The 144,179-nt window shown below is 41.3% G+C and overlaps 1 protein-coding gene across 3 annotated transcripts; it reads left to right on the top strand.

Annotated features, from left to right (window-relative positions):
* The first annotated feature begins 38,370 nt into the window (after nt 1-38,370).
* On the top strand, nt 38,371-136,638 carry syt9b (synaptotagmin IXb). 3 transcript variants are annotated; one of them, XR_007248972.2, is made up of 7 exons: nt 38,371-39,364; nt 72,638-72,989; nt 80,539-81,082; nt 115,875-115,995; nt 116,888-117,059; nt 120,043-120,167; nt 135,897-136,638. XR_007248972.2 is itself a non-coding variant. In XM_048545115.2 (7 exons), exons 1-7 carry the CDS (start codon nt 39,217-39,219, stop codon nt 135,963-135,965), a joined length of 1,536 nt encoding a protein of 511 aa, XP_048401072.1. In that variant the 5' UTR covers nt 38,375-39,216; the 3' UTR covers nt 135,966-136,638. The 3 variants fall into 3 exon arrangements, 2 of the variants coding, with proteins under 2 accessions (XP_048401072.1, XP_048401073.1); XM_048545115.2 differs by having other exon boundaries at nt 38,375-39,364; nt 120,038-120,167; XM_048545116.1 differs by lacking the exon at nt 38,371-39,364 and adding an exon at nt 72,180-72,283 and having other exon boundaries at nt 120,038-120,167.
* Nucleotides 136,639-144,179: the final 7,541 nt, after the last annotated feature.

Genomic DNA, 144,179 nt, shown 5'->3' with positions numbered 1-144,179 from the left:
TCTGACTTTCTCTGAAATCCCTCTCTGGATTTGGCTCCCTCCTGCCTGGGAGAATTGACCTTTTTGTCAAGTGGTGTGTTTATGGGATGTTACTATATTGGAGCAGTTGATTAGTTAAGTTGCTATATTGAGTCGGCTAGGTTTTCCAATAATTAATTTACTCCCAAATTCCACTGTCTATTATTCATGTTTCGACTGTAGTGTTTAAATAAAATTTCTTTTGCTTACAGCTACTTGGTTTGACCAGTTGTGTCACACCAGAAACATCCATTTCACGTCTACCTTTAAAATAAGGAAAAGTTAGGATATAGGCTACCTTCTTAGAATATTTTGAGGGGGCCTGGCCTACTCCACAGCACATTGGGGGCTCTTGTCCAGATTATATTATAATTCCAATTGACGTTTAGGGTTGTTAGACTCAAAGGTGACGAGTGGTAGGAGTTAGTGTCTTTTGTTTCGAATTGGTTTGTTGAATTCAATCAGTTTAAACAGTGCTTTTCCTGCTAATAGATCTTTCAGTCACTAAAGGCTTTCTGGTGGTGAAAAATGACTTTGCGTGTTTTATAAAAGGTGAGTAAGGCAAAGCTGTTGGAATTGGCAGACAAACTGGAGTTGGTGTTGACTTCGTCTGTGAGAAAGCGAGAGGTAATTACAGCAATAGCTCGACATTTAAATTTACTTGAAATGGCATCGAAACCTTTGGAAATGGCTAGAATTCAATTGCAGATGAAGCAGCTCGAACATGAAAGGGAGCTGAAACAGTTGGAATTTTGATTAAAAGCAGAGGAAAAAGAAAAGGAAAGAGTTGCCCGAGCAGAACAAAAAGAAAGGAGAAGAATTGTTCTGGCAGAGCAAACAGAAAAGGAAAGGAGAGTGTACGTAGAAGGAAGGGAGAGAGAGAGGGGAAAGAAAAGCAGAAAGAGAGAGTCTGAACCTCACAAGTTAGCAAATAGACAGGAAAATTGACTTAAAAGGATGGAGGTGAAGGTAGAAGGTAGGCTTAGTGAGGAGGACTGTGAGGATGAGTAAACTCATCGTAGCCAAAGACCTGGTGGGGGTCTGTTTAAATATATTCAAGCATTGCCTAAATTTGATGAGAAGGATGTAGAAGGCGTTTTCATTTCATTTGAGAAAGTGGCTAAACAAATGAAGTGGCCAGTGACTGTGTGGATATTGTTGATCTAAATAGTATTGGCGGGTAGAACTAGTGAGGTATTTGCATCACTATCAGAGATGGTATCTGGGAGATATAAGGAGATGAAGAAAAACATCTTAAGTGCATATGAGCTTGTGTCAGAAGCCTACAGACAATGTTTCAGGATTCTAAGAAGGGGTCCTGGTCAAACATACATTGAGTTTGAAAGATCAAAGTAATTTTGATAGGTAAATAATGGCATTAAAATAGATCAAATATATGATGCTCTCAGAGATAAGGTTATTTTGGAGTAGTTTAAAAATTCATTTCATGAGGTAGTGAGAACTCATATTGAAGTGTAGAGCGTTAAAGCGGCAAGATTAGCGGCTGAAATGTCTGATGATTATGAGTTGGTTCATAAATCAGTGTTTAGCTTCTGACATCAATTTCAACCCATAAGGGATAGAAAATGGGGGAAAGAGAAATCCTCAAGTGGCAAGGGAAAAGTAGATCTCAGTGAAGATAATAAAGGTAGTTTATCACAGGGTGGAAAGGAAACCCATGAAGGGGAAAGAGGTGTTAAAAAGCTCAGGTGTTTTCACCGCAATAATGTAGGCCACATAAAGTTATAGTGTTTGTGGATTAGGAAATGCACTGGAAAGATGGCTGTAAGAAAACAGGATAAGCCAGCGAATTTTGTTAAAGTGGTAAAGGAAAGCACAGTGGAAGCTAAAAAGCTGCACCAGAATACACAACCTGGTTGGAGGTTGGTTGAAAAGGAAGTGCCAGATCTTGTCAAAACATTTATATGCGAAGGTAAGGTTTACTCACATAGGCCGAGAGCAGTAGGCAAAGAAGTTACAGTAAAAGAGGTGCAGTATTATTGTCAATCTTTGACATTGAGAGATGAGGCAAAATGTAATTCAGAAGAATTATTGCCAGAAAAAGTGCTAGTACATGGAATTCACAGTGAGACGCAAAGTGTTCCATTATATAGAGTGAGGAAGGATTCTCTGGTGAAAAGTGAAGAAGTGGTATGGGGGCACTGGAGAAACTTTCGGTTCCAGGAGCACCATTAGTCCTTGGTAACAATATAGCAGGATCATAAGCAGAAGTGCTGCCTCCTGTGATTGAAAAGCCAGTGGACAATCAGGCAACTGAGGTATTACAGGAAGTATAGCCTGAGATTTTTCCTGACAACAAGGTCTCAAAGCCACCGTTTGAACCAGGAGGAGAAATCAAAGAACTCAGATAAGGAAGTTGAATTAGAATAATCAGAGACCATGTTCAATTGAATTGTTGAGAAAAAAAACAAGAACAAGTGGATGTTTTTAATTCAGAGAAATGAACTGATTTACAACAGAAAGGTGAAAAGCTGAAACAATTGTATTGAAAAGCATATACAAAAGAAAAATCTGAGTGTAATCCCGAACGGTACTATCTTCAAAATGACATCTTGATGAGAAAATGGAGATCATCACATATTCAGATGAGAAAAGGGCAGAAGTTCATCAGTTGTAATACCAGTGGGTTATAGAAAGGAGGTGTTGTAGGTTGCATCTGAATTACCAGTAGGAGGTCAGTTAGGGGTAAGGAAAGCTCAAGCGAAAAAGCAAAACATTTTTACTTGTCCGACTGCACTAGGGTGTAGGTTGGATTTTTCCAGGCATGGGTCATACATGTCAGGTAAGTAGAAAATCTCAGAGAGTAATAAAATTAGCACCTTTAGTATCCATTCATGCATTTCAGGAACCCTTGATTCAAGGGTCTTAATTGATTGCATAGTACCCCTACCTAAAACAAAAAGTGGGAATCCGTATTTGTTAACAATAATGGATGCGTCCACTAGATTTCCAGAGGCCATTCCATTGTACAATATCACAGCTGAAAGGATTGTAGAAGAGTTATTCAACTTTTTCACTAGATACAGACAACCCACCAAGATATAATCAAATCAAGGGTCAAATTTTACATCAAATCACAGAAGTTGTGGATAGCTTATGAATAAAATGTTCAAGTCCACAGCGTACCATCCAGAATCGCAAGGAGCACTAGAAATGTGGCATAAAATTTTGAAGACCATGTTAAGGGTTTATGGTTAAGACTATCCAGATAATTGGGATAAAGGAATTCCATTTGTAATTTTTGCAATTAGGGATGCACCAAATGAATTGTCCAAATTTAGCCCATTTGAATTATCTTCTGATCATGAAGTGACAGGGCCACTGGAATTAATTCAGGAGAAATTGGTGAGTCAGGCTTCAGAGACCACATATTTGGATGATGTGTCAAATTTTAGAGAATGATTAAATAGAGCAGGGAAGTTGTCTGGACAGCATTTAAAGATATCACAGCAGATAATGAAACAGGAAGCAGACCAGAAATCAAAAACTCACAATTTTGCTAATGGAGATAAAGTGTTATTGTTACTTCCAGTGATAGGTGTGCACCTTTAAAAGCAAGGCTGAGTGGACATTATCAAATAGAAAGGAGATTGAGTGAAGTGAACTATTTTGATAATGACTCCAAATAGAAAGAAGCCTCACAGAGTGAGTCATGTGAATATGCTCAAAATTTTTTTTGATAGGGAAGGAAAGCAAAAGGTGAATTTGTTACTGCTTACGACAGTGTGAAGAGCCAAGTTCAGAGGATTCTGAATTCGAACTCCCTTAAGGTAAATTGGAAAATGAGGAAGTCCTCAAAAGTTGGGATAAACTGTTGAGTTACCTTCTAGAGAAAAATCAAAATGACCTGAAAAAGTTATTACTATCACATGGGGAGACATGAGGGAATAAGCTTGGAAGTACTAATTTAATTATGCATGATGCAAATATAGGAAATGCAATTTCAATTAAGCAATTTAACCCACTAAAGTTGGTACAGGCTCAAAAGGAGGTTGAATGCATGCTCCAAGACAAAATAAATGAAGTGAGTTGCAGTGGCTGGAGCTCACCCAGAGTAATGGTGCCGAAACCAGGTGGTACCCAGTGATTATGTGTAGACTATCGCAAAGTCAATGCAGTTACAGTCTGATTCATATTTGATTCCACATTTGGAAGACTGTGTTGAGAAGGTGGGACAAACAACTTATATTCCTAAATTCGGCTTACTCAGAGGATACTGGTAGGTAATTTTATCCTAAAGACTGAAGGCAACTTCAGCTTTTGTAACACTGAATGGGCTACACCAATTTAAACGCATGTCATTCTGTACAAAAAAATGTACCACCTACATTTCAAAGACTCACCAATAAAGTCATTTCTGGATTTCCCACTTGTATGCTATATATCGACAACCTAGAAGGAACGTTTTCAGCATTAATCAGAATTATTAAATTGAGTTCAGGAGACAGGCTTGGTGATAAACTTGGCTAAGCGTGAGTTCACCAAAGCCAATGTCACATTCCTGGGCCTTGTTTTTGAACCTGGATAGATGGCCCAAAGAATGTGAAAAGAAAGGTTACTGGGGAGTTTTCCATACCATCAACGAAGACAGCAGTGCAGCGATTCCCCGGATTGTGTGGGTTTTATTTGAAATTTGAACCAAATTTTAGCAGCATGGTCGCTCCACTGACTGGCTAATCGAAGAAGTGCATAAAATTTTGGGGATGGCAGACTGTCAATCGGTATTTGACAGCCTGGCAGCTGTGTTAACTATTGCCCCAGTATTAGCCACATCTAATTACACAAAGCCATTCAGGGTGGCAATCGATATGAATGATGTGGGTGTTGGTGCTGTACTCATACAAGATGATAGAAAGATCTATCTGGTATTTCTACAGATAATTGAACATTCATCAACACAAATATTCCACTATTGAGAAGGAGACCTTGAACTTGGTGTTAGTATTACACCATTTCAACATTTTTATTGTCAGTAATGTGTCTGAGACAAGAGTATATACTGATCATAACCCATTAAGGATTTTGGAGGTATTTAAGGACACAAATTCCAGACTGTTTAGACAGAGCTTATTAGTGCAGCCATTCAATTTGAAAATTATACACGTGGCAGGACAAAAAAAAACAGAATTACTGACATGTGGCCTTGACTTGGATGAAGACAGAGGGAGGCGTTCGGTGGCAGGAGTAAACAGACTGAAATAGGATACAGTAGTGAATGCTTGCATGCTTTGAGTCAATATAATGTACATACATTTTAGAATGCTAATAGAGTAAGACTCTATTAGAGTAAGACTCAGGGGTTTAAAATTAAACCATCTTTGTAGATTGATGGTTCATTTTTTTTAAGAAGGGAGGTGTAACGATGCAGTCACTTTAAAAAGGTTATTTTGTCCTTGGCTTTTTTGGACAGAGATTGTAAAACAGATGTGTAGAAGAATCTGGGGAGTTACAGTTTAACAATGGAAGGGGAATGTTCAATTCTCCCAGTTCAGGTTTTTTCTAGTTTACTTTAGCTGTAGCAGTCACAAAATGTTTTGAGTATTGGCAGTGTTGCAAGCTTCAGTAAAGGATTCCTCTGACTTCCTCTGACTTCCTCTGAAATCTCTCTCTGGATATTGTTCCCTCCCGCCTCTAAGAATCTGTGTTTGAATTTACCTTTTTGCCAAGCAGTGTGTTTATGGGAAGTTGCTATACTGAAACAGTTAATTAGTTGCTGTATTGAGTTGGCTAGGTTTTCCAATAGTTAAGTTACTCTAAATTCTGCTTGCTTTTATTCATGTAGTGTTTAAATAAATTTTGTTTTGCTTAAAGCCAAGTGGTTTGAGCAGTTGCATCACACCTGGAGCACCCACTTCACATCTGCCTTTAAAATAAGAGAAATTAGGGTTTAGGCTACCTTCTTAAAATATTTCAGGGGCCTGTCCTGGTCCATTACACTAAATTAAGGAAAAGTATAGGTCATTCATCTCCTCAATCCTTTTCTTTTAATTAGAAAATAGGTAACCTGTATCTTACCTGCATCTGTCCACCTTGGTTCCATAAAATTTAAGCAACAAAAAATTACCAATTTTGGTCTTGAGCTACTTGACTGATACTAATTTTTGACAACATTTTTGTTGTGTATTGTGTGCAGAAGTTTTTCCTGACATCACCTCCTGCGTCTGGTGACTTTACTATGAAGATTTTGGTTCCCTTCTGCTAAATTCTCCAACCAAAGGAAATAGTTCCTCTCTGTTTTCCCCATCTTACTCTTTGGTCATCTCTAACACCTCAGTTACATCACCTTTTAATCTCCCATGTTCATGAGCTGTGCACCTCCAAAAACAGGCAATTTCTAAGCTGAATTGACAAAGGCCAAGGATTCAAGGTTGCCTCCTCTTTTGTCATTGAGAATGATGACATAAAGTCAAGGGTAAAGAATTGTAGATGCAAGAAAAGAGTTGCAACGGAAAAGATTTGAGAAGTGTACTTCACATGTTCCCTCCCGCACTGAGGCATGCATTCAAACTCTGCCCTAGAAACATACTTTCTTGGAATTGCTATGATCCAACAATAATGGAGCTATTAATTTATTGCAGCAATTAATCTCTATCAATCAGACCACAAGTAATCCAATTCATGATATACAGAAAACTTCCAATGTTGTAGAGCCTTGGGAACTATTCTTCCTAAACATATTGCACTCATCACAAGTTATGTTTTAAAAATTGTCTAAAAACAATGTTTATTTTTTTAAAAAGTCAGACAAATAACGAGATCCAGTCTTATTGATTTCTGCTGACTACCGATTTGCCATCATACCAGGCAGAAATTTGCCTTTAAATCTCTAAAGATCATAAATAAAGTGGCAGGCATTGTCAGAGGCATTTTCTTTTATCATTACAATGTGAGACCAAGGCCCAGTGTACTTTTTCAGGTGGTTATAAAAGATCACATAGCACTATTATGAAAAAGAGTGGAAGTGTTCTCCTCCAGTGTTCTGGCAATATTTATTTCCCAGACACCATAGTGAAATAGATTAACTGCTCATTTATTTAATTACTGTTTATGTGACCTTGCTTTGTTCAAGTTAGCAGCTGCATTTCCCATACAGAGTTACAACAGTGACTACATTCCAAAAGTACTTTATTGACTGTAAAATACTTTCGGACATTCTGAGGTCATGGAATGCACTACATAAATGCATGAATTTCTTTACTTTCATTCTAACTGCACACCTTTTAAGCTTCCTTCTACTCAATGGGTAAAAGAGAAGGATTCAAACTTCTTCCTGTGATGCCCAAGATGGAAGTGATGTTTTACTTGGCGAATAAAGGTGTCCAGACAGCTTGCCAGTCAGAATACAGTGGAAGATGGAGGTCTTGTGGGCAAATTGAGAGTTCAGCAAATCAGAAAATTCCAACAAAATGCTTTGAAAGAGGATTGTTCTCTGAAGAGCTTGTGAGGGCCTCCTAAAGGACCATTGCTTTAACACTCAGCACCTGGCTTCCAAGAACATATTTCTTTCTTTGATAGCTTTAATCTAGTAATTTCACCTAGTGATTAGTATTCCCAAGTATGGGAAGAACTTCCATTTCTATAGCACTTTTCCTAACGTTAAGCTGTCTCTATGTGCATTGTAACCAATTAAATATTTTTGAGACATAGGCATTGTAATGTAGGAAATGTTTAACAGCTAATTACCAAACGGCTAGCTCCTAAAAACAGCAATGTGATGGTGACCAAATAATCTGCTTTTAAGCAATATTAGTTGAGGAACGACTCCTGACCACGGCTCCAAGCAGAATTTCCTTATTTATCTTTGAAATATTTTAGTGAATTATCTTAGAGGCCAGACAAAGTCTCAATTTATTGTTTCATTTGAAAGATGGTACCTCTGATAGTGTAGCAGTACTTAATACTAGACCGGAAATGTTAGCATAAGCATGGCTTCTAAAGGATGGTCCCGAAAACTACAACCTTCCCTCTCGAGAGGCTACTGAGTGATATCCACAGAAGAATAGCATTGCAGTAAATATACTGTATAAAGCATCACTGAATACATCACCCGTTATTTCTATGGTTATCGATGCAGAATCTCTTGCCCTTCTGTAGTTTTTGTAAGGTATAAACTGTAAGTTCTCCTGCTGCCGAATATGACTTGCCTACACACCATCAAAGTGACTTTAAATGAATGAGATTTGCAGAGACCTTTCATGATGGGTTCTGAGGGAGCGAGGTCACTGGATAATTTCAATCAATTATACGTGTCTCACAAATCAGCCATGGCTCTGCAGATAGTACTCTTCGTTCTGTAAGATAAAATTATGGGTTCAGTGTAACTCCAGGGATTCGTGAGCAAATCTAGGTTACTACATTGTACAATATTGAGCACATTTATCACTCTAACTCCAAGTATAAATTTCGATCCCCATCTCTCCTTTTTAATTCTAAGAATATTCCATTAATTTTTTCAGGTGCATCTTCCAGCCAGCTGAACTGAATGTTCTGGCTAAGTGTCAGTTGAGTTGGGTTTTTTTGGAAAGTTTTTCACAGCGAAGTCTAGTGACATTTTCCACTCCATCTTATCAAATTCACCTCATTAACTACCTTGCACTATCAGTTTGGCGGTCCTCCTCTCCAATCCAGCCGCATCTTACCCTCTTAGAATAACTCACCACAACCAAGATATCCCTGAATTGGCTGGCATCCCTGGCTCCAGGACCATCTTCAAAAGTCTGTTGTGAACCCAGACAAACACCGTCTGTCTGGAGATTCCCTGCATGGTTTCTGACATTCGCCTCAGACATGGTAAGCAAGGCAAGTTTAGCGCTGTGTTTTGCAAGTAGAGATCTGTATAGTCCTGTTAGATAGGGTGAGGCAAGGGTAGGGCATTGTCTTTCCTTAGGACCAGCATAGGAGGCCACAACACCCAACAATGCCAGTCTCGGCTAAATCTGCCAGCCGAGTTAATACAATCTCAGCTATACAGCTCACATTCTATCTTCACTACTATACCCACTTCCCAATGAGTGCTCTACAATTCTCACTATTGCCCGCATTATCTTCTGTCACTCGCTATTACCCAATCCAAACACCTACATCACGAACTGTGCATGCCCTCTGCACTGCCTGTACACTTGTTTGGGTCACCCTACCATCTGCACCAAAAGTGACAGCAGTGCCACCTACTTTCACTTTCCTTTATAGCTGCCTCTTTCTCATTTGCAGGGGAAAACAGGTCACAACAGGGCAGAAGGAATCAATGTCAATAGGTGTGAAGTTGAAAACAGCATCAGAGGAGCAGGAAAGTCAATGGTTCAGGCTGAAACTCTTCATCAGGACTGATGAAGAGTTTTGGCCCAAACTGTTGACTTTCCTGCTCCTTGGATGCTGTCTGACCTGCTGTGATTTTCGAGCCTCACGCCTGCAGACCTTATTATCTCTGAGTCAATGTAGGTGGTGGCCTACCTGACTTTCAGCTTCTCACCTCTTCTGTGGAGAAGATCCTAATTTTGACCACCCTGAATGGCTGAAAGATTGAGTAAGCCCCTGGACTGGTGTGTGAGGCTGTCCTTGACTTACTGTGCCAGGACTCCTTGACCAAAGTCTATCTTCCTTGAATTATCTAGGGACTGCTGACATCATGATAAGTTTCCTGCCTTTGTGACCACATTATACAGCAATAACTTGGGCCTGGTGTCTCTGACTGTGGGGGCAAAGTGTAAAAAGACAAAAGAAGGCAGTGAAGTTGTGAAACCCTGAGCAGGCATAGAGTGAGTGAGCACTCTGAGAGCAAGCTGTATGTATTCTGATAATTGCTGGGGCAGCCTGAAGTGCAGCATTGATTTACAGATGTTATGCTGACAGAGACTGAAGACATGCCATGAGGATTCATTGAGGCTGGCACACACTGATGCCAAATTTCTTGGGCATGGGTTGCATGTGGCTGGTGCCCTGAGATGTTTATGTCTAGTGCCCAACATGATGGTATAAGATGCAACTATTTAATTCCAGCAAGTTATGATTTTAATGAAATGTTAATACATGAAAATGAACTTACCGACAACAGCAGTGGGGAAATTCAACTGGCCTTTTAAAGTGATCAAATTTAATTGCAAAACTTTACCCTGTCACCAAGAATCTAACTGTTGGATTCTCAACAAAATTAAATTTTCCCTGTTTTCACTCCTGAAAGGTCTGGCTGTAATGTTTAGATGACGTTATTCAATTTGTGGAAATAGTTTGTCTCTATCTACTCTCTCTACTCAATGTAATAATTTGAAAACTTTGATCAAATCCTCAGCTCTCTAAATTCCGTGAGAACAAACCTACTTTATGTAATTTCTCTTTGCGTTATAAACGTGTCATGTTGATAAATCAATGCTGCACTTCCTCCACTGCCAATACATACTTCATACAATGTAATGCCTAGAACTTCTCACAGTATTCCAACTGCATCAGGGATTTTCATAGTTCAGCTAGGACTCTTTTTTGCTGAATCCATTGTTTAATTATGCTATTACTCATTTCTGGAGTTGGTGGTCTAGAACCCGGATCTCCTGGACTAGACTTCCATTCGTTTGTTTTCCAGTTCTCTAGATATAAAGGGAACATGCTGTCAGTCATTTTGCATATCTCTGCATCTGTTCATGGTATTTAATTATCTATTACACAGTATCCACTGTTTCTCCTGTTAATTCATTTTAAATGAACCTGTTTAGTCCTTTTAAGGTGAAAAATAAATGATGTCACATTCCTTACATTGAAATTTATTTGCTGCAGTTGTACACACTCATGTAAGCTATTAGTATCTCTGAATTTTTATGTAACCACCAGCCACACTGCTGTCAATACCTCCCAACTTTTCTCTGTGGACCTCTAGCATTTTTGCTTCTTGTTTTTATTCCTGGCAGTTGTAAGGATGTAAACCTCAGTCCTTAATCATACCTTAAAACCTTTGGTATGTCTGATACCACTTACACTCAGAGCATAAGTAACAGCTAAGGTGAGTCAGTTCCCTCTCAGTGTTGCCAAGGATACCAGAGTGTTTGATTCTCTGTCTTGGGAAGAATTGAATTTTGTCAAATATTCCACATCAACCAGCAGACCAAACATTGAATTCAAAAGGCATGGAAACTGGAACCTTTGCCCAATTAAAAGCCCTTAAAGCTAGGGATCCATTCAAAATTTCAAAACTGAGATTGATGGATGTTTAACTAGTGTGCAATAGGTTTCAGAGCCAGAATAGGCTGATGGAATTATGGTGCTTCTGGCATGGGCTTTATCTATTGCACAGTGACCCTAGGGAAACTAAGGGAAGAGTTGTATATTTCTGACAGAAGATTTCCATCTAGCCACATTCAAAAATGTGGAGCATGTTTTAAATCTGACAGGTCCCTCAGAGTTCAGGATTGTAGAGGGAAGGCAAATCATGCCCCATTTTTCTCGAGTGTCAGTGCCTCATGATTTAAAGACCAACCATCACAAATAGCCACTTTGACAGCTTTTGAGAAAGCATGAGGTTAAGGTTCCAGGTGGGTAGGGTGCCAAGTGGATAGGGTGTCATGTGGTAATGGGAACTGCAGATGCTGGAGAATCCAAGATAACAAAGTGTGGAGCTGGATGAACACAGCAGGCCAAGCAACATCTCAGGAGCACAAAAGCTGATGTTTCGGGCCTAGACCCTTCATCAGAGAGGATCTAGGCCCAAAACATCAGCTTTTGTGCTCCTGAGGTGCTGCTTGGCCTGCTGTGTTCATCCAGCTCCACACTTTGTTATTCAGGGCATCATGTGGATAGGGGCTAGGGGTGTCAAGTAGGTAGGTAGAATGCGACTTCTTGGATCCCAAGGGAATGATTGGGAGTGATTGTTTGCACAGATAGTGGATGTAGGAGGGCACGGGAGGGGCGTCTAGTCCTAGGCAGCCGAGTTCCAGCTTCTGGGGGAGCAGGGTGGTGTTGGGTGCTGGGTAAAATGGGGGTGTTGCATCTTGGGGAGAAATGAAGGAAGTAATGTCACATTTTGGGGTTTGAGGGATCAGGGGGAGGTGCAGTTGAGGTTTCTGTGGTTATTTTGGGATCAATTTAATAGTCAAACAATAATTGGTCCCACCTCTCCTTTTACCAGCCCTTTATTATATTCTTTTCCTGATTGAAGACTTTTAGTAATTAATTACTTATTAACTGTTTTAATTGTCAACTTTTTCCTGAATATCTTTTTACTTAACTGCAGTTCTCTGACCACGTTCTTTGGTTAAAATTGAATACTTCCAGAGAGTTCTGAGTGCAGGGTAATTGCCAGGGTAATTCAATTTCCTGAGAATTTGCTACATCTGCACTTCCACAGGAAACTCCCATCTGTGCTGCAGAAATGATAAACTGGCTATCAGAAAATCCCAGCCCATTGATTTGGACGTCAAACCATTTCCGTGGGTTGGGAACAGAATCTGTTCTGGCTCAAAAGAGGCCCAAGAAACTCTGAAATCAAAAGTGATCAGTTCAAATCGTAATTGAACATGTTGTCTTTAAACTGACTTGGAGTATAGCCAATGTACATTCGCATGAGGGTGAAAAGGAGAGGAACCAGATGCTGAGTTCCCTAGTCACAAGTAATACGATGCAGAAATATGTCCAAAAGACAAGTGTCACATTGAAAATGGAAGAGAGAATCAGGCTGGATATAGAAAGTTCAGTGAGTAAGTGGAATGAAAGTAAGAAAAACAAAAAGAGATTATAAGAAGAAACAGTGAAAATAAGAACAGAAGTTGGTTTATTTCCCCTTTTGATCCTGTTCCACCATTCACTATGATCATGGCTGATCATCTTACTCAGTGCCTACTCCCACTTTATTCGTGTGCCCTTTGATCCCTTTAGACCAGTAAACTTTGTCTAACTCCTTCAATGTTTTAGACTCAACCATTTCCTGTGGAATAGAATTCCATAGGCCCAGCATTCTCTGGGTGTGCAAAATTCTCCTCATCTCTGTCCTAAATGCCCTACCCCCCATCCCTAAACACAAATACCTGGTTCTGGACTGCCCAGACATTCTGAACATTCTTCTTGCATTTACCAAGACACTGACAGCCAACATAAAGAGGAATCCAGAAGTCTTCTATTGGCCCAAAAATAATGAAAGGGTAGTAAGAGGAGAGGTGAGCAATAATTAGTGAGCAATAACGGGAGTTACACTTTAAGTTAGAGGCTAGGTTTGAGCGACTAAATAAGTACATTATATTTGTCTTTCATAAGAAAGAAGATGTAGCCAGAATCATTGTGAAATAAGAGTTAGCTGAGAGAATGGACCGGCTGAAATTAAAAGAGGAGCTTTTAGAAAAGCTGGCTGTGGTTAAAGTTGATAAACCACTGGATCCAGGTCAGATGAATTTAAGGACACTCAGAGCAGAAAGGATGGAAACCTGGAGGTATTGGCCATTGTTTTCAAATCCTGTTAAATCCTGGCACCTGAAAACTGGAGAATTGCAAATGTCACTTGATCAAAAAGGGGTGTAAGAAAATCAAGCAGCTAAAGATTTCCTGAAGAAGGCTCCTGACCTGGAATGTCAACTTTCGTGCTCCTCTGAAGCTGCTAGCCTGCTGTGTTCATCCAGCTCCACACTGTGTTGTCTCTGACTCCAGCATCTGCGTTCTTGCTATGTCCCAGCCACAGATTAATTAGATTAACCCAACTGATGAAAGAGCATTTCAAAATCATAATTAAGATGAAATTAACTGTCACTTGGACAAACTTTGAAGAAATTTGGGAAGACTTGTAAAAGCAATTTATGCTAACTTGATTTTTTTTTGCTGAGATAACAAGGAAGGAGTAAGGCGGTAATGAAGTTGATGTGATATAAATGGACTTCTGAAGGGCATTTCTGAAAGTGTAACAGAACAGGCATATCAGTAAAGTGAAGGCCTAGCAAATAAAAAGGACAGGGGCTGCATGAATATCAAATCGGCTGAATGATGGGAAGCAGAGTAAGATCGTAGAGTATAAAATATAGAAGCAGAATGATGCCATTTGGTCCATCGAGTCTGTTCTGGTAATTGACCACAGTTGATAGGTTCCTGAACCCCATTATCCTGCCTTCTCCCAGTAACCCTTAACCCCTTTCTTAAGCAAGAGCCTATCTATCTCTGTCCAGTGACCTAGCCTCCACAGCCTTCTGTGGTAATGGTTGCCACCCTCTGCTGAAGAAATTCCTCCTCATATCATTTCTGAAGGGTCATCCCTTCACTCTGAGGCAGTGCCCTCAGGTCCTAGTCTTTCCTACAGGTGGAAACAATTTCTCCACCTCCACTCTATCGAGACCTCCCAGTATTCTGTAATTTTCAATCAGATCCCCTCTCATCCTTCTAAACTCCACTAAGTACAGACCCAGAGTCATCAACTATTCCTCATATGTCAAGCCCTTCGTCACCATGATCATTCTTGCAAACCTCCTCCAGACCACCTCTCAACACTAGTACATCGTTGCTTGGATACAAGACCCAAAACTGCTCATAGTGTTCCAAACGTAGTCTGACCCAGAGCCTTGTACAGCCTTAGGCATACATCTCTACTCTTTTATAATTCTAGCCCTCTTGAAGTGAATGCTAACATTGCATTCATAATTATGAGCTCAACCTGCATTTTAACCTTAACGTGAACTAGGACACCTAAGTTCCCTGTTGCTTCAAATTATGGCAACTTAACCCACTTAGAAAATAAATTATGCCCCTATTCTTCCCACCAAAGTGCATAACCTCACACTTCCCTACATTGTATTCCATCTACCACTTCTCTGCCCATTGTCCTAACCTAAGTCCATCTGGTGCCTTCCCACTTCCTCTCTAATAACCGTCCCTCCATTTATCTTTGGGTCATCTGCAAACCTAGCAACAATGCCCTCAGTTCCTTCATCCAGATCATTAATGTACAACATGAATTTTGTGGTCCCAACACTGAACCTTGCCGCCAGATGAGTCACAGATTGCCATCATAGAAAAGACCCCTAGATCCTAACTCTCTGCCTTTTGCCAGTCAGGCAATCCTCAATCCACATCAGCACCTTGCCCCAAAACCATCTTGACTCCTGACTGGTACCTTGTCAAAGGCATTCTGGAAATCCAAATAAGTCATATGCACTGGCTCTGTTTTGTCTAACTTTCTAGTTACTTCTTCAAAGAGTTTTAACAGTTTGGTCAGGCATGACCTCCCCTGAAGTAGTGATGGAATGGTTGTTTTTTCAAATGAGAGGAATGTATACAATAGTCTTGGTCAGGAGTCACTACTAAGAGGAGACTGTGCTTTAATCAATGTTAATAACTTTGACTGAGTGCACAATTTCAAAATGTAGATATGACTCTAAGCCTGGAATCATTGTGAACTGTGAGGATAATAGTGATAGACTTCAAGAAGAAGTAAAAAAGATGTCGAGTTCTGGTGGCACAGTCAGTAGTGTCATTATCTCTGAGATAGAAACTCCAGTTCAAGTTTCATTTCAGCCATGGATGGCTAGTGAGGGTGTGTTCATAATGTAGCCCCACAGGTCGATTATCAATGTTCAGTCCTTAAGATGTGCATTAAGAAATAACAGGAGCATTTCTTGATCACAGTCTAAACTGTGTGATAACTATAGTGTTAATAGCCTCCCATTCATAAAAGGCTCCAAATGCAGGGTCTTGGGACAGACTGTACACTGTTGCAAGCACCTTCCCAGCTTCAATGTTCAACTAGAGAATGGACTGGTATAAGACAAATGAAATTTTGTTCTGCAAATTAACACATTTTTGAGGGAAAAATTAAAAAAAGCACATTAAAGGACCTAAAAGGGCTGCAGCAACAGATGGACATGGGGGTGTAATTCCATTATGGACAGAATGCAGTGCTACATATCTCTGTCTCCAATCTAGTCAGCATCCCACCGTTCTCTGTAGTCTCTCTTTGTACTCTTTTGAAATCTTATAAAACCAATTAACAAATTAACTCTTGCTTAACTCCCTGTGTGGGTTTTTTTAAAATTCACTTACGGGATGTAGGCATCGCTGGCTGGCCAGGATTTATTGCCCATCCCTACTGCCCCTTGAGAAGGTGGTGGTTAGTTGGCTTCTTGAACCACTGCAGCCCACCTATTGCAGATTGACTCATAATGCCATTAGGGAGGGAATTCCAGGATTTTGAGCAGCGACAGTGAAGGAACGGCAATATATTTTCACATCAGCATAGTGAGTGGCTTGGAGAGGAACTTGTGGATAGTGATGTTCCAATATATCTACTGCCCTTGTCCTTCTAAATGGAAGTGTAAGTGGGTTTGTAAGGAGCTGTTGAGGATTTTTAGTGAATTTCTGTAGTGCATCTGTAGATAGTACACACTGCTGCTACTGAGCAGCAGTGGTGAAGTCAGTGGCTGTTTGTGGATGTAGTGCGAACCAATTGGGCTGCTTTGTCCTGGATGGTGTCAAACTTCTTGAGTATTTTTGGAGTTTCACCCATTCAGGCAAGTGGGAAGTATTCCATCACACTCCTGACTTGTGCCTTGTCAATAATAGACAGCTTCGGGGAGTCTGGAAATGAGTTTCTCGCTGCAATATTCCTAGCCTCTGAACTGCTCTTGTAGTCACTGTGTTTATATGGTGAGTCCAGCTGAGTTTCTGGTCAATTGTGTGTGTGTGTGTGTGTGTGTGTGTGTGTGTGTGTGTGTGTGTGTGTGTGTGTGTGTGTGTGTGTGTGTGTGTGTGTGTGTGTGTCTGTCTGTCTGTCTGTCTGTCCGTGTCCGTGTGTCCACATGCACATGCACACATTGTTGAAGGTAGCAAATAGATGACAAAGTTATTAAAAAAGCATATAGAATTCCCATATTTTATATATAGAAATATGGGGTCCAAAAACGGCAACTTTTATTAATGGATAGATTGACAAGAATAATTAAATCTTCTAAGTACGTAAGGCATGAGTCCTGGCTCCTTTGGTGCCATCTTCCATGTGGAAACAGTGTGGTTTCAAGACTCCCCTGGATTGATTTGAGCACAAAATGTAGGATGTGACCCTAATGCAGTACTGAGGAAATGCTGCACTTTCAAAGTTGCTGTCTTTTGCTGTACTCTGTATTTATTCCTTGACCAATTTGTTATGTGTATATTGGTTGCTAAATTTCCTACACTGCAACTGTGACAAAATTTCAGAAGTACTAATTTAACTGTAGAACACATTAAGATATTTTGAATCAAGGTAGGTGTTACGTAAATGTAGCTTTATTTTACTTATGTAGTACAGTAAATGTCCCAAATTATGACACTTCCAGCAAATGACTGAAATGTAATCATGTTTTTATGCAGGTCAGATAAACTTGACATTTTGTTCACATTAATTGTTCCGCAACATATCAGACTTTGATGGTTTTAAGTAGCAGAATGGAGAATATTTACATGTACAAGATCTAGAATTCCTCCTTTCTCCACTTCTTTCAATGTCAGAAGACAACACTGGTGGGAAACCAAATTGTAAAAAGAACCATTTGTTGAAAACTCAAAGACATCTATCAACTGCCTTGTTGGATCATTAGTTAATCAAGAATGATCTATGGTTAGTGATCTAATACCTCAAGGATTCTAAGGGCTTTTAACTGGGTAACTTTTATTCTTCTTGTTCATACTAGACACTATCTCCTTTTTGAAATTTAATGCCTGTTTAGCATGAGTATTTGATATTAGATTTTTTTTTCTCAGTGTTCATAGGCAATAGAATTTTTGTTGTTTCACCCAAGAAAACCTTGAGATTGTCTTCTTAGTTTTGACTTGAACTATGTTTTAATTAAGTGTGAAAGTTGCTTGATAAAAATAAATAAAGTATTTGTTGGAACCTCTGGGAAAGGATTAAAAAGAGGTGGGGCCAATTAGCCTTTCTCCCTGGCCATAACACATCGAAAATTCATCAAAATTGTTATTGAGATTGTGAATAGTGTGCTTCAACCTCAGACTGTTCCCAGGGAGGAGGATAGAGTTTGTACTGGGGACAAAGACCATGGTTTCAGTCTTGCCAATAGTCCAATGAAAGAAATTTCTTCATCTCCAGTCAATGGTGTGATAATTTCGAGACAGCTACTGGATGGTTTGAGACAGGTTGTGGAGAGATAAAGGTGGGAGGCATCAGTGTATATGATGGCAGCATGCAGGTGAGAAAAAGGAGGGAGCATATGGTATATCAGGTTGAGGGAACAGTGTGAGAAGAGAAGCTATTGATCCAAGAATCTGTTGTAGATTAGACAGATTTCCAAAAGCAAGTATGGATAATTGTATGCTTCAAACATGGGTCTTAGTTGGATGAGTGCTATCAGTGCTCAGTCGTAATTGGGGAGAATTAAAAGGCAAAGGCGAATCCTCTAATCAATGAAAGTTTAAGTCTTGAATTTGTTCAGTCCTATGTTCCTCTCTAATGGAGGGTATCACACTATGCATTAAGTCTATCTTGATTAAAAAAATCCATTGCTCTCTGATTTTGTTCATGCAAGTTAATTGAAAACATTGATTGCAGGTGTCAGCATTAAATGACATTCATTTATTATAGATTTGTTACCAAATTAGATATTTAAAAATTACATAATCTGATCTGTTGACCCTTAATGGTCAAATAATTAATCTTTGATTAGACTTTTAATGAAGAAAGATTTCCTTTTCTTTTTCAACATCCTTAATTGACTTTAACACTGCAGTTACACTGACTCCTTCTTGAACTTCTGCAGTCTGTTTGGATTAAGTAAACTCACAGTGCTTTAAGGGAGGATAATCCAACAGCTTGATGCTGCAACTGTCAAAGAACATGCCATTTATTTCTAAGGCAGAATGGTGTGTGACTTGAGGACAGATTTTCGTGGCATCAGGAGCCATATTAAAATGGTGGTACGGCCCAATTCAGACAATTTCACCACCATTTCCAGTGCCATTAGTTTTTGCTAACATGTGATCAGGATTGCAACAAGTTAACCCATTCCCTGAATTGCTGACATGGACATTTTCATTGCAGGTTCAGCATCGCAAAGCCCTCTGCAATTTTGGTGGAGTTGGACCAAGCCTGTCTGTGAGTCATGGCCCATGATTATTCAGAAGAGTCATAAGACAAAGTCCAGCTTTGGGAGCTTTTTAAAATGTATATCTTACAGAATTGATCTTACCTACACTCTTTCCATGGCCAAATGCTACCAGAATGGTCATCTATGTTTCACTTCTGTACTCCCAATTAGAATTCTAATAGCTGTTTTTCCTTCTGTGTAGATCTCCAAGTTATGCCCAGTTCCTTCTATATCTTCCATGGTCATCATCAGAAGTCACATGACACTGAGTTGTAGGTTTAAGTGACTTCACCTATTGAAGGAACAGTGCTCCGAAAGCTTGTGATTTTAAATGAACTTGTTGGGCTATAACCTGGTGTCATGTGACTTCAGACTTTGTCCACCCCAATCCAACACCGGCACCTCCACATCATAGCTTCCATTATCAGCGGCAGCTGTGCTCCCTCAGAACTAATGGTGACATCTGTCAGGCTGCATGAGCCATATAGGTGATTGGGGAAACTAGCCTTGGATCCACACAGTTTTCTGCAGTGAGGAATATTGCTGACTTGGGAATTGGGATATGCAGCTTTGGATTGATCCCTTTCTCTTTTCCTAATCACCACTGTTCCACCGTGCAGTCAGGTCAGTGAGCCTTAATGTGTTACGACACATTGATGGACCAACAAGTACCCTGTCGAATGGTCAGCAGCATTCTTTTCCCAGTCAGTGGCGTCAATGCCTTTGTGTTTTTCAGCATCCATGAGCATATCTTGTAGTTGTTCCTTTGGTTGTTATTTGGATATTGGCCAAAGGAGAGCTGACGGAAGACAACCTGCAGATGGAGGCAGTTTTCGGGAATCCGGACACAACTGTCATCCATCAGAGTTGATTCTTCAGGAGTAGGGCTGATAGATGCAGTTTCATGGAGAATGCTTGAATTTGTCTGGCAATTCGCCCCTTTAATCTGCACGACTCAATGTAGGCACCACCGATGGAAACGTTCAAGGATCTTAATACAACTTCAGCAAAGTATGTAATTTCGCTGTCATTGAGGAGGGTGGTCAGCACACGAGCCTTATGGATTAAGATCTTTGTTGAATTGCAGAAATCCATGTTGTCAAAGACACATTATCATATCTAATTTTATCCACATGTGGAAAGTGGGTGTCATTTGCTGGGCCAGCAATTCTTGGCCCACCCATAATTGCCTGTGAGAAGGCAATGATGAGCTGCATTGTTGAACCACTGCACTTATTGCACTTGATGAAGGCAGTGCTGGAACAGTAGTGCTGGACTTCCCATCCTTAGGGGTAGTCCCTTACAGGAGAGATGGCCGAAATATGGAAAGTGTTGCACATAGCCCAGAGCCGTCCAACTATTTAGATGGCACAAGAGAATTCTCAACTGGTGCAGGGAATGTTGGTGAGAGCCTTCACTTTAATGATCACTAAGGATAGGCCAAGCGTTATGTGTGAATTGTTCTGAGTCCTGAATTCTTGTTATGTTTAAATCAGCCAACCTATATAATAATTCACAGGATTTCAGCATTACCAAAAGGCCAATGCTTATTGTCCATGTGTAATTGCTTTTGAGAAACTGGTCATGAGATATATTTTCAAACTTCTTCAATTAATTGATGTAAATATACACACACCCTTGTTCATGAGGGAGACCAGAATGAGAATTTAAATAAAGAGAAGGAACTGCTCACCTCACACTCCCTCCCTGTAAATTTTGAATCGTATTCTGACCCTGCAAGTATTTATCCAAATTCATGCGCAGTTCTCTCCTGAAAATGTTCACATCATTTCAAGTCAGCCGACAGCCAAATGGATTAATCAGGACCTGTCCTGGCTGCCTGGAATCAGTTTGACAGTCAGATTGATAGCTCCACTGTAACTAGTCAGGTGCTGTGAATTTTTCACACAAGATTTGATTTCAGTTATTCTGTGTCCATTTATTGACTGTTTGATATAACAGGGTCACTTCCTCCCTCAGGGCCAATGTTTTCATCTGCCTTATTTTTCCATCAGCTTTTCCAGACCTGACTCATTGGCCCTTTCAGTTATTCTATAAAACATGTTAGTCTCCTGATCCAAAATCAAGAGCAGGAGAGATAACCTTATCCATCTCCTTACAAATGGAATTAACAACCAAAAATTAGGTCATTCAACCAACTGGTTACTTTGTTTTCTTTTCCACTTTGCAGGACTTTTTCCACACTGCTAATGAAACCTACAACATTAGTCCTTAAATGTATTTATGTTATTCATCTCAACAACTTTATTTGACAGTAAATTTCACATCTCACCAATCACATTGCTATTGTCATGATCTTCACCCTTTGGAAGCTTCGATTCTCTGAAGAGGTTGAAGTGTACTTTCCGGAATTTTCCTGGTAATTTTCCTTGAGTATTTGATTTGCTATCTGCCACCTCAACTTCACCTCCAACCCTCATGCCCCACCAGAGCGAGCATCTAGTCTTTTCTTATCTGATGATTTTCAACGTTCTTATGTGTTTGTACACAATCTATAACTGTTCACAAAGTGTTAAAAACATCCCTCAACTGTCACTAGTTTATATGACTTTCTTACTGTTTATAAATGCAATGTTTATAGAATATGACAACACTTGAAGAGATCATTTCGCCTGTTGCACCTGTGCTTGCTCCTTGTAAGAGCAATCCAAAATGTCCCGTCAGCCCCCACCTTCAGTCTTTACTATATTTGTTTTTAATAATTCGATTGAAAAAGTCATCAGTGTTTCTTTCAGACCATACATTCTATTTTACAATAATTTGCTGTGTTTAAAAAAAGCTCTTCATTTTCACCCTGGTTATTTGTTAATTAGCTGAAGCTGCATCCCATTTTGCTTTCGGTTTTCTCTGCCATTTTTAACTATAACCCAATTTTTATCACCTATTCTTTTCCATTTCCCAAATAATCTCACAGCTCTTGAACACATTCTTGCACATTTATCTCTTTAGAATCAGAGCAGTCCCACAGTGTGGAAGCAGGCCATTTGTTTGGCCCATCGAGCGCACACCAACTCTCTGAAGCGCATTCCACCCAGACCCACCCCACTAGTCTATCCCTGTAACCCTACATTTCCCACGACTAATCCATCTAGTCTGCACATCTCCGGACATGGCAATCTTCCTGGACCAATCCACGTCACCTGTGCAGAACTGTGGAAGGAAACCCACATGGAGACGGGGAAAGTACGCAAACTCAAAACACACAGATGCCCGAAGGTGGAATTGAGCCCGGTGTTCAGTGCTGTGAGGCAGCAGTGCTAACCACTAAGCCACCATGCTGCCCACAGTGAATTTAGGAGTGGATGAATTTATTCTGCCTATTAGCAATTGCAAGAAATGATCACCTAAAGGTTGAAAGTGCTTTGTTATTGTTATCACTGTTATTATTGTCACTGTTATGATGTAAGAAGTACAACAGCCAATTTGTTCCCAGCAAACTCCCATAGCCAACAATGTGATAATTACCAGATAATCTGGTAATTTTTGTGATATTGATTGAGGGTGTATATGACCCAGGATGCAAACGATAACTCCTATGTTCTTCTTCAGAATAGTACTGTAGGATTTTTTTGTACCAACCTGAGCAGGCAGATGGGGCCTGATTTTAACCTTTCATCCAAAAGACAGTATTCTCAAAGATGGAGAACTTCCCTGTACTGCACAGGAGAATCATCATAGATCTTTATGCTCAAGCCCTAGGATGTGGCTTGAACTCAGAGCGTTGTGACTCGGAGGAAGTAATACCCTCCTGTGCAAAAAACTAATATTGTTTTCCATCACCCAAATTTTTCATCTCAGGATTAAATAATCTCGATTGGTATTTTGTAATAGTCCTTAAACAGACATTACCCGCGACTGAAATTCAAATGCAAATTTCAGTCACAACATCCCAGTGACTTATGGTTGCAGCTGTCAAGTTTTCAAAATCTTATTTTATGATGTTTTTTCTGGCTCTTTTTTTTAAAATTTCCATTTGTAGCTTCTCTATTCTGTTTAAATATAAAACGGGGGGAGATGTCATGCTATCTGATAATTAATTTTTGTCAAAAGAACAAGGAGAGATCACATAAAGTAAAGCCAGAGATCCTCTCTGATGAAGGGCCTAGGCCCAAAACGTCAGCTTTTGTGCTCCTGAGATGCTGCTTGGCCTGCTGTGTTCATCCAGCTTCACACTTTATTATCTTGTACATGTGAATAAGTTATTGTTATTGGCAAATTAAGTAAATAGGATGGTTGATAAAACGCACAGTATCAATTTCAGTTACTAATAAGTGCAGAACGCAACAGCAAGCAGATTATGCTGAACTTGTATAAGGCACTGCTTCGGCTTCATATGGAGTAATCGATTCTAGACATGGTGTTTTAAAAAGGATATGAAGACATTGGAGAAAATACAAAAATCATTCACAAGAATAGCTCCAAGAATGAGCAGTTTCAGTTGTGAAGGTAGATTGGAGAATTTAAGATTTGTTTTCCTCAGAGGAAAGAAGGCTGAGATGAGATTTGATGGATGTATCAAAATCATGAGGAGACAAGATGCTTGGACAGAATAGATAGATCAAAACTGTTGCCTGTTGAGAAAGGATTGAGAATAAGAGGGCACAGATTTTAAATAACTGGCAAAAAAAAAGTGATGTGAGAGAAAATAAACATTTTTACACTGCAAGTGAATAAGATCTGGAATGCACTCCTGAGAGTTTTGTTTTACATTTATTCAATGGATCTGGGCTTCTCTAATTAGGCCAGCATTTGCACCATTAACCAGAGGGAACTTAAGAGCGAGATAGATAATGGGAACTGCAGATGCTGGAGAATCCGAGACAACAAAGTATGGAGCTGGATGAGCACAGCAGGCCAAGCAGCATCTTAGGAGCAGGAAAGCAGACGTTTCAGGCCTGGACCCATCATCAGAAATGAGGGAGGGGAAGAGGGTTCTAAAATAAGTAGGGAGAGAGAGGAAGGCGGATCGAAGATGGATTGAGGAGAAGATAGGTGGAGAGGAAACAGACAAGTTAAAGAAGTGGGGATGGAGCCAGTAAAGGTGAGTGTAGGTGGGGAGGTAGGGAGGAGATAGGTCAGTCCAGGGAGGACAGACAGGTCAAGGGAGCGGAATGAGTTTAGTAGGTAGGAAATTGGGGTGGGGCTTGAGGTGGGAGGACGGTTAGGTAAGAGGAAGAACAGATTAGGGAGGCAGGTATTTCACAAGCTTCAAAATCTTCCCTCCCCCTAACGCATCCCAAAACCAGCCCAGCTCATCCCTGCCTCCCTAACCTGTCTTCCTCTCACCTATCCCCTCTTCCCACCTCAAATCCCACCCCCATTTCCTCACTGCTAACCTCATCCCGCCCCCTTGTATTCCACACCTTCTGGATGTGAGTTTGCTCGCTGAGCTGGAAGGTTCGTTTTTCAGACGTTTCATCACCATACTAGGTAACATCATCAGTGAGCCTCCGACGAAGCGCTGGTATTATGTCCCGCTTTCTATTTATCTGGTTAGGTTTCCTGGTGTTGGTGATGTCATTTCCTGCATTGGTGATGTCATTTCCTGTTCTTTTTCTCAGGGGATGGTAGGTTGATTTGGAGCCAATGTGTTTGTTGATGGAGTTCCGGTTGGAATGCCATGCTTCTAGGAATTCTCGTGCATGTCTCTGTTTGGTTTGTCCGACGATGGATGTGTTGTCCCAATCAAAGTGGTGTCCTTCCTCATCTGTATGTAAGGATACGAGTGATAGTGGGTCATGTCGTTTTGTGGCTAGTTGATGTTCATGTATCCTGGTGGCTAGCTTTCTGCCAGTTTGTCCAATGTAGTGTTTGTCACAGTTCTTGCAAGGTATTTTGTAGATGACATTTGTTTTATTTGTTATCTGTATAGGGTCTTTTAAGTTCATTAGCTGCTGTTTTAGTGTGTTGGTGGGTTTGTGGGCTACCCTGATGCCAAGAGGTCCGAGTAGTCTGGCAGTCATTTCGGAAATGTCTTTGATGTAGGGGAGAGTGTTTATGGTTTCTGAGCCCGTTTTGTCTGTTTGTTTGGGTTTATTGCTGAGGAATCGGCAGACTGTGTTCATAGGGTACCCATTCTTTTTGAATACGCTGTATAGGTGATTTTCCTCTGCTCTGCGTAGTTCCTCTGTGCTGCAGTGTGTGGTGGCTCGTTGAAATAATGTTCTAATGCAGCTTCGTTTGTGGGTGTTGGGATGGTTGCTCCTGTAGTTCAGTATTTGGTCTGTATGTGTTGTTTTCCTGTAGACGCTGGTTTGAAGTTCCCCATTGGCTGTTCGCTCTACTGTGACATCTAGGAATGGCAGTTTGTTGTTATTTTCCTCCTCTTTTGTGAATGTTATGCCAGTAAGGGTGTTATTGATGGTCTTGAAGGTTTCCTCTAATTTGTTTTGTTTAGTGATGACAAAGGTATCATCCACATAGCGGACCCAAAGTTTGGGTTGGATGATTGGCAGAGCTGTTTGTTCAGAAACCATAACCACTTACATTCAGATGAGGAAGGACACCACTTTGATTGGGACAACACATCCATCCTAGGACAAGCCAAACAGAGACACGCACGAGAATTCCTAGAAGCATGGCATTCCAACCGGAACTCCATCAACAAACACATTGATTTGGAGCCAATCTACCATCCCCTGAGAAAAAGAACAGTAAATGACATCAACAATGCAGGAAATGACATCATCAACACAGGAAATAACATCACCAACCCAAGGAAACCTAAACAGATAAATAGAAAGCAGGACATAACACCAGCGCTTCGTTGGAGACTCCTGATGATGTTACCTCGTATGGTGATGAAACGTCTGAAAACGAACCTTCCAGCTCAGCGAGCAAACTCACATCCAGAACCTCAACCTAAGCTACAAATCTTCTCAAAACTCGCTATCCACACCTTGTTATCTCGGAACTTAAGAGTGCGTCACATTGCTGTGGTTCTGAAGTAACATGGAGGACAGACCGGGTCAGGATGGCAGATTTCCTTCCCTAACAGACTTCAGTCCACCAGGTAGAATTTTACAACAATCAGTGGTGATTTCACGGTTACTATTAGACTATCTTTTTATTCCGGATCTCTTTTCTTTGAATTCAAATTTCTCCATCTGCCATGGTTGGATTTCAGCCCATGCCCTCAGAACATTAGCACCGGGTTTTGAATGATTAGTCCACTGCTACCACTGGTCCACCATCTCTGTGTAAATTGTGTTGGAAGCAGTTTCAGCTGCAACATACAAAAGGGAATTAGATTGTTATCTGAAAAATAAGAATATGTAAGGTGTCATAGAGAAGGTAAGAAAATGGTACCAAGGTAATTGTTCAATGACAAAGTCATGTACAGCACAATGGGCCTAATAGCCTCTTTTTGTACTGTAGGGATTCTATGATTTGTCTCTCAACCATACCCTTGAAGTAGATTGCCTGCTTCATTGTTGTTTGTTGGATCTCGCTGTAGATGGATTTGTTGCCCCTTTTCTCTACATTACAAAAGTGAATGCACTATACCATCTATGAATTCAGAATGAGCTGAGATCAAGAAAATCGTGGCATGGTAGTATCACAGGAAGGGGCCGTTCAGTGCACATCTGCTCTCTCTGAGGGTTAGTAAGATAGTTCCTTTGTTCTCACCTTTCCATGTAACCCTGCAAATGCTTTTGAATAATTTTATAAACCCATTGAAGGCCACATCTGACTGTTCCTCTCCCAGATTCTCAGGCTGTGGGCTTTAGAGTAAGTCCTACACTAAAAGATTTTGGCTCATACATCTACTCCTTCATTTGTCAATCACCTTGAATTAGTGTTTTTTGGTTTTCAGGGCTTCCACCAACAGGAACAGTTTCTCCCTGTCTACTCTGCCCAGAGCCCTAATGATCTTGAATACCTTTCTCAAATCTCATCTCAACTTTATCTTCTTTAAAGCATAACTCTAACTTTGTCAATCTATTCATATAACTGAAATATTTTATCCTTGGAACTATATTCTTAAGGCTTTTCTGCACCCTCTCAAAGGCCTTCACAACTTACTTAAAGTGTGGCAATAACGAATTCAATATCCTATCTAATGTTAATAAAGATACACAGTGGCTTCCCTGTTTTCGTACTATAAAGTGCTGTAAAGATTCAGGTTCCTCTTCTGGCCTTGATTCTCCCACTACATACACTTGATGTATTTCACTGTAGAAAATGCTTCTCATTCTTCAATAATTTCAATACATCTCTTTGTTCACTTTTCAAATTTATTTTCAGTCATGGACCATTGGAATCACTTCAATAGAAATGGATAGAAATGAGGAGCTTCAAATGTTTAACTCTAGTTATATATTGAAGCAAGACAATAAACAATTGAGAGTGGCTTCAGGAGACAGATCTATTTGACTTTGCAGATAAGCCAAATTTACTGACCAAGATAAAAATCATTGTTGCAAGATACAGTACAATCCTACTTGACTACTATTCACCTCCATGAAATAATTGAGCTATGCATGACAAAAGGGCTTCTGAAGGCTTTATAACAAAAGCTTGCTTTTAAAACTTGAATCAATTAAATATTCATGCTCAACTTCTGTTACACTTCTGCACCCCACTTCCACTCTGTGCTCCTTAAACAGCCATGGCTCAATTCTTTGCTCTTTCTCCTCAGAACAATGAAGCTTGTTGGTCCAAGTCCTACTCTCGGAGACGAGCAATTAAATTATGCTGATTCTCTCACTGCACTCTTGAAGGATTACTGCAATGTGATAAGTGCCATCTTTTGAGTGTACCGTTAGAAGAAGGCCCTCTCTATTTGCAAATATTAGATCATAAGGAGCTATATAAAAACAGGAAAGTACTAACCAACAGGCCAAAAAGCTGAAAAGGACCCCTGGAACTGGTGTTCCATCCTAGGGTCTTGAAAGACGAGCCTGCAGAAATAGCAGATCCTTTAGTTGTTATCTTCCAAAGTTCTTTAGATTCCAAAAAAAGATGCAGCAGATTGCAAAGGATTGCAACAGCTCTGTTCAGGAAAGCCAGTTGGCCCATCATCAGTCATTTGGAAAATGTTAACATTCATAATTAAGTAAATAGAGAAGATTTAATTACCATACTTATTTCTGACAGAATCAACATGATTTTACGGAGGGGATATTGTGTTGCCATATTTATTAGTTTTCTTTAAGGATGTAACACACAAGGTGAAAAAAAGGGAACTAATTGTCATAGAGTATTAGGAATCTCAAAAAATCTTCAATAGAAATCACATAAAAAAAACTTCCATGACAGAAAATCAGAGCTGATGGTATTGGGTATCACACATAAGCATGGATAAAGCATTGACTAATCAGCAGGAAACAGAGAGTTGGGAGAAATTGGCTTGTTTCTGTTGGCAAGCTGTAATCAGTAGAGTACCACAGATTAGTGTTGGGGCCTCATCAATTTACAATCAATATTATTTACATTGCTTAGGAGACCAACAAAGAAAAGTATGAAAACAATTTGTGAGCAGGACTCAAAGCAATTGAAAAGAAAGAAAAATAGATAACATGAGGTGTGCAATGCATTGCCGGAGAGGTTAGTGGATTCAGGCTCATCAGGGGCATTTAAGCAGCTATTACATAGGCATATAGATGATTGTATAAGGTAGCGGTGGAAGTTAGATAGACCTTAGGTTTCCGGTAAAAGTTCGGCACAACATAGTGGGCCAAAGGGCCGGTACAGTTTTATGTTCTATGAGTGGACAAACTTTTTTAAGATGGAACAGCATGTACAAAAATGTAAGTTTTGACAGGAGAAATAGAAGAGCAAAAAATTATTTCAATAAAGAGAAACTGCAGAAGGAAGTAGTTGTGCATTCTTGTACCTGAGTCACATATAAAGAGTGCCAAAACAGCATTTAATTAGGAAGGCAAATGGAATTTTTGCCTGATTTTCAAAGAGAATGTAGTTTAAAAGCAGAAGTCTTTGTAGCATTGTACAGGCAGTTATGAGGTCACACCTTAACTAATGCATACAGTCTTGCTCTCTTTATTTAAGGAGATATATTCTTACATTGGAAGCAGTCCAGGGAAGGTTTACTAAGTTCATTTCTGGGGCAAAGAGGTTAGATGGTGTGGAAAAATTGAGCAGATTGCATCAATGCGCATTTAGAATAGTGAGACAAAATCTTATTGAAATAAAGACATGATGGAAAAGGTGTTGAAAGGGCATTTTTTTTCCATACGGGGAACCTACAACTCGGAGGTAGTTTCGGAATTAGAGGTTCCTCATTTAAAATGGAGATTTGGAGAAATTTCTTCTTTCAGAGATCACATGTTTGAGTTTCTTACTCTAGCAAGCAGTGCAATCTGGATCATTGAATATATTCAACACTGAAATTGCCAACTTTTTTTGATCTACAAGGCAGTTAAAGGTTATGTGAGGCAGCCAGAAAAATGAAGTTATGGTCACAATCAAATCAGCCATAATCTTATTGAATGGTGTAGTAAGCTCTAAAAGTGAAATGATCTTCTACTGCTTCTCTTTCTTATGTCCCTGTGTAAAAAAATGTGTGTTATTCAGAGACCTAGCAAATGTCCGGTGTATTTTTCTCTTAACACCACAAAAAAAATACAAGTTTTATGATCCTTAAATCATTATAGTGCTTGATAAATTACTGTGTGAAAATATTTCCTACATTCCTTGTGAGCATAAAGTGTTTTATTGACTTAATGTCCTGGCATCAGTAAAGATACCGGAGTAATGCCAGATTTTCTCTCCTTTAAAATCTGTTTAACCAAACGTTTGATCACCTATCCAAATGTCCCCTTATTTGGATCTCTGACAATCATTGTCTCGTTATGCTATTGTGAAGTATCTTGGATAGTTCATTTCATTAAAGGGACTGAATAAATATAAAATGTCCTTGTTTCAGCAAAGCCTCTTAGTTGAGTTCACTAAATTGTTAAAATTATGGTTGATTAAGATGATACAGACATCATAGAAGAAATTAGTGATCTGCATGAGAAATAGAAAATCAACAAAAACCTGAGGAGTTGGAAAGTGGGAGTTTGAAGCTGGAGGGCAGGTGCAAATGGAAGGGAAAGAAGTATTACCTGAGCAGATCAGGTTCCATCTGCCTAGCAGCCTTGGGGAAAGAAAAATTGGGTTGACTACATGGGTTAAACTGCATTCTACATGGGTAAAACACTATTCATAAACAATATCACTTTATCACAGCTGAGAAATTAGTGCTGGCTGAAAACAGTACTAATTTCCACTCATTTGATATATATTTTATGAATCTGTGAGTTGTTATGCTTGCCTGGGTTTTACAGAATACTTAGACTTTGTATGCTTCACTCTTGTACACCTTAAATCGTGATCTACATTGCATGTTTGAAATTTTTACATGGACTAATGAGGTCCAAATGGACCAGTTTATTCTTTCCCAGACAGAACTATAAGTATAGATTGCTTACTTCAGCCAGTTTCCACTTATTCTGTGTTATTAAACACCATTAAATGTATGCATTTTTAAGACACGTTTGGTCATCTCCAATCAACTGAAGCTATTGTTTGCTGCTGGCTCTCAATTATGTTGAGCCAATGTTAAATATTAAACTATGTATTCTTATATTTGAAACATACCCATGAAAAGAAAGATGAATTTGTCTTTAGATTGTATTTTTAAAGATCTTAGGGCTCCCCCAAATCATTTTACTGCAAATTGTGTATGTTTTGAAATGCAGTCAGGTTTACAATGCAGAAACTGCATTAGCAAATCTACAGTCAACAAGCCCCTGAAGGATCACTGTGAAGGTAAACAGATGATCTGTTTTCCTGATATTGGGCAAAGCATAATTAGTGACCAAGACAAGGGAAGGGCTCCCTGTACTTTGAGCAGTGCTGTTGGTCTCTTATTGCCTCAGTTTAGCCTCACATGCAAAATAACACACTTATGTGGCTGAAGTACTCCTACAGTACAGTATCACTTTTGAATTCGCTCTTGAATCGGATCTTCCAAAATACATCACCTCGCATTTGCCTGGATTGAACTCCATCTGCCATTCCTCCATCCAACTCTCCAATCTATCTGTATTCTGCTGTATTCTCCGACAGTCCCCTTCACTATCTGTTACACTACCAATCTTAGTGTCATCTTCAAACTTGTTAACCAGACCATCTATACCTTCCTCCAGATCAATTATGTGTCTCACAAACAACAGTGGTTCCAACACGGATGCCTGCGGAACACATTGGCCACAGTTCTCCATTTTGACAAACTCCCGTCGATGACAACTCTCCGTCTCCTGTTGCCCAGCCAGTTTTCTACCCATCTAGCGAGTACACCCTCAACACGATGCAACTTCACTTTCTCCATCAGCCTACAATGGGGAACTGTATCAAATGCCTTACTGAAGTCCATGTATATGACATCTATAGCCCTTCCCTCGTCTATAAACTTTGTCACTTCCTCAAAAAATTATACCAAGTTAGTAAGACATGACCTTCCCTGCACAAAACCATGCTGCCTATCCCTAATAAGCCCATTTGCTTCCAAATGTAAATAGATCCTATCCCTTAGTATCTTCTCCAGCAGCTTCCCCACCATTGACAGCAGGCTCACCAGCCTATAATTACCTGGATTATCCTTGCTACCCTTCTTCAACAAGGGACAACATTAGCAATTCTCCAGTCCTCCGGGACCTCGCCCATGCTCAAGGCCCCAGTTATTTCCTCTCTCGCTTCCCTCTGTAACCTGGGAGAGATCCCATCAGACCTGGGGACTTGTCCACCCAAATGCCATTTAGAATAGCCAACATTCCCCCCCCGCAATACGACTTGTCCTAGAGTAATCAAACATCTATCCCTAACCTCAACCTCTGTCATGACCCTCTCCTCAGTGAATACCAAGCTAAAGTATTCATTAAGAATCGCATTCATTTTCTCTGACTCCTCTGAAAACTTCCCTCCTTTGTCCCTGAGTGGGCCAACCCTTTCTCTAGTTACCCTTGTGCACCTTATGTGTGAATAAATTGGGGTGGGACTTGAGGTGGGAGAGAGCACACGTGGAAGGACAAGTTAGGGAGGCAGGGACGAGCTGGGCCGGTTTTGGGATGTGGAGAAAATGTGGAATTCACCACTGACCATTACTCCATTGAAAATCAGGAAAAAAGTTAAAGGGAAGGAGAACTCAAGAGCTGTTAGTAATTGAGATAATAGGACCCAAAAGGAAGGTGCAAAAATGAGCATAAGGGCACTAAATCTGAATGCTTGGAGCATTTGAAACAAGGTGGATGAGTTGACGGTGCAAATCATGGCAAATGAGTCTGATTTAGTGGCCATTTACAGGGACATGGTTACAGGATGGTCATGACTGGGAGTTAAATATCCAGGGGTGTCAAACTGTTCGGAAGGACAGACAAGAAGGTTAGGGAGGTGGTGTTGTTCTGATTTTTAAGGATGATATCAGGCCGGTAGTGAGAGATTATATAGGTTCTACTGAACAAAATTTTGAATCCATTTGGGTGGAAATTAGGAATAGCAGGGAGAAGAAGTCACTGATAGGTGTGGCCTATAGGCCACCAAATAATGACATCATGGTGGGGCGGGCAATAAACATAGAAATAGCTAATGCATGTAAAAATGGTACAACAATTGTCATGGGGGATTTTAATCTACATATCAATTGTTCAAACCAGGTCAGTCATGGCAGCCTTGAGGAGGGGTACATGGAATGCATCTGCAATAATTTCCTTGAATAATATGTTTTGGAACATACAAGGGAGCAAGCTATCCTAGATCTAGTCCTGTGTAATGAGACAGGAATAATTAATGATCTCATTGTTAGGGATCCTCTCGGAAGGACCGATCACAGTATCGTTGACTTTAAAATACAGATGGAGCTTGAGAAGGTTAAATTCAGTACCTATGTCCTGTGCTTAAATAAAGGAGACTATGAAGGAATGAGGAAGTAGTTAGTTAAGATAGAATGGAAGCAAAAACTTTATTGAGGAACAGTTGAGGACTTTCAAAACGATTTTTCACAGCGCTCAGCAGAAGTGTATTCCAGTGACAAGGAAGAACTGTAGGAAAAGAGAGAGCGAGCCATGGATGTCTAAGGAAATAAGGGAATGTATCAGATTGAAAAAAAAACGCATACAAAAAAGCAAAGAGAAGTGGGAAACTAGTAGACTGGGAAATCTTCAAAGGCCAACAGAAAGCCACAAAAAGTTATAATGAAAAGTAAGTTAGATTATGAGAATAAACTAGCTCAGAATATAAAAACAGGCAGAAAAAGTTTCTATAAATATGTAAATCATAAGAGTGGTGAAGATAAACATTGATCCTTTAGAGGATGACAATGGTAATTTAATAACTGGGAATGAGGAAATAGCTGAGACAGTAGACAATTATTTCATGTCAGTCTTCACAGTGGGAGACACAAATAACATGCCGAAAATTGATGGCAAGTAGGTTATAGCAGGTGAGGACCTAGAAACTATCATTATCACTAAGGAGGCAGTGCTGGGCAAGCTGATGGAGTGAAAGGTAGACAAGGCTCCTGGCCCTGATGAAATGCATCCCAGGGTACTAAAAGAGGTGATGGGGGAAATAGGAAATGCACTAGTAATTATTTAACAAAATTCATTGTTGGACTCTGGGGTGGTTCCCACAGATTGGAAAATAGCCAATATGATGCCACTGTTTAGAAAAGGAAGTAGACAAAAATCAGATCACCATAGGCCAGATAACTTAGCTTCAGTAGAGGGGAACTGCTTGAATCTATCATTAAGACATCTGGATGTAAATTGCCCCATTAGGAACACCCAGTACGAGTTCATGAAGGGTAGGTCATGTTTAACTAATTTGGTGGAATTCTTTGAGGACATTACTTGCATGGTGGACAATGGGGAACCTGTGATTTCCAGAAGGCATTTGACAAGGTGCCTCACCAAAGGCTGCTACATAAGATAAAGCTGCATGGGATTACAGGTAATGTATTGGCATGGATAGAGGATTGGTTAGCCCATAGAAAGCAAAAAGTAGGGGTAAATGGGTGTTTTTCTGGTTGGCGGTCAGTGCCAAGTGGTGTTCCTCAGGGATCAGTATTGGGACCTCAATTGTTTACAATTTACATAGATGATTTGGAATTGGGGACTAAGTGTGGTGTGTCAAAATTTGCAGATGACACTAAGGTGAGTGGTAGAGCAAAGTGTGCAGAAAACACTGAAAGTCTGCAGAGGGATATAGATAGTCTAAGTGAGTGGGCAAAGGTCTGGCAGATGGAGCACAATGTTGATAAGTGTGAAGTCATCCATTTTGATCGGAATAACCACAAAATGGACTATGTTTTAAATGGTAAAAAAATGCAGCACGCTGCTGTGCAGAGGGATTTGGGTGTCCTTGTGCATGAATCGCTGAAGGTGGGATTGCAGTTGTCTGCCATTGCTCAAGGGATGCTGTTTAAAAACAGGGAGGCTATGCTGCAGCTGTATAAGGTCCTGGTGAGGCCACACCTGGAGTACTGTGTGCAGTTTTGGTCTCCTTACTTGAGGAGAAATATATTAGCACTGGAGGGGGTGCAGAGGAGATTCACTCAGTTGATTCCAGAGTTGAGAGAGTTGGATTATGAGGAGAAACTGAGTAGACTGGGCTTATACTCATTGGAATTCAGAAGAATGAGGGGAGATCTTTTAGAAACATATCAAATTATGAAGAGAACAGATAAAGTGAAGACAGGGAGGTTGTTTCCATTAGCAGGTGAAACTAGGACTAGAGAGCATCGCCTCAAACTAAAGGGAAGCAGATGTAGGACTGAGATCAGGAGGAACTTCTTCACTCAAAGGGTTGTGAATCTATTGAATTCCCTGCGCAGTGAAGTGGTTGGTGCTACCTCACTGAATGTCTTGAAAGCAAGGCTAGATAAATTTTTGAACAGTAAAGGAATTAAGGGTTATGGTGAGTTGGCGGGTAAGTAAAGCTGAGTCTCAAAGATCAGCCAGGATCTTATTAAATGGTGGGGCAGGCCTGAGGGGCCAGCTGGCCCACTCCTGCTCCTAGTTCTTATGCTCTAATGTTCTTATTTTGCAGGGGGAATGTAAAAATGTACTATCTAAATGCTGAGAGTTTGCAGAATTCTGAGTGCAGAGCAAGTTGGCTGTCCTTGTGTATGAATCACAAAAGGTTAGTATTTAGGTACAGCTAGTAGTTAGGAAAACTAAAAGTTTTTTTTATCATGAGGATATGTGAATAGAAAAGTAGGGAGGTTATACTTCGCTTATTCAGGGCTCTGGTGAACTGCATCTGGAGCAGATTGGTTGTCTTATTTAAGAAATTAATTGGAGACTGTTAAAGAAGGTTTGCTAGACTAATACATGGCAAAAGATAGCAGTGTCATGAGGACAAATTGAACAGTTTGTCTTGTGACTGCTGGAAATTAGAAATATAAGGAGTGCCTTGCTTGAAACATATAAAATCTTAGGGGGTCTTGACAGGGTGGGTATAATGTTTCTTATTGTGGGTGAATCTAGAAATAGGGATCGCTAGTCAAAAATCAGGATCTCCCATTAAAACAAAGAGTAGATTATTTGGTTTGTCGCTATGTCTTTGAAAATCCCTTCCCAAAAATGTGGTGGAAGCAGAATCCTTAATTTTTTTTTGAGGCAGAGGTAGAAAGACAGTTGTGAAGCAAGAAGTTGATGGGGTGGACAGAAATGTGGATTTAAGCTTGCAGCCAAATGAAGCCAAGACCTCATTGCAGCGCAAAGCAAACTGGAGGGACTTAAACGCCTATCCCTGCTCTTTGTTCGTTTGTTGCTATCAACGTGCATAAACAACACACACACACAAGAATTTATATAGGCCATTCCTCATCTTGACGCTGTTCTGCCACTCAAGTTCATCATGCCTAATTGCTCACAAATCCCAAAAATCTGTTCAAGATTAGTTGTGGGCGAAATTCTTGCTGGTATGACGTACAGACCTGAATCATCATTATTTTATCTTGCCTGGTGCGAAGTGATTGGGATTTTTTCTTTAACCTCTCTTTCCTCCCTCCGTTTTATTCCATTCCGCACCAATTGTCATCCCGATAGGGAAGTCCAGTATTAACTTGAAACACTCCTCGCCTAATCTTTACAAAATCGAAACGACCTTGCAATTTCCAAGCCAGTGGTTATTTCAGTGGAACAGAACAATTGCGCTTCGCGAGTATTCCCACCGTGTTGTCTAATGAACATGCCCAACTGCCTAATAATTCCACTTTTTAAAAATAGATTGAGAGCAAACTGCAATCCGTCGCACTGTTACTGCCAATAACTTAATGGGGAAGCTCGGGGAGTTCATTGTGTCCTTCTGTGGCTAGGTTTTATTATTAAAACATCCATCACTAGTTCTCTGCCCAAATGTTAGCGCCAAGTTGCATGATGTGCGCAGAGTTCCATCTGGTTGTTGTTGGAGGAGTCTCCTGTTGCTTTGGCCAAGCTAGATTCTAAATTATTCATACATAGCCATGCATTAAGAGACTAGTTGAATGATGACAACAAAAAAAAGGTTCGCCTCATTTCAAAGTTCAGAGTTAGTTGAGATCCGAAGCAGTGTACGCTTGGCCGTAATGAATAACACCACTTTTTTTAGTCGAACTCGTTTTATTTTGTTTTGTTTTTAAGTGTGCAGTGATTTGCTTTGAGGCCCTGTGTTTTTGAAAACGTGCCTAATCGGGGAAAGTATCTTCCGCGATTGTAGGAGCCTTGTGATGGGACGTTGATTCTGACATTAAATCGAAAATCAGGCGTGAGGGGGTGAACAAAGGGACCGTCTGAAAAAAAACTGGAAGTTTAATCTCTTGAAAGTGAATTGCCCTAACCGAAAAGAGGTGAAGAAAAGGGGGACTTCCGCAACTTGAAATGTTGCTGGAAGCAATCTGCCTTTTCGCCGGCACAACGCTACCAGCCCGATCTTTGGAACAAAGCTCTTCTGGTAAGATAACTAAACCCGACTTAGCAGAGTAACATTTTACTTGATGTTTAATACAATGATAAACTTTCGACACATTTTGATCCTGTCGCCAAAGTTGTGTTTTCTGTTAGATTGACAGGTACCTCACATTAAGGTAGTTTAGATAGAGCCAATGCCATTTTAACAAGGGAAGGAAGCAAAGTGCTAGCGTTACAGGTTTAACACACACATGGCCCCCCGCGCCTCTCTGAAACGGGATTCCATGTTTTTTTAAAGTCCCTCCTGGCAGTTTCACTCTTTTTTTCAGGTTGTACTAACTTAACTCGCAGTATCGTTGCTGGGTTCACGACTGAGTGCCTCTCAAACGTCTATCTCAATTAGGAAATAATAGGGTCATTACGTCAAACATGACTGTTGCTGGGCAAACATTTTTCTTCGCGAGAAGGTCGGATTCAGTCAGTAGAAGAGATGTCGTTTCATTTCATACTGGCTGCAATTTCTCCACGACTGTGTGCATTCGCAACAAAAAAAAATCCAGTTGATGATAATTTAAACGTTCATCTCCCCGCTGGCTTTAGACAGCCACCTCGCTCCCATACAGTTTAGTGACAGGCTGCGGGTCGCTGTCCACAGACCTAGTGCTGAACAACAACGAGCCTGACCCAAAAGCAAAGACTCTGCAGGTGTTAGAAATTCGAAAGATAAACAGAAGAGATTGAGAATCCTCGTCGGTTCAGGCAGGATGAATGGAGAAAACGAATAGAGTTAACGTTTTCGGGTTAGTCAGAGACAGTTCTGAAGTGCTTACTCTGAGAGTAGCACTGAGAGAAACACGAAACCGAGGCACGGCGCATCTCCATTTTTCTCGTAAAAACCGAAAGATTTGCGGATGCCGTAAATCAGGAACAAGAACAGAAGTTTGTTGGAAAAGCTCAGCAGCACCTTTCTGAGGAAGGGTGACCGGACCCGGGACGTTAGCCCTGATTTCTCCTCATAGATGCTGCTAGACCTGCTGAGCTTTTCCAGCGACTTCTGTTTATGTTCAGTTTTTTTTCATCACTAACCACACCTTGCCGTGGACACCGTGGTAGAGTCATGTGCGGCACAGGCAAAGGCCCTTCAGCCCTCCGCGTCCGCGCCGGTCAAGAACAACCACATAACTATTCTAACCTAGTCCAATCTTCAATATGCTATAAATACGACATATTTTGTATTCCGGCACTTGGCAACAGGTAGATTATTCTTGTCATTTGTATCTCTTTCTCTATTTTGCCGACTCCCATTTCCCCTGAAATTCATTATTTTCGGTTGCATTTAGCGACCCTTCCCAGAGGGTTGAACTAGACATCTGGGCGCCCCTGAATTCCCACTGGATCGCTTTGCTCGTCTGTAAATTGCCAACTTGCGCCTGTTAAATTCTATCAAACGTTACTAAAGTAAAGCCCTTCTTAGACATTGCAGTTCCGCTTAAATCTAGATTCAATGCATCATATAACGCCCGAGGGGGAGTGGTGTAGGAACTGGACCACTCTCGTTTTAGTTGGAGAGAGATTTTGAACAGGAGAAAAGTACACTGAAATAACTATTGAGCGTGCAGTCGACTGGATGAGGAATATAAGCCTCCGCCCCACCCTTTGCTCGCCACTTCCTTGGCGTCTGAGTAAACTTTATTACGAGGGGCCAAAATTCCTCTGGGATCCGCGGAGGAAGGAACTGCAGATAAACCGCACCGAGTAATTAGCACGGCGTTTTAAGGCGGGCAGCTTTGCAAATCCCCAGCGAACACATCTGCTAAGTGATAGCCGAGCAGTGGAAGCCATTTATCACAAACGTACGTGAGCAGCTCACACCCGGCGCTGATGGACAGGGGCCACTGAGTAGGATTCAGACATGGGCCAGGTTGGACCTCCCTTGCCGCACTGATCGTATCAACACAATCACTTTCTCCGGCGGCTCAGGGAGACGTTTGGCTGCTCGGGTGAGGTGCAGGTTTGAGAAACACATACACACGCACACACACATTCCCAGCTTGGCAGGGGTGCGGTTAGAAGCGCTCAGCTTGCCGAGAGCAGGAGGGGGTATGAATTCTTGCAGCTGTCCACGGTGCTGAAGCATTGAAGCCGGGGTGTGCGGTCGAAAAGGAGAAGGAGCTCCTCTTCCTACGTCCTGTGGAGCGGCCGTTGAGCCCCATTCAGAAGGATGTTGATGGGAAATGACTGGAGACAGAGAGGACGAGCTTTGTCAGAAAGCGCTCAATATAGTAACCGAACTCTGCTTTAAAGGGCTGGTGGAACACGAAAGCTGTCTGGATTTTTCCTACTATCTCCGGGATCGAGGCCGACCACGCCACACAGATTCAGGTACACCGTTGTTTCCTATTTGCTTAGAGTTAGAAATGAAAGTGGGGCAAATTCTTATCTCGCTGCACGTGCGAATGAATACGTGAACCCTTGAATTATGAATGTATTCAACTGTTAGGAATGTCCACGTATACCACCAGGCCCCACTCTGTGAATTCTCTCAGAGACAAGTGAGAGCGAATGACAGGAAAATATTATTTAGGTGATGAATTAGTTCACTGAATCTCGGCATTTAGAATCGCAGCACCCGAGGAGAGAAATTGCAATTCCCATCTGGGTTGATCTCTAATTAAGCAACAGACTTGACCGAGTGACTACCACTAAGTGTTGCTTTATAAAGTTTATAGGTTGTGAACTAGGGGACAGTTACCGGCAGATGCTGGTTGAGTTGAAATTTAACAGAATTATCTGAAGTTACTTATTATCGTGGAATCGAAGGAGTAAATATAAAATAATAAAATCTAGCGTCCAAATTCACTGGAGGAAAGTAGCATTCGAAACACTGTAGAAATGGTGCCAAAAATGTAGGTCATTCACTGACGCATGGCTCCAATTACTAATCGTTTTAAAACTACCCCTATCCTATCCAGGCTGAGAGTGAGAAGAAATCATTGGTTGTGTTTTAAATTGGTTGTGCTTTCGGATGGAAAGGCATGATAATAATGCACTGCTGCTATCATTAACCCTGTTTAACTGCGACCATGTCAAACTGGCTTTGCCATACCTGCTGTTGCCGTTTTTTTTCAAACATCCTACCCCAGACTCACAGGCCGCTGCCGAGTCTTCAGACGTAATCGATAGTCGAGTGGTTTAAATAAAAATTCCACCAGGCATGTTGTGTTGTTTTACAAACTAGAAGAGTGGCTGGATCCTCGCCCAGACAAGAGGGAGAGTCAACTGCGGGAAATGCAATAAATTTAAATTCCAAAGTTGGAGCCAAAACTATTCACTGTGTGCATTCATTTACGTTTTACAGCTATATTCAATGTTAAACCAGCCTTGATTTATTCGTGAACACGAGTTTTAGTATTAATTTAATTACAGCTTTATACATGGTCACCACCCCCTATTATTTGGCAGTTTGATTTTCCTAACCTGCATATCACAGGAAAAAAAATGTTACTGATATGAATGACAAATCAACATCTTAGTTATTACTTTATGTGATAATCGAGTTTCTGCATTTCGAGGGAAAGCTGGTTTATTACAATAGGCTCTGAACTTGAAACCCTTTATGCTGTATGTAGAATTGCATTGACATGAAATATATAGAATTTGTTATGTAAGTATAATCAATCATCCCTTGAAGTTAAATGATTTTTGCTTTCTGCGAGTGTAGTCATTTTCTTTTTGGTAAATTGTACACAATAAATGCATCATTATAGCAACAGTAAATGCTTTAGGGTGAGGAATTGGATGATGAGAGCTTTTATTGCCTTACTTTCAATTCTGGCATCCAGCTTTGAATCCAGCTCAGAAATATTAAATTAAATTAATCTGCGTCATTGGTAACCCGCTTCCTGGTTGGGGCTGGTGAAAATTACATAATTACTTCAGTCAGGATACACTCGCACTAATTTGTCACGAATATATCAGGACATGATTAGAATTGTTGGCTTATGAATTAAAGAAAAGAATCATTGATGCAGCAGGGCTTTTTTTTATTGTTCAAGTATTTTGCTGGCAAAGTATAAGCTCATGCAAGTGATACTTTAGTAATCTTGAGTGCTTTGCCTGCAAAAGCAGTGGAAGCAGATTCTAAGGCAACTTTAAAATACAATACAATAACTACTTATATAGCACATTTAGTGTAACAACATTTCCCATGATTCAATTGCAGGGGCAGTAAGCACAATTAATGTCACTGAATCTCATAAGGAGTTATGAAGTCAGAAAACAAAAAAAGCTGTCAGTGTTAGGTTAAAATAATGTATTAAAGGAGGTTAGTGAGGTAGAGCCAGTGAGGTATACGAGGGTATTCCAGAGCTTGTGTCTCCAACGACTAATTGAATATGTATTTGGGAGGAGAATTGCATAGTGCAATGGCGAAAGTGCAAGGAAGTGGGACTTTTGACTAGTTCTTTCAAAATACAATGGGCTGGATGGCTACCTTCTGTGTTGCCTCATTCTATTTAGGAATGGGCTCCTGGCTGTTTACAATTTTACACATAATGCATTTTCTTTTTGAAGCTGGACATTACTCATGCCCATGAGGTTTCTTTACTCAATAGCATTGAGACTGATTCTTGTATCTGCTTCTGCTGCTTATGCTGTTTATGCTAGCTTCTCACCTGTGTCTTCAGGATTTTGTGCCTTATGAACTGAATTGATTTTGATGATCTCCCATGATAAAGTTAATCTTTTCCTCATTGGACTTAATCTGTGTCACTTCTGGACTTTAGTTTCTTTCATTATCTGAATGGTAAAGTCAAATAATCTTTTGACAGTAATAAATCCAAATCATCCACAATTCCAATAACTGTCTGTTATGAATTCTGAATTCAAAGCTCCACATTCACATTTTTCTCTAGATCTGTAGACCCTAAGGAAATACACTTTGGCATTCTGTGGACGCTAAACTCTTCAGTATATCCTGCTTCTTCAAGAATTGTATTTCTTCTAAGATTAAAGTAGTTGTCTGAAGCTTACAGAATTTCAACAAAATGTCCATTATTTCTTTTGTGCTTGGTGAGGTATAAACTTATTAGCTTTCAGTCCAGTTGAACACAAAAGTATATTTACTTGTTAAGTTTCTATTTGATGTCTAGTTTGAAAGCAATTCATAACTTTAAGAACTGGTTTCTCCAAGATGTCCAATTCTGAGTCTTATTTAGCCCAACTATCAAATGAAACATTCCTAACAATATTATTTTTTGTTGCAATGTCTTCAAAATTGATCATTTATTTTCCTCATTTAAAGGTTTTTGATTCTGATTACCTCAATGTTGCCAAATGTGCTTATGTTAGTTGATTTCAAGTGTACAATTTAGGGATACTGCTACCAGATGCTGTTATAATAGGTTTTTCCACACTGATGCAGTCAAAATAATGGCTTTGCAACATTCCAATAATGTGACCCTTTTTAAACTTAGTTTTATGCCATTGATTTCTTTTATTGTAGTGATTTGTGGTGCCTGCCATAAGCATGGCAGAGCACACTCTGACCTGTAAGTGTTTCAATTACTTCCTGGCATTCTCAGCCCGTGTGTGTGTGTGTGTGTGTGTGTGTGTGTGTGTTTTTTTAAGTTTCAACCCTTCCCCACCAGAAATTAATATGTTACTCATGAATCCCCCAATGGCCTGACTAAAATCTGAATTATGGATTATGACTATAGTTTAGCAGCAACTGATGAAATCTGTAAATGCCAAGTGTGATTAGTCTTTCAGCTCCATGTAGCTGCTAACTTACACTTGTTTCTGTATGACACTTGCTAGGACTGAAATGCTTTCTTGTTGAATTTTGCCATCAGTTGTTCTTCTGCAGGTTTTTGAATGCTCAACCTGTTGAAAGCCAGCTTAAGAATCCTTCTTAAAGTTATGTCTGAAGATTTCTCTGAAGGACACTGGAAATTGTGCCACAGCTCATTATGTCACATGATGGTTGGTTGCCACCGTCCTCCTGTGAAAGATATGGCAAGTCAACTTTTTGCCATGATCTCCCTTCAAGGTTTGAATCTACAGAGTTTGATTGTTCTAATGTGGTAGAGGAAAACCACTTGATAGTTTACTATAAAGAGGCTCTCGTCTCAAACAACGTGTAGCTTATGGTGTAATAGCAAGCAGATATATGTTACACTGATAAAGTAGACATTGCTAGTAAGATAATGAGGGAGACCTGTATTAGCTTGAAACTGCAGCAAGTAGTTAAGAAGGCAAATGGAATTTTGGCCTTTATTGCCAGGGGATTGTAGTTTAAAAACAGGAAAGACTTGGTGCAAGTCTGCAGGGTATTGGTAAGGACACAGACGGAGTACTGTGTACAATCTTTGATCCTGTATTTTAAAAGTTATAAATGGATAATGGAGGTAGTTCTGTAGAGATTTGCTAGGCTGATTCCTGGAATGAAGGAATTATTTTATCAAGGAAAGCTAGACATTTTCAATTCTACTTAATATTCCATACGGTCCCTGAAAGCTCCACCCGAGTCACACTGAAAATGAATTCAAAAGCTGTTCTACATTGTCAGAAGTGCTTAATTTACAGGGTGCACAAGAATGCTGAGTAGCATGATGAGGTGATTCCATGTTATGATGCACTGGTTTGAGAATATGGTATTTATTTTATTGATTGCTGCCTTAGAAGGACTGGTTTTGGGCAGTGCTGAGTCAGGTTTTACTCTTCTAGTTAGGTAAGTTTCTGACATTAAGTTGTTCATTTGCCTGTGTCGATTGGAAGTGACCAAAAGATTCAATTTGTAAAGGTAGACAGAAACACACACTGGGGCCAAATCTTCGGTGGAACTAACATTACTTGTCATTAAAGGTGATCTTCGATAGGAATTTGGATTTAGACCAATCCTTCCCAACTTCAACTTTAGAGTTAAAGTCAGATTCAGACAATAGCTTTAAGTCAGTTACATGAGCCTAATTAAAACAGACAGTTGAATGATAATGACAGTTAACTTCCAAGCACCTGAAATTTCTTGTCCTTTTGAGGTACCAATTACTCTGGCTAATAAGTGACTTCAAGAAAATTCATAAAAACAAAGGATTTCTTTCACGACAGAGCCAATAAGAAGCATGACTAATGTCAATGGAGACTGCCTGAGTGAAACAAAAGCCAGGTGGGTGTAGCTGGGAATTTAGAGCAAAGTGGGAATTTTGTGCAGGGAGGAACAGAAGTGTTTTATCTAAGGTTTAGTGCATGAAGTAGAGCCTCTACAGTGAGAGTTGAGTGTAAGATGCTAAAAAATGCAGGCCGAGTGGCTTACTGACAACGAAACCAGCATGTGGGTAACATCACAGACCATACTTGTGATGTAAGCATAAGGGGAGCAGCTGATTAATAAATGGGATTGGTGAACATTTCTAGTCTTGAAAGTAAACATCAGCTTTAAAGACTGTGTTTATATCTCTAATCTTTTTCTTCTCCCGTTTCTTAAAAATATCTTATTAAGTGTAACATTGATAATGTTTACACATTAAAATTATAATAAAGTGTAAAGATCAGGGAAACTGAAGTAATTTTTTAAAGAGTTAAATCAAATGCCATAGTGATAGCTTCAAAGGTGATGTGTTGTTGGTGCAGCATGTGGGAGCTGATTGACCCAAGGTGACTTAGTGCAAAAACTTTTGCATTGAGGATTTGAAGTTCAAAAAATTTTGGATTTGAGTTCAGGAGCTGGAGTTCAATCAGCACACATTGACCCACATCCCAGGGATGGTGAAAGTTATCTGGATACTTTGCTACAGGAGGTACCACATAGATTAGACTAGGCAATTGAAATTTTATCTGCGATCAGGAACAGGATGGTGGGATGCAGATGAGGTGGATCTGAAAGCTTAAGGTGACATGTTCTCAGAGTTTTGACCCTGCAATTATCCAACCGACACAAGGTTCTTCCAAGGAGTGTGGATGAAAGTAGGGACTGCAGAGATAATGAGTGTGCTGATCACAACACCATGGTAAAGGTAACCACTCAAACTGAGGGAGGAAATAGGAATATAGTCATGGCAGGGAACAGCATAATTAGGAGGACAGATTCTGTCCTCTTTAACTGCGTGTGTAAGTCCTATGGCTATAATGTGTACTAGTGCCAAGGTTAGGGACATCACCTCAGGACTGGAGAGGAGTACAGTAGCAATAAATTATCTTAGATGGAATCCATATGGGTGGAGCTAAGAAAAAAAAGGGGAAGAAGACACTGGGGGGAGAAATCTGTAACCCCCTATCAGCTGAACTGATTTGGTAGGAGAAATTAGGAGAAAATTAGTACATGCAAGTAAGATTACATTAATCCTCGGTGACTTTATTTTCATTTAGATTGGGAAAGTAAGATTGGTTGGGATAGCCACAAGAAAAAATCATAGTCTATTTGGGACAATTTCTGACAATGATGTTTTGTGGGTCCAATGAGGGATCAAGCTGTTTTGAATCTGGTAATGTGTAATGGTGTGTATTTAATAAATTATCTCACATTAAAATATATCCTAGAAAACAGTAAACATAACAAGGTTTAGCATTCAATTTGAGAGGGAGAAATTTAGGTCAGAAACATTTATGCTAAACTTTAAAAAAATGAATAGGGGCAGAGTTATTTGGAGTAAACTGGGAAAGGAGTTTAGTAGCAAAGACAGTTCAGATAGAGATTTTCAAAAAAGCTCATGACTCACAAGGAAGGAAGTATATAATGTGGGCAAGATTAGTGGTAAATTGGAAGATTGGGAAGTATGAAAGTGAACAGAATGTGGCCAAGCAAAAGGGAAAACATAAACCTTGACGATAAGTTTGCGAATAACATCAAGATGGATAGCAAGAGATTTTTAAATACATAAAATGAAAGAAAGAGGCTACAGTGAGTGTTAGATAACAAAGTGTGGAACTGGATGAACACAGCAGGCCAAGCAGCATCTCAGGAGTACAAAAGCTGCCGTTTCGGGCGTAGACCCTTCAACAGAGAGGGGGATGGGGAGAGGGTTCTGGAATAAATAGGGAGAGAGGGGGAGGCGGACCGAAGATGGAGAGAAAAGAAGATAGGTGGAGAGGAGAGTATAGGTGGGGAGGTAGGGAGGGGATAGGTCAGTCCAGGGAAGGCGGACAGGTCAAAGAGTTGGAATGAGGTTAGTAGGTAGGAAATGGAGGTGTGGCTTGAGATGGGAGGAAGGGATGGGTGAGAGGAAGAACAGGTCAGGGAGGCAGAGACAGGCTGGATTGGTTTTGGGATGCAGTGGGGGGAGGCGATGAGCTGGGCTGGTTGTGTGATGCCGTGGGGGGAGGGGACGAACTGGGTTGGTTGTGGGATGTGGTGGGGAAAGGGGAGATTTTGAAGCTGGTGAAGCCCACATTCATACCATTGGGCTGCAGGGTTCCCAAGCGGAATATGAGTTGCTGTTCCTGAAACCTTCAGGTGGCATCCTTGTGGCACTGCAGGAGGCCCATAATGGACATGTCATCTGAAGAATGGGAGTGGGAGTTAAAATGGTTCGCGACTGGGAGGTGCAGTTGTTTATTGCGAACCGAGTAGAGGTGTTCCGCAAAGCGGTCCCCAAGCCTCCGCTTGATTTCCCCAATGCAGAGGAAGCCACACCGGATACAATGGATACAGTATACCACATTGGCGGATGTGCAGGTGAGCCTCTGCTTAATATGGAAAGTCATCTTGGGGCCTGGGATGGGGGTGAGGGAGGAGGCATGGGGGCAAGTGTAGCACTTCCTGCGGTTGCAGGCGAAGGTGCCGGGTTTGGTGGGGTTGGACGGCAGTTTGGAGCGAACAAGGGAGTCGAGGAGAAAGTCATCTCTCCGGAAGGCAGACAAGGGTGGGGATGGAAAAATGTCTTAGGCTGTGGGGTCGGATTGTAGATGGCGGAAGTGTCGGAGGATGATGCCTTGTCTCCGGAGGTTGGTGGGGTGGTGTGTGAGAACAAGGGGGATCCTCTTTGGGCGGTTGTGGCGGGGGTGGGGTGTGAGGGATGTGTTGCGGGAAATGTGGGAGACGCGGTCAAGGGCGTTCTCGACCACTGCGGGGGGAAAGTTGCGGTCCTTGAAGAACTTGGACATCTGGGATGTGCGGGAGTGGAATGCCTCATCCTGGGAGCAGAAGCGGCAGAGGCGGAGGAATTGGGAATAGGGGATAGAATTTTTGCAGGATGGTGGGTGGGAGGAGGTGTATTCTAGGTAGCTGTGGGAGTCGGTGGTCTTGAAATGGACATCAGTTACAAGCTGGTTGCCTGAGATGGAGACTGAGAGGTCCAGGAAGGTGAGGGATGTGTTGGACATGGCCCAGGTGAACTTGAGGTTGGGTGGAAGGTGTTGGTGAAGTGGATAAACTGTTTGAGCTCCTCTTGGGAGCAAGAGGCGGTGCCGATACAGTCATCAATGTAACAGAGGAAGAGGTGGGGTTTGTGGCCTGTGTAGGTGCAGAAGAGGGACTGTTCCACGTGCCCTAAAAAGAGGCAGGCATAGCTGGGGCCCATGCGGGTGCCCATGGCCACCCCCTTTGTCTGTAGGAAGTGGGAGGAATCGAAAGAGAAGTTGTTGAGGGTGAGGACGTGTTCGGCTCGGCGGATGAGGGTGTCGGTGGAGGGGGACTGGTTGGGCCTGCGGGACAGGAACAGGCAGACGGCCTTGAGGCCATCTGCATGAGGAGCACAGGTGTATAGGGACTGGACGTCCATGGTGAAAATGAGGTGTTGGGGGCCAGGGAATTGGAAGTTCTGGAGGAGGTGGAGGGCGTGGGTGGTGTCACGGACGTAGGTAGGGAGTTCCTGGACCAAAGGGGAGAAAATGGAGTCCAGATAGGTGGAGATGAGTTTGGTGGGTCAGGAACAGGCTGTGACAATGTGTCGACCAGGTCAGGCAGGTTTGTGGATTTTGGGAAGGAGATAGAAACGGGCCGTGCGGGGTTGGGGAATAATGAGGTTGGAGGCTGTGGGTGGGAGGCCCCCTGAGGTGATGAGGTCATGAATGGTGTTGGAGATGATGGTTCGGTGCTTGGGGGAGGGTGCATGATCAAGTGGTCGGTAGGAGGAGGTGTCGGAGAGATGGCGTTTGGCCTCGGCGATGTAGAGGTCAGTGCGCCATACTACCACTGCGCCACCCTTGTCTGCGGGTTTGCTGGTGAGGTTGGGGTTGGAGCGGAGGGAGCAGAGGGCTGTCCGTTCTGCAGGGGAGAGGTTGGAATGGGTGAGAGGGGTGGAGAGGTAGTGGCGGTTAATGTCTCAACGGCAGATGGAGATGAAGAGGTCGAGGGAGGGTAGGAGGCCTGGGGGTGGTGTCCAGGAGGAGGACCTGTGTTGGAGGTCTGTGAAGGGGTCAGTGCACGGAGGGTTAGGCGAGGAACTCCTTTGGTCCAGGAACTCCCTACCTACGTCCGTGACACCACCCACGCCCTCCACCTCCTCGAGAACTTCCAATTCCCTGGCCCCTAACACCTCATTTTCACCATGGACGTCCAGTCCCTATACACCTGTATTCCTCATGCAGATGACCTCAAGGTCCTCTGCTTCTTCCTGTCCCGCAGGCCCGACCAGTCCCCCTCCACTGACACCCTCATCCGCCGAGCCGAACATGTCCTCACCCTCAACAACTTCTCTTTCGATTCCTCCCACTTCCTACAGACAAAGGGGGTGGCCATGGGCACCCGCATGGGCTCCAGCTATGCCTGCCTCTTTTTAGGTTACGTGGAACAGTCCCTCTTCCGCACCTACACAGGCCCCAAACCCCACCTCTTCCTCCGTTACATTGATGACTGTATCGGCACCACCTCTTGCTTCCCAGAGGAGCTCGAACAGTTCATCCACTTCACCAACACCTTCCACCCCAACCTCAAGTTCACCTGGGCCATGTCCAACACATCCCTCACCTTCCCGGACCTCTCAGTCTCCATCTCAGGCAACCAGCTCATTACTGATGTCGATTTCAAGCCTACTGACTCCCACAGCTACCTAGAATACACCTCCTCCCACCCACCATCCTGCAAAAATTCCATCCCCTATTCCCAATTCCTCCGCCTCTGCCGCATCTGCTCCCAGGATGAGGCATTCCACTCCCGCACATCCCAGATGTCCAAGTTCTTCAAGGACTGCAAAATTCCCCCCGCAGTGGTCGAGAACGCCCTTGACCGCGTCTCCCTCATTCCCCACAACACATCCCTCACACCCCGCCCCCGCCACAACCGCCCAAACAGGATCCCCCTTGTTCTCACACACCACCCCACCAACCTTCGGATACAACCCATCATCCTCCGACACATCCGCCATCTACAATCTGACCCCACCACCCAAGACATTTTTTCCATCCCCACCCTTGTCTGCTTTCCGGAGAGACGACTCTCTCCTCGACTCCCTTGTTCGCTCCACACTGCCCTCCAACCCCACCACACCCAGCACCTTGCCCTGCAACCGCAGGAAGTGCTACACTTGCCCCCATACCTCCTTCCTCACCCCATCCCAGCCCCCAAGGTAACTTCCCATATTAAGCAGAGGCTCACCTGCACATCCGCCAATATGGTGTACTGTATCCATTGTATCCGGTGTGGCTTCCTCTACATTGGGGAAACCAAGCGGAGGCTTGGGGACCGCTTTGCAGAACACCTCCGCTCGGTTCGCAATAAACAACTGCACCTCCTAGTCACAAACCATTTCCACTTCCCCTCCCATTCTTCAGATGACATGTCCATTATGGGCCTCCTGCAGTGCCACATGGATGCCACCCGAAGGTTTCAGGAACAGCAACTCATATTCCGCTTGGGAACCCTGCAGCCCAATGGTATCAATGTGGACTTTACCAGCTTCGAAATCTCCCCTTCCCCCACCGCATCCCACAACCAGCCCAGCTCATCGTCTCCCCCAACTGCATCCCAAAGCCAGCCCATCCTGTCTCCGATCCTCTAACCTGTTCTCCCTCTCACCCATCCCTTCCTCCCATCTCAAGCTGCACCTCCATTTCCTACCTACTAACCTCATTGCACCTCCTTGACCTGTCCGTCTTCCCTGTACTGACCTATCCTGTCCCTACCTCCCCACCTATACTCTCCTCTCCACCTATCTTCTTTTCTCTCCATCTTCGGTCCGCCTACCCCTGTCTCCCTATTTATTCCAGAACCCACTCCCCATCCGCCTCTCTGGTGAAGGGCCTGCGCCCGAAACGTCAGCTTTTGTGCTCCTGAGATGCTGCTTGGCCTGCTGTGTTCATCCAGCTCCACACTTTGTTATCTTGGATTCTCCAGCATCTGCAGATCCCATTATCTCTGATACAGTGAGTGTTAGTTCCTTAGAGAATAAAACTCACAAAATACTAATGGGGAAGCAGAAATGCAGCCAAGTTGAATACTTTGCATCAGATAAATACTATGTATTTTTATTTCTGTGCTTTTGAAAATTATCGATGGAAATGTGGCAGAACTGTTTTAAAAGCAGCATTTTAAAGGATTTCTTCATGTTTTGAAAAGCAAATAACCTGTCATTTTTCAAAGAGTCCCTATAGTGTTGAAACAGGCCCTTCAGCCCAACAAGTCCACACCAACCCTCAGAGCATCTCACCCAGGCCCATCCCCTTATAACCCACCTAATCTACACATCCCTGAACACTATGGGCAATTTAGCATGGCCAATCCACCCAGCCTGCATATCTTTAGACTGTGGGATGAAACCAGAGCACCTGGAGGAAACCCATGCAGACATGGGGAGAATGTGCAAACTCCACACAGACAATCACATAGAGGTGGAATTGAACCTGGGTCCCTAGTGCTGTGAGGCAGCAGTGCTAACCACTGAGACACTGTGCTGTGGCAAAAACTATCTAAATATCTGTTTGAACAATCAATAATAGAGATGGTTACAACTGAATCGAAGCTGAAGAGTTCTGTGTACAGGTGCAACTAGACAGCTATCAGAAGGTGATGGATTAATGACCAATTATCAATGGCAAAAGCCTTTTGCCTGCCAACAACTGTGTGATTTGCTCTCAGGTAACTGAACAGTTCGGGCTGGGAACAAAATAGAGAGAGTGGGTTGCTCTCAATAGGTCCAGAAGCTGTCTCTGCGTTCCCTGTTGTCAAAACTCACTTTCAACCTGAAGAAAACCAGTTCACCTTTCCCTCAGCAGTTGTTGTAAGCTGTGACTCTTCACTGATAAGTTAAAACCCCTTTATAAGCAAATCAACCCCCTTATGTTTCTTGCAAACCAGTGAAAACATCCCAAGACAACTGAAAAACAACATTCTGACTAGCAAATCCTGTGAGTCGTGACAATATGTATTCATGGTAGAAGTGACATATAGCATTCCAGAAATACTAAATAATCAAAGGACAAATTGGGGGGGTAATTAGATGCAATAACTATCACTGCAGAAACAGTATCAGGGAAATTAATGGAACTAAAAGCCAATAAATAAGCTTGGACCTGATGGGGTGCAAACTAAGTTATTAAAGGAACTAGCTACAGAGCTAATGTAGCTAGGCTGCTACATTACTGGATGCACTGGTAGTAATCTTCAAAGATTCCTAATATCCTGGAAAGTCCCGGAGGATTAGAAAACTGCCAATGTGACACCCTTCTTCAAGTAGGCTAGGAGACAAAACACATATAAGTACAGAGCAGTAAGTTTAACATTCGTTATTAACAGTGACAGAATTGGGATAAGGAATGTATTTTCAGGATGGCAACCTGTAGCTAGTGGAATGCCACAGGGATCAGAGCCGGACTAAAATTACTTATAATATACGTTAATACTTAGATGAAGGAAGTAAGTGTACTATAGTGAAGTTTGCAGATGACCATGATAGGGAGGAAGTCCAGTGGTGAGTCTGAGAGAAGGACTACAGGAAGCTGCAGCACAGTGTTTGCGGGTGGGGGCTCCTCATGTATAAATTACTATAAGCTAGAATGCAAGTTCAACAGGTAATAGGGAATGCAGATGATCCTTGGCTATTATGTCAAAGGGAATGGAATGTAAGAATAGGAATGCTTGTTAATACTATACAAGACACAACTCGACTAAGACTAGAATACTGTCAACTGTTTGAATTGTGAACTCATATCTAAGAAATGATACATTGGCATTGGAGGCAGTCCAGTGAAGATTCATCAGGTTGGTCCAAGTTGTGGAGGAATTTTGTTGAGGGAAAGTCGAATAGTTTGTGCAAATTGGAGGTTAGAATAAGAGGCAACCTTATTGAAACAAATAAGATACTTAGCAGGCTTGATAAAGTAGACAGAGAGCTTTCCCCTTTTGAAAGTGTGTACAACCAGAGAATATGATCAACCATATTAGACAGAGATGTGGAGGAATTTGTTCATCCAGAGGTGGTGAATCTGTGGAATTCTTTACCAGAGTGGGCAGTAGAGCCTAGTCTGCTAAGTGTATATTTCAGGCTGAAATAGGCAGATTTAAATTGGTGAAGGTATCAAGGATTATGGGGAAAAGACAGGAAAGTGGAGTTGGCGATTATCAGATCAGGCATCATTTCATTGAGTGGTGCAGCAGACTAGGGGGGCCAAATGGCCTACTTCTGCTGCTACATTCTCTGGTCTTGTGTTCCCTATGGTGACAAATTGCCTTCTTGAACTGCTGCAATCCACATGATGTAGGTACAGCCAGGGTGCTGTTGAGGAATGTGTTCTAGGATTGTGACTCAGCAATGATGAAAGAAGAAAGAATAGAGGGTCCTATCAAGATGATGTGTGACTTGGAAGGGAGTGTCCAGCAGTGCTGTTCCCATGCATAATTTGGCCTTGATCATCCACAAAGCAAAGGTTGCAGCTTTAGAAAGTTGCGCCAAAGAATCTTTGGTGAGTTATTGAATTCCATGTTTTAGATGGTATATACCATAGTCACAACGTGCAGTGTTGGAGGAAAGGGGTGTTAAAGTGATACGTGGAATGCTAGTCAAACAAACATCTGTCCTCGGTAGTGTTGGATTTCTTAACTGTTGTCGGTGCTGCAATCATCCAGGCAACTGCAGCATATTCCATCTTGACTTTCACTTTGTAGATGGCAGAAAAGTTTTAGAAAAACATAGTGAAGGAAGAATATTAAGGTATTCAGCATCCTTGTCAGTGGTGAGTCACCAGGCATGGGTGAAATTTATCACAGCCTGTGGAAGGATGAATTGATGGAAGCACTGACCATCATTTTCTAATCCACTCTGGCTACAGCAATGGCCACTGTGGTTTGTTAACGTTGCACTATCTTTTTAAAAAGGAAGGACAGGTTTTTGTGGTACGGTGGCAGTAACCTTACGTCTGGACCAGGAGGCCTGCAGTTTGGTTACATCTGCTCCATTGGTGCATAATAATACCTCTAAACAGGTTAATTAGACTACCTAAAATGGGAGGATGACACAGTCTGAGTAATTACAGACCAATCAGTTTAACCTTAGTTATCAGGAAAAGTTTTGACAGGATATATTATCATTTAGAAAGGCAAAGATTAGTCACTGATAAACAGCATAGATTTTTTGAGGGCAGTTTGTGTCTTACTAGTATGACTTAATTATCCTTAATTGACCCCAAGAAGGGTCAGTAGGGAGGAGCATGAGATAACAAGGTGTTGAGTTGGATGTACACAGCAGGCCAAGCAGCATCATAGGTGCAGGAAGGCTGACATTTCAGGCCTAGACCTTTCATCAGAAATGGGGGAGGGGAAGGAGGTTCTGAAATAAATAGGGAGGGGGGAGGCGGAGGGAAGATGGATAGAGGAGAAGATAGGTGGAGAGGAGACAGACAAGTTAAAGAGGCAGGGATGGAGCCAGTAAAGGTGAGTGTAGGTGGGGAGGTAGGGAGCAGATAGGTCAGTCCAGGGAGGACAGACAGGGAAAGGGGGCAGGATGAGGTTAGTAGGTAGGAGATGGGGGTGGGGCATGAGGTAGGAAGAGAGTATAGGTGGAAGGACAGGTTAGAGCGACAGGTATGACGTGGGCTGGTTTTGGGATGCAGTAGGGGAAGGGGAGATTTTGAAGCTGGTGAAGTCCACATTGATACCATATGGCTGCAGGGTTCCCAAGTGGAATATGAGTTGCTGTTCCTGCAACCTTCGGGTGGCATCATTGTGGCACTGCAGGAGGCCCATGTCGTCTGCAGAATGGGAAGGGGAGCACGTTTGTTTTAGTTGATGCGAATTTTAGCAAAACCTTTTTAGAGCAAATAGACATGACCTATATTCCCTCAGCAGATAAGTCTATAAAAGGAGCATAGATTTAAAATAGTTCTGCAGGGGTTAGCAATTATTGTGATAGTTTTCTTTTCTTCCATTTCATCCATTTCAGTCATATCCCAACTAGAGAAACTGAGATTGTCCTCAAGACAAAATTAAAGAAAGTTTTATAAAACCAGATGCAAATTGAAAGGGCTCAACAGACTTAATTAAGAACATCTGTAATAATAAGAGGGTCAGTAATCGCAAGGAACTGATTTAAAATAATGGAAAGAGAACTTGAAAGTAGATGAGGAGAATTGGTTTTACATAACCAGCATAATTTATCTAGAATGCACTGCCTGATAGAATGGTGTAAACAGATCCACTCAAAGGGAGTTGGGCAAATACTTGAAAAGATAATGGGCTGAATCTCAACAGGTCCTGAATGACCTAGGCTATGCTGAGTAATCCGGGAGAATCACAGAGGAAGTTGAGTGAGGCCTTTCCAAATATAGGTAAACTACAGTTATAGGGAATATAACTATAACTATATATAACTATATAACATATAGTTATGTTTTCCAACAGATTTCCAAACGTTGGGATGCATTTCTTGCTACAGAATGGCAAGATTAACAAAAATTATTGCTTGTTAGCATTCTCATAAACACCATTAATTTGCAGCTTCCTTTGCACATGAAGTCTGAAGAAAGACAACTATTTTCTTCCACCAATTGCTGTAAGTTGTTGCCCTTAAGAGAATATGTAGTTGGTGTGCTAATCATGCAATGCCTTTTTTGAGAAAAATGAAGGAAACTAGAGAAATCAAAGAATTAAATGTCCTGGTGAAATGATGCTTTAGTGAACCTATGGGCTCAGCCATTGGACTATTTCTCAGTAGTTTTTCCCTCTACCCTAAAACCATTTGTTTTCTTGTTTGTCTCTGTCTTAATGTTTTAAAAAGGGATGAGAGATTTAACTTGTAGGGCCACATGTTGATAGTCGATGGGGATATCAAGAACTGCAGATGCTGGAGTCAGACAACACAGTGTGGAGCTGGAGGAAAACAGCAGGCCAGGCAGCATTAGAGGAGCAATAAAGTTGATGTTTTGAGTCGGAGGGGAGGGGGAAAGGAGCTGGGAAATAAATAGAGATGAAGGGTGGGTTGAGGAATGTAGATGAGATGGTGATAGGTGAGTGCAGGTAGGGAGTGGTGAGGATTAGTCAGTGGGATGGGTGGGGCAGATAGGTGGGAGAGAAGATGGACAGGTTATGTCAGGTCAAGGAGGCAGGGATGAGGGGAAGGGAGGGACATGGGATGAGGCCAGGGATGGGGAGATTTTAAAATTGGTGAATTCCATGTTTAGGTCAAAGTGCTGAAGGCTCCTAAGACGGAATATAAGGTGTTGCTCCTCCAGTGTGTGGGTGGTGTCACTGTGACACTGGAGGAGGCCTAGAATGGACACATCATGAAGGGAGTGGGAGTGGGAGGGGGTGTTAAAATGGTTTCATCAGAAGTTTTGTCATTTGTTGCAGATGCTCTACAAAATGGCCTGAGTCTACATTTGTTCTCACCCACACAGAGGAGGCCATATTAGGAGCAGTGGACACAGTGTATTAAATGTCCTGGTGAAATGATGCTTTAGTGAACCTCTGGGCTCAGCCATTGGACTATTTCTCAGTAGTTTTTCCTTCTACCCTCAATCCATTTGTTTTCTTGTTTGTCTCTGTCTTAGTGTTTTAAAGGGGGATGAGAGATTTAACTTGTAGGGCCACATGTTGATAGTCAATGGGGATATCAAGTTGGCTGATGTATAGGCGAACCCCTGTCGGATATGAAAGGTTTGTTTTGGGCCTTGAATGTAGGTGAAGGGGGGTGGGGGGGGGGGAGTTGTAGAAGTAGGTGTAGGATTTCCTGCAGTTGCAGGTAAAGGTGCCGGGGTGGTGGGGATAGTGGGGAGCGCAGAGTGGATGAGGGAGTCACGAAAAAAGAGTGGTCCCTACAAAAGGCAGATAAGGGTGGGGAGGGAAATATATCTTTGGTTGATGGGTCGGATTGTAGATGGTCTAGTCAATAGTTGTTTACTGATTTACAATAAACAGTAGTTCTTGGAAAGTAGAGGAATCTGTTCAATGTTTTCTGTTAACTTAATTCCTGCAGACGCATAAATCATGGACTTTGCTTTGAATAAATCATTAACGCCTGTGGTGACCCCACGAGTAGTTGGGCATGAGAATCAACATACTTTACCAAGTGGACCATAACATGGCAATTGTAAATACTTCTAATCATGCCACTGCTGGACCATTGGTACCCGCAGGTAGAAGATTTCTTGAAGCCAAGATGAGCTTGCATACTGGCACTGCAGTGTCATCCTGTCAATGAATTGAATTTGTGATCCGTGATACACTTTGAAATGGTCTCTTGTAGGCTATCAAATGTCACTTGCTGAGGTAAATGCATTTCAGGATGCATAGTGGAAAAATGTTCGCACCAGCAAAAACCAACAGAATTACCGGTGCTGGAAATCAGAAACAAAAACATAAATTCCAAAATTCAGAAAATCAGGAACAAAAACAAAAATTTCAGCAGGCCTGACAGCATCTGTGGAGACAGATCAGAGTTAATGTTTTCGGTTCAGTGTCTCTTCTTCAGAGCTGTTCTGAATGAAGTGATGAGTTTTTCCAGCAATTTCTGTTTTTGTTTGTTGTTGTATGCTTTTGATTTTAGCTTTCAGATTGTGTAATCTTGCATTTTCAGAACATACTGTGTTAATGGTTCTAAAAGCTTTGGATCACCTTATACTATTGACCTGGTGTGTGAGATTAACAATATGAAGGGCTTGGTTAGGCTCTGAAATTTTCCTTTTGTTTGGTTAAATCCTCAAGTAATGCATTTTTTTGTTGTCCAGAAAAGTTTTTCATAACTTCTAGGCCAATAAAAAACTTTATCACTAACTCAATTAACCTGTCTGAATTCCTCTGTAGAATAGTTATACTTGGGCAGTACAACATCAGTAAAAGCCTGTTGATCCTGCAGTTGGACTAGGATGAGTGTGAAACAAGTCAGCATCACTAGTCCGGCAGATTGGGAAAGCAGAGTTGCATGGGATTCAGGACATGAATAAGGATAAGATTCTTCTGGTCTATAATCTACGTTGACTTAAAGAGGAACCAGTCAGAGTGGTAGTGGAATGGAGAGAACTTGGGGTTAAACAATAAAAATCTGAGGGATAGTCCCGATATCAAGCTTAGTTGGAGCAGCAGCTAAACTCCACAAGGAACCCTACTGGAATTCAAAGCCTAATGAAATGACATGAGTGCAAGGCAGTGAGCTGTTCAGTAGATTGTAGGTAAATTTTTGTCCCATTTGAAGCCACGTAAGGGAAGGTAAGAGTTCCATCTTCTTCTTTCGAAAACATTTATTTTCCACTTGGCTTAAATTATGACGAAATATTTTTAAACTAAATGTATGGTAGGCACCATTTGAGAAATCCTGGACACACTTGGCAGTCTGGGTGACCACATTGGCAGAAAGTACCACCATTTTGGTCAACTGGGTTTTGAGGTTTGAGAGTCTTCTCCCAGTCAATACATTTTCCACTTTGGAAAATGGTGAGAATGATGGTTTCCATGGGAAGTTACCCTCCCAATATTAGCTCTCTCTGTCAAAGATCAACAAGGACACTATATAAGAGTTAACATAGCACACTGGTGCATTTTGAAGAACCAGCTGATACATATTCCCAATTGTCACTTTCTTACCTGAGTGCCATTCTAAATAATCTCCGAGCTAGATGCAAATTCATTATCAATCAACGTTGTTAATATCACCAAAGGAAGATGTTAAAATGACATTCCTTTTCTGTTGTTTGTTTACTTTTAATCCATTTGTAAATCATTTGTCACCAGCTGTAAAATAGCTGATAGGCAAGTGTCATATCCATATGCTAAACTTTGTCCTTCAATGTCAGAGACAATAAGGTTTCAGCATTTGTTTGCAATAATCTGATCAATGAGAGAATAGACTGACTTGTAAAACCGGCCATATAAAGCATTGACAATCTGCAGTATATTTAATTGTTTACTAAATTCCACTCTTCCACCATTTAAAGATGGCATTTTGTTGCAAAACATTCCTGTGTTGGATGAAAGGTTTGACAGGATTGTATTACTTCATTGCCTCTTCTGGATGAAGATAGATTAACATCTTTATCTGTCAGTTAGCAAGAAACTGACTTCAAATCAGCTGAAATACACAAGCAAAATGTCAAAATAGATGAATGAAAGATTCAGCAGCTTGGTTTACTCCGACATGATGAAGGTCAAAGATAACACTCAGATGAATGAATACTATGAAGTAAGAGCATGGATACAATTAAATCCGTGTAACTGGGCTTTCAATCTAGAAATAAATTAATCTTTTCAGACTATTTAACACATTGTTAAACAAACTTTGATTTTTATAAATCAATAAGGATTCCTGATTAATAGCCCTTGGGAAACAATTTCCCTGTTGAGAGGAGAATCAAGAAGAGGGGAAACGACCTTCAAATCAGAATAAGATATCTAGAAAGAAGAACTCACCACCCAAATTGTTGCAGAAACCTGGAAGTCTTGCCTCAAAAATAGTCTGTGCAGTTTGTAAGGTAAGAGCTTTCAAGACTGATGTCAATAGGTTTTCCCTGGATAATGATATTAAAAGACATAAAGCTAATTTAGGTAAATAGAGTTGATGAACATGTGAGCCATAATTTATTTAAATGTTGGACTAAGCCTGAAGGGGTGAATGACCTCCTTCAGTTCCTACTTTGGCCAAAATTGAAATCTGGGAAAATATTTCTGAATTGCTCTCTATCCCAGAGACTAATAATTTCCAAAAAATCCAGCCAACTTTTTTTTTGAAATCTCAGCTAAAGGTCCACAAACTATCAGAACAAAAGGAGACCATTCAGCTCAACAGACGTGTTCCATCATTTAACTGGGTGATGTCTGATCTCTAACCTAATTGACTCAATTTAATCCCACATCCCTTACTATTATGAGGAAATATAATTCTATCGATCTTGATCTTAAAACTTTCAATTGTCCCATTTGCTCTTAACAGCCTTTTAGAAATAGAGAGCTCTATATTTCCATTCTTGTTTGTGTGAAGGAGTGGTTTCTGACGTCACTCCTGAATGGCACAATTCTAATTTTGCAATTATGTCATCTCATTCTACTCAACTCCACCAATGACAGTACCTTTTTTCTATCTTCATCCTGTTGCTCTTCTCTAGACCATTTAGTAAATATGTTTTGATCCCAGCTGATAAAGCTACGAGATCCACATCCCAGAATAAAACTTGTCTTGATAGATCATGTGTTTTTTTTCATTTGTTAGTTATTTAATATTGTTTGATATCCTGAAACATGTTTCAAATGGAGTCCAGATTCTCTTCACCAACATAACAGCAATTTATTACCAAAAAATTGTAAAAAATGCAGAAAACAGGTAGAATAATTTTAAAACATGCAGCAAAACAATTTTTAACCTGTTTCCTATAGAGAAAATGTTCCATAGAGACTTGAGTCCATATATCTATATCTCAAGTTTTTAGAGTTCTAATTAACTAACTGAATCCTTTAATGTCAATGTAGGGCATAGAGACAATTCAATGAACCATTTTGAAGACTGCAGACATACTTTTTCCCAAATTTAAAAGCTACATTTTCTTTCTAATAACCTGCAGATTCCTAACCATATTTTCCTGGTTTGGAAGGCTCTTGATTAAACCCCATTGATGAGGCAGCTTCTTCCCCAAACTATCCTGAGCTCCATCTACAAGAGAAACTAACCTTACCTCTGAATTTTACTCTGGTGTCTTTTGAATTTAATTGGAAATGTTGCTCAATTCTAGATTCTTCTGAATTTAAAAACAACTCTCTTGCTGTCAAAGTTTACTCTATCTGTCACAAACTCAACAATATAACCAAGAATGTATACCAGCGTCTGTAGTCAACTTTTCAGGCCCACACTGTATTTAATTAATAGCTTGGTAAGTAATTTCTGTAAGTATTAACAAATACCTTCACAGAAGTAATCAACACTCACCAGCCTCTATTTTGAACTTTTAGTTCCCAAAGTGATATCAAAATAGAAAAATTATAGACCTTTCACAGCAATGCGGAAGAATGACTGGTCTTGCTGATGTTGCTCAGACGACAAGATTTTTAAAAAATCCTTTAATCATTTATAATACTTAGGAGGATGCTGTTCTAGAGTAATATTTCTGTTGCTACATTGGAAGGGCAATTGCCAATGTCCACGTTTGTAAAGTCAGTTCATGAGAAGTAATAAAAGGATTTCATTGTACATATTCAACACAAATTTAAGGCATATCAATTAATTAAACAACAGTAAGTTTAGTATTGGGAATATATCAATGGGAATTACTGGCCAAAAAAACTGAAGCTGCATTAAGTTTACTGTCTAGTTTTCTAGTATTCACCTGATGTAACTTGAAAGAATAACGACAGTACTCAGAGTAAATTGCACGATCGGATATTTACTAAGTCTATCATTGTACTGGAGCAGCAATTGGTGGTAAAAGTTTAGGATGACGATCTCTCAGCTATTTCTCAAACTCATTTACATGCAACTAATGATCTGCCTTTAACAACTCAGATCCCACAGCTGGCAGCTTTTCAGTTTCAGCAGTGCCATTAGTTGCGGTGGTCATTGATGCAGCATTGATTCTGCCCTCAAACCAAAATTATTATGTCTAGAGTTTTTCAGGAACAGTCGAGCAAACCTCAGTGAGGTTGGTGTGGGCTGGGTCTGTGGTTGGTGACAGCAGGGAACCAGTTGCCATACGATCAGCCATTGCTGCTAGGGGCACCCACTGTGGTCACAGTGCCCAATTTCCCAGGCCTCCTCATTAAACCTGTAGGAGACCTGCCAAGGTTTACCAGGGGCTCTCCTCATGTGCCAGATGAATGCCTTCGCCTTTGTAAAATGCCAGCAGCAGCAGGAAGAAACCATTAATTAGTCACTTTATCTCTGGATGTATCACCATTTCCAATATTGGCAAAATGCCTTGGGAAGGCAATGGGTAGTGACCAATCATCTCTTCCCCAGCTTCCCCCCTAATTTATCAGTGTTCTTTGCCCTATCCCTTTTCATTTCTTGTCAGCCCATAAAACCTCATGCTTTGGCTCAAAGTCAGAGATCCATGGGTTCAAGCTCCACTCCAGATATTTGATCACATAATTAGGCCTGACATTCCCAAGGTAGCACTGTTGGGCATGTCATCCTTCAGATAAGACATTACTCAAAGAATTAACCTGCTTTCTCAGACTGATGTGAAAGACCTCATGGCCATTATTTTGAATAAGAGCAGAGGTGTTATCCCTGGTGTCCTCACCCACATTTGCCCTGGGACTGCCATGACTGGAACAGATTACCTGGCCATTATCACACAGCTGGTTAAGGGAGTTTGCTGTGCACAAATTGCCAGTCATATCTCCTGTATGAGGGCAGTGACTAAGCTTCAAAAGTACTTAATTGACTGTGAAATGTGTTAAGACATCCAGAGGTCACAGTCAACATTTTGATTCCCCTTCCTTTTGCTCTTTCATGTTTTTTGCAGTCTTCTGTTCAGCCCTATGTAATATTAATTTGAGCCACTGTAAAATTCGAACACCTCTCAAGGGGTTTTCATTTTAATATTGCATCACAATAAATGATTAATGAAACATGGATTGAAATTAAAGAGTAACTCAACCTAAATGTAGATGAGAAACACAATCCCTTATAATTCTGAAGTGATGTCCTTTAGACGAAATAAAGGCTGTATCTCCCCTTTCAGAATTTGTAAAAAAAAACTGATGTACAGTTCTATTCAGCCAAATTAGTATTAAACATTTTACACACTTAATGTTGTCTTAACATTTAGGATTTTGTCTATTTCATATACTTATACAAGATACATCTATGCATGGTCAGGCTGTGATGTTGAGACTCAGTGTGATAAATTATTTAATTATTAATGGTTAGTTTTAAAATAGAGCTAAAGAATTGGGGTCTTAATGTGGAATACTAATGTCCCTATCTCTGGAGCAGAAAGTCTGGGTTCAAATGTTAATTTTATGTCATAATACATCAACTAAAACTGTCAAAAATGTCTCATATCAGTGCTGCACCTATTTTAACTTGTGAAAATTGGTGTTTTAACTCAAGGTCATAAGATAAATCCTGATAAAGAAAATATTTGACCCATCTTTGTCCAGCCATTTTGCATTTTTTTCTTAAACGATTCCAAGATTTCTCATTCCAGTGCTCTTACTAAAGTAATCAATATTAAAAGGGAATTTTATCAGTCTGAGATTTGACTTTTTCACCGTCACATGTTTCTAATGTGATTTGAAGTAATTGAAGACCTAGCATTTCTATAGCTCAAGTTAGCTCGCATACCTCTCCAGAAACGCTGTTTCAAAGTCTCTTTTCAGTATTGAGAATGAACGCATTTCTTCAGTAGGCCTCACAACTCATCCTTTAATGCTACAAATTAATTCCGTACCATGATCCTGAATGACCATGTGGTGCAATCTTGAGATGGTGCTGCACTATCAAGGTGTCAGTCCTTCAGATTTCAACTTAAGGACTGTTCTGATTGGCTAGCTGGCAGAGATCAGACTGTTCACAGAAAAGGAAATTCTTTGAAGCATCAATTCCCCTCGACTAGCCTGACTAAAGCAAAACTAGTTAGCTGCTGATTCATTTAATCAGTGGGATCTTGCTGAATATAAAATAGCTATTTTGTCATGTACGCAATGACAACTGCACTTTTCAAAAAAATGATTCAATCCTTGCAACTAACATCCTCAAGAAGGTGACAAGACTGTTGAAATGGAAACCTGTCATTCTGTTAAAAGTTGCAAAATTTTGTTAAACAGAATCAACTAGATGCTGATATTCTTTAGAAAAGGGGAATCCATCTCTCTACCATAATTCTAGTCCCAGAGTCTGTGGCTTTGATACATTCTGAAGTGACCCAGCAATGGGTTCAATTTTAAAAATACCCCCATAAGTTCTGGGAGCGTGTGATAATATTACAAAGCAAATTTGAAAGATTTTAAAATGAGACATTTTGAACTACTCGAGCATTATTCGTCCATCCTAATCTCCAATTTACATTTGATTATAAAATCTATAATTTCACAGGGGCCTATTTACTTGGCAATGGAAATGGCAATGGAATTAATAAGGGACAATGCCCCATGCAGGTGTGATGGAATCCTCTTTCTTTGATATTTTCTACTACTTAAATACAACTTCTGGTGTTCAAGGTGCAGAGAGGACCAGATGAATTTGTTTAGACCTGGCTTTGGTAGCTGAATGCTGAACTCTCATAGGAGGATACAGCATTGTTTTGAATACATATTTGCACAGGTTATGAGGAAGAACACTTCCAGTGATGGAATGTATTAAGTACCAAAGCAACAAACAGTTGGCACATCCCACCAGGAGGAATTCTTTAGTCATGAAGTACTGCACATGACAACTTTTTTTTAAAAAAGCAGTTGATGAAAAATACCTAGTTGTTTTAGGAGATCTTGAACTCGTCCATATCTTTTGTTACTTCCAGACTTAGCTATTCCAATGCTCCCTTTGACAACTTTCACTCTCTGCCTTCCAACTTCTGTAAATTTGAGCTCATCCAAAACTTTCTCCCGAGTGTTTTTCTATACGTTATGCGACAAAAATTAAACCATGTAATATTGTGTTCTTCTTGAGACAAATGTCTTGATGCTTATGACCAACACAAACTACATTCACCAATAGGATGCCCAGGTTCAGTGTGGTCTGGGTTCTACTGTTGCTGTTGCATTATATACATACTGACTACACTAAATTCAACTGTAAGGCACCGGACTGCTTAACTGATTGCTACTGCTCAACTAACAAAGTAAGACACTATGTACACTAGTATACACTATATACTATATACACTATACGGTATACACTATACACAGTAAACACTAGTGCATCACATGTCATGATTTCATCTAGCTGCCATAAAGGGGTTGTCTTTTTGAGGTGTGCAATAATACAAGGAGCTGTGCCTTAAAAGACACAACTTGAAAATTTTTGCCGTTGTTTTCAAACCGTCCATGATCTAGACCCTAAATAAAAACCAAAAGAACTGCAGATGCTGTAAATCAGGAACAAAAACAAAGTTGCTGGAAAAGCTCAGCAGGTCTGTCAGCATCTGTGGAGGAGAAAACACAGTTAACGTTTCGGGTCCGGTGACCCTCCTTCAGTTCTGAAGAAGGGTCACCAGACCCAAAATATTAACTCTGTTTTCTCCTGCAAAGATGCTGCTGGACCTGCTGAGCCTTTCAGGCAACTTGTTTTTGTTCATGCTTAGACCCTTCCTCTCTCAATGATTTCCTCCAGCTTTATAATCATCTGCGATATCTGAGCTCCTGAAATTCTGGTCTCTTGAGCATCCTTGACCCAATGTTCTATCATTGGAAACCTTGCCTTTAGTTTCCTGGGCTCTATGTTCTAACATTCTCTCCATAAACCTTTCCAGCTCTCTACCTTGCTTCTCCTTTAAGATGTTCCTAACCTCCTGATCATACACCCTAGTGTCTCTTTATGTATTTCCAGTGTCAATTTTTTTTAGTCAGAGAATGGGGACATTGCTGGCTTAGCCAGCATTTATTGTCCCTTCCTAGGTTGTCCGATAACACTCCTGTGAGTATTTTAGTATTTAGTATTTTCATACCCTTAAAGATGCTATATTAATGCACTTTGATGTTAATGAAGAGGTTCTGAACTTGGTTATGCACCAGCACCGCTTTTTGTTTAACTAGGAGGATCATTGACGAGAAGCATACATCCAAAAAGCAACATTAGGAGGTGACAAGGAGCAAATGCTGCAAAGTACACTGTAGCAGTGATGAGCTGAATTGACTGTATTTTTGTATATACTAAACAAAAATTAGTGTTAGTTGTCCAAAGGCAAAGAAAAAAATGCAAGATGCAACAAATATTTACAGAAAGCGACCAGCAGGTCGATGATTGACAAAATGTCTTAAAGTGAAAATGAAGACTTCTGTCAGATTCTGGAGTGTTCCTTGTCTTTACAAGCACTTTTAAGGAAATCATCAGCAATTCCTCGCACCAACCTTAATGCTTGGACTAGGGTGCCTTGCTCAATAGTCAATAATAATGTTGACTGGGCAATAAATCATGCATATGTTTCCTGTCGATAGTGGTTGAATTTATTCTCCTTCGTTCTCTACATAAAGAACTTTTAACTTCATCTTAAAGCAGTAATGTGAAGACAAATGATTGAATGTTGATGTCCATTACATGTAGAATGGCTAGTTGCTACCAAATTGCAGCTGGTGGTTAATAATTGCAGAGTGATAACCATCATTCTTCTTCAGTCTCCTCGGCAATGTGTCTGAAGAGCTGATTGTATCACAGTAGGCCAATTATTTTTCTGGCAATGTTTGTTGTAATTGAGAAGCTTTGTCACTGCATTGCCCCTATCATTCTGTACTTGCAATAAATTCAATAATGCCAGCTTTATTTTAGTCTTTTGTGGGATATGAGCCTTGTTGTCAAGTCCAACATGTGTTGCCCATTCTTAACAGCCCGTAAAAAAAAATTTAAACCAAACCAGTGTTGATGAGAGTCTGCTCATTCAAATTTCTTTCCCCATATCCTAGCTCTAGCTACAAGAATATCTTGCTTGTCCACTGTGCGTTTACTTTAGTCAAATGTCCCAAAACACTTGATAAAGTGTAACTCATCTTACATTATTGTTGATCTGTGTTGATTCCTGATCCATCAAATTTATAGTTGTCATCATTGAGCTAGTTTTTTTTTGTAACTTCATTCTCCCTGTTGATTCATTCTTCTTTAGAACAACAGCCTTCTTTTCCCAATCTTCCCTACCCAATCATTACAGCATTGTTGCTTCTGGGTGATCACTATGTTAGAAATTGCTCTTGCGTTACAACAGTGCCTACATTTTAAAAATACTTCAGTGGCTGTAAAGTGTCTTGAGAGATATGAACATGCAAACAAACAAATTAGGAACAGGAGTATGTCACTCAACCCCTCAAGGCTACTTTGCCCATCATTATGCTCATGGCTGATCTGATCATTTCACAATTCTGCCAATAACTTTTCACCCCCTTGCTTATCAAGACTCTATCAGCCTCTGTCTTAAAGAATTTTGCTTCCAGCACCTTTTTGAAGAAGAAAGTTCCAAAGATTTATTACTCTGTGGCAGGATTTGTGGGGTTGCAGAGAAATAATCCTTACCTCTCTCATAAACGTGTGACTCATTCAGTGAGATCCTGATGTGGCAAAAGGCACTGTTTGGACAACAGTAACATCACACATGTACATATATTTACATAAATAAAATGTCCCAAGGACACTCATGCAACATACAAGTTGAAACCCTGTATTGTCCATGTGCAACAATGTGCATTCTAAATGAAGACGATGGGAAAATAAAGTACATCACTGAATACAAAAGACATACAATTCACAATATTTTAAAAATACAACTGATAATCCTATGAATGTGAATATTTTTAAATGGAGATTTATCATTACAGATCAATCCACATACTCTCCTATTTGGTGTAAAGATAACAATCTCTCTCTCAAAGTCAGCAAAACTAAAGAGCTGAGCATCAACTTCAGGAAGCAAGGAGGAGGCACTCCCCTGTCTACATCAATGGTGCTGAGGTGGAGATGGTGAAAACATCAAGTTCCTAGCAGTGATGATCGCCAACGATCTGTCATGGACCAGCCATGTTGATGTGCAAGTCAAGAAAGCACAACAATGCCTCTTCCTCCTCAGGAGGCTAAGTAAATTTGGCTTGTCCATAAGGGCTCTCACCAACTTTTACAGATGCACCATAGAAAGCATTCTATCTGGGTGCATCATAGCTTGGTATGGCAACTGCTCTGCCCCGGACCATAAGAAACTACAGAGAGTTGTGAACACAGCCTAGTCCATCACGCAAGCCAATCTTCCATCCATTGACTCCATCTACACTTCATGCTGCCTTGGAAAGGCAGCCAACATCATCAATGGCCTCTCCCACCCCGGTTATAACATCTTCCAACCTCTTCCATTAGTCAGATTCAAGAACAGTTTCAAATCAAATCAAATCGAACCAAATCAAATAATTTTGAAAAAATGCAAAGTTATTCATGCATGAGTGTTCTTCAGTGATGGGAAAAAGTGTCAGGATTAAAAATACTGATGAGCATTGGGGAAACAAGGCGAATAGAAAGCCCCGAGGGGTTTTGCAGGAGAGTTATCAAAAAAAATGTGATCATGGGCTACATCAGTGTACAATAGGACAAGTGAACAAACATTTGGTCAAGGAGGCAATTTCAAGCATCTTTTTAAATGATGTTAAAGAGGTAGAAGTGTAAAGAGGTTTAAGGCAGGAATTCCAAAGCTTTAGGACATAACACATGCAGGAACCAAAGGTGATGTGATTTAAATTTAACACTTGGCAGCCAGAATTGGATAAACACATAGGCCTGGAAGGATTGCAGTGTTGAAAAAACTTAAGAGCTGTGGGAATGGAGGGATTTGAAAGCAAGGATGAAGATTTTTAAATCAAGATGTTGCTCACCCAGAAGCTGATATAAGTCAGTGAGCATCGGTGAGAAAGATAAATGGGACATAGTACAGTTAGGCACAGACAGCAGAATTTGGTGAGATCAACTTTATGGGTAAAAGGCCAACCAGAAGATATCAGAATAGTCACACTTACACATAACAAATTCAATCTAAACTCTTTAAATTTCTGTTAAAAACGTTGTTTCATTCTGTCTACCTTCAAGCAGATCCAAATGCTTTATTAGTAAAATTCCGTTGGTGTGGCTCTGTAACTGCGAAATGTAACACTCCAGCTCACTCATGAATTGTAACATGCCTTAATGCATTCTATTGACCTTGTTTCCCAACTGATCAAGGGTACTTTTAATCCTGACACTTTTCCCATCAGTATATCATTAGCTTTACATTTTTTCAATAGAGTATGTGAATTTATCTGTAATGACACAATCTCCATTTAAACATATTCACTTTCATAAGGATGATCAAAGTTAAATTGTGTGCACGATTGTAATTTTAGAAGTATTATATACCGTATGTATTTTCTGTTTAATGATATACTTTATTTTCCCTTTATCTTCATTTAGAATGGACATTGTTGCACAAGTACAGAGTTTCAACTTCTTTATTGACTTTTTTTCTGAAAAAAAGAAGTGTCTGAAACCTAATTCCAACTTTAACATTGATTAATAGGGAAATCTATGATTCACTCAAAATTGTTTCTTTTAAAGTTGCAATTTTGAGGAACACAACCATCACTTTAAGTGAAGACTTATTGTATTATAAATGCTGAAACAAATCATTTCCCTTTTTGAAAACTCATTCAACATCAATATTTAAACACAGGCCATTGTAATATGCATCATGTAAAGCAATCCAATAAAATTCTAATTATAATACTATCAAGGCACACATAATTTATCAGACAACAACTGTGGCATGTGAACTTGTATTCACTGGAATATTTATCTCAAAATGTCACCACAACACTACAATGTCTGTGCTTCCAGACTGACCCTCAGTGATCACTGTGCTCATGACTGAGGACAAAACACATAGTTGTACTATTTGCTTTGAACTGTTGTCGTGTGATTTGAGCTTAGTTGTGTTTGATAGCTCAGATTTTAGGCTTACCAGTGGAGGTACGGCCTTTCAGTCTGCTTTCAGTAACCCGTAGGCATTGTTATGGACCCTTGACTGGCAGTAGTATCTGGGAGTATTTCAGGAGACACAGCAAAAATTCATCTCTAGGAAAAAGAAGCATGGTATAGGAAGGATGAAGCAACCATGACTGACGAAGGAAGTCAGGGATAACATGAAAGCAAAAGAGAAAGCTATAATGTGGCAAAGGGCAGTGGGAAACCAGAGGACTGGGAATCTTACAAAGATCAATAGAGGGCAACAAAGAAAGAAATAAAGAGGAAGAAGATTAAATATGAGGGTAAGCTAGACAGTAATATAAATGAAGAATGTAAGAGTTTCTTTAAATGTATAAAGGACAAAGAGAGGCAAAAGTGGACTTTGGACCACAGGAAAATGACGGTAGAGAGATAGAAGTGGGGAACAAGGAAATGGCTGAGGAAATGAATAATTACTTCGTGTCAGTTTTCTCAGTGGAAGACACGAGTAATCTCCCAAAAATTCAAGAGAGTCGGGGACAGAGGAGAGTATGGTGGCCATCACCAAGGAAAAGGTGCTAGTGGAACTGATTGAGCTGAAGGTGGATAAACAACCTGGACCAGATGGATTACACTCCAGAGTTCTAAAGGAGATAGCTGAAGAGATAGTGGAAGCATAGAACTCTTTGTGAAAGTAACGAGCAGGGTAGACCAAAGAGAGACCCAATGGAAGTCATCTACCTAGACTTCAAGAAGGTCTTTGACAAGGCACTGCACAGGACGCTGCTGGGTTAGATAAGGGCCCATAGTGTTAGAGGTAAGGTGCCAGCATGGACAGAAGATTGGCTGTCTGGCAGAAAGCAGAAAGTGGGGATAAAGGAGTCTTTCTCAGGATGGCAGCTGGTGACAAATGGTGTTCCGCAAGGGTCAGTGTTGGGACCACAAATTTTCACTTTGTACATTAATGATCTAGATGAAGAAACTGAGAGCATTCTGGCTAAGTTTGTAGATGGCACAAAGATAAGTAAAGGGACAGGTAGTATTGAGGATGCGGGTAGGCTGTGAAAGGATTTGGACAGGTTAGAAGAGTTGGCAAAGAAGTGGTAGGTCAAGTATGACATGGGAAAGTGTGAGGTTATGCACTTTGGTAAGAAGAATAGAAGTAAGGACTATTTTCTAAATGGGGAGAAAATTCAAGTCTGAAGTGCAAAGAGACTTGGTAGTTCAAGTCCAGGATTCTCTCAAGGTAAACTTGAAGGTTGAGTCCATAGTCAGGAAGGCAAATGCAATGCTGGCATTTATTTTGAGAGAACTGGAATATAAAAGCAGGGACATACTCCCGAGGTTTTATATGGCTCTGGTCAGGCCATGTTTGGAGTATTGTGTGCAGTTTTGGGCTCCATATATCAGGAGGGATGTATTGGCCCTGGAGCGGGTTCAGAGGAGGTTTACGAGAATGGTCCCAGGAATGGAAAGCTTAACATATGAAGAATGTTTGAGGACTCTGGGACTATACTCGTTGGAGTTTAGAAGGATGAGGGGGGAATCTAATTGAAACTTACAGAACACTGAATGGTCTGGACAGAGTGGATGTTGGGAAGATGTTTCCTTTGGCAGGAGAAACTCGGACCCAAGGGCACAAACTTAGAGTAAAGGGAAGACCTTTCAGAACAGAGATAAGGAGAAACTTCTTCAGCCAGAGAGTGGTGAATCTATGGAATTCGCTGCCATAGACGGCTGTGGAGGCCAGGTCATTTAAGACTGAGAAAGATAGGTTCTTGATTATCAAGGGGATCAAGGGTTATGGGGAGAAAGCAGGAGAATGGGGTTGAGGAACTTATCAGCCATAATTGAATGGCAGAGCTGATTCGATGGGCTGAATGGCCTAATTTCTGCTCCTAAGTCTTGTGGTCTTATGGTCTTAACTTGTCATCACTGGGATAATGAGATAGCATTACAAAATTTACAGGATATCTGAGAAACAATTTACCTCTTTAACTAATCAGTGTTTAAACCCATTATTACATAATACAATTCAAGATTCTGTAGAGAAAACAAAAACAGGATTATGTGAAATGAGATTAAGATAAAATAGATGTAAAATCATAGTTTTAAAGCATTTTAATATTTTATAATACTCCAACACTTATAAAATTGAAGTAACATGGTTGAAAGATTATTTAGCAATAATTTAGATTTAGCTCATCATTTTAAAAATCACATAGGCTTGAATGTCTCAGCTCATCCTTTTCTAGCATGTTTAGTTTGCAAGAGCCCCAGACTATGCCATTTTATTAAATACTGTCTCTATTAGTGAGGTACCAATGTATGAAGGAACAATGGCAAATGCAACAGTAGTTTCTGGAATGTGATAATGGGAACTGCAGATGCTGGAGAATCCAAGATAACAAAGTGCGAAGCTGGATGAACACAGCAGACCAAGCAGCATCTCAGGAGCACAAAAGCTGACGTTTCGGGCCTAGACCCTTCATCAGAGAGGGGGATGGGGAGAGGGAACTGGAATAAATAGGGAGAGAGGGGAAGGCGGACCGAAGATGGAGAGAAAATTGTACAAAAAAAAGTCAGAGACTGAGAATTTTGTGTTGTGTAACTCATTTCTCAACTCCACAAAATATATTGGCACTGCTGTCTAACAGCACTAGGGACCAAGGCTCAACTCCAGCCGTGGGCGACTGTGTGGAGTTTGTACAATCTCCCATGTCCCACATGGGTTTCTCCTGGGTGCCCCAGTTTCCTCACACACTCCAAAGATATCCAGATTAGGTGAATTGGCCATGGTAAATTAGCCCCGAATGCACAGGTTAAGTGGATTGGATGAGCCATGGGAAACACAGGGTTCTGTGGTTAGGTTAAGGGAGTGTCTCTGCCTGCAAATTCAATTGGCCAAATGGCATCTTTCTGTACTAGGATGGATTCTGTGATTCTATAATCTACAAGCCACAAGTCAGACACGTAGTGGAACATGCTCCACTTGCCTGCACCAACAGCACTGAAGGCTTTATACCAACTAGTATTTTACACAAATCTGGCATTCTTAAGCTTGTTCGCTTCTCCGCTGTGGACAATGACAGCTGTGCGTGCCATTTACAAGATGCACTGCAGCAATTCACCGAAGCTCCTTGCAAATCTGTAAGTACCACCGCCTAGAAGAACAAAGACAGCAGATACGTGGAAAGTTCACAACCTCCAAGTTCCCCTCCGAGTCACACAGCATCCGGACTTTGGACCATATCGCTGATTCAAGAAAAATGCAGGAACAATAGCCCGGATCTTCCCTCCTAACAGATTTGTAGATACCTACGCAACATGGGGACTGCAATAGTTCCAGAAAGTGGTTCGACTATCACCTACTCAAGGGGAAAGCTTGTGTCTCAGGAACGAATAAAAGCATGATTCTGATGAAGGGAATATTCTAACTGTAACACAGTGGGAAGCTGGAGGAACACAGCAGGCCAGGCAGCACCACAGGAGCAGTAAGGCCAATGTTTTCGGTCGGGACCCTTCTTCAGAAAAGAACCCGTGTTTGTTTGAAGAAGGGTCCCGACCCGAAACATCAGCTTTGCTGCTCCTGTGATGCTGCGCGATCTGCTGCATCCCTCCAGCTCCATGCTGCGTTATCTCAGACTCCAGAATCGGCAGTTCTTATTACCGCAAAGTTCCACTTATGACCTGTTTCTTGTTTTCTCAGATATTTCCATCAGTCTGTTGTCACTGGTAGTCACTGCCTGCGGCCTGGCCCTTTTTGGAGTCTCGCTGTTCGTTTCCTGGAAATTGTGCTGGATCCCGTGGCGAGAACGCAGTGAGTCGTCCAACCACAAGGACAGTCAACAGGATCAGCAGCATTACACAGACAACGAGACAGATGGGCATGAATACAGCGAGGACTTTATGACTGAACCTGCCTCCTACCCAGAGTCAGCGATGAAGATCAGTCACACGTCCCCAGATATTCCCGTGGACGTCCAGTCCAAGAATAAGGAGAACTGTACTCATAATACGCGGATGCATCGGCAAGTAACAGAACCTACATCATCCTCCAGGTCAGTGGTTCTTGAGGTGGGAGAGAGACATGTGCATAATAGTGACACTTACTCTTGTTTGGACTCGATATGGAAGCGAGTGATTTGTCAAAAGTTCCAATAATCCGTAATTCAGAAACCATCGGTTCTGAGGAAGGGTCATCGGACCTGAAACGTTAACTCTGGTCTTTTCCCCCACAGATGCTGCCAGCCCTGCTGAGCTTTTCCAGCAACTTCTGTTTTTGTTTTAATTCAGAAGTCATTGTTGTCATCTGCTCAGGTAACCTTTGAATTCTCCTAGAATTAATTAATCTCTAGAACACTCATGCAAGTTACATTCAAGCAGTAAGATTATAGCGGGCTATCAACAAAAGGTTTTTACATAGTTGCTTTGAAGATTTATTTTGAAGAGATATGGGTGAATAAGGGGTTCAGTGGGGAGGGGGAAAAAAAGGACTACCTGCTGTTTTGTGCAGATGAGTCCTGAAATATGGACTGGGGGGCAGAGCCCACATCTGCCCACCCACCCTGTTTTCATCCCCATAAATAAAAATTCAGTGGTAATTTACCTTGTTCAAAAACCCAATTAACCCCATCATTGCACTTCCCAGATAATAAAATAGTTGGCATGGTATTAGGCATGAATGAAGCTTGCAATTTTGTTTCAAAATGCAGAAAATGGCAGGAGGAGAGGGGTGTGTTATCACTTGAGAGTGTCTCCTGACTGTTATGGAGAGCATCCTGGGAGGATAATACCCCATCTTCCTTCCCACTTGCATATTCTTTGAGATGCAGCCCCTTCAGGAATTAACGATAAACCCCAGATAAATTCCACTAGACTTTAGTTTCATGGAACTAGGATCCATGGACCCTTCCTTTATTGGCCTACCTTCAGATTCATCAGCATCCCCTTTTGGATCTCTGGTGCTGCAGGCACTGTTGGGATAGTTGGAAACACAAGTTGCCTGGCAGCTCCAGAAAGTGGCATTTCCTCCCACCGAGGGTCAGAAATCCTATTAATGCCTTATTTAGCCTGCCCTCGGTGCTTTTGAATGTCTAGCTGGCAGGCCACCAACTTTTCTTGTAGGAATTGAGACATCCACACTATGACTCCCTCCTCCCCCACACTGTGCCCGTAATTTTTTCACCATTTGATTCTGTCTAGAAACATTGATTGGATCAAGAAAGAATTTGTTCACATTTTTCTTCATTGACTGAGGATGGACATTGGCTTATCCAAGGCAATAATGTTGAGGCAGGACAGTTCGAAGCAGAAAGTTCGAAGCAATAAAGCCTTCATTGAATATGTCCAATCAAATTTGGTAACACTGGTTCCACTGTGAAGGTAAATGGAAATGGTTTAAAGGACTACTAGAAGAATATTTCCTTTTCGAGCCTTAAGTTTAAATTTTAACATATATAAGTATGTAAAACCAAATCTAACAGTTGTAAGTTCAGACAAAGCAAAACCCAATCATCAAAATTTTCATTGACTGAATTTAAATAAATCTCCAGTGAAAGATTGGACATTTTATGTCCCATTTGTAGACAGAGGACGAAAAACAGTTGTGCTGGTACTGGCTACACACTATAAACTTGAGGTCATCACAAATTCTACCTGTGTCCTACTTCGCATCACGTCCTATTTACACACCCCACCTGTATTCACTGATGCATAGTGTCTCCCTGTAAAGCAGTGCTTTAATTTTAAGTTCTTATTGTTTTAAAACAGCTCATTGTCCTTTCTCCTCCCTGCCTTCCTCTGTATTCCCTAACCAGTCCCACAGACATCTGAGATAGCTACACTTCTCTCATTCTGGTCTCTTGTGTGTTGTCAATTTCTTATTCACTGCACTTGACCTCTCTCCTCTCATTTGAAATCCTCCTTAAGCTCAACATCTCATCTTTGCTAACATCTTGTTCTATCACTTGGGATCAAAATTTGTTTGATGATCCTGTGAAGCACTTTGGAATGTTTTACAGCATTATGGGTATTGCATAAATGTGAGTTATTGGATTCAATGCCATTTATGTTGCAGATTCTTCTCAAGGGTAATTAGGAATGGATAATAAATACAGGACATTTGCCAGCAAAGATCACGTTCTACAAATGAATAGGGGAAATAAAATGGTAGTGACCTGGACATATGGTGGTTGGCAAATTCATATAAAAGCAATCAAGGAACACTAATTGAATGATGGAAGTTACATCTATAATGATCAGAGACCTCTGCTGTCCTGACGTAGACTTAACATAGAACATAGAACATTACAGCACAGTACAGGCCCTTCGGCCCTCGAAGTTGTGTCGACTTGTCATACCGATCTCAAGCCCATCTAACCTATTCTATTCCATGTACGTCCATATGCTTGTCCAATGACAACTTAAATGTACCTAAAGTTGGCGAATCTACTACTGTTGCAGGCAAAGCGTTCCATTCCCTTACTACTCTCTGAGTAAAGAAACTACCTCTGACATCTGTCCTATATCTTTCACCCCTCAATTTAAAGCTATGCCCCCTCGTGCTTGCTGTCACCATCCTAGGAAAAAGGCTCTCCCTATCCACCCTATCTAAGCCTCTGATTATTTTATATGTTTCAATTAAGTCACCTGTCAACCTTCTTCTCACTAATGAAAACAGCCTCAAGTCCCTCAGCCTTTCCTCATAAGACCTTCCCTCCACACCAGGCAACATCCTAGTAAATGTCCTCTGCACCCTTTCCAAAGCTTCCACATCCTTCTTATAATGCGGTGACCAGAACTGTACACAATACTCCAAGTGCGGCCGCACCAGAGTTTTGTACAGCTTCACCATAACCTCTTGGTTCCGGAACTCGATCCCTCTATTAATAAAAGCGAAAACACTGTACACCTTCTTAACAGCCCTGTCAATCTGGGTGGCAACTTTCAAGGATCTGTGTACATGGACACCGAGATCTCTCTGCTCATCTACACTGCTAAGAATCTTACCATTAGACTGTAGTTCTCTAAGAGACAATTTTTCTGCTTTGGAGAGCTTTAAAGATCATAAGACACCCTTTGAATAAAAACAGGGAGTCCTCTGATGACAGTCTATTTCCAAATCAATGTGTTTGATCTTTGATTAAACCTCCGGAATGGCAAAGCAAGCCACTGGTTATATCAAAATCCCTCGGCCTCTTAAAAGGAAGGCACACCACCACTTTTCAGGGCAATGAGGCATGTTTGATACATACTGTCCTTGCAAGCAATGCCCATATCCGCTCCAACCCCAACCTCACCATCAAACCCGCAGACAAGGGTGGCGCAGTGGTAGTATGGTGCACTGACCTTTACATCGCTGAGGCCAAACGCTAACTCTCCGACACCACCTCCTACCGCCCACTCGATCATGACCCCACCCCCAAGCACCAAACCATCATCTCCAACACCATTCATGACCTCATCACCTCAGGGGACCTCCCACCCACAGCCTCCAACCTTATTATTCCTCAACCCTGCACGGCCCGTTTCTATCACCTTCCCAAAATCCACAAACCTGCCTGCCCTGGTCAACGCATTGTCGCAGCCTGTTCCTGCTCCACCGAACTCATCTCCACCTATCTGGACACCATTTTCTCCCCTTTGGTCCAGGAACTCCCTACCTACGTCCGTGACACCACCCACGCCCTCCACCTCCTCCAGAACTTCCAATTCCCTGGCCCCCAACACCTCATTTTCACCGTGGACGTCCAGTCCCTATTCAGCTGTATTCCACATGCAGATGGCCTCAAGGCCCTCCGCTTCTTCCTGTCCCGCAGGCCCGAACAGTCGCCCTCCACCGACACCCACATCCGCCTAGCCGAACTCGTCCTCATCCTCAACAACTTCTCTTTCGATTCCTCCCACTTCCTACAGACAAAGGGGGTGGCCATGGGCCCCACATGGGCCCCAATATGTCTGCCTCTTTGTAGGTTACATGGAACAGTCCCTCTTCCGCACCTACACAGGCCCCAAACCCCACCTCTTCCTCCGTTACATTGATGACTGTATCGGCGCCGCCTCTTGCTCCCCAGAGGAGCTCGAAGAGTTCATCCACTTCACCAACACCTTCCACCCCAGCTTCAAGTTCACCTGGGCCATCTCCAACACATCCCTCACCTTCCTGGACCTCTTAGTCTCCATCTCAGGCAACCAGATTGTAACTGGTGTCCATTTCAAGCCCACCGACTCCCACAGCTACCTACAATACACCTCCTCCCACCCACCCTCCTGCAAAAATTCCATCCCCTATTCCCAATTCCTCCGGCTCTGTCGCATCTGCTCCCATAATGAGGCATTCCACTCCCGCACATCCCAGATGTCCAAGTTATTCAAGGACCGCAACCTTCCCCCCACAGTGGTCGAGAATGCCCTTGACCGCGTCTCCCGCATTTCCTGCAACACATCCCTCACATCCCGCCCCCGCCACAACCGCCCAAAGAGGTCCCCCTAGTTCTCACACACCACCCCACCAACCTCCGGATACAATGCATCATCCTCCGACACTTCCGCAATCTACAATTCGACCCCACCACCCAAGACATTTTTCCATCCCCACCCTTGTCTGCTTTCCGGAGAGACCACTCTCTCCGTGACTCTCTTGTTTGCTCCACACTGCCCTCCAACCCCACCACACCCGGCACCTTCCCCTGCAGCCGCAGGAAGTGCTACACTTGCCCCCACACCTCCTCCCTCACCCCCATCCCAGGCCCCAAGATGACTTTCCATATTAAGCAGAGGTTCACCTGCACATCTGCCAATGTGGTATACTGTATCCATTGTACCCGGTGTGGCTTCCTCTACATTGGGGAAACCAAGCGGAGGCTTGGGGATCGCTTTGCAGAACACCTCCGCTCGGTTCGCAATAAACAACTGCACCTCCCAGTCACGAATCATTTCAACTCCCCCTCCCATTCTTTAGATGACATGTCCATCATGGGCCTCCTGAAGTGCCACAATGATGCCACCCGAAAGTTGCAGGAACAGCAACTCATATTCCGCTTGGGAACCCTGCAGCCCATTGGTATCAATGTGGACTTCACCAGCTTCAAAATCTCCCCTTCCCCCACTGCATCCCAAAACCAGTCCAGTTCATCCCCTCCCCCCACTGCATCACACAACCAGCCCAGCTCCTCCCCTCCCCCGGCTGTATCCCAAAACCAGTCCAACCTGTCTCTGCCTCCCTAACCGGTTCTTCCTCTCCCCCATCCCTTCCTCCCACCTCAAGCCGCACCACCATTTCCTAACTACTAACCTCATCCCACCTCCTTGACCTGTCCATCTTCCCTGGACTGACCTATCCCCTCCCTACCTCCCCACCTATACTCTCCTCTCCACCTATCTTCTTTTCTCTCCATCTTCTGTCCGCCTCCCCCCTCTCCCTATTTATTCCAGAACTCTCTCCCCATCCCCCTCTCTGATGAAGGGTCTCGGCCCGAAACGTCAGCTTTTGTGCTCCTGAGATGCTGCTTGGCCTGCTGTGTTCATCCAGCTTCACACTTTATTATCTTGGATTCTCCAGCATCTGCAGTTCCCATTATCTCTCCCATATCCCCAAAGTTATTTTCTTTAAAAGATGATAAAACCATCTCTCCCATATCCCCAAAGTTATTTTCTTTAAAAGATGATAAAACCACTTCAATTAGCAGAGCATGATTCTTTCCTCTGTTGCAGCTGATAAAATCAGTGTTTCAGATTTTGACTTTGTACTAAAAAGGATAAATTCCTGAAAAGTACACATTGGCAGGGCTATGAAGCAAGCCTCTTTTGTACCTACACTGGCCCTAAACCCCACCTCTTCTTCCGTTACATTGATGACTGTATCGGCGCTGTCTCATGCTCCCAAGAAGAGCTCAAACAGTTCATCCACTTCACCAACTCCTTCCACCCCAACCTTAAGTTCACCTGGACCATCTCTAACACATCCGTCACCTTCCTGGACCTTTCTGTCTCCATCTCAGGCCACCGCCTACAAACCGATGTCCATTTCAAGCCCACCGACTCCCACAGCTACCTGGAATACACTTCCTCCCACCCACCTTCCGGCAAAAATTCCATCCCCTATTCCCAATTCCTTCACCTCTGCTGCATCTGCTCCCAGGATGAGGCATTCCAGTCCCATACATCCCAGATGTCCTCGTTCTTCAAGGACCGCATCTTCCCCCAGCAGTGGTCAAGAACACCCTCAACCGTATCTCCCGCATTTCCCGCACCTCATCCCTCACACCCCGCCCCCGCAATAACCGCCAAAAGAGAATCCCCCTAGTGCTCACATACCACCCCACCAACCTCCGGATACAACACATCATCCTCCGACACGTCTGCCATCTACAATCCAACCCCACCACTAAAGACATTTTCCCAACCCCACCCTTGTCTGCTCCTCGACTCCTCGACTCCCTTGTCCGGTCCACACTCCTCTCCAACTCCACCACACCCGGCACCTTCCCCTGCAAACACAGGAAGTGCTACACCTGTCCCCACGCCTCCTCTCCCTCCCCCATCCCAGGCCCCAAGATGACTTTCCACATCAAGCAGATGTTCACCTGCACATCTGCCAAATGTGGTATATTGTATCCACTGTACCCAGTGTGGCTACCTCTACATTGGGGAAACCAAGCGGAGGCTTGGGGACCGCTTTGCAGAACACTGACGCTCGGTTCGCAATAAACAACTGCACTTCCCAGTCGCGAACCATTTCAACTCCCCCTCCCATTTCTTAGACAACATGTCCATCCTGGGCTTCCTGCAGTGCCATAATGATGCCACCCGTAGGTTGCAGGAACAGCAACTCATATTCCGCTTGGGAACCCTGTAGCCCAATGGTATCAACGTGGATTTCACAAGCTTCAAAATCTCCCCTTCCCCAACTGCATCCCAAAACCAGCCGAGCTCATCCCTGCCTGCCTAACCTCTTCTTCCTCTCATCTATCCCCTCCTCCCACCTCAAGCCACACCTCCATTTCCTACCTATGAACCTCATCCCGCCCCTTTGACCTGTCCGTCCTCCCCGGACTGACCTATCCCCTCCCTACCCCCCTACCCATACTCTCCTCTCCACCTATCTTCTCCTCTAGCCATCTTCGGTCCGCCTCCCCCCTCTCCCTATTTATTTCAGAATCCTCTCCCCATCCCCCTTTTCTGATGAAGGGTCTAGGCCCGAAACTTTAGCTTTTGTGCTCCTAAGATGCTGCTGGGCCTGCTGTGTTCATCCAGCTCCACACTTTGTTATCTATGAAGCAAGTACTATGTGTTTTCTGAGTTTGTGGGCGTGGGAACAACAATGGATAGCACTTTGAAAGAGCTGGCATGGGCTCAGGTGGCAGAATGTTCATCTCTCTTCTAAGATTCAATCCAAGAGAGTTGATTAACTAACTGAACATTTTTGATTGGACTAAAAGCAATATGAAATGAATAATGATACAGTGATCATGAAAGCATAAATGTGCCATTCAAACTGCAATGAGACATCCATGAAATTGATGGGCTGAATGGCCTCATTCAGTGTTATGACTCTGTGATTAGATGATGTATAATTTTTCGCTGAATAATAATAATCTTTGGTTGCAGGCACAATTCCATAAGAAGACAGTTAAATCTTTCCAATCCAGACTTTGACATCCAACAGTACCAAAGACAGGAAAAGCCAATGGACATTGGACGGATTAAGCCTGAGTTATACAAACAGAGGTCAGTGGACACCGATGATGGACGAAGGAACAATCGCACATGTGGCAAACTTAACTTCGTGCTGAAGTACGACTGCGACTTGGAACAGCTGATTGTCAAAATTCACAAGGCTGTCAACCTGCCTGCCAAGGACTTTTCGGGAACATCCGACCCTTACGTGAAGATATACTTGCTTCCAGACCGTAAAACCAAACACCAGACTAAAGTCCACCGCAAAACTCTCAACCCTGTCTTCGATGAAGCCTTCCTATTTTCTGTGCCCTACAACGAGCTGGCCAATCGGAAACTTCACTTCAGTGTCTACGACTTTGACAGGTTTTCCCGCCATGACGTGATTGGCCAAGTGGCTGTTGACAATTTCCTCGACTTGTCTGAGTTTCCTCGAGAGACCATGCTGTGGAGGGATATTTTACATGTCACTTCGGTAAGTGTAACCTACACTTTTATTTAGCTGAATTAATATAAAAGTGATATTTTATTATTGAGCACTTCATCAATATTGCGAAGACAATAGACACTTGAGCCAATTATTTGCCATTGACTCTCCATTAATGAAAAACTGCCAAAAATGGATTGAAATCTCAAGTCCTGTCTCCAAAATGACACTTGCTATTTTCGTGTGGGAGGGACTGGAGGAAGGCTGGCCTTTATACATTTAAGTTTTACAGAGGCATAAGGGCATTTAATTCATGTGGTGCCTCCACTGGACTGGGGTTTTGGCAACACTGTAGCATAGATGCCAGAATCTACATATTAGACTTACTAGGAGCATGTCTGAACTTTCTGAGTTTGTTTAAGTATTTGTCATACCCCCTGGGTAAGGTGAGATACGACTATGGAAATGATCATGAAACGCCTCAGGGTGGGGCCGTAGGGGGCCATGTATACTATTTCTAGTGATGTCTGAAATGCATAAAAGATGTCAGATATCATTTGGGATTGTTTAAGTAGAGATGCTTTTACTACACAATGCATAGATCTGGAGCAAAAACTAGGCATTCCAACTTTAATTTCGAGAAGTTTACCTTTATCTCAGCTCTACGTGGGGTCTGGGTTTTGCCCATTGTGATGTTTTGGATGAATTGGCATGATAGTTGTACTTGCAAAGCCTGCTGGGTGGTGACAGGGTTGGTACTGTGGTGGTATAGTGGCCATAATGAGCCATGTGGTGACAGTGGCATAGATTGTAATTTGTTTTCACTGATTCACAGGATGGGGACATTGCTGGCTAGTCAGCATTTATGGCCCATACCTCTGAGCAGTTAATACTCAATTGCATTGCTTTGGCTCCAGACCCATTTGTAGGCCAAACCATGTAAGGATGACAGCTTCCTTCCTAAAAGGATATTAATGAACCAGATAGATTTTTCCCACAAAGGCTTCATGGTCATCATTAGTGTCGTAATTCCACATTAATGAAAGCATGGATGGAATGGACCATAGGCATGCGTGAAGGCACAAAACCTTCATGAGTACATGAGAACCATAGGGTTCTTTGGGGCATCAGTTGGCACACAGGGTAGGAGGAACATCGAGGGATGGGTGTAGAGCTATAGCTGTCATTGCTATAGCTTGACATGATAGGGAATGTGTGCAGGCATAGGGGAATGATGATGGGTGAAAACTGGTGGATGTTTCTTGTTTTATTCTTAATTTTGTTAAAGTTTGGACACTGCATTAGAATGCTGGGGCAGGCTTTTGACCTAGCCTACTTCTGTAGCTGGAAGCCTCCTCAGTTCGTCCAAGGTGTCTTGCCTCAACTTCCACACTAGCCTGACCCCACAGACTGAAAAGCTGACATCCAGGCAGCTAATTTCAAAAATAGTAGGAACTGCAGATGCTGAAGAATCTGAGATAACAAGGTGTAGAGCTGGATGAACACAGCAGGCCAAGCAGCATCAGAGGAGCAGGAAAGCTGACGTTTCAAGCCTAGACCGTCCCCCATTTCTGAAGAAGGGCTTAGGCCTGAAACATCAGCCTTCCTGCTCCTCTGATGCTGCTTGGCCTGCTGTGTTCATTCAGCTCTACACCTTGTTGTAGCTAATTTCAAAGGCCAGGTTCATGGAGCTGGGAATGCTTTCATCTCTGCATACTTCAAGCAGGAGCGAATATCCAGGCCCTCATCTCTAATTGCCCTTATGATGAATATAATCTGATGCTTGGGTACATTTCAATGCATGAATAACCACAGCTTTCACTGAGGAAATTCAATTTTCCTTCATAATCCATTTTCCTCCAGCCTTTGTTGTGGGACAGGAATACCTGTCCCTTTTGAGGTCAGGCTCTCCATTTTAAGTGGTGTGCAAAAATCACATTTCCTCCTGCACACTATTTTCATCTGGTAGTGTGTGGTTTTGGAAGCCCATTAAGGTGACTTCTAAGAATTTGTGAAGACAATGGAGTGAATGCTGAAGAATCTGGAACATTTTGTAAGGTAAGTGTTAACTGTTTCCATACCTTCAAAATCACATTTTGATGCAACATTGTGATAAAGATGTATTTCTTGCAGCGATTTATCACAAGGATGTGAACTTTTAAAGATATTTTGGCCCTTGTTATGTGACTTTTCCAGGGAGAGACTGCCACAGTGCATTGAAAGATGGAAGAAAATCCCTGCCAAGCTATCTCATCATCTTTTGAACTATATTTTACATGTAGTGACAATTGCATCTGAAAAAAGGAAGCTGCTTTTGATAGTTGGGGCAAAAAAGAATCACCTACTTTCATCCATTGATTGACATTTTGCTTTGAAATTGAAATTAAAATAGGCACCTTGTATTCTTTTGCACTGAGATGATACTACATTGTTTGGACAGCTGTGGCCATTCTGAATGCTTGGTTAGGTTTCGGTACTAATTGGATTCAACACCTTGGGTGTTACATTTGTTTGAAAATGAGTGACAGTTTTAAGGGTTCTAATAACAGATTGAGCCTTTGATTTGTTTTTGGTTTGCTGACATAAACCATTAGGATTACATGTACAATAAGGTATTTTTACATAACTCAAGGCACGTTTCTTTTCTCAATATCTGTGTCAATGTGCGTGTGAAGGCTACTATTACCTGATTAAAGATTTACATTTTCTCCCAAGGAATATAAAATATTTTCATTTATACTGCATTGATCTAAAGCCTGGCCCAGTGGATGCTATATCTGTACGATACATGGGGGTGCATGGAGGCTGGTATGGGGTGACAGAATGTGTGGCAGGGTAGTGAAGTAGGGGATGAGATGTGAGGTTTTGTGGGTCTTTAAACAATGTTAGGATCTATACTATTGTTGCTGAGAATAAGGTCGGCCTTCTCACCAGCGCACGTTTACAGCCACATTGCCTAAAAATTTTCACAAAATGCACCATGAAGATCAGATTGAGCAATTTTACAGAGTAATCTGAGAAGGTAACAGAAAAGTCAAGGAATGGTAATATATTGGATGCAATTTAATTTTGTTTCCAAAAATCATCAAAGATTACTCATTATAGGCCAATTCACAAGATCAGGGAAAGCAGAATCAGGAGACAAGTGAAAAAATGGATTTTACATACATAGAACATTACAGCACAGTACAGGCCCTTCGGCCCTCAATGTTGTGCCAACCTGTCACACCGATCTAAAGCCCATCTAACCTACACTATTCCATGTACGTCCATATGCTTATCCAATGACGACTTAAATGAACCTAAAGTTGGCGAATCTACTACCGTTGCAGGCAAAGCGTTCCATTCCTTTACTACTCTCTGAGTAAAGAAACTACCTCTGACATCTGTCCTATATCTTTCACCCCTCAATTTAAAGCTATGCCCCCTCGTGCTTGCCGTCACCATCCTAGGAAAAAGGCTCTCCCTATCCACCCTATCTAACCCTCAGATTATTTTATATGTTTCAATTAAGTCACCTCTCAACCTTCTTCTCTCTAATGAAAACAGCCTCAAGTCCCTCAGCCTTTCCTCATAAGACCTTCCCTCCATACCAGGCAACATCCTAGTAAATGTCCTCTGCACCCTTTCCAAAGCTTCCACATCCTTCTTATAATGCGGTGACCAGAACTGTACACAATACTCCAAGTGCGGCCACACCAGAGTTTTGTACAGCTTCACCATAACCTCTTGGTTTCGGAACTCGATCCCTCTATTAATAAAAGGTAAAACACTGTATGCCTTCTTAACAGCCCTGTCAATCTGGGTGGCAACTTTCAAGGATCTGTGTACATGGACACCGAGATCTCTCTGCTCATCTACACTACTAAGAATCTTACCATTAACCCTGTACTTTGCCTTCTGGTTACTCCTACCAAAGTGCATTACCTCACACTTGTCTGCATTAAACTCCATTTGCCACCTCTCAGCCCAGCTCAGCAGCTTATCTATGTCTCTCTGCAACCTACAGCATCCTTTGTCACTATCCACAACTCCACCGACCTTAGTGTCGTCTGCAAATTCACTAACCCATCCTTCTACGCCCTCATCCAGGTCATTTATAAAAATGACAAACAACAATGGACCCAACACCGACCCTTGCGGTACACCACTAGTAACTGATCTCCAGGATGAACATTTCCCATCAACTACCACCCTCTGTCTTCTTTCAGCAAGCCAATTTCCGATCCAAACTGCTATATCTCCCACAATGCCATTCCTCCACATTTTGTACAATAGCCTATTGTGGGGAACCTTATCGAACGCCTTGCTGAAATCCATATGCACCACATCAACTGGTTTATTCTCATCTACCTGTTTGGTCACCTTCTCAAAGAACTCAATCAGGTTTGTGAGGCATAACCTTCCCTTCACAAAACCGTGCTGACTATCCCTAATCAATTTATTCTTTTCTAGATGATTATAAATCCTATCCCTTATAACCTTTTCCAACACTTTACCAACAACTGAGGTAAGGCTCACTGGTCTATAATTACCAGGATTGTCTCTACTCCCCTCCTTGAACAGGGGAACCACCTTTGCTAACCTCCAGTCATCTGGCACTATTCCTGTAGACAATGACGAGTTAAAGATCAATGCCAAAGGCTCGGCAATCTCCTCCCTGGCTTCCCAGAGGATCCGAGGATAAATCCCATCCGGCCCAGGGGACTTATCTATCTTCACCCTCTGACGGATTTCTAATACCTCTTCCTTGTGAACCTCAATCCCACCTAGTCTAGTAACCTGTATTTCAGTATTCTCCTCGACAACATTGTCGTTTTCTAGAGTGAATACTGTTGAAAAATATTCATTTAGCACTTCCCCGATCTCATCTGATTCCACACATAACTTACCACTACTATCCTTGATTGGGCCTAATCTTACTTTCGTCATTCTTTCATTCCTTAAATACCTATAGAAAGCCTTAGGGTTTACCCTGATCCTATCCGCCAACAACTTCTCATGTCTCCTCCTGGCTCTTCTGAGCTCTCTCTTTAGGTCTTTCCTAGCTACCTCGTAGCCCTCAATTGCCCTAACTGAGCCTTCACATCTCATCCTAACATAAGTCTTCTTCCTCCTCTTGACCAGATATTCCACCTCCTTCGTAAACCACAGCTCGTGCACTCTACAGCTTCCTCCCTGCCTGACAGGTACAGACTTATCTAGGACACACAAGAGCTTTTCCTTCAATAAGCTCCACATTTCTAATGTGTCCATCCCCTGCAGTTTCCTTCCCCATCCTATGCTCCCTAAATCTTGCCTAATCTCATCGTAATTGCCTTTCCCCCAGCTATAACTCTTGCCCAGTGGTATACACCTATCCCTTTCCATCACTAAAGTAAACATAACAGAATTGTGATCGCTATCACCAAAGTGCTCACCTACTTCCAAATCTAACACCTGGCCGGGCTCATTACTCAGTACCAAATCTAATTTGGCTTCGCCCCTTGTTGGCCTATCTACATACTGTGTCAGGAAGCCCTCCTGCACACACTGGACAAAAACTGACCCATCTATAGTACTCGAACTATAATGTTCCCAGTCAATATTTGGAAAGTTGAAGTCCCCCATGACAACTACCCTGTGTCTCTCACTCTTATCGAGAATCATCTTTGCTATCCTCTCCTCTACATCTCTGGAACTATTTGGAGGCCTATAGAAAACTCCCAACAGGGTGACCTCTCCTTTCCTGTTTCTAACCTCAGCCCATACTACCTCAGTTGACGAGTCCCCAAACATCCTTTCTGCAACTGTAATACTGTCCTTGACCAACAATGCCACACCTCCGCCCGTTTTACCATCTTCTCTGTTCTTACTGAAACATTTAAATCCCGGAACCTGCAACAACCATTCCTGTCCCTGCTGTATCCAGGATTGTTGGCTGACTTCAAGGCTAAAGGCAAAATGTGGGAGTATAGGCAAGTTATTCAGAGTGGTAGAACTTAGGATGTATTGTTTGACAAGAGTCAAATGTCCATTGCCACTCATAATTTATATTATTAAACTGGGTTTTGAAATCAAAAATCAGAATTTTTAAATTTACATAAGGCCTAAAATCGAATGGTAAAGAAAGTTAATACTGTGGAGGACTGTAACAAATTACAGGATGATACTAATAAATTGTAAAAATTGGGAAATGATTGGTAAATAGAGTGCAACATATATAAATGTGAGATGGTACCAAGAAGACTTATTTTCCTTGCAAGGTACAGGACTAGGTGGTAGAGGAAGCGATTTTGGAATACAAATACACTAACCAATAAAAGATTCAACACAGGTTAGCAGGATCATAAAGAAAAGCAAATTAAAGATCTGAATTCATTTTGAAAAGTCTAGAATTTAAAGGAGAGAAGTTGTGATAAACCTGTTACAAAATTTGCTTTGAAATCCTTACCTTTGGGTCGGATTTTCATTGCCAACGTTTTCCAGTTTATCACAAATGCCTGAAGAGAAAGTGTCTCAAATTGTAAGCTCCTCATTCTAGCGGGGGGTAGTAATGGGTCAGAGTTGGGCCTTCTGCCCTCGGAAACACTTCAAAGGCAGACAGAGAGATTGCCAAGTGCTGAAACAGGCCAGTTAAAAGGTTGGCATTGATTCTCACATATTTTGCTTCAATTGTGTTGATCAGTAGTAGGGCATCCAGCCCACAGTCCTTACCTCCACCACCCTGACCTACTTCTCATGGCCTACCATGAGAACTCATGACACTACATAACCTCCAATGACTACTCTTATCCTCATGTAACCCTGTTCATCTCTACTCATTCCAGCATCCCTAACAGCCCTAATGCTAACTCATGTTAACTAACGACCCTCAACCCCCTCCGCCAAATTTCCGTGGTCACTCAGAGCCCCATTCAAACCTAGCGCTGATTTATGACCTCTCATTCATCCATATGACCCTTAATGATCCATGTGCAAATTGAAGCTTACCCGTGACCCCTACCCAACACTGTTTGCCCATAAATGCTGATGTATCCTGTAACAACCAGGGGCAGACTGCAGGAGCAATGCTGAGATGACACAGCATAATATTTCAAGCACTTTTGTAGACTTAAAACTATATAAAAATTACTTTAATTGATAAAAGCCAATTGAACAAATTTTTGTTTTTTTGTAAGTTAGAACAAGAGCAGCAGCATGAAGGGTGGAATCAGGCTCCCACAAAACCAGGGTTTTAGTTTAGCTTTCTGTAGTTGTTAGGGTTATGAAGTTAGCTGTGGAAGTTGTTATGCATCACTCTCAGCCGCAGCAAAAAGCTGGGATTCTTTCTTTCTCTCTACTAGAATTTTTCCTTGGTGTTCTTTTCTGCTGGACTGGAGAAATATCACATGTGAGACAATTTATTTTATTGAATTTGGTTTTGCCAAGGGTGCGTTTATCAGCTGTTACTATATAGGAACAGTTGCTGTTTAGTAGTTAAATAATCTATTATTCTGTTAAGTTTTCCAATAGATTTAAAGTTATGCCAATTATTCTTTCTTTGGTTTGTATTTTAATTGGGGTTCAGAATAAAGTGTGTTACTGGAAAGCAGCACTTTACGCTTATCTTTAAAAAAAGATAAAAGTTAGGGTTGAAGCTATTTCCTTGATAGATTTGAGGGTGCTTTGGTCTGGTCCATAACAGTATACATATCAAGAAAGGATAAAAATGATAGATTTAGATGAGGAAAAATGTTCTGGTATAGATCGGTTGAATGTGTTATTTCTGCACTGTTAATCATATGTAATGCTATGCATTCCCATTCCCAGTGTAATCTACTGAGAAGGGCAATGAAAGTTGGGAGGAGAGGAAAAAAAAGTCTCTGAGAGATTCCTATCCATTTCCCTCTAGCGATGAAACTTGTCCAGGGATCACATGTCCCACACTACTGGTTTTCTCTGGGTTGTGATCTCTGTACCTAACAGAAGCACATTCAGGTCTTTACTTTAGACAACACAGAATGTTAGAATCCAATACAGCCAGCAGCATATGTTAAATTAGTAAGGAAGGAGATTGGTTTCAAGCCATGTGCATGTTTTTCATTGAAAGAACGGCATTCACAATAACAAGCAAATTATCATACCCAATTAAGCAATTTAAAATAATGCTGAATGTGTTATTTTTAATTGGGTCTTATTTTTGGTGATTACCAAACTTGCCTATTTCCCTTGCTTTACAAATTCAGAATTGTAGACTCTTATTTGCCCTCTAAAGTGGCCTATCAAAACAGTCCACTCCAATAGTGATAGAATAAAGCCCCAAGCACCTTCATCTGAGCACCTAGGAATATGTGGTAAGTGTCTGTCTCAGCAGCAACAGCTGCAACCTGAGAGTGGATTAAAGAGAAAGCTGGAATCTAACCTGTACGATGAGTCAGTTCATTGAGGTTTCCTACAACTGCAATGGGCACTTGTACTGCATTCTTTCAGAAAATTGTTAACCCATTTAAAAACAAATGGTACTTAAAAATAGCATCTTTCGCTTTTGCCTGTTAGCTTGCTGTCAGATGTTCAAACCTTGCAGATGTCAGCATTGAAGCATGTGAAACTGGCACTAAGATCCGATCAGTACAAGACTGACCCATTTTGTAGCCTCTTCCTCACTATCCCCTGGTTTATGTAGCCCAATTACTGATTCTCAAGCACTTCTTGTGTGCAGAATATTTGCGAGGTTGTAGTTGTGGAAGATTGTTGCCTTAAAAGAACATAAAGCTATTAAATCAATGAGCATTCATGAAAATGATGTATTTACTGTACCTGAGCCTGGTGATTTTGTGCAGTGAGTGTAAATGAAAAGCCATTTAGCTTGCTATCAATGTATGATCAGTTTCCATTCTGAAATGCTGTAACTGAACTGAATGCAATTTTATAAATGGTTAGAAGGCAGTTCTGCTACCTATTGAGTAGAAGCAAACCCTACACCAGAACCTGAATACTTAATTTAGTCTGATTCTGCAGTCACAGGACCTAGGCTGCATTGTCAGAAGTGTTGACATTAGCGGAGACTTACACTGATGCTGCCTCCCTGTCACAGTAGTTCAGGTGAATACTGAAAATCCAGCCAGAAGGATTTAATGTTTCACTATGCATTAACAGTAGTGACTTCACTTTAAAAGTAATTTATTGATTGTGGCACTGATTACAGAAATCAGCTGCATTCTCCTCTAAGTAAGCAGATCAAACTCTGATAATGTTGAATGTTATAGCTTAGGCTGACACTCCCAGTGTAGTCATCAGCCAGTGCTGCACTATCAGAGGTACCATCTTTCAGACAAGGCTTTAAATCAAGACCCTGCCTTCCATCTCAGATGGACATAACAGACCCCATTGAGTTATTTTGAACATCACAGAGATCTCCCCCGTGTCCAGGACCCCAATATTTATTTTTCAATCAGCATCAATAAAACAGATGATTTATCTAAAACTGCACTTTTACACTGTGGTGGGATTATACATTTTAAAAAATGATTTGCTATAATTTTAGGATGTCTTTAGTTCATAAAAATGCTATATTAGTGCAAGTCTGGTTGTCTTGTTATGGCAGCCCTCCATTTAAAATATTAGCTTTTCAGTGTCAATGATAACACTAGCTAAGCGATCTGTATTTCTTAAATTGCTTCCAAGTATTACTTTAATTTGCAAACCAGAAAAAAAAATTTGAAATTTGCATTTATCAGCACCACCCCATCAATATTGCTGGTCCTGGCAGATTTTTCGCTCTTTGGTGTCAGGAAGAATTAAGGCAAATCCAGCTGCGAGCTCATTGCACCTGCCTCTGCAAAATCATGTTCCTTTTTAAAAACAGGGTCAGCTTGCCTGAACAAGCAGCTGCAGTGTTCTGAGCTGCACACAAGACTGTTCAGTGCACCATCAGCTCTGAACAGCTTTGTTGTTCGTCTCTCTGTACTCTCCTCTTGTACAATCCCCTGAGATCTGTTCTATTCCAACTCTGGCCTCTTTCACATCCCTGATTTCCATTGTCCCACCATATGCCTTCAGCTGCCTTTGCCCTCAGCTCTAGAATATTTGTCCTAAAGCTCTCCACTTCTCTTCTTTTGCCTCCTACTTTAAGACACTCCTTAAAACCTGCCTGTATGACCGCGCTATGGCCATCTACTCTAACAGGGGGACAGCACAGTGGCTCAGTGGTTAGCACTGCTACCTCACAACAATCACAGAATCAAGGGACTGTTACAGCTCAATGGGAGGCCTTTAACCCTGGATCTCTCAATGAACATCACACATTCTCCTGCCATCTCCCATAACCTGCACATTTTTCCTTTTCAAATCAGCATCCAATTTCCTTTTTCGTTTTATTAATTAAATCTGATTCCATCACATTCTCAGTTAATGCACTCCAGACCCTAACCACTCATTGTGTCAAAGTATGACCATAAGAATTAGAAACAGTAGTAGGCCATTTGCCTCGTCAAGTACCTGCACCATTCAATCGAGATCACAGCAAACCTGTCAGTCCTCAATTTCAGTTTCCTGCCTTTTCCCTAGAACTCTTGATTTTTTCATAACTTAAAAATCAGTCAACATTTAAAAAAAACTGTGGATGCTGTAAATAAGAAACAAACAAAACAAAAATTGCTGCAAGATTCGGAAGAATGTCCATGGGCCCCAAAACAGGGGGATTGAGTTTAAGAGTCGTGAGATCTTGTTGCAGCTCTATAAAACTTTGGTTAGACCGCACTTGGAATACTGCGTCCAGTTCTGGGCGCCCTATTATAGGAAAGATGTGGATGCTTTGGAGAGGGTTCAGAGGAGGTTTACCAGGATGCTGCCTGGACTGGAGGGCTTATCTTATGAAGAGAGGTTGACTGAGCTCGGTCTCTTTTCATTGGAGAAAAGAAGGAGGAGAGGGGACCTAATTGAGGTATACAAGATAATGAGAGGCATAGATAGAGTTGATAGCCAGAGACTATTTCCCAGGGCAGAAATGGCTAGCACGAGGGGTCATAGTTTTAAGCTGGTTGGTGGAAAGTATAGAGGGGATGTCAGAGGCAGGTTCTTTACGCAGAGAGTTGTGAGAGCATGGAATGCGTTGCCAGCAGCAGTTGTGGAAGCAAGGTCATTGGGGTCATTTAAGAGACTGCTGGACATGTATATGGTCACAGAAATTTGAGGGTGCATACATGAGGATCAATGGTCGGCACAACATTGTGGGCTGAAGGGCCTGTTCTGTGCTGTACTGTTCTATGTTCTATGTTCTATGTTCTAAAACATTAATTCTGTTTTCTCTCCACGGATGCTGCCAGAACTGCTGAGTTTTTCCAGCAATTTCTGTTTTTGTTTCTAAAAATCTGTCTATCTCAGTCTTGAATAATCTTAATAAACATCACTGACAACCCTCTGCGATAAAGAACTCAATGTATTCATTACCCTCTGAGAGAAGAAATTCCTTTTTGTCTCTGACTTAAATGTGCAACCCCTTACTGTAGGGTTATGCTTTCTCCCACAAGGGGAAACAACTTTTCTATGTCTGCTCCATCAATTCCCTGAAGACTCTTGCATGTTTCAAAAAGGTTTTGTCTCATTTTTCCAAATTCCAATAATTACAGGCCCAACTTACTTAACTTCTCTTCATGAAACAGTCACTCCATACGCTATCAAACAAGTGAACTTTCTCTGGACTACCTCCAATACCAACATATCTTCTAATAGAAAAGTGATACAAAACTGTTCGCAGTATTCCAGCTGTATTCTGACTGGTCCCCTCACAATTTTATATATCTCAATTATGTCCTTCCTCAGTCTCCTCTGCTCCAAGGTAAGTAGCCCCAGTCTATCCAATCTCTCTTCATAACTGATTCTCTGCATCCCAGGGATCACCCTGGTAAATCTCCTCTGCACCCTCTTCAATTACTCATACATCCATGCCCATGATCAAGCTAGTCAAGATGCTTATATTAATACAACAACCTTGTGTATTTTAGACCGAAAGAACATGTACATGCATTGCACCTGTTTCAGTGGAACGGAATAGGTGGCAGTCATTCTCTGGTATATTCCTCAGGGCAACGTTTCAATCAGAGTCAACCTGTCTGACTTAAATTTATACAAAGCTTGGCATTTAGCTGTCAGTCTCATCAAACTGGTGCATTCTCCTTGGCAATACCTCTATCAGACAGAGTCTACTTGTCAATCAAACAGGTTGTTCTTCTCATAAAGGGCAAAGGTATGGTTCCCCCATTACATTAATATTCTTGCAAACTTCCAATATGTGTGCGAGGCAAGGTTTTTTGAAAAAATGTGTCTTTTAACAGCAATATTCAAGGTCAGTGCTACCACATGACAAAACATATGTTGTGCCAAAATAACATGTATCTAGCTGCTTCCGTGCAATAGACTACACGTTCTTCATAACAAGAGATTCTTTGTTTTGAGCAATGCCAACTGATTTTCCTTGCCCAGTCAGATCAAGAAGACCTTATTGATCCCTACTAGACAAGAGGCAGTAAATCTACCAGCTGGATCTAGCGCCATGGTATGCGGTGGTGAGGATCCATCACACAATAGAAACATCTTCTTTATGTCTATTTAGTCAAACCCTTTTAAAAACTTTAAAGGCCTCTTTCAGGTCAATTCTTAATTGCTTCTTTCTAAAAATAAAAAATACAGCCTCTTCAACTTCTGGACAGTTGATATTTCTCGTATCATCAGTGTCAATGATCTTGCACTTTTTCTGGTACTTTTACATCCTATTTTATTCCATCCCAATATCTCTTAAAGATGTCTTAATCAAGATTGTCAACAATTGATACCACAAGCAATTAACCTCCATAAAAATCTAGCAGCGCCAACGGATTAATTTTCTGTGTGGGGGGCAGGCCTGAAATGTATTTCTCCTATCTTCATGTCAACTGACATCAATTAATGTTCAAAACATACACCAGGATAATGGTAATAAACAGCATTTGCCTATTTTCTAACATCATCTAAATTAGCTTGTAAAAAATGAGGCTAAAATTCGTTTTTAAAGGAATTGCAATTGTGTGGTTATTGTCAAAAACATTAATGCAAATAGGAAGCAATTATTGACCACGATGTTGCAGTCTTTATTATCTCCACTGGACTTATTGTATTACATTATCTTTGCAAACATTCAATACATTTTAAATGTTGTGATGCATGAGATTATAGATTTAGAAAATTTTCTGTATTGGCTTTCGCTTCTCTTGCTTGGCTCATGCTAAGCCATGTTTTTGCTAAGAGAACCCTACAAGTTCATAGAACATAGAAAAGTGCAGCACAGTGCAGGCCCTTCGGCCCACGATGTTGTGCCATGGAATAATCCTAATCCAAACATAAAATAACCTAACCTACATTCCCCTCATTTCACTGCTGTCCATGTGCATGTCCAGCAGTCGCTTGAATGTCACTAATGACTCCGCTTCCACGACTACCACTGGTAAACTATTCCATGCGCTCACAACTCTCTGGGTGAAGAACCTCCCGCTGACATCTCCTCTATACCTTCCTCCTAACACCTTAAAACTATGACCCCTCGTGGCAATCAATCCTGCCCTGGGGAAAAGTCTCTGGCTATAGACTCTATCCATGCCTCTCATTATCTTGTACACCTATCAGTTCAGTTGTAGATCTCTAACTATTTGTTTCATCTAAAATGTGTGGCTGTAAAATGCCCATCTACAGTGATATATAGCTCTGACAGGCATTGTAAATTGGTTACTTTTATAATGCTGCCAGTTACCTCACTCAGGATACAGCCAGAACACCTGAGCACCTGGATTATATACGGAAGGTACTCTCCCCACACCCAATGTAGATATCAGGGGCAAGCTTGCCTCTGTTTCGTTACCTCTGTCTGCCTTAATTTTGAAGGTGGCAGTCATTTAATTAGCAATGAGGTGGGACAATCTCCAAGTCTACATTCCTCTTCGTAGAGTTGCTGGCCAATCAGAGCCTGGTAGATCTGCATTGCCAGCAAAACAAAACAGGAACAGTTGGTGGTCACTACCGGGAGTACGGTTAGACCAAGGAAGTGATGTTCGGTAATGGTTCACAACTTTAAGGAATGTCTTAGATCTCACTGGGGGACAGGCTAACAAACTTCAATGTCATTAAGAAGGGGAGGACATCTTTGACAGGGCAAAGGAGGGTGGGCGAACACGGGGATGTAAAATTGTTTGGATCATCACTTGACTAGCATTGCAGGATAGATGTACCCCATGTCCTTTAACTGAGCAGCACGAGTGCCTTTCTCACTACTTGTTAACTTAAAAGCAGTGCTGAGTAAGATCCTTAATTGGCCATTAATTTCCCATTTGAAGACCTCCAGTTAGGCCAATGTGACTGACTTCTCCTCTACATCTTGAGTAAAATTTCATGGTTTGCCCACCTGGTTCCCCACTTGAAGGTAGGCCATAGGAGTCTACCCACTGCTCCTCACCAAAGTCAAGTGGAGCATTCAGAATGTTAGAAGGGGCGAAACTAAGCATTCATTAACTTGCAAAACTCTGATTTCAGTAACTGGCTGATCACAAAACCAAATGTTTCAGTTTTGCATGCAGTTTATCCGATTTGCGAACCAAAGGGCCTGTTTCTATGCTGTACAACACTCACTACATTCTTTCACTATCAGTGCTACTGCACTGGGACCAAAGAAAGGACTCGACTAATGACATGAGAAAAAGGAAACAATGTTAAGTGTTCTAAGAGCGATCTCTCATAATTAACCCCATCCAAACTCAACCAACAGCCCTCATACCGATCCAAACTTTTACTAAGTCAAAAGCCCATAAGAACAGTCTCCAATAAAGAGGAAAGTATTTGGGAGGTTAAGGGCGGACGAGCAGATTGTGGTTCAGGATGGAATATCCCAGCAAACTGAGTGATCTTTATAGGTCCTGGAAAAGCACTTGAAAGACAAAAGGAGATGCATTTGATCCTTCTTGAGGAACTGATAAATTATTTAGATTCAAGCAGTAATAGAGCTGTTCCTTAGTTCCTTTAGAAGAGCTTAACATAATTTACCTTGAATAGAAATCAATGAACAAGCGTTGAAGTTGCCAACGATAACAATGAATTGTATGAATGCCCTCAGTTCTTACTTCAGTGTAGGTGTTAACTCATTTAAAATTGGCATCTGCATTAAAATAAAAGAGAGAAGAACGCTTTAGGAACAGAGTAACCTTGACGTCACCAACTGTAATTTCAAAATATTCGTTCATACCAGGCTAGTTCTTATTCATGGAGTATTGAAATAGCTACATGATGTCTTGGAACTGGTGCCATTATTTTAACTTTTACTTCACCCAGAAATGGCATATTATTATCAATGAGCAATTATAATCACTCGTCAACAACCTTCTCACAGCCAAATCATAGGGAATAGGAATGAGAGTAGACATATTCTACCATTAAATAAGATTATGGCTAATCTTCTGTCTCAAATCCTCATTCCCACTCTGCATACTTCTTCATTCTCTGAGAAATCAATATCTATCTAACCTAATCTTGAATAAGTTTAATGGGACAGCATAAACAAACTCCACAAGGAAGAGAATTCCAAAGATTTACAACGCAGTAAGGGAAGAAATTTCTTCCCATCTCAGTCGTCTGCTAATACTGCAGATTTGTCCTGGAGCTGAGATGACTGGCCTTCAACAATCACAGATGTCTTAATTTGTGTCATGTATAACTCCAAACAGTGGAGAGTTTGCCCCTGATTCCCATTGATTCCAGTTTTGGTAGGGCTCCTAGATACCACATTTAGTCAAATGCTGCCTTGATGTCAAAGATTCATATTGTCACTTTTGCCCTCACCTGGCTGGGTTGGATTTCTCCTGCTAGTCATGTACAGGACATACTTGGGCAATTTTCAAGTTGACAATACTGAGGTGTACTGGAAAAGCTTGGCCCAGGATGCAGCAGGTTTGGATCATCAGCCTTCAACATTATTGCTAGGATGGCATCAGACTCATAGCCTTTGGAGTATCCAGTGCTTCTGACTGTTTCGTGATAACATGTGGAGTGAATTAAACTGGTTGAAGACTGGTATCTGTGATCAGCACCTTGGCAAGGGGTTCAAGATATATCATCTACTCAGTGCCACACAGATTGGTCATGCACAAAGAGCAGGACATCCTAGCTAATCCAACCTAGCTAATTACTTCCACATCAGTCTACTCTCAATCATCAATAAAGTGATGGAAGGTGTCATCAACAGTGCTGTTAGTGCTAGCAGAGCACCTCCTCAGCAATGACCTGGTCACTGATGTCCGTGTCCAACAAGACCAATCACTTGCTGACCTTATTGCAGACTTTCTTGTATCAATATTTCGACAAAAAGAGCTGAATTCCAGAGGTGAGATGGGAGTGACTGCTTTTGACATCAAAAGGACAATTAATTTGATTGTGGCATCAAGGCCAAGAAAAACTGGAATCAGCGTAAATCAGGGAGAAAATGTACTGCTGGTTGGAGTGATACATGGCACTAAAGAACGTGGTTGTGATTGTTGATTATCTCAGTTCCAGGACATCTCTGCAGGAGTTCCTCAGGATAGTGCCCTGGACCTAACTATCTTCAGCTGCTTCATGAATAACCTTCCTTTCATCATAAGGTCAAAAGTGTGGATATTTGCTGATGCTTGCCCAATGTTCAGCACTGTTGAAAACTCCTCAGATGCTGAAGAAGTCTGTGTTCAAATGCAGCAAAACCTCAACAATATCCAGGTTTGAGCTGCCAAGTGGCAAATAAATTTCATTCTACACAAGTACTGGGCAGTGGCCATCTCTAACAAGAGAGGTTTAAATACCGCTGCTTGACATTAAATGCTATTACATTGCTAAGCTCTCCACGATCAACATGCTGGGTACTACCATTGAGCAGAAACTGAAGGGAACTAGTTGTATAAATACTTTGTTAAAAGACCAGGTCAGAGGCTTGGAATCTTGCAGTATTTCACCTTCTGAATCCTCACTCTGTCCACCATTTACAAAGCATAAGTCAGAAATGTGATGGAAAACTCCCCACTTGCCTAGAACTACAACACGTAAGAGGCTTGAGAGCATCCAGGCCCAATCCAGCTCACTTCACTGGCAGCGCAACCACAAACATCCACACTCTCCACCATCAAATCTCAGCAGAAGCAGTGTGTACCATCTACAAGATACACTGCAGAAATTCACCGAGGTTCCCGAGCCAATCCCTTTCAAACTCAAAACCACTGTCACCTAGAAGGACAGGGGCAACAGATACATAAGAATACCACCAGCTACAAGTTCCCCTCCAAGCCATTCATAACCCTGATTTGGAAATATATCGTCATTCTCTTGGTGTCACAGAGGCAAATTCATGGAACCCCTTCCCAAACAGCATTTCAGGTGTATATACACCAAATGGCTGGCAGCAATCAAAAAGGATATTGATTAGAAAATAAGGAAGATAAAGGGGGTGTATGATGCATACCGGAATGATAATAGCAATAGAAATTATGTAGAGTATTTCAAATGTAGGAGAGAGACTAAGGTTGGGAGAAAGAAGGCTAAGAGGAAGCAGAGGGAAAGAATGAGCTAAAACAAATAATACAATATTCTTCATGCATATTAAAAGTAAAAGATTAGCAAAGGATACAGTGGAGCCCCTAAGGAACAAGCAGGTTGAACTGCTAACCAAAGCAAAAAGTATGGAAGACTCAGATGCCATCCTAGCCATGAATCAGTAGCTTGTTTCTGTCTTCACCAAACTGAAAGATGGTGACAATGGCCCAATGGAAAATGTGGGTTTTGAGTGACTGAGCAGTATAGTGATAGATAATGAAGAGTTGCTCAAAAGGCTGGCAGCACTCCAAGTAAAGAAGTCAACAGATCTAGATGATAAAATGTGAGGCTGGATGAACACAGCAGGCAAAGCAGCATCTCAGGAGCACAAAAGCTGACGTTTCGGGCCTAGACCCTTCATCAGAGCTCTCTGATGAAGGGTCTAGGCCCGACACGTCAGCTTTTGTGCTCCTGAGATGCTGCTTTGCCTGCTGAGTTCATCCAGCCTCACATTTTATTATCTTGGAATCTCCAGCATCTGCAGTTCCCATTATCTCTGAACAGATCTAGATGGGTTGCATCCTGGATTGATGAGAATATAACTTGAGGCATAGCAGAGAAGGGGAAATCTATGAGAATTGTGATGATTAATGGAGGACTGAGGGTGTTGTACTTAAATGCACACCGTATACAAAATAAGGTGAATGAACTTGTAGCGCAGATTGAAATTGGCTAGCCCAATATTGTGGGTATCACAGAGATGTGGCTGTAAGGAATTCAGGGCTGAAAACTAAATATCAAAGGATATAAATCCTGCCAAAAGAACAGGCAGATAGGCAAGAGGGCTCAAAGTTAAATTAATTTAATCTCAAGATGATATAGCGTTGAAGCAGTAGAATCGCTGGGATAGGGTTGAGAAACTGCAAAGGCAAAAAGACGCTGAAGGGAATATTGCACAAGTCTCCTTGCAGTAGTCAGGATGTGGGACAGAAATAAGAAGATAATACCTTTCTTATCTGCTTTTTCTCTTAATTATGGGAGCTTCACTTTACGAGTCGACTGGGTAAATCAGGAAAGGAATTCACGGAATGTGTATGAATTTTTTTTTGGAGTAGCTTGTAGTAGTGCCTACTAAGGGATAGGCAATTCTGGATTTGGTTATATGTAATGAGGCAGACTTAATTGTATAAGAAGACAACACACTTTTGCAAGGCAAAATGGGAATGGCAATAAATGCAGGCCTAAACAGCAATTCCCACATCCTGTGAATGAATAAATTAAAAAGCAATTCAGCCAACAGCTGAGGAGTAAAGAGATAACAAGGCGTTGAGCTGGCTGAACACAGCAGGTCAAGCAGCATCACAGGAGCAGGAAAGCTGACATTTCGGGCCTAGACCCTTCTTCAGGGGAGGAGGGTAACTTCTTCAGGGAAGGCACCCTTAGAAGAGGCTTCGCAGTGGGGTTAAAATTGTTTGAGAGATAGTAAGAACTGCAGCTGCTGGAGAATCTGAGATAACAAGGTTTAAAACTGGATGAACACAGCAGGCCAAGCAGCATCACAGGAGCAGGAAGGCTGACGTTTCGGGCCTAGACCCGAAACATCCAGTTTCCTGTTCCTGTGATGCTGCCTGACCTGCTGTGTTCATCCAGTTGTAAACCTTGTTATCAGCTGAGGAGTAAAAGTCAATTTAACATTTAAGTTATAAATGTTTATCTTCTACGTTTTTCTGCAAACATACTCTCTTCTCTGATGAGTATTTCCAAGCTTTTGTGAACTTATGAAAATCAATCCCATATTTTATCCAACATTTAATTAACATCTTAAGCAAAATTTAAAGTAGTTACTGTCCTTCCCTGACGTTGAATAATGCACAGTGTGAAACTACATCATATTTCATAGCGGCCTTTTTCAAAATGCTGTAATCTGAGGAATATTTTCAGCCAATTCTCACCAGTGAAACTCAGTCCATGACAACAGCAATCAAGCATATTAATTTGGAATATAACTGGACTCCCAACTTTCTGTTTTCTCAGGATTTTATGAAGTGCTTTACAGTCAAATGAGTAATTTTGATGTATTGTTTTAACTTAGGAAATGCAGGAGCTAATTTGCAAACAGCAACATGACAATAACCAGACTTCTTTGAAGTGAGTAATTACTCAGTCAAAATACAATTCCATAACTTAGCTGTGCAAAAACTGAAGCATTGAGTTCAAATTTAGGAGTGGCTTTGAGAGAGTAAGTAAGGAGAAAATGTTTCCAATAGCAGGAGTAACCTAAAAAAAAATATAGGGTTAAGGCAATTGGTAAAGAATAAAGGGAAAAGGTGAGAAATACCTTGAATGCAGTGAGTTGCTGTGATGTGGAACACACACTTGCTGAAAGAGTGGTGGAGATAGATTCAGCAGTAACTTTGAAGAGAGAATCGGACAAGTAATTGAAAAGGGAAAGATAACAGTGTTTTTGCCAAAGAGCACTGGAGAGAAAGTAATTGGAAAGCTCTTTGAAAGAGAAGGTAGAGATATAATGGGCAGAATGGCTTCCCTCTGGTGGAGTAATTACTCAGTTCACAATTTCTCACTTTTAGCAACAAGGTCAACATGAAATATATTTTTTCTGCTCAAATGTTTCATCTGGCTCAATTTGGTTGCACGTTTAGCACCCTCCTATCCAATTTTGGTTATTTATTTAACATGGTCATTCTGGGGGATGCCTGGAAAAACTGTTTCACACAACGTTTGATGAAAATCCGAAACTCTCTTCCTCAAAAAAACTGTTGAATATTGCATGATCAATACAAAATTTTAAAACACATATTTCTGTCAGTCAAGTGTATTAAGGATTACAGAACCAAATTGATGGAGTTAAGAAAAACCTATCAGACATGATCTAACTGAATGACTGAATATGCTGAATAATCTACTTCTGTTCCTATCCATTTTTTTTTAATCTTGTCTGAGAAGGGTCATTTTGGAAGTTCTCTCTTGTATTTATTTTTAATCAGTTAGTTCAGTTATGAGGGACTTGGGCCCAGACCTCTGTCCTAGAGGTGGGGACATGACCATTGGACCGCAAGACCCTGAAAACACAGGGCATATGTTTGGTATTTTTAATAAACCCATTCAGACTCATTATGACGTAGCACTGAGGCAGGTGGCTCTACAAACCGAGATCTTCTACCCTAGAGGCTGGCAGACTACCACTGTGCCACAGGACAATTAGGTTCTCTCATGTACCAAGATTCCGATGTCATACTGGTCCTTGGAGGTTTTACATTCTAATTACACAACTGGTACAAACATGCCAACATCATGCCATTGATCAAGTGCCAATACATTAAAGCCAGTCCCATGTCAGTGTATTCTGTACCAGTATAATTTTGTTCTGTCCAGCATTTGTTGCCTTCCCCTAGCTGCCCATGAATTGAGTGGCTTGCTAGGCTATTTCAGAGGCAGCTCCAAGTCAACCACATTACTGTGGGTCTAGACTAAAATGTATGTCCAGCCAGGTGAGGATGACAGATTTCCTTTCCGGAGGACAAAAATGAGGTAGATGGGTTTTCCAACAATCGACAATGGTTTGATGGTCATCAGTGGTTGTTAATTCCAGAGTTTTGGCATAGTCTCAATGTTGACAGCTGGTACCAATTGTCCAACCTCAAAACAAATACTTCAAGAGAAAACATTTGAGACCAACATTGCAGGATAAGGGTAGTGATGACCACAAAGTCATCTTAATCGGCACAATTAAAATTCATCTCCACCTCCATGTCATACTCTGAATCCCCTTGTTTGTTTTCCACTCAGTTTTATGCTGACCTGCAACTTTAAAGCCATTAGGTCGATGATAATCCCATTAGACACCATGGTGAGCCTTATTGATGAATGTGCATTTGAGGCTTTGTGCCATACTAGGAACCCTGATAGCATTTATTAACTCCAAACAAAAGTGAAGAGGAGTGTGACAATGTTGTCACTTTAGAAAGGTTATTTTGTCCTTGGTTTTTTTTGAAGAGAAGTTGTAAAGACAGAGGTGTCGAAGAATCTAGGGAGTAACAGTCTAACAATGGAAGGGGAGTGTCCAGTTCTGCCAGTTCAGGATTTTGAGCTTTTATTTAGCTGTAGCGGTCACAAAATGTTTTGAGTACCAGAGGCATGCAAGCTTCAGCAAATGATTCCCAACTGACTTTCTCTGAAACCTTTCTGGATACTTCTCCCCGCTACTTGTAAGAATCTGTGTTTGAATTTACCTTTTTGCCAAGGAGTGTGTTTTTGGCATATTATTATATTGGATCAGTTCTGTATCAGGTTTTTGGTTAAGTTTTCCAATAGTTGTTATTTAAATTCCACTTTCTTTTGTTCATGTTTTAACTGTAGTGTTTAATAAATTGTGTTTTGCTTAAAGCTAAGAATTTGACCAGTTGCTTCACATCCGGAACACACACTTCATATCTATCCTCAAAATCAGAATGAGTTAGGGTCTAGCTCACCTTCTTAAAATATTTTGAGGGGGTCTGGCCTGGTCCATAACAGGAGGTGTGTTTTTTTTTAGATTCATGGCAGATAATCCATGAGTTGTAGCTGCCTGGAAACTGGTGAAATCTTGGAAGGGTAAATTAAGACAAAGGGCAGAATTTTATAGGGATTGAGTGTGTGTGTTCAGGCAAAATTTGTGGAAAATGAAAAGTCCAACAAGACCAATCTTAACATTAGGAGCATCTCACTGAATCTTTTATACGTTTGACAATAGGCGTGGTGAGTTTCTCACTAAACAACAGTGAACTGTCAACTAAGGAGATTATTCCTTGTTAAACACTTTGTCAACAGCATAGATAACAAAGTGTGGGACTGGATGAACACAGCAGGCCAAGCAGCATCTTAGGAGCACAAAAGCTGACGTTTTGGGCCTAGACCCTTCGTCAGAAAATCCAGCCCCACACTTTGTTATCTTAGATTCTTCAGCATCTGCAGTTCCCATTATCTTTGTTAACAGCTTAGCTTGTCTTATTAACATTCTGATTCCTGTCTTACCAAACAGCAAAGAGGTCTAGGGAGGAAATTGCAGTGGGCGGAACTCACTAAAGACATTACCACTATTCGTAGAGCAATTAAAATCAGAGATCTCAATTTAAAAGAATCTGGGACTGGATGGGTCTGGGCTGGAAGAAATTCTGGGAGGGACAAGGCCATGGGGAGATTTGGAAATGAGAAGAATTTGAAATTGAGATTTTGCAAGATGGGAATCTGATACAGGCCAGTGAGCACAGAGGTGATAGACTTGGAGGACCAATCTCTGTTCTCCCAAAGACCAGCTTGTTGTATGAGGGACTGAAAGGGTGTGAAAGGGTTAATTCCATTCGATCCACAATGAAGGTCTATAACCCTGCCCACTTATAAACCTGGCAGCCTCCTCACTCTTTCAGGGTATAGCTGGCACAACTCCATAAAACTTAAACCTCCCACTATTCCAAATGAAAATCTGTAAAAGAGCTCTTTCTCTCAGATCTACTATGCAGTGCCAAGGATTGTCCCAAATCCGAGTTCTGCACATGAAAATTCAGGTAATAGCTCTCCAGTTAGGTCTGAACAAGTATTTGTGCAATTGAGGGGATTCTTTTTGCCCAGAGCTGATTAATGTAAGAGCAGAAAAAGCAGAAAGTCTTGGAAACAGAAATTTCTAAAATTGCACAGTGGTTCAGTCTGTAGAGAGAAAGGGCAAGTTTTTGTTTCTGGTGTAGAATCAGCCACTTCTGACACAAGATTTTTCAAGGTCTTTCAAATTCTGAAAGATTGCTGTACATTTCAGACACTAGCTGCTTTTAGGACAGATGAATGTGGAAGGATTCTAGTTCTCCATACTGCTTATTAACATAGGGTTTACTGTGTCAGCTGTAGCTCAGTGGGTGATGCTCTCACCTCTGAGTCAGAAGGTCATGGGATCAAAAAACCTGAGCACAAAAATTAGATTGACACTCGAGCGCTGCACTGAGGGAGTGCTGTATTGGTGAAGGTGACAAGACGTGTTAAACTATCCCATCTGCTCTCTCAGCTGAATATAAACTATCTGCCGTCTTGAAGAAGGGCAGAGGAGTTCGTCCTGGTGTCATGGTCAGAATTTATTCTTCAACCAGCACCACACACAAAAAAAATGGTCTGATCAATCTGCCACTATCGCTTGTTATAGTTTCTGTATCATTAATCACTCTGTTTCTGACATTACAAAGCTGACTGCATTTCAGAAGCACTTTGTTGTTGGCAAAGCACTTTGAGTCACCTTGAGGTTTTTCTTTGCAATTTGTTTGTAGTCGATCTGATTTAAATAATTTCTTCCGTGCCCTTTAAATTTCCTTCTCCGTGTTAACAATTCTTTTTGTGCTCCCTGTTTGGCCTATTAACTTAAAGGGAGCCCCAGAGTTGAATTTTATGATTTCTTTTCATCCAGTGCAAGTTTTTGGGAATCTTTCATCATGAGGCTCAGTGGGTTTTCTACTTATTCTTACCAAACTTTGCCTTATTAAGCATCTACTGCACACAGTGTCTGGAACAATTGACATCCCCTGGGGCACCCTAGAATTGACTGGTATCCCTGGGGCTGTGCTATCTTTAAAGGGCCATAATGCACCGGATGAGCATTGTCAGCTGCCATACATAGTTTGTGATATTTGCCCTAGACATGACTGAAGGCCACTTTGTGGGCTGGGACCTAGATGTTCTGCTGGATGGGGTGGTGCACATGTGGGATAAATTTTCCCCCAGAACCAGCAGTTGGTTCATCCCACAGCACTTGTTCTGCTTACCAAAAGCTGCCCACTAGGCACTTGTATTCCGGACCTGGCTCTAAGCCAGCGTGTTGGGTTTCTTACCCATTTAAGGTTTGAGAATAGGTTGAGATCTGACACCAGACGGTGCCAACCTTATCTGATTGGCCACCCAGGTCAGTACACTCTCGGTCATCTGAAGGAATGCACAGCACTGTAGGAAGAAAGTCAATGTCCTTGTCCCCTCTGCCAGTGTAATTGCCACCATTTCCCCTCCAGTATCTCATGCTCATGTATCTCTGCTACTGTACCCATCTTCCGCCAAGGCTCATGCTCTACACCTCTCACTATTGGCTGCAACAACTTCCCTCACTCATTCTCATTATCCCAACTCCTGACATCACTAACCCTGTTTGTCCTCTGTGGCCTCTACTCGCTTGCCAGGGAAACCCTCCTACCTGCACTAAAAGCAACTGAGACTCCCACTTTCACTCCCCAAATTACCTGCCTGTCTCTCATTCCAGAAGGAAAGCACCTCCATTAGAGTCACAATGGCTGGTAGCTTGCCCAACATTTTGGCTCCACACTCTTTATGCGGAGAGCATTCTGACTGACTGCCCAAGCAGCTAGCTGACATTGTCCAAGCCCCTGACCTGATATTGGAGACTGCCCCCACCTCCTGTGTTAGGACCTCTAACTGAAGACTATCTCTCTTTGCTTGACTGAGGCCTTTTAACATCCATGGCAAGTTTCTTGGTTTTGTGTCATTGCTAAATGGTGCAGCACTACAGCAGGACTGTGAGCCTGGTGTTTCTGGCTGAGGGGGCATACCACAAACATATAAGGTTAGTCAATACAAGGCAGAATTGCTGTGAGTATCCAGGTAGGCCCAGATTGAATGTGCTCTGTGACTGCGCGTAAACACATCTGGATGCAGCCTAATATAGACCATGAGTTAGATGTGTGTCCCTGAGCTCACAGTATCCTTTCAGCAGCATTGCAATGATGGTACCCTGTGCAGCCTTGAAGTGCAGGACCATACTGTAGATGGATCAGAGATATGCCATGAGGGGTCTCAGAGGGCATCACATGTCAGAGCTGATCTGATCAGGTGCCTGCTCTGGTTTCCATGGCAAGGATTCTCAATGTCGAACTTCTTTGGTAAGGTAAGAAGCTGAATATTAATTTGGTGAGTTGTAGCATTAATAAAGTGATCAATAATCAGTAAGCCCTTTGAGTTGGCAATTGGCCACTGGCTCATGGGAAATTCACCTCACTGCTTGGCAAAAGTATAAAAAATGTAGTGAGATAGGTGTAACATTAAGGTTCTCCCGAGATATTGAGAGAGGCATCGCTGGACTTCTCGTCTGAATCTGCCACAAATTTTGCCATAGCCCATGTCACTCAGACTCCTTTAAGATTCTACCACAGGAGTTGATTAGCTCTGTTGGCAGGATGGCCAGTTTGCATTTCAATGTGACACCAACAGTGTGGGTTCAATTCCTGCTCCAGCTGAACTTCTTATGCAGTGTTCTCCTTCTCAGCCTCTCCCTTTTTCTGAAACATGGTGACCCTCAAATTAAACCATCACCAGTCATTTTTGTTTTCTCTAAGGAAAGAGCAAACCCATGTTTGGTAAGACTATGGCAACTTTACCTTCTATCCCAGGCCTTCACACAGTCCACAAAAATGCCTAGCCTCTTCTCCAGTAATGAGAAGGACATTGCTAGAACTATTGCTCACTCCATGTGATCTAACCAACCGGTGCCCCTTTGTTGATTGCCTAATTGAGAAAACAGGCCCACTTCTATCACATTCCTGACTAACATCTGAGAATCAAAATTCTCCTAATTGAATTGTATTCCTTTTCATATCAGAAGAAAAAAACAGTCTTAAGTTTCTCCAGTCTGACTCAATAACCCACTCTTACTTACAGAACAATGTACACACTTAGCATAGAGTCCCAATGGTTTACAAGACAACCTCAATCCCATTCCAAATAGTCAAGCACGTAATCCAGTCTGGTGCTCCCTATGTAGCAGTGAGGGACTGTTATGCTTTCAGAGAGGTATCTCCCTGCTTCTGCTCTACTTGTGTCGGCATCACAGATTCTTGCAATACTTATATGGACAGCACTAAAAGAACTGGGCATGGTCCGCTGAAATGGCACTCTTGATAAAGAAACCCTTGAAATAAAAATAATCTGAAGATGGATCTTAAGATCTCCAAGTGATAGGTTATGACAATTTCTTTTGGCAACTTGTTCCATTGTGAGCTTGTCCTTGGGAAGAAACATTGTCTTGGAAATAAATGGTCTTTCTGTTTGTGGTCACAACTACCCTGTGTTTGTCATTACCAGAGGGCAGCAGGTACTTGTTTCACCATTCCATTTCATATGTTATGCAACATGGTCAATCTATTTATTTCCTCCCATTGCTACAGTGATTCCTATTTCAAGTCGTTGGTCAGGATGTGACACTTGTGTATTTCCCATACTGATGCATGCAGAATCTGCAAGTCCTTGAAGTGTTTCAGTCTCGTTGGTATCATTTGTTGTATAAGGATTTCACATACAAATTGTAGTATTCCAAGATTGAATGGGCAAATATTTGGTAAGCTGTGACTTTGATATATTTGCTGCAACATCAAAGATTCTTCCTCAGACCTTCAAAAACCCCAGGTTGTTTTGGTGGAAACTTCATTGAAGCTTGTTTTTAAGATAATTGCCCCACACCCCCTCCCGCTCCAAGAATTGATGTATATCTACTTTTTGGGAGAATATGACTACAGAGCTTAAAACTATCCGATGCTGTATTTTTTTTTCATTGGTGATACATATGCCAGTATTTGTGACATTGAATGATATTTTCCATTGGTCTTACCATTTTTGCAACTCCAGAATATTATTTAGCAAGAGAAATAATATGATCTTGAGTATTTTCTGATGCATAAACCAATATTTGCTACATCAACACAGTATTTTACAAATAGTTGCACCCTATTTGTTGACCTATAAAAAGGACATTTATATATTTCAAGTATTGTAAAACTTCCAGGGCACTCTGGAGAGGACATCTGTAGGAGCGAATCACATTTACGTATGGTAAGGAAGTGCCAAGTCCAATTTACAGTGTCCCCTTGATTCCATTGTAATGAATTTTGAGCAAGAGCATTCCATGATGAACTCTGTCAAATATTTTTTGAGAAATCTGGTATTTCCATGGAAGCTGTTCCATCTCTTTCATGTCTTAATGTTGGGTCAGGAACAGTCTGTAAAAACTTTGTTTCAATAGATCTTTTAGCCTGAAAGACCATGCTATCTACCGTAGTGCTTCATGACTTGAGAATGAATGATATTAGTTAGTTAGTGGAAGGCAGCAGAGAAGGCAAGTAAAATTCAGGAAGACATATTCTGGCCATAGTTTCGAGAGAATAAGTTAATTTATCTTTTTCTTATTACTTTCATTTATATAATTGGGACCTGTATTAATTGGAACAGCATACCATTAGAATTTTGTTTTATTCAGGAATAGTTAGTAGTTAAGGGCGAAATTGTTCGATTTGTTAGTAGTTCTGTTAATTTGTTCACTGTTAGAGTTAGATAAATAAATTGTTCATTGTTGCGTATAAAGTGAGTATCAGGGAGTTAATTTCATTTAACTATTGCCATTGTAATACCCTGTACTAGCTCTTTGAGATGTGCAAGAGGGTTTTGCATCCAGGCAATTTTATGAACGTATTTTTAATATGATTTCTCATGAGCCGGCACAGTGACTTAGTGGTTGGCACTGCTGCCTCACAGTAGCAGGGACCCAGGTTTGATTCCAGCCTCAGGTGACTGTGCAATCTCCACATAGACACATTCTCCCTAATGTCTGAGGGGGGTTTCCACTGGGTGGACCTCCCACAGTTCAAAGGCATGCTAGTTAAGTCAATTGGCCATAGTAAAAATTGCCCCATGGTGTCCAGGGGTGTGCAGGCTAGGTGGCTTAGCCATGGGGTAAAGCTACATTTGGAGTTACAGGGATAGAGTCAGGGTATGGGTGCAGGTCTGGGTGGGAAGCTCTTCAGAGGACACTGCAGACTCAATGGGCTTAAATGACCTCTATCTGCACTGTAGGAATTCTATGGTTAATAAAACACTAAACTGTGTTATCAAAGGCTTTAGAGATTATTGCAATAGCTATTTGACCAATAAATGTTTAACAACAATCATGAAATGAGCTCTCGCATTTCCTGCAGTACAAAGGCGATCTCACTGCAAAAGTACGTTATTGTCTGTAACTTGCTTTTGGACAGCCTGAGGTTGTGCAAGATATTACATACATGCAAAACTGTATATTTTTTTCTCTTTTCTTTGTTTACTGAAGTGTGAAGAAGCTGTTTGTTCTAAAAGATCAGTCTGCATTCGATGCTGCCCTACTTAACCCAATCCCCAATGACTTCCTGTTACTCGTTACACTTCCAATCCTGACATTTCTTTTTTTCTCTACAGCAACTGCCAGATGAGTAAACTATTTTGGAATACTTTTACCACTAGATTAGAATCAGTGTAGGGTGGACATGCAGGGTGGTGGAGAAGTGGGGCCTGGAGTAGGTCATGAGCCGCTTGGACTCTCCAGGAGCCTGAGGCTGAGGAGCCAGGGTCATCGTTTGCATGTTCCAACTCTTGCAAACAGCTGACAGAAAAAGTGTCTCACCCCCAGCGATGTGATTCCCACGGATTAGATATCACCAGGGCGTGAAACATAATGATGCCTTCTCAGCTCCTGAAGCAATTGATGCTCCCATTCCTCAATCCTGATAAGCAACCGAGTTGGAAGGGGCTGGATGGGAGCGGAACACACTTGCAGGAGTCCTGAATCCCTTTGGCCATTTTAACTCTTTCTGTTCACAAAGTATAGAGTTTCAACAGACCTTCTTTGCTATAGACTCTCATCCACTGAGGGAAGTGTTAATCCTGCACAAATTCATTTCACTGATTAAAATCATTCAGTTTGACATGGCCTTAAATGCTCAAAGAACACATTGATAGTAAGATGCTTCACCCATGATCAGTGAGTATTAGGAAATCACAAGCACACTGCCCACATCTGTCTGACACACAAAGATATTAAACAAGGTTTCTTAGCACTGACATGTCCTTGGAAACTTTCAGTTCATTAAGACCTAGCCCCAGAGACAAGCACATTTAAATCCACCAGAACTCCCATGTTCTTACTAACATGGTCACCATCATTTGTCTACTTTAATGAATGCACATGATCCTGTGCATTCTATTCACCATCTGCTCTAATATTCCCAGCAATGTTTAATTCAGTGTAAGAATCATGCCAGACAGTATACATGTCGACCATTTCTTTTCCCCCTCATCAAATGCTGATATACTATGAAGTCCCAGCTTCATCTAAGATTTAAATATTGCTTCCAAAACTGGGCACACTCTCCTGGCACCTCTTTCAAAGGGCTGGACTAGATGCTAGAAAACATTTGGCAGCAGATAGGTGATGCATCTATCACATTAGTCCATCAACTTCTCCCTCAAATTTGCTTCAACTTTATTTCTCTGCCTCAGTCTCCCATCTCTCTTTCTCTTCTCTGTTCCTGTCTTCCTCTTCTCTCTTTTCCTCCCACTCACCTCTATCTTTACCTCCCTCCCTTTCTCTCCCTCCTTTTCCTTTTATTTCTTGCCGTCTTTCCCTATGCCACCCACTTGTTCTTTACCTCACTTTCCATTCCACCCTCGTTGTCTTCCCCCCAACTCATTTCTTTCCTCCCTTTCTCGTTCTGCCCTGTCTTTGTATTCCTTCCTTCTACCTTTTCTTGCTTCTTCCCCCTCTCTCTACTGCTCCAACACAAAGTCACTCAATCAATATTTTATCCCTTTTCTCCATTTTATCTTGTTATTTCCTTCCTGTTGCTGGGATCTTGCTCTCAAATGATCCTTTCTTGATCATCCGGAACTTATGGTGTCTTGCTTTCTTCAATCCTGCTTCTGTCTCCACTCAAGTTTCTTTACTCAGTAGAATGAGAATAATTTTAATTTTAATTCAAAATATTGGGTACAACACTGGCATCTATGTGGCATTCTGGAAGATTGCCCAAGTATGTTTAATCCACAGAAGTAAGATAAATCCAACATGCCCAGATTTTTACTTGGATCAGAGAATATTGGCTTTGCTGGCTTAGTCAGGATTTATTGTCTGTCCCTAAATGTCCTTAAAAACCAGAAGAACTGTGGATGCTGTAAATCAGGAACAAAAGCAAAGTTGCTGGAAAAGCTCAGCAGGTCTGGCAGCATCTGTGGAGGAGAAAACAGAGTTAACGTTTCGGGTCCGGTGACCCTTCCTCAGGGGTCACCGGACCCGAAACGTTAATTCTGTTTTCTCCTCCACAGATGGTGCCTGACCTGCTGAGCTTTTCCAGCAACTTTGTTTTCGTCCTTTAAAAGGTGATTGAAAGTTGCAGTCCATTTGTTATAGATACACCCACAGAGCTGTTAGGAGGGATTGAGAGAGCGTTCCAGGATTTTTTCTGGGTAACAGTGAAGGAACAGTGACATATATCCAAGTCAGAATGGTGTGTAGCCTGGAGATAAAGAGTAGGTGGCGTTATTCACATGTATCTGCTGCTTTTGTCATTCTAGATGTTAGTGACTGTGGGTTTGGAAGGTGTTATCTAAGGAGGATGCGTGAATTTTTGCAGTGCATCTTGTAGACAGTGCACACTGCTGCACTGCTTGTGATTAACACCCCTTCAGGCTGCTCTCAATCATCAGCAAAGTGATAGAAAGTGTCAGATATAGTGCTATCAAGCAGCACTTACTCAACAATGATCTGTTTGCTGATGTTCAGTTTGAGTCTGGCTCATTCCACTGCTAACGTCATTATGTATATGTGGGTCCAAACATGGACAAAAAAGCTGAGCTCAAGGGGGTGACTGCCCTGACATAAAAGCTGCAATCAATGGAATTAACTAGGAAGTATTTAATAAGAACGGAGGGGAAAACAGTCTGTAGTTGGAATCCTAGATAATCCTCCCTGGCACAAAGGAAGAAGGATGTCGCAATTGGAGGTCAACCATTTCAAGCACAGAATATCTCTGCAGGTGTGCCTCAGGGTAGTGTTCTAGGCCCAACCATCTTCAGCTACTTCAGCTATCTTCCCTCCAGCATAAAGGCAAAGATGGGACATTTGTTGACAATGGCACAACATTCGGCACCATTTGTGACTCCTGAGATACTGTAGCAGTTTATGTCAATATACAGCAAGAACTGGATGACATTCAATTTTGGTTTGATATGCGGGGTAAGTAATGTTGCTCTACAAGGGTAATAGGTAATGACCATCTCCAAAAATAAAGAATCCAATCATGACCTCTTTATATTCAGTGACATTACCAACATCAAACCCTCCAATATTAACATCCTGAGGGTAACCAATGAACAGAAACCAAACTGGATGAACCATATCAATTTAGTGGCTCCAAAAACAAGTCAGAGTCTTGAGACTTTGCAGTGAGTGACTCAGCTCCTGATTCAAGACTTCTCCACTATCTATAAAGCACAACATCAAGAGTATGATAAAATATTGTGCACTCTCCCTGACGAGTGCAGGGCCTACAACATTGAAAAAGCTCAACACCATCCAGGATAAGCAGCCCGCTTGATTGGCAGTCCATCTAATACCTTGAACATTCACTCCCACCACCACTGACACACAGTAATAGCAGTGTGTATCATCTACAAGATGCACTGCAGTGCCTCACCATGAATTCTTTAACAGCATCTTCCAAGGCCAGCAATCTCTACCACCTGGAAGAACAAGGGTAGCAGATACATGGGGACACCTGCAACAGCACCATCTTCATGTTCCTTCCCAAGCCACTCACACACTACCCCGCTCCCCCAGACGTGAATGAATAATATAAAAGGTAAACAACAACGAAAGAACTGCGGATGCCGTAAATCAGGAACAAAAACAGAAGTCGCTGGAAAAGCTCAGCAGGTCTGGCAACATCTCTGAAGAAGAAACAGAGTTAATGTTTTGGGTCGGGTGACCCTTCCTCAGAACGCAATTCTGACCCGAAATGTTAACTATGATTTTTTCTTCACAGATGCTGCCAGACTTGCTGAGCTTTGTCAGCAACTTCGGTTTTTGTTTCTGAATATAGAAGGTAAAGTTATATTTGTGACATGTAGGTTGTTTATAGTTGTTCAGAGACCATGCTCATGATTCATGTATTCTTTTTCATTCTGCACCAGTCTAATTATGTAACATCTTTGCTTTCATGTCACGTAGCCTGTTTGTAGGTTCGGATACTAATATCACCTTGATCTAAATAAACTCCATTTAGTTTATTCATATAAATTGTATTCCATCAAACTTGGTAATGAAAAAGTTCAAACCAGATGTTCCACATAATTAAATTGATTTAGGTAAGGTGCAATTCTGAGAGTATAAGTGAATAGAGTCAGTTTGCTAAACAGGACAGAGGTGTTGAAATGACAGAGTTATGAGAATCTTGCGCAGCTTCTTTGCTCAAAGATTAGCCAGTAATAGCATTACATTCATATGCTTTCGCAAATTAGCCAGGAATGAGAAAATCTTATGCATATTGGAATTCTGAAATCTGCAACATACTCCATGCTAGCTCGAAATAAATTGTCATTCTTTCATTGTTGCTGGGTCAAAATGTGGAATAGTCTCCTATCAGCACTCTCTATTGCAACAGTTCAAGAAGGTGACTCACCATCACCTTGTACAATGCAATTACAAATAAGCAATAAGTGCTAGCCTAACCAGCATTGTCATGTCAAAAATCAGTGAATAACCTTTATTTATATTTATCTGTTAAGTTGAATTGCCAGTCTCAGTATTTGCCTTACTAAAGGTGTTTCCTGCTTTAGTACAATCTATCAAGGAAATCGCCAAGAAGAATTACATATATGTGCAGCTATCCCATATGGCTAGTAACTTGTTTTTAAAGGATGTTAAAGAAAGAATTTGCAATTCTTATGTACATTCCTAATAGCATTTTGAGTGGATTTTTTTTATTTGTTTCAATTATTGCTTGATCTAAACTTAACTATTGCAGATAGGGTTAACCCTAACCCTCTCATCCTACCACCCTACCCCCAAACTCATTCTAATTCTGTTTCCCATATTCAAACTCACACCAAGTCCTGCCCATTGCCCCGTGCCCATTGATCTACAGTGGCCTTCAGTCGATCAATGCTATGATTACAAACTTCACACACTTGTTTGCAAATCCTCTAACCTCCCACCTTCCAATGTCTCTTCTCACCTTCAGTATCATAACCCACTAAGACTGCCATTTGGTTTGAATTCTGGTCTCTTGTGTACCCCTGATTTTCATCACTCAACTATTGACAGCCATGCCTTCTGCTGTCCATGTTCTAAGATCTAGAATTCTCTATCTTGCTTTCCCACTTTCACAAGTTTCTTAAAATCTATATCCTTGAATTGAGTATGGGTCACTTAGCTTAGTATCTGCTTATGGTGGCTCAGTGACAAATTATAATGTATAATTCTTGTGGGAAATGCCTCAGGATATTTTCTAATAATAATGGTAGAATATTATAATATTATTGCTAATACGAAATTGGATTAGCTGTAATGTAAGGAAATGCAACAGTTGATTGTGCAAAACAAGTTACACAAATAACATTGAGCCCAAAGCCCTAATAACAGTTTTTTGTTTGTTGCAGAATAAATATTAACAGGGCACCTGGTCTTTTAGGAAATAGTGTTCTGGGAATTTTCACATCCACTGAGAGGGCAGATGGGGTCTCGATTTAATGTCTTATCTGAGAGTTAGACTGTAATTCACCTTGGGCAGTGGTGCAAGTAGACAATAGTAAATCAAAACTAGCTCCACTCACCACCTACTTTCCTTGTCCACAACTGGCAGGAAATATTTTCCTTTTGCAGCAAAATATTATTCTAATTTCAGCATTTATTGGGAATCATGAGGAAGCACTGTCATTAGTCCCGTTGCAAATGGTTGTTTGTAACCTCCTAAAACATTCTGTTAGCAGCTGAATTACGGTCAATATTATGGGGAAAAAACAGTAAAACAATGTAATGTATGACCAACCAAAAATGCTTGTGAATTTCCTGAATCGAAAATACATTTCAGTGAATTAACGTCAGTTGCCACAGCATCATTTCCAAATAACACTAATGAGGTGAACTTGTTTCCTTAAGAGACTCTGGACAGATAATTGCATCAATTAGATTGACTGTCTCAATTCTCAACTCGCCAAATCATAGCTCTTTGCTTCTACTGTAATATGATTCATGTGGCCCTTTTATATATCCTTCTGTCAATGATAATATAAAAGCCAATGAAAATGCATGTAAATACATGAAGACATGATTTCTAACATCAGATAAGGATGTGTGATAACTCCTATGTGAAGCAAAAATTGTACACTTCTTGTAATATAACACAAGGAGTTGGAAGTGCTCTCTAATTATCCATTAAATTCAATTGTGCTGTGTACAATTTTGTTTCTAATATTTTAGGAAAATGTGGACCTTGGAGACCTGATGTTTTCACTGTGCTATCTCCCCACTGCTGGCCGGCTTACTGTCACAGTCATCAAGGCTCGTAATCTTAAGGCCATGGATATAACAGGAGCTTCAGGTAAGAAGATAATCCTCAGAAAACTTTTGAATGTGGGATTTTTTTTATTTAGTCTTGGACTGTGGGAGTTGCTGACTGGGCCAGCAATTATTACCCATCCCTAACTGCCCTTGCAAAGGTGGTGATGAGCTATTTTCTTGAATCACTGCAGTTCATTTGATGTAGGTAGAGCCATAATTCTTTCAGAGAGGGAGTTCCAGGATTTTAACCTTGTGATGCTGTAGGAACAGCAACATATTTCAATTCAGGATGCTGAGTGGCTTGGAGGTGAACTTGTAGGTGGTGATATTCCCAATTACCTGTTCTTTTGTCCTAATAGCTGGTAAAATATTGAATTGAACTCAGGGCTGTTCAAGGACAGTTATCAAGCAGCATTTTATAGCAAGACAAACAAGGCAATGTTATGGCATAAATATGTAGATTTTAAGGATTCAGGGGCAGGAAGGGAGAGTTGTATAGAGAGAATTCCAACACTTAGGATCCAGACAGCAATGGTGGATCAATTAAAATTGGGGATGCTGAAGAGGCAAGAATTTTAAGAACATCGAGATCTCAAGGGATTACAGAGCTGGAAGAGATTACAGAAATAGGGAGGAATGGAGCCACAAAGGGAATAGAAAACATGAGTCAATGTCAGTGAGAGTCCATGGTTGAAGGAAATGGGACTTGATTTCAGTTCAGAGACTAGCAATAGAGTTTAGGATGGGCTCAAATTTATAGAGATTTGAAGATGGGAGGCTGGCCAGGAATATATAGGAGTAGTTAGGTGCAAAGGTAACAAAGTAGCGAATGATGTTTCAGCAGCAGATGAGCTGAAGCAGGCAAGGAAGGATAATGTGACAGAGATGCGTGGGACCAGATGGTTTTCTTGACTATTGTGCTGCTGTGACAGATCCCTATGTGAAGATTTCTCTGATGTGTGATGGAAGGAGGTTGAAGAAGAGGAAAACATCAACAAAGCGAAACACATTAAATCCTGTGTACAATGAAGCCATAGTCTTTGATGTTCCCCCTGAAAATATCGACCAAGTGAGCTTGTTAATAGCCGTCATGGATTATGATCGGTGAGATACCTTCTTAAAAATATAATACCAATTTCTGCTTAACCCAACAACAAAAAAAACCACCAAACTTGAAATGCACAACATGGCAGAAAACTTCAGAAAGGAGAAAAACAAACAGCTCAAAACTGAAAACTAAAATCATATGAAAAATGACACTTTGTCTATTTGTTCTTCCTCTGATGAAGAGTTTTACTGTTTTCCTATTGTTGGTGTCAATAGATTGATTGTGTATTTCCAATATACTTTATTGTCATTTAATTGCAATTAATTACGAAAAAAAAATTATGGATCAATCATGAAATGACATTTTATCTTTGCCTTGCAAAAGAACAAATCCACTTTTGATGGATCATATAATTAATAATAATACGAGCTAGTCCATTTTGGACTTGCACCTTCTTTAGTTGGAATTTCTCCTACATGATCCATTTCCAATCTTTCCATCCAACTGAAATCCTGGATGAAGCGTCAGCTATATAGGACTGAGATGAAGAGAAATTCCTTCACACAGAAAGTTATGAAATTTTGGAATTCTCCACTCCAGATGACTCTGGATGTGGATGTATTCAAGAAATCAGGCTATGTGTGAATTAGGCTAGAAGGTGGAGTTGAGGCAGAAGCTTGACTATGATCTTACTGAAAAGAAGAAGGGGTACAAGGTACTGTATGACTTCTTCCTATTCTTGACTCCTATATTGTTATGATTTCCCTCTTTGGTGCCCAAGACTAAAAGCTTGATAGAGGACCAGCACTTACCATACAGTCAGGCAACATTCTGTACCCACTTATGGGTAACAAATCTGGTGCCTGAACTCCTGGTTTTTACCCTTTTCTAAATAAGACTAAAGAATAGTTTGATTTTAAAGTATAAGTCCTGTCTAATACTTTCAGTCTTCTGCTATGAAAGCCTTGAAACATTTTCAAGCTTCTGAGGCTGAAATATCTAAAATGTTCCATAGAATAACCAAAGCATTTAGATGTGTATGTATAGTTCAAGTAACGTCTCCTGTGAAATTAGACACACAGAAAGCTGGTTTCCAGCATTTTACAAACCAACAGCTAAATTGATTCTGAAGCAAGCTTGATGTCCTGCACACAGGCCTTGAAATCCTTTAAATATATGCTAAATGTTTCCCATTTTCCCAATGATATTGAACCTAGAATGGTCCAAGTAAAGGGAATTTGGATGTTTTCCAATCTTTTGTAATTTCTGCAAAGTTCTGTGCTAGTTTTAAACCAAAATAAAACTCATCATCTCATTGTCTGTGTGTGGCACAGTCAACATTTCCCATTGATGTATGTGTGATATACTACTGTCCAGGTCAACTCTGGCTATCCAGCCAAACCTCACAGGTATCTGGGTTGGCATTGCCATCCTGAAACTTCCCAATATTGAACCCCATAAAAGGTGCCAGTCAATAATCCACTAATCCCTCATCTCAAATCCCTTTTCATTGGCTTGTTACAACCCAAGAAAAAGGGAGGCCATACCAACAATAAAATACAAAGGATTAGTTAAAAATACAAAGGCCCAAAACAGTTATTTTAAGAGGATTGAGTTTAAGTTCACAAATACTAGGAAAAAATGAAAATTAATACATTGTGGACAAAAATGCTTTGTAACAAGTTATCCAGTCGCTTATTTTGAAGCCACCTTTATCCCTTATTAAACTTTGCTAAAAAGAGATGTGAATCAAAGTTTTTTTTTGTTTTATTCACTCATCAGGATTGAAAAGCAAGAAAATCAACTTAGAAAAGAAGCAACAACTTACTAAATCCAAAGAAGGTGTGATTCCAGTCAGTGGATGAAGAAGACCTAGCTGACTAATATGGCTAATGATGTGGCTCTTGCTGTTCCTAGATTGAGCCACCAAGAGGCATAAACATGTCCTATTGGGATACCCTTCTGGCATGATCAATTATGCTGCACTCCCTACCCCATTATCCCCCTCACCCCCCATAATTTGACCTTGTTTGGAAAAATGCTCATCTTCTAGAGAAAGCCTCCCTGCAGATAGAGATACGTCTATACATCTTGCGCCTCTTTTAAGGCCATATATCAGCTCTGCGCATGTCATTTGATATTGAAAAGGCTAAAACCCGGCACTTGAAGCATTTTACACGTCAATTCTTGAGTTGGTGCAAATGACCTGACTTTACAATGATGGCAAAGTTAAGAATTTGCCCTTCCATTTGTAAAGTCTCACGATGTGGGAGACATACCTAGAATTCATGAATTTAAAAATTTACTGTTAATATTGGGTGGACTATCATGCAAGATCCAATGATTACCATGGGCAAATCCTGCTGTGTCTGCCTGGTATGCACATATCTGCCCTAGGGCACAAATTGGTGATAAATACCATTTAAGGGAGCCTAATCCTAGAGTCAGGGTATGGAATGATGTAAAAAGGAATGAAACTTTATGTTTCACTCTGGAATTAGTGAAAGCCTTGACTCTAAATCTAATAATTACGGTAGCATATTCATTCTTAGTATTGCGCAAGCAGCTCCAAGGCCAGATGATCAAAACCCACTGAGGATCCTTGTCAATTTATATTCAATGAGGATGATAATTTGGCAGCTGGTACCAGCAGATTATCATACAAACTTCTAAGTTGTAATGTTTAAACAATAAAGCAGATATTTCAGGGATAGGAAAATGCAAATCCTATTACATCCGGCTTGTTTCTGACTCCAGTCTCAAGCCCAGTAACTGGAAGCTCAATAACCCAGGGTCTCCCAATGAGAACCAACAGGGCTACATCATCCTTAAGCCACAAAGCAAAATGGGAAGAAAGAGCTCATGCAAGTTTCCTGTGCATGTAGCTGAGGAAATATATTTTTGTATTGATGTGTAAATGTGACCCTAGCATCTTCTCCAGCTCTTAAACCTCATGACACCTTCAAAATGTCATTCAAGACGTGATTATCGTTTTAACTTTTTAAGGAAAATTATTATGGCAAATTTTTCACAGTGTAGGTCACAACGAGATCATCGGTGTGTGTCGTGTGGGGAATGATGCAGACAGACTGGGACGTGATCATTGGAATGAGATGCTCACCTACCCACGCAAACCTATAGCACATTGGCATCAACTAGCAGAGGTAAGTAACCAATGATGTATGCACCAAGCTGTAAAACGGTGAAGTGAAAGAATTACCTGAGACAGTTATGTGCACATGTGAAATACAATCAAGGAAAATCCTAAAGCTTTCTATAGGTATGTCAGGAACAAAAGAGTGACCGAGTAAGATTAGGGCCAGTCAAGGACAGTAGTGGGAAGTTGTGCGTGGAGTCCGTAGAGATAGGAGAGGCGCTAAATGAATATTTTTCGTCCGTATTCACCAAGAAAAAGAAAATGTTGTCAAGGAGGATACTGAGATATAGGCTATTAGACTAGACGGGATTAAGGTTCACAAGGAAGAGGTGTCAGCAATTCTGGAAGGTAAGAAAATAGATAAGGCCCCTGGGCCGGATGGGATGTATCCGAGGACTCTCTGGGAAGCTAGGGAGGAGATTGCAGAGCCTTTGGCTTTGATCTTTATGTCGTCATTATCTTCGAGAATAGTGCCAGAAGACTGGAGGATAGCAAATGTTGTCCCCTTGTTCAAGAAGGTAATTACAGACCAGTGAGCCGTACTTCGGTGGTGGGTAAAGTGTTGGAAAGGATTATAAGAGATAGGATTTATAATCATCTAGAAAGGAATAATTTGATTAGGGATAGTCAACATGGTTTTGTGAAGGGTAGGTCGTGCCTCACAAACCTTATTGTGTTCTTTGAGAAGGTGATTAAACAGGTGGGTGAAGGTAAAGCGGTTGATGTGGTGTATATGAATTTCAGTAAGGTGTTTGATAAGATTCCCCATGGTGGGCTATTGCATAAAATAAGGAGTCATGGGATTGAGGGTGATTTAGTGGTTTGGATCAGAAATTGGCTAATTGGAAGAAGACAGAGGGTGGTGGTTGATAGAAAATGTTCATCACGGAGTTCAGATACTAGTGGTGTACCGCAAGGATCTGTTTTGGGGTCACTGCTATTTGCCATTTTTAATAAATGACCTGGATGAGGGCGTAGAAGAATGGGTTAGTAAATTTGCAGATGACACTGAAGTCGGTGGAATTGTGGATAGTATGGAAGGTTGCAGATTACAGAGGGACCTAGATAAGCTGCAGAGATGGGCTGAGAGGTGGCAAAGGGAGTTTAATGTGGAAAAGTGTGAGGTGATTCACTTTGAAGGAGTAACAGGAATATAGAGTACTGGGCTAATGGTTAGATTCTTGGTAATGTGGATGAACAGAGACATCTCGCTGTCCATGTACATAGATCCCTGAACGTTGCCACCCAGGTTGACAGGGTTGTTAGAAGGTGTATGTTGTGTTAGGTTTTATTGGTAGACGGATTGAGTTTCGGAGCCATGAGGTCATGTTGCAGCTGTACAAAACTCTGGTGCAGCCATGTTTGGAGTATTGCATACAGTCCTGTTCGCCGCATTATAGGAAGGATGTGGAAGCATTGGAAAGGGTGCAGAGGAGATTAATCAGGATGTTGCCTGGTATGGAGGGAACGTCTTATGAGGAAAGGCCAAGGGACTTGAGGCTGCTTTCGGCAGAGAGAAGGTTAAGAGGTGACCTAATAGAGACATACAAGATGATCAGAGGATTAGGTAGGGTGGACAGTAAGAACCTTTTTCCTCAGATGGAGATGGCTAGCACGAGGGAACATAGCTTTAAATTGAGGGGTGATAGATATAGGACAGATGTCAGAGTTAGGTTCTTTACTCAGAGAGTAGTAAGGGCGTGGAATGCCCTGCCTACAACAGTAGTAGACTCGCCACGTTTAAGGGCATTTAAATGGTCATTGGATAAACATATGAGTAATAATAGAATAGTGTAGGTTAGATGAGCTTCAGTTTGGTTTCACAGGTCGGCGCAACATCAAAGGCCGAAGAGCCTGTACTGTGCTGTAATGTTCTATGTTCTAATAGTTTGCAACCTTTTAGGTGACATGGTTTATGGTAGAAATTTAACCTTGTCACATCTATTTGGATATAAAATGAGGCTATGTTAGCCAGCACACCAATCATTCCTCATAAATATCTGAGAACAGAAGTGAGGTGGTCCTCAGAAAGTATCTCTACGAAATTTTTTCTTCACCTTTTCTTCTCAAAGGAGAACAATCCCACCTCCTCAAGTTTCTCCACATGGATCATGTTCCTGATCCCAGGTGCAATTCTGGCAACTCTGCTCTACACCCTTTGTAAAAAATAGAGGAACATTTCAGAGATAATGGGAACTGCGGATGCTGGAGAATTCCAAGATAATAAAATGTGAGGCTGGATGAACACAGCAGGCCAAGCAGCATCTCAGGAGCTCTCTGATGAAGGGTCTAGGCCCGAAACGTCAGCTTTTGTGCTCCTGAGATGCTGCTTGGCCTGCTGTGTTCATCCAGCCTCACATTTTATTATCGAGGAACATTTCAGAGTTGCTTTGCTCGTTTCCAACTTCCTACATAAAATTTTCCTTTTGTATATAACAATACAATGCAATTAATTATGGATGAGTTTTTGACTTCTATGTATTATGTGGCTGGCCTTTCCTCCACTAATGCCTCTGATGCTGTCATTTCATTTCTCCACTTCCTACTAATGTTGCAATTATAATCGCAGCCTTGCACCTAAAGTCAGGAAATAACTGAAATCAGAATAAAGAGGAATGGGATCTCACCTGGCATGATGGGTTTTCTGTGCACTTGTGGAGCTCCATTCCTGTCAGTTTGAACCTTCACACACATTTCATGCTCCGTGTTTGCCACCTTTACAAAACTGTTTGAATTCCTGTAGTTGCTAAACTTTTGATGCATGCAAGATCAAGACTTTCCCCTTCGTCGGTATCCAGAGTGATATACAATAGGCTTTTCAATGATATTTTGTTTTGAATTTTTGTATACTAATGTGGAATCATTTTGAGCAAAAGTAATGTAGTATTCACACCAATATTAAACCACTCTTTTGGTCTGTAAAGAAGAGAATTTGCCAGACAAGATCAAATTAAGCAATAATGGAAACATTTTGAGCTAAATTAATTTTATCCTAGATGTTCAAATCCTATGTATTATTGAAATATGTGGTACATAATAAAAGATTCAGTAACATTGAATCAGGACTTTATAGGATAGAAATGAGCACATTATTGAGATTGGATCCTCAAGCAAATTGTTTCAAATGACAGTGCTTGTCAAATAGCTTTTATATTTTCTATATTTTCACTGCAACAAAGCTCTCCTGAAGTGGTTTTAATTTATTTTAAGTTCCCTCTTAACTTCAGCATCATGCGCAATTCAGTATTTGACAATTCATCTTGTACACTCAACTTTTTAAGGTACTTAATTTGTTATAAAGATATGCAAATAACTAAAACGTTCTGGTGCACAGTGGTGATCTCCTTATTACAATAAGAATATGGAGGAACTAGAGAAAACACAAAAGAGATTTGCAAGAAAGATAGCAGAACTTTGATGTTATATCAATCAGGAAATATTGAGCAGGTTGGGGCTATGCTCAAAAAGAGAAGACTGGAGGATGGTTTGATAGAGGATTATGAAAAGGATCGACAGTGTAGCTGTAAAAATGCTTCCATCTGATGACCAAAACAAGGGGCCAAAAATAAATGAGAGTCTTGAGTAATCCAACAGAGAACTTAGGAGGAATTCCTTTACAATAAAAAGGTGAAGATGTGGAATTAATTATCACAGGGAGCACTTGCAGTTAATAGCATAGATACATTAAAGACAAAGCTGGGTATAGTAAAGGAGAAAAGAAATAGATGATTTGATTCATCTGCTGAGATTAAGACTAGTGGAAGAAGAAGAAGACCTATAGAGAGTATGGAATGGATTGTTTGACCAGTACAATTTTGCATCAAGGACTGAATTGCTAAATTCTATAATTATTTGCAGTGCTTTCTTTAAAATAAACACCAACTAAATTATTTTGGGTATCAGGAGCAAATATCGAATGTGTGGTTACAAGTTTCCAGATATTGAAAGACCTGTGTTTGATCTGTAAAAGAGGCCAATAGAAGGTAAAGAGGATTCTGAGGGTTAAACATAATGGATTGTACGTGAAATGAGGAAATGATGTTGATTGATTGATTAGTTGTTTATTGTTATCACATGTACCAAGATACAGTGAAAAGTGTTATTTTGCATGCTATACAAGCAGATCATACCATACAAAGTGCTTCAGGGTAGCAGAGCAGAGTGCAGAAAATAGAGTTACAGCTGCAGAGAAGATGCAGAGAGGCAGATCAGAATTAGAGTTTGAGAGATCCATTCAAAAGTCTGATAACAGCAGGGAAGATGCTGTTGATGCTGTTCTTGAATCAAATCATACTTGAAAAAGTTTCAGAATGTTCAAACTTTTATATGTTCTGCCTGATAGAAGAGGGTGGAAGAGAGTATAACCAGAGTGGGAGGGCTCTTTGATTACTGTGGTGCCTTCCTGAGGCAGCAAGAAGTATAGATGGAGTCAATGGATAGAATGATAGACTGGGCTGTGTTCATGAATCTCTGTAGCTATTGCTGCCAGTGACAGGTAAAGTATTAAGAATGGCTCTGGGCACCTGATTCCAAGATGGATATCTGGGCCATAGTTAGGGGACAGTGAGGACTCACCGGGAGAATAGCAATTTGTGAAGTGACAGATGGACATTGGGGCTTCCTTCAGTTGGGCTCTAATGTTGCTGCTGTGACTTAGTAGCATTCTTGCTTCTGTATCACAAAATTCTGGATGCAAGTGCCACTCCAAAACTGGGGCAAAAAATCAACTCTAACACTCTACTGTAGAATTGAGGGAGCACCACACTAACAGTTGTGCTCTTTAGGAAATCATCTGAAGCAGCTTGCATCCTCTTAGATGAGTGTAAAAGATTATTTTAAATAGGGCAGTATTATTTTCTCAGGTGTCCTGGCAAGTACTGATTCTTTGCTCAACAGCACTAAAATTTTGACAACAAAAACAGAAGTTGCTGGAAAAGCTCAGCAGGTCTGGCAGCATCTGCGAAGAAAAATCTGAGTTAACATTTCAGGTCAGACCTGCTGAGTTTTTCCAGCAACTTCTGTTTCTGTTTTTAATTTATAGCATCTGCAGTTCTTTTGGTTTTTATCACTAAAATATTATCTGGTTTAATGACATTATTATTTGTGAGAGTTTGTTATGTCGCATTGGATGCCATGATTCTTATATTCTAATAGTAACTACACATAATTAGCTACTCTACAATACATTGAAATCTCAATTGCTTTTGAAATGCAAATCTTGCTTTGTCTTGCTTTTAATCAAAGATTTCAAAATTGTAGAAGGTTTTGTGAGGGTGATTGGCAAGATCAGTATTTCACAGGTCAGTGAATTCGTAACAATAAGTAACATTTACAAGAATTCTGCAACAACGTGCTAAAGCTCCATCCGCAGTACCTTCCAAATCTGCGATCTCTGCCCACCAGAAGAGAAAAAGCAGCAGTCATCACCGCAAGTTCCCCTTCAGTCACACATCATTCTGACTTTGAATGATAATGCTGATCCTTGGATAGCACAGTAGCTCAGTGGCTAACACTCATGTCTCACAGCAGTGGGGACCTGTGTTCAATTCCAGTTTTGGGGATGGCTGTCTGTGTGGAGTTTGCACATTCTCCCAGTGTCTGCATGGGTTTCCATTGAGTGCTCTGGTTTCTTCTCACAGTCCGAAGATGTGCAGCTGAGATGGATTGGCGATGGTATATTGACCCATTGTGTCCAGGAATGTGAAAGCTTGGTGGGCTAGCTTTGATAAATATGTGATTATGGGGGTAAAGTGGGGTATTGGTGAGAAGCTCTTCGAAGGGCTGGTGTGGAATTGACGAGCTGAATAGCCTTTTTCCACACTAGCGAATTCTATGATACTATCCTTCACTGTTCCTAAGTAAAAATACTGGAAGTCCTTCCCTCAGTACTGTGAGTATGCATGAACTCAAACAGTTCAAGGAAGCAGCTCACTATCACTTTCTGTAGGGCAGTTACAGGTGACTTTCTGACTTTGCCAATGATGCTCAAATTCTAACAATGAACTTTTTAAAAATCCCAAAGTGTCCGAGACTAAGACTTAACAGTATTATTCATGTAGTAAGGAGGAAAATTAGGATACTTCTTTTCTTCACACAGAACATGGAATGCTTTGCCATCAGTGTCCAGTAAGAAAAAGATGACAGACCTGAATTAGCTGAGAATTAAGGAACTTTAAATGCATTCACTTTTATTAATGGATATTGCCTAAAAACTGGTAGCGAGGATGAAATGAGCCATGCAGTCTGAATTATCACAAGTTAAAGGACTTGTGTTGATTTGCCATTAGCCCACCCTCAAACCTCCCGTATATTTGAAGATATTGATCTATTTGCAAGTTCAATGCCTATTAAATTCGTCACAACATTTGAAGGCTGATAGTTCCACAGTGTTAACAAGAAGTTTGTATTCTTATACCTAACAATGGAATGATGTAATAAATGATGTCTCATTCTCACAGGTAAAAAAAAGTTAGACATTTGTAAAATTTATAATTCACATTTATTAAATAATTTTCTTCACCAGCTTCAAAATCTCCCCTTCCCCCACCGCATCCCAAAACCAGCCCAGTTCGTCCCCTCCCCCCACTGCACCACACAACCAGCCCAGCTCTTCCCCTCCACCCACTGCATCCCAAAACCAGTCCAACCTGTCTCTGCTTCCCTAACCTGTTCTTCCTCTCACCCATCCCTTCCTCCCACCCCAAGCCGCACCCCCATCTACCTACTAACCTCATCCCACCTCCTTGACCTGTCCGTCTTCCCTGGACTGACCTATCCCCTCCCTACCTCCCCACCTATACTCTCCTGTCCACCTATCTTCTTTTCTCTCCATCTTTGGTCCGCCTCCCCCTCTCTCCCTATTTATTCCAGGTCCCTCTCCCCATCCCCCTCTCTGATGAAGGGTCTAGGCCCGAAACGTCAGCTTTTGTGCTCCTGAGATGCTGCTGGGCCTGCTGTGTTCATCCAGCCTTACATTTTATTATCTCAGACTCTCAGAATACTGGATAAACTCTGCAGGTCTGGCAACATCTGTAAAGTGAAAGAGAGGTAATCCTTCGTGGATATAACCAATCTACTTGTACAGAAGTTCAAGTACTGAACCAAATAATTTGTTAATCATTACCTTCCCAAAGCTTGTTAAATCTATTGATTGATTGAAGAAGTAGAGTACCATTTTAATGGAAACTAAATATAGCTTTTTATAAATTGTGATGTGCCATGAAGCAACCAGCTTAGATCCATAACATATTATATCTTACCAGGAGTCTATTCAGCCTATTCTTCATAGTAAAGAGTTATTCAATTAGTCCGACTGTCCTGCTCTTTCTCCATACAGATTATTTTCTTTCAAATACTTATCTGTCTCTTTTGAATACAATTAATACTTTTATCTCCAACATTCTTTCAGGTCATGCATTCCATGTCATAATGACATACATTAAAAATTTCTCTTCAAGTTGTCTTTAGTTCTTTTGTTAATTATATTATTGTGTCCCTTTGATTACATATGCCAGTGAAAACTTGAATAGTGTAAAGCTTGAGTGTTATTCAGTGATACAAATCATAAAATATACACATTTTCAATTATTGCAAAATTGATAATGATTGCAAACGAAATGATTTTCTGTCAGCTTCACTAAGCTGATTGATTTCCCAATGAATTAACGAAGTTCATGAAATATGGGGGCAGCTCCAACCCAGATGGCATGAATATATTGATAGCTGTGAAGATTTTAACGTGCAATGGGTTCAAATAGAGGCCTCACAGATCTTTGGCTTTGCAAAGTCTGCTCAATGTCACCAGAATCTGCACTAATTAGGCAGTCTGGCTCCAGGCCATTCTGTAAATATATCTTGTTATGTAAGAACATAAGAAATGGGAGCACGAACAAATATTCACTTCTAACCCTGCTCCCACAAATCAATACGATCAAGGCTGAACTTTGACATCAGCTCAACATTCCCCTCCTTATACCTGCTCAAAATTGACTCCTTAATGTACAAAGATCTATTGATCTCAGTTTTGAATTCACTGAACATCCACTGCCCTTTAAGGTGGAGAATTTCAAAGACATGAAACTGAATCTAAAAGCTTATACTGACCCCTGTTATAAATTGGTGACTCGATTTTTATTTTCTCCCCTTGTCCAGTCCCTTCCCACTTACATCCGCAATTCATCTGACACTTTACATGAGTCTCAAAATTCTCAGTTTGCGGGCGCTAGTGCCTTCTCTTCACCATGGATGTACAGTCCTTTTACACATCTATCCCCCAACAAGAATGGTCTGAGGGCTTTCTGCTTCTGCCTTGAGAGAAGGCTAGAACCATGTCCAACCATCACCCTTCTCGTCCAATCAACCTTGTCCACACTTCACATTTAACTCCTCTCACTTTCTTCAGGTCAAAGATGAGACCATGGGCACTTGCAGGGGTCCCTGCAGAACTGAACACAGTCTTCTAAAAGTGGCCTAACCAATGTCCCATACAGCCACAGCATGACATCCCAACTGTTACACTCAATGCACTAACCAATGAGGGCAAGCATGCCAAACACCTTCATCACCACCCTGCCTATCTGCAATTCCACTTTCAAGGAACTATGCACTTGCACTGCCAGGTCCCTTTGTTCAGCAATTATCCTCAGAGTCCTAATTCTGCCCTGATTTGCCTTACCAGAATGCAACACCTCACATTTATTTAACTTAACTCCATCTGCTACTCCTCGGCCCTTTGGCCCTTCTGATCAAGGTCGCATTGTACGCTGAGGTAATCTTCACTGCCCACTACAACCCACAATATCCCCATGCTCCATGGCATCTTCTGTTGTAATCTCAGAAGGTGCAACAAAATCCATCCTCACTATCCAAGGCCTTGGACGTGCCTTTCAGGTAAAGTAGCGATTTACCCACACTTCATTCAATCTAGTCTACTGTATTCACTGCTCACAATGTGGTTTCCTTTACACTGGGAAGACAAAGCACAGACTGGGTGACCGCTTTGCCCAACCTGATCTCTAAAAATGACCCTGAGCTTTCAGTTGCCAGCCACTTCAACATACCATCATGTTCCCCTGCCAACATTTCTGTCTCAGGCTTCTGCTGCAGTGTTCCAGAGAGAATCAATGCAAAATGGAGGAACAAAACTTCATCTTCTCCCCAGGCACATAAGATCCCTAACATTGAATTTGATTATTTTAGAACATGAACATACTCCTCCATATTGGTTACCCTGCCCTTTACTTCCTTAAGTCCTGTCATATAGGGCTTTCTCCCTGCACAACCTTCAACTATTCAAATTTCTCATTAGCTCCCTACCTAACTTACATTTTTATCTTGGTTTATTATCAGCCATCTCTTTGTTTGCCTATCGCCTTTTCTCTCTCTGTCTCTGGGCTCCATCTCCATATGTTGTGGTCACTTAATATCCATCCTACCTCCCCTACCACAACCACCACAATCTCCAACAGCCCCACCCCACCCCACCCCTGACCCTCTCATTAGCAGAACTACTATTCATTGCCAATTCCAATGAGAGGTCACTAAACTCACATGTTAACTTCGATTTTTTCTCCACAGATTCTGCCAGACCTGTTGAGTTTCTCCAGCAATTTCTGTTTTTCTATGTTTCACCTATCTCTAAGGTCTGGTTTGACCTGACCCTATGTGGGTGGAGAAAATGGCCAAAGCTCACAAATTTACTTTTAATAATTTATTCTAACTTACAAATACTGGTAACTTGTTTCCCTTTTAAGTCAAGTCAACACTTCCAAATGAACTTACAGAAGCAAGAATCCAGCTCCTTTCCTTAAATTAATTCAGTATCACGCTAACGAGTCCCAGCGAGCTTTGCTATGCTCTCGTATGCTGCTTTCCTGTTCATTTTTGCTGCTTTGAACTGAAAAGTGCATTTCGTAAAAACCCAAAAATCACTGTAACAAGTACTTTCACAAAAAATCTTGAACCCAAAGTCAATGCTTTTTCGCACATTGTGACAATTCCATGAGTAGTCTATTTACATATGAAAGCAAAAAAAAACCCTTCTGAGGAAGGGTCACCGGACCCAAAATGTTAACTCTGTTTTCTCCTCCACAGATGCTCCCAGGCCTGCTGAGCTTTTCCAGCAACTTTGTTTCTGTTCCTGATTTATAGCATCCACAGTTTTTATGGTTTTTGAAATATGAAAGCAGTTTTGAAGAGGAAAGTCTTGGTTATAGCAGTTTGGTTTCACTTAAATTCTCTGGGATTAACAACCATAAGGAATGTTGGACATACTCAGACACAGTGGCTCCAACTCTGTAGGTATATTTACAATTCTAGTGTGTAGACACATATTATATGGTGCATTGCCTGCGTATTGAAGAAGTTACTCAGTGCGTGCATGTCAAATTTCGCATGTTCAGTGGACTACTGGGAGGCAGAGTTTGGTCAATTTCTAAATATTAGCCACCGTAAGCAACCTTTGCTTTTAAATGTTGGCTTTTTAACTTTATTGTATTCCTATTGGTGGACTGACTATGTGCAAGAGGAAGTTCATATAGCACAGAAATGCAAGCATAAACTGGTCTGATTTTATGCTTTAGATTCTATCCAATTCTATAAAACTTCTCCTTTCAATGTTCCATCTCCCAAAAATGCAGCAGCTGAGTGATGGGACACTTTTTTTTTCCTCTTTCCTCCTCCTCATCAGTTGTTTTCCCTCTGAATATGTGGTGTCCTATTGGGACTTAAGTGACAGAAGTTACCACCTTCCGCTTCACAGGCTTCTGATGTGTTAAAAGGAATAGATAACAGCCAGGGTATTATTCATCCATTAACCCTTTAATGTTTGGAATGTGTTTCCACTGAATTTGATTTGACCTGTATTTACACATTTGGCTGATCCAGCATCCTAAAGGCGAGATGTTTTGTATATGTCTAAAGGATTTGTGTTCCTTATTCATGTTCTGGTTGATATTGATCAGAGGGACACATATTAACAAAGCCCCTCAAAAGTGAATGTACATCTAAAAATGAAATGATAATAACTGAAGGCAAATTATCGATCTGGTTCGAAGTTTGGCTGAGCAACAAAAATCAGAGAGCAGGGATTAAGGGCAGCTGCACTAATTGGAGTGATGTGAATAACAGCATCCTACTGGTTGGGACCTCCATTATTCAACACATTTATCAACAGAAACTGAAAGAGCTGCAGATGCTATAAATCAAGAACAAAAACAGAAGTTGCTGGAAAAGCTCAGCAGGTCTGGCAGCATCTGTGAAGAAAAGATCTGAATTAACGTTTGGGTCCAGTGACTCTTCCTCAGAATGCTGGTTGATCATCACACACCATTTCTGCCACCTCCAGCAAGATGCCACCACCAGACACATATGCCCCTCCCCTCCCTTGTCCTCCTTCTGCAGGGACCGTTCCCGCCAGGACCCCTAGTCCACTTTTCCTTCACCCCCAACACCTCCCCACAGCCCTATGGCACCTTCCTCTGTAACTGGCAAAGGTGCAGCACCTGCCCATTTGCCTCCTCCTTCCCCGGTATCCAAGGGCTTAAACGTACCTTCCAGATGAAACAACACTTCACCCGCACATCCCAGAATGTAGTCTACTGCATCCACTGTTCACAGTGTGGTTTCTCTACACTGGGGAAACAAAGCATAGACTGGGTGACTGCTTTGCAGAAATTCTGCGTTCTGCTCGCAAAAAAGACCCTGAACTACCTCTTGCCTGCCACTTTAAACACACCACCCTGTTCTCTGGCAAACGTCTCTGTCTCTGACTTGCTTCAGTTCTGAGGAAGGGTCACTGGACCCAAAACGTTAACTCTGTTTTTTCCTCCACAGTTGCTGCCAGACCTGCTGAGCTTTTCCAGCAACTTTGTTTTTGTTCCTATGTTAGACAAGGATGCATTTGCCAGCACCACAAAGGTAAGTGGCATTGTAAGCAGTGAAGGTGGTAGAGTAAAATTATAAAGAGAAATTGATCGATTAACCTGCTACAGGAACAATGTTGTGAAACTTGACAGGGTTTAGAAAATATTTACATGAATGTTGCCAGGGTTGGAGGGTTTGAGCTATAAGCTGAGAGGCTGAATAGGCTGGAACTATTTTCCAAGAACATTGGAGGCCGAGGGATAATCTTGCAGAAGTTTATAAAATCATGAGGGGCATGGATAGGGTAAATAGCCAAGGTCTTTTCCCCAGGGTAGTGGAGTCCAAAATTAAATAGCATTGGTTTAAGGTGAGAGGGGAAAGATTTAAAAGGGACCTAAAGAGCAACATTTTCATGCAGATGGTGGTGTATGTATGGAACGTGCTGCCAGAGGACGTGGTGGAGGCTGATACAGTTACAACATTTAAAAGGCATCTGGATGGGTATATGAATAGGAAGGGTTTAGAGGGATATGTTCCAAATGTTGGTGAACGGGACTAGATGAATTTAGGATCTCTGGTCGGCATGGGCGAGTTGGACTGAAGTGTCTGTTTCTACACTGTACAGATCTATGATTCTAAGTGAATGGGCAAAAATGTGGCAAATGATTTTCGAATGTAGGCAAATGTGAGGCCATTCGCATTAAAAAGACAGAAAGAACTTCATTTGTATAACACCTCATGACCATCAGGCATCCTTACCAATGAAGGACTTTTGAAATGCAATCACTATTTTAATGTAATAAAATGTGAGGCTGGATGAACACAGCAGGCCCAGTAGCATCTCAGGAGCACAAAAGCTGATGTTTCGGGCCTAGACCCTTCATCAGAGATCTCACATTTTATTGTCTTGGATTGTCCAGCATCTGCAGTTCCCATTATCACTATTTTAATGTATTGGAATATTGAATAATCTGCTTTTGTGATACTGACTATCTGTTGTTTAAGGGAACTCATGATGCACAAACCAGCTGCCATATTTCCCAGTTTGCAAAAGTACAGTGTTAACTGCAAAGAGTTAAGTTCCTGTGGTTTTGAAAGGTGCTACAGAAATGCAACTATTTATTTCCTTTTTTTTGCAAAATTGAAGCCAATGGAATAGAACATAGAACAGTACAGCACAGAACAGGCCCTTCAGCCCACGATGTTGTGCCGACCATTGACCCTCATGTACACACCCTCAAATTTCTGTGACCATATGCATGTCCAACAGGCTCTTAAATGACCCCAATGACCTTGCTTCCACAACTGCTGCTGGCAACGCATTCCATGCTCTCACAACTCTCTGTGTAAAGAACCCGCCTCTGACATCCCCTCTATACTTTCCTCCAACCAGCTTAAAACTATGACCCCTAGTGTTAGCCATTTCTGCCCTGGGAAATAGGCTCTGGCTATCAACTCTATCTATGCCTCTCATTATCTTGTATACCTCAATTGGGTCCCCTCTCCTCCTCCTTTTCTCCAATGAAAAAAGTCCAAGCTCAATCAATCTCTCTTCATAAGATAAGCCCTCCAGTCCAGGCAGCATCCTGGTAAACCTCCTCTGAACCCTCTCCAAAGCATCCACATCTTTCCTATAATAGGGCGACCAGAACTGGACAGAATAAAAGGAACGATAGCAATATGGTTGTAAAATGGTTAATAGAGAGAAACTAGAGAGTGTTGGATGTATGTTCTTCAGCCTGGAGGAAGATAATCAGGGAAATTCACTACAGTTCAGTACAAGCTGTTTTTGGTAGACATTGGACTTTGAAACACAGAGCACAATTTCTAAATTTGTAGATGATAATTTTGGAAATATAGACAGCAATGAGAAAGTATTTATTGGGTTTAAGAAGACATATTTAGGATGGAAAAATGGGCAGTTATGGAGCAGATGAAACTCAGTGCAAAAGTGTGAGGTTTTTTTGTAGGATAAATGAGGAGAAACAGTGCATGCTAAATGGTGCAAATTTGTGAGTTGGTAAGCTCAGTTAGCTGGACAGCTGGTTTGTAATATAGCATAATAACGTCAGTATGAATTTAATTAACTGGGAGGCGCGGTGACTCAGTGGTTAGCACTGCTGCCTCACAATGCTAGGGACTGAGTTCCATTCCAGTCTTGGGTGACTATCTGTGTGGAGTTTGCATGTTCTTTCTGTGTCTGCATGGGTTTCCACAGGTGCTCTGGTTTTGTCTCATAGTCCAAAGGTGTGCAGCTGTGGGTAGATTAGCCATGGTAATGGATAGGTTACAAGGATAGGGTAGGAGGCTGGGATGCTCTTCAAAGGGTTGGTGCAGACTTGATGGGATGAACAGCCTCTTTTCTCACTGTGAGGATTCTATGATTCTAACTTTAAAGGAAATGCAAGAAAAGCAGATTTATCCACAAATTTTTGAAGGTGGCAAGATCAATTAACAAAGCAGTAAATAAATGTTGTTTTTGGCTGCCGAATAGAGCCATAGGGCCATATTATTGTGAAGTCTTCCTGTCTCCATGAACCTGTAAAACTAGCAGGTGAAACCAGCTGTGAAAGACCAACTCACATTTAAAACAGATCATTTTTACCCCAACAAGGGAAGAGGGAGGGGCGTATATCATGCAGGAGGGTAACCTGTACTTAGCAGGGCCATTTGAAGTCAGTGTTGAGTTCAAACAAGCTTAATTTTGGTCTTTGCAAGGCCTTAAATCACCTCATGGGAGTCCTGAATTGTTGTAATAGATATAAGTACTCTTGAAGGGTTAAAAAGTGTATGTAACTGTCATGATCTGAAAATTTTTAAAAACCCAATTTTGCACTGGTTGTATCATTTCTACCCATCCTTCATCTCCGGACATCCTATTATCACCTTATTCTTAGTTTCCTAAATGGATCCCCTGCGCTATGCCCCTTTATATCCAGTGGCCTCCTGCAGGAAACGTTCATCTAATAATCTTCATTGTTGTTTGTTTGCTGAAGTCTTGTTGGCACAGAATTCCACTGCTTAGACCTTGGCACAGATTGTCAGTTGGCAAACAGAGTTGAGACATTTCATTTTACAGTTAGCCCCTGTCTTTGTAGCTGTTTGTCTCGAAAATTGGTTGGTTTGCAATACACAACCAATCATTCAAAAATACGCAGATTGTGAGGACAGGACTTGTGTCAGTTCATGCTGGCTGGATCTGGTCATGGTACAATATCTTTTCTGGAGACAGGGTAACTGACCATGTCCTTATTACAGAGGTCAGATTATAAACATAGAAATTGTATTGTGGAAACAGTGGGATCATCCATTTTATCTTGGTGTTTCTCTTCCACGTCTTTAATCTCCTATCTCACTTCTAGATATCAGTGAGGAGAACACTCTCGCCTTTGAGAAAGAAAGTGGTGGATTCAAGTCCCTCTCCACAGAACTGACATAATTTAAGCTAATAATCCCAATACAGTATTTAGGAAGCACTGCATGAGGTATAATGAAATGTTACAATCTGTTACGAACGGTATGGAAGCAAATTCAAAGGTAACTTTCAATGGGAAACTGCATAAATAACAGTATTATTGGCAAAGGGCTAGGGAAAGTGGAACTTCAATAGGCTAAATGGTCTCTTTCTGTACTTTAGGTTTCTAAGAGGCATTGACACAATGATTTTTTTATCAAAATGTAAGTTGCTGCTATCTTCAGACCACATGTCAACATTAATAAAAACAGCAACCACAAGTAAGCTGGAAAACCATGAGGATAGTTGGAAGAAGTTGACATTTTCTATTCACAGTGTCTGGATGCATGGTCTCTTTCTTAGGTAATTTGATGTTAATGTTTGTGGATTTTTTTTTGTCTGTGTGTGTTTATAATGCAGTGGCAAAGACAGGCTTGTGTTGGCAATCAAGGGTCCTACCACTCTCTAAAAGCACCACCATCTCCTTGAGAAGATGAAAAACTGTCACACCTCCACCCCAATTTACCAAGGAGTCTCATCGGATCCCGATCACAACCATTCCTGAAGATTTGTAAACAGGAAAAACTTGAATAGTTCTGTGATAATTGCCTAATTTAAAAAATGTATTTTTCTCTCTCTCTCTCGCTGTTTTAATTTTCCATGCATGGAGACATTGTATTCAGTTGCATGCTGGTTGGGCATTCATTTTATTGAATATATATATGTTATTTTGTGTGACACCAGATCACTCCCTGAGCAATGTGTGAGCCCTGTGGTTTTGAAAAGTTCTAGGTTCACCATGACCAGAGTGAGTTCTGGCATCAGTTTTTTTTTAAATTGGTCCTAATACGTGACTGTATTATTTGGTCTGTCTCTTAATTATAGCGACATCAAACACATCTATGAAATGAAGCCAAAACTATTTTAATACAGGATCTGCATGTTTTATTTATAGTAACAAGAGGTGCAATTTTTACTCCCGAGACAAATGTGACATCACGCTAATGCATTCATCCAGGTTTTGGTGATATTCATTTTTAGGGAGGTGGGGGATTCTGTTTTCTTAATATTAACACAAATGGCAATTTAAATGTACTGTGATTTATTCTTTATAAACATGTGATATGTAAAAAGAATTTCAGTTCCTAATAAAGGAGACAGTTTTGACACAAACTTAATTAGCATCTCATCTTTACAGGTGATTGTAGTAAGTTCTTCAGTTTTATTCATTAGCTTGCAAATTATTTACAGCACAGAAACAGGCCATTCAGTCCAATTGGCCCATGTTGTTGGTTTTGCTCTACATGAACCTCCTCTCCTTGTACCTCATCTCATCATTACAATATATTTTGTACATATTATACAAAAGCAATATAAGATGTTTAATCAAAATCTGAATTGAATAGAGAAAATGCTCAGAACATTGAGCAGTTTGGCAGCACAAATTGAGAGAGAGAGAAAAACTTAACCATGGCCTTTCACCAGAACACCTTCCATTCCTTTTTCTTTTGCACTTTTTTGGCTTAACCTGAAATGCAACTATGCCATTCACCTCAACTGCTCAGTTGTAGCAAATTTCACATTCTCATGAATTTGTTGATAAAGAGGCTTCTAACAAAGTTTCTTTTTAAATTTATTGGTGATGACACGCATGTTCCATGGTCTAATCAGAGAGTCAGCAGCTGTGCTGGACTGGTAACCCCATCACCAAAGATTGGCCCTATCTGGCAGGTAAATGGAATGGCACTTCAACAGGGAGGAACAGTTGACTATACACACGCATGCAGCTGCACAGCTTATGTGGATTGCTGCCTCTGACTGATTTCTGTGCAGCTCCCAACTGTGGCCATTAATCATTGGCCTGGTTGCATTTAGCAGGCACGGCTGACCAGGGCTAACCCCATGGACTGAAATTGGACAATGCCCTTGACCTATTGTGGTGGCATTCCCTGACTGACCATAGTCCCTCCCAACTGGTCTAAGGAAAGTATCCTGGCAGCAACATTGCAATGTAAAGTGCCAATGAGCTCCAAGTGCAGCATTGAACTGAATTACAGGTTAGTCTGAGATGTGCTGCAATGATGTGGCAAGTCTGGTGTTTTGTCAATGCCAGCTTCCACAGATGGAGATTGGAGGCTGTCCCTGCCCACACAACATCCCTGAGACATTGAGGAACGCTAGCCATCATGGATGCCAGGGCAGGGGAAGATGCCAGTGAGCTGTCACAGCCAGCTGAAACTTAATGAAACTGACATCTCGCCAAAAAGACATAAGATTCAGCTCACTGTGGCCCCAAAGAGCTGGTCAGATTCTAAGAATTCTGAGGTCAATAACTCATCTCCTGACTCCTCAAAGCAATGCAAGGCACAAGTCAGGAGAGTGATGAAATTCTCTCCGCTTGACTTGATGAGTGTATCTTCAGTACCAAGAAGCTTAACACCATGTAGGACAAAGAAGCATGTTTGATTGATCCCCCTGTTCACCATTTTAAACATTCACTGTCTCTATCTCTGAGGCACAGTGGCAGCAGTATGTACCATCTCCAAGAGGCACTGCACTAACTCACAAGGATCCTTTGCCGATAACTTTCAAATATGCAATATTTGCCACCTTGAAGAACAAGGACAAAAGATGCATGGGAACACTACCAACTGCAAGTTACATTCCAAATGACACACAATCTGACTATTACTTTGCTGTTCCTTCACTATCACCAAGTTAAATTCTTAGAACTCCCTCCCTGACAGCACAGTGGGTGTTCCTATACCCCAATGATACGATGTTAGAGAGGTCAGCTCACTATTATCTTCTGAATAGCAGCCGGGGATGGGCAATAGTGATGCCTACGTTCCATAAATGAATTAAAAATGGGCAACAAGACTGTTAATAACAGGGTACAAATTTAAAATAGTTCACAAAAAGGACCAGAGATAGATGAAAACAAATTTTATGCAGGGAGTTAAGATCTAGAATGTTCAGACTAAAAGAATGGTGGAAGTGATTCAATAGTATCACTGTACATGAGAATCAGATAAGTGTTTCAAAGGGAAACATTTGCAGGGACATAGGGATAGAACGGAGCAGGTGAGACCAGCTAGATGACCAGTTTCAATGAACAGCACAGATCTATCTTAAACAAATTATACATTAACATAGATCCTATGGTGACACCATTTTAACCCCATGCCCTAAATTTTGAGGAAGATGCCTTGCATACAATCCAGGTAAGTGCACTTCTCCTTCCATATTTACTGAAAGTGACATCCCTCAAAATTCAGTAGACAGGTAAGAGAGCAAAACAATCAAAGAAACTCTCACCATGCTGCTTTTTATTTTTCCATTTTACCACAAATAGGCCAAAATATTCACATGTTCTATCTGTGCGAAGAAACATCAAGAATTATGATAACCGCAATGTCTTATACTCATTTATCTGCCAATCAGAAATCATAGCGGTGCAATTGGATGAAAAGCTTCCTGATGTGCTGTATTTTTGGATGAAATACAATTCGTCGCACAAATTAGCCACATGTGACTTCCTAACTAGATAATACTGACCTAGCTTAATTTTGCTTTAAGTTCTAATTTACTCACTGGCACTAAGCCAAACATTACCCAGTTCTGAAATTGTACAATGTGCATTCATGCCAAATAATTTCTTTTATTTTTATTCTTTTGCAGGATGTGTCCCATTCTTAATTGCCCTTGAAACTAAATGGTTTCAGAGGTTCAATTAAGAGGCAATCACATTGCTGTGGATCTGAAATCACATGTAGGCAGATTTCATTCTGTGCAGGGTATTCATGATCCATTTGGGTTTTTACAACAATCACTGATAGTTGCTACAGTCTCCATCACCGACATAAATTTCATACTTCATAATGATTAACTGAATTAAATCCTACTGGCCATTGTGGTTGGATATAAGCCTGTGTCTCAGAGCATTAGCTTGAGCCTCCAGTTGGCTAGTCCAGTGCTATTTTCATTACATGACAATCTCCCCATTACTGTGTGCACATTTCTCCAGGAGAGTAATGAGTTTCTGGAAACTGCTCAAAAGTAATTTGGAATTCTGACTCTCTCTGTCTCATTCCAAGTAAAATGAGAATGTTCCTGTCTGGGGAAGTGTTAGCATCACAGAGAAGCTAAGTGTCTTTATAGATAACTATTGTTCCTTCTGATACTCTGACCTAGTTTCAATTGTCTGAGTTAGGAGGAGGGGTGAGGAAAGGTTTTGGAGTACATTTTCTTATATTAATTTTTCACTGATATTCTACCTCCCCTGGAATATCCCATGACTGTGGAATGATGGAGGGCTGGCAAATATTTAGTTATGATGCTTTGCCATCATGGTGTGGTGCAATCATAGTGGACCATCTGTCCTTATCCAAACAAGTAAGATTGTACATTCATTTATTTGGGCAAGATAAAAACAGCAGATGATGTTCTAGATGCTGTGTGCTTATCCTCGTGGGTGTGTGAAAAGATAGAGAGCACACTGCATAATATAGCATGAGGATTCCAAATGCAGGAATGTCCAGGCTGTCGGGGAGAAGAATAACCAGGGATCTGCTAACCTAAAGAAAACAAAAATGGATTAGTAGACATGGAAAGAATTTCAGAGAAATTAAACTTTAATACAACCATCATCTGTCTCTGCATCGTCATATAATTTTCTTACTGAGCGAGGAATGATTACTGATCAACAGGAGAGTTGATAATCAAATCCCTCACAAATTACTTGAACAATGCAGAATTCCAAGATCAATCAGCTGTTTTGCAAAAATGTTTTTTACACACGTAGCCAATAATGCATTGTATCAGCTTTCACTGGAGGAAGTGCTAATGGCCAATTACTGCTAATAATACAGCGAAAAAAAATCATGATCAAGATCTTTTTGATGGATTTCTGGAGAAACAAAATTGACCTGTATCATTGGATGTCCTTTGGCACTGGGTGTGTTTACTTCCAGGTTGATGGATTGGTGCCCATACCTTTAAGTAGACCCCGTACTGCTCTAGCTGGGCAGATCCAGGTAACTATAGTTCTGGGAAATTGTACAGATCAATATATTGTTTTAGCTGCCAGTAAATTTCAAGCAATGGATCAATGGCTGACTTCAAAGTATTCAGTTATGGTGCGGCTCATAGCATCCTTTATTCATTCATGGGAAGAGGGCGTCGCTGGCTCGACCAGCATTTACTGCCCATCCCAAATTGCCCAGTGGGCAGTTATGAGTCAACCACATTAGGTCCAGAGTCACATGTAGATCAGACCAGGTAAGGATAGCAGTTTCCTTCCCTAAAAGACATTAGTGAACCAGATAGGTTTTTCCTACAACCTGCAATGAATTCATGGTTATCATTAGACTCTTAATTCCATGATATTTTCTTAAATCCAAATTCCACCAGCTGCTGTGGTGTAATTCAAACCCCAGGTCCCCAGAATATTACCCAGGCCTCTGGGTTAACAGCCCAGTGATATTACCACTAGGCCATCGCCTCCCCCTGAGTCACAACTGCCTGGGTTCAAGTTCCATACTGGGACTTAAGCACTAAACATTAAGGCTTTTTCCTCAGTATAAAACTACAACAGATCTAAAATGTAAGCATTTTAATCTCTGGGATGAAATGTTAACTGAGACCCCGTCTGTCCTCTCAAGTGGATACGGAAGAAGCATTGTCACTATTTCAAAGAAGAGCAGAGATGCTAACCCCCCATATCCTGGCCAATATCTACCCCTCAGTAACTCCACAAAAAATAGATTATCTGGCCAATATCACATAGTTGTTGGTGATAGGTTGCTGTGCACAGACTTTGCAGCTGCATTGCTAACATTACAGCAGTGACTGTCATTGGAAAAGTGCTCCATCGGCTATAAAATACTTTGAGATGTCCTGTGGTTAAGGACTTCAAACTCAGGTCTAATGTATTTCATAAATGTTTTTAAACCTTATAACAAAAAATGACAGCTTCTGCATAATACCAGCTCAGAATTACCCACTGCTTGATGGATGACAGACTTTGCCATACCCTGTGATAAATTGGCTTCACAGAATTAAAGATTTATCTTTGCCTTGCACACACTTTCTACAATGCTCCCGCTACATTGGATCTTGGAATGTAACTGCATCTATAGTTGAACAGTCAGGGTTACGGTTGGGCAGTTTCTGTTTGACTGGGCGGAGGTTTAGACTGTGAATCCAGTGAATCAAAATTCATTGCGCACCATGACAGCTTTAGAAATAGCTAGAAATTTTAAAACTTCATATCGATATTGACAATGAAGCTGCCAGATTGTCATAAATGCCAAATGAAGTCAGTGCTGTCCTTCTTTCTAGGGTAAAGAAATTGTGGGTTTGGACAGTTCTGTCAAGTTGCTGCAATGTATCTTGCACACATTGGGCTGAATTTTACCAAAAATCAGCTAAGTATCAATTTAAGGCAGTTGGAGAATTTATCTCATGAGCTGTAGTGGATTATCTCTTCACTTTTACACAGCTCCCCTCATTATGTATCCAACATGCCTCTATTATGCTGCTCTTATATTTTCTTCTTATCTAGAAGAAGGGCTGCAGTTAGCTGGGAACACCACCTGCAAGTTCCCCTCCAAGCCATTCACGATCCTGACTTGGAAATGTATTACTCTTTCACTGTCACTGGATAAAATCCTGGAATTCCCTCCCTAATGGCACTGTGGGTCAATTACTGCACATGGACTGCAGCGGTTGAAGATGGAATCTCGCCATTACATTCTCAAAGGCAATTAGGGACCAGCAATAAATTCTGGCCCAGCCAGTGATGCCTATATCCCACAAGGGAATAAAAAAATTCTCTTGCACTCACCAGGAGAGGAAATACTCTGCACAGCTGGAAACTTCAAGGATTTCTGTCACAGGCACCATATTTAACTCCAGCTGAGCACCAGATTAATTGCAGCCAGTCATGAAATACCATTCACAATTACAGTGTGTGTAAGAAATGCACCAGAGATGGCTGATAGAGGCAGGTTTGCATTCTGGTTAGCTGACAAGGACTTGAAAGTCCTGATGCATGGAATAGCGGAAGGGAAGGCTGTCTTCTTTCCTCAGGACTCCTAATGGAGGCCATGGTGCTGCAGCCTGCCAGCCTGGTCTGAGATTGCCACCCAGACCAGTGCAGTGCCCATGATCCAGAGGAATGTCAAGCAATGCAGCAAGAAGATTAATGACCTTCTGTGCCTCACCAGGATATGTATCACCATCTTCTCTCTGCTACCTCAAACTCGGTCTAACTCAGCTACTGCACCTCTGAAAGCTCATGGTCGATCCATCTAACTATTGCATGCAACACCTTCCTTCACTCACTCCCACCTACCAAGACTACTAACTCTACATGCCCACTGTGCTATCTACTCACTCATTTGGAACACTTCACTACCTTTCCTCACCTGCATCAACACTAACTGCTATTCCAGCCACTTCTGTCTTACTCAATCCCCCTTTGTCTCATTGCAGGAGAAAACATTCCACAAGACAGGTGGTAGGGTGCCTGACATTCAGTTCCATGCCTCCTAGGAAGAGACCATCCTTGCCCATTCAGGATAGGACCCTGCCTGTTTGTGTGATGATGTTGAGACTTCTATACCCCTAAAACTGAATAAGATTCATTGTCAAGTGCAGCACTGCTCTTTCACTACCAGTGCTATGAATGTACTCTTTACATGCCCAAATTTCTGCTCTTGCTTCAAAACTCATCCCTCTTCTTACCTCTTGCAAGAACCAATGGCATCTGCCCAATCACCACCCAAGGGATAACAGTCTCTCAAGACATCATCTCCTCCACCTCTGAGGAAAAAGCTACAGACCCCTCTGCGGTAACACCAGTAAGGCTGCCTCCTGCACCCTCCACCAGTCTACATACTTACACATAGCTAGAGTTAGAACATTCCAGTGGGCACATATCTGCCACATTTCTGTAGCTGATCTCTGGCATTCGGAGGACAAATACATACCAGTTACCTGCTCAGCCCTAGACTGGAGAGGACCCGATGGTATTGGCCATCAATGTCCTCATTCAGACACACAATCAAACATGGCGGGGTGTAGGCCGGTTTGTCAGAGGCATTGGCCAAATTGATGGAAAGTCCACCAGTGTAATCTGTGCCATGGATCAGAGGAGCAAGAGAGTTGATGTTTTGGGTTGGGATACTTCATCATAGGAGGAGGCTTCGCAGTAGGGCTTTAAGTGACTCAATACAGCAAGAGGTTTTAAGTCTCTCGGAGTCGGCAAGAAATCCTGATGAAAGTTCCCGACCCGAAACATTGTCTCTCCTGCTCCCCTGATGCTGCCTGACCTGCTGTATTTCTCCAGCTCCACACTGTATTGACTCTTACCCCAACATCTGCAGTTCTTACTGTCTCCAATCTGTACCATGTTTCCTCCAACCTGTGGTTGTTTGGTTGCCTGCATGGATAGGCTAGTGACCACCATTGATGGTCAGGTCAAATACACTCCATGTCTCATGGATATGTGCACAGGCCTGCACCCCTTTGCTCCAGGTGGCACTGCAATGAGGTACATTGACCTCATTCCATGTGCCCTTCCTCTCAAGCAGGCAGACACCAAGCCCGAGGAGGAACCACATACACATTCACCCAGGACTCGAGAGTTACTCAGCCCCTTTAACTCCAGCCTGCCTGCAATCCCCAATATGATGGGGA

Source organism: Stegostoma tigrinum, chromosome 17, assembly GCF_030684315.1.
Source record: "Stegostoma tigrinum isolate sSteTig4 chromosome 17, sSteTig4.hap1, whole genome shotgun sequence".
Classification (NCBI taxonomy): Eukaryota; Metazoa; Chordata; class Chondrichthyes; order Orectolobiformes; family Stegostomatidae; genus Stegostoma; species Stegostoma tigrinum.
This window is presented reverse-complemented; position numbering and strand designations above follow the sequence as displayed.

Bases quoted from the DNA above. Each gene is read 5' to 3' on its own strand.
- syt9b (XM_048545115.2), top strand. From the start codon at position 39,217: ATGACTGGAGACAGAGAGGACGAGCTTTGTCAGAAAGCGCTCAATATA. The intron at 39,365-72,637 runs GTACACCGTTGT...TTGTTTTCTCAG, and splicing joins ACCACGCCACACAGATTCAG to ATATTTCCATCAGTCTGTTG. The intron at 81,083-115,874 runs GTAAGTGTAACC...CTAATATTTTAG, and splicing joins ATATTTTACATGTCACTTCG to GAAAATGTGGACCTTGGAGA.